This window comes from Hoplias malabaricus, chromosome 6 (assembly GCF_029633855.1).
Source record: "Hoplias malabaricus isolate fHopMal1 chromosome 6, fHopMal1.hap1, whole genome shotgun sequence".
In the NCBI taxonomy this organism is placed as follows: Eukaryota; Metazoa; Chordata; class Actinopteri; order Characiformes; family Erythrinidae; genus Hoplias; species Hoplias malabaricus.
Genome location: NC_089805.1, coordinates 28,931,372 through 29,032,336, shown reverse-complemented (window position 1 = coordinate 29,032,336; position 100,965 = coordinate 28,931,372). Strand labels below are relative to the sequence as shown.

The window sequence follows — 100,965 nt, the reverse complement described above, 5'->3', positions numbered from 1 at the left end:
TGAAGGTTTGATCCTACTTTCCTGTTCATGACAATCTGACATTATTCAATACTATTTTGTGACAGGTTACGCAAGTTACATTAAAAGATACCAGAGTGACTGTTACTCGAGTTTGGAGGTCTTCAAACCACAGCCCATTGCTTTCATATGACCGGCCCCTTTAACTACAGCAGTAAAGCGTGTGACCTGGCCAAGGGCATAGATTTTGGGTAGGGTCGTAATGGACATGTCTCTAAACTACTCCCAGTGACTACAGAATTGTCCCTCGCAATCTTTTTGGGTGAAAATCACAATGCAACGCTCCGTCTGTGTCTAGTCAATGTATTTTGTACAAACAGTTCAGAGTTCTTTCTGTACTCCGAGCCCACACTGTTCACTGTGGCTGTAAGGAGACAAAGGGGTCTAAACACGTGGCTGAGTAGGAGGCGCTGTCCACTTCGGGTCTCATTGATTAAGGGACTGCTATTAGTTATGATTCAATCCAGGTCTTTTGTAGATTCAATATATGCACTTTTCAGCGAGAAGTTTACCCTGTGCCCTCACAATCAACTTAGATACACAAGCGGAAACTGCGGTCCTTGTACTCCAGTGATTTACATTTTCGAAATATTAATTTAATTAATAATACTTTAATTTTGTTAGCTTACGAACAAAATAAAAGTTGTCTTATACTACCAAGCTAACTCTTAGTAATGGGGTGAAGTTTCCTGACCTGCACTCATTGTTGGGTAAGTGGGTCAAGGAACAAACTAAGTGGTCAATGTTACAGTGGCCAGATATCGTCATATAGCTTGTGGGGAAAACCCAGCGTGTATACAAAAGAAACACTCAAGGTATAAAATCTCGATGTCAGGACATTGAATACCACGATCTGATGGATGCTTGTGTTTTATGGATCCATGTACTACTGGAGTCACCTCCTCTTAGAAAAGCTTGGTTAAACTAACCCCCTCATTGTTTTGGTAGCACTGTATGGAAGCAAATCTGTCTCATCAGACTTTGAAATATTACCACCTTTGAATTTGTAGCACTGAAATTATTTACACCTCTGAATATTTTGCTTCAAAATTATGCATCTGAATATAATTGCTCTTGAATAGAACTCGTGAATTTTCAAGAATACATTTTCATTGTTATTATTTAAGATTAATAAATTCAGATAAAATTCAAGCTCAAAAAAATTTCAAACAATATATTTTGAAGTTGCTCAATATTATCTCTTTATTTTCAAAGTGTCAAAAATCTGAAAGGCTCATTGAAAGCACACTATAACAGACTATTGATATCCTGAATATGAAGAAATTTTACTGTGGAATTGTTTTGTAATGGCCCTGTGAACATAGCGTGTGAAAATTAGATCACCCCATGAAAGCCTGTGTCTTTTTAAACATATTTAAACATATGTACATTTGAGTTTCATTTGAACAGCACTAAGAAATGGAGCTTATACAAATAAAATTGAAGAAATTACTTATAAACATAGGCTGTACAATGTAATTGTCTTTGGCAGAGAGGATTTGGCCATTTTTTCATTGCACTGAAATTATGCATCTGAATATAATTGCTCTTGAATAGAACTCGTGAATTTTCAAGAACACGTTCAAATTCGGTAGACGAAATTCAGATACCAAAATAAGAGTTACAAAAAATTCAGACACACATCTGGGATACAAAGGATGAGCAATCGATTCATTTGGATTTTCTCTTTCAAATACGAATACAACTTCCATACCGTGGAAAAACTACACGTTTAGCTTCCTTCCGCGGATATTATCTCTTTATCTTCAAAGTGTCTCAAAAATCTGAAAGTCTCACTAAAGGCACAATATAACAGACTATTGATATCCTGAAGATGAAGAAATTTTACGGTGGAAATGTTTTGTAATATTTGGAAAACACAAAGGCCCTTTATTTTGAAATAACACACCAGAATAACACTATTACGTGAGTGACATATTCAGGTGGTGTACATTCATTCTGCAGTGAAATTGTTTTGTTCAAACTAACAATTTCCCTTTAATAATTATTTAAATTTGAAATTAAAATGACAGTGATGGAACGACACAAAGGGCCTTTATTTTGAAATGACAGCCAAGAATACCATGATATTAAGTGAGTGACATATTCAGGTGGTGTACTTTCATTTCCATTCAGCAGTGAAATTTATCTGTGTATACTGAAGCATTCCTTTTAATAACTATCTAAATTTTGAATTAAAATTATAGAGATAGAAAAACACAAAGGGCCTTTATTTTGAAACGGCACACCAGAATAACTTGATATTAAGTGACATATTCAGGTGGTGTATTTTCATTCAGCAGTGAAATTGTTTTGTTCAAACTAACAGTTTCTCTTTAATACTTATCTAAATTTGGAATTAACTTTAGAGAGATGGACAACACGGCCTCTATTTTGAAATGACACATCACAATGACTTGATATTGAGTGACATAATCAGGTTGTGTACTATCATTATGAAGTGAAAGTGGTGTGTGCAAACTGGAGGTTGCACAATTGCAAACCCCCATTTCTCCGCACCCCATCGTCCCAAAAATATTGACCTTAAGTAAAAATCTTATGTAAAATATTAATATTTGAATTGTTAATTTTATTATACCTTTTTATTTAATTTACAAACATAATATTCCAATGTTTTCACTGACCTATTTGATTGTTTTTTTAAACAAATTACGTATTGATGCCTGAAACACACCGAAAAAGTTGGGACAGGTAAAAAATAAGCAGGAAAAATTCAATTACACTGATCTGAAGCATTACACCAGTGAGTTCTAGGCCCCATGTCATCTGAAATGAATAGAAAGACTAGAAATGTGTTCTGTGGTTAGACACGTCCATGTTTCAGCTTGTTTTAGGGAAAATCGCATGTTGTATTCTATGTTCCAAAAATAGAAAAAGAAAATCCAGATGAATGAAAAGTGCAATAATGATGATCTGCATTTATGGAATGTTACCACTGATGCAGAGGGACAGCCTGCCCTGGATGGATCTGGATATCTTTTTTGAATGTTTGGTGCATCATGAAGAGGAAAATCTAATAATGGTCACCAGAGTTTACAACAGCTCAAATCAAGAGTGGATAAAAATTCCACTTGCAATACTGCAGCTATTAGAACCTTCAATTCCCAAATGGTTGAAAAGTACAATTCAATGAAACGGTGAAGTGACCCAGTGGTAAACATTCATCTGTCATAGCTTTGAATTTCAGGTATCAATTTTTGAAGTCATGTAGTAACACCAATTTGGGAGTAGGACCACACCTGAAAGCAAGAATGTTTGAACTCATCCCTTTATATACCCTGCAAACTCATTTATAATTGCAAACTAATTTCTGTGTTGGACAAACTCAGTCCCTCCTCCATCCATTCTCTTGTAATCTTCTATCTGACGGGTGTTTAGCTTTTCACACATTCCAAAGCCGCCCTGAACACCTGACCAAAAATATAGTTCGCCTCCCCATTTCAGCCTTCATGGGTATGGTCTGTACTACCAAAATGTATTTATTTATTTTTAAAAAATACAATTAAATTTGTCAATGAAAACAATGAAAAAAATATTTGTTGTCCTTTTGTCTGTTAAATAAAGATTCAAATTACAGGTTTCAGTTGTTAATGCCTAGAGTGTCCCATCTATTTTAAAAACAGGGTTTGTCAGTAGTTTTTGTCAAACTATCAGGTTAAACGACTAGTTTATAATATCTAAGGCTGACTTTAATATGGTTTGTTGTTTAATTTTTTTTAAAGTAAGCGTATTATATTAGTCCATGTTACAACAGCCGATCTACCAAAGGTCAACATAGACCACACAATGCTCAGTTAATCATTCAGCTTAGAAAATAAATTTGCCGTTTTTAATTCCTGCATTAAAATTAAGAACTGAATCCTCTGCAAACAAATTAGTCATGAAATCTAATCACATGTAAATGTTAAAATTTTTGTCTGAAAAAACATTTATTTGCTAATGAATATGCTGTGTTATAAAGTATTTTTACTGCGGGGGTTTACAGATGGCTCTTGGGGCAGCTGCTCGGACCCAGTCTGCAGAGTCTTCCCCCAAACAATCCATCATATCAACAAGCAGCACCCCACTCTCGGGCCTCTCTTCACCATCTGCAAAATGAAACAAAACATTACCACACTAACTTAATTGACATAAATTACACAAAAAAAAAAAAATATTACACTTGTACTCACCATTTCTCCTAAATATGGACGTTGGGACATCATAGATACTTTCAGTCATTTCTGAAATACAGAACATTCAGAGCAGGTGATTAGTGAATTACACTAGATTAGGAAAGTGGTCAAGAGGCTGAATACACACCGTGATTTCGCTCACTGGCTCTGCGGTTGGAGGGAGGTGTGTCATAAATGTTCTCTTCATAACTAAGGGCTGAAAATACAATGTATATATCACTGTTAAAATATCTGTGATATTACACACAGACCATTTCACATTTAGCAAGGCATCTTAAACCCAATATGTGAGAGATCCAATAGGAAGGCCCTGTTCCTCTCCTATTGAGTAAGCTTGACTTTGGGCTTAGGGCTTCTGATTAAGGGAGAAACCCTGCTGTGTTTAGCACTACATAAGCAATAGCTATAAACAATATGAACAACTTCCTATTTTAGACCTGGTCCTGTGGTACCCAGTCTTTGTGAGGTACTCAGCAATAAACATGCTAATGGAATAAACATCTGCCTCTGAAAAGCACTGGGCCAAGTTTGGTCATTGTGTAAATCAGTCCCATTTTTCTTTTAATTGATGAAATTAAACAGGCACAGTGTTTTAACTGTCACTTCTAGTATTTTCTTCATATAAAACTTTCAAATTACATTTAGCTTCAAAAAGTGTGACTGACTGCAATTGTGCTGTGGGAAATTGAACAAGTATGAAATTTTCTACATAATATTTCTCAGGTAACACCACTTCAGAGTTCACTACCAAACCCAACATGGTTCCTCCCTGCTTTTTTTCCCCAAAATAGATACCTCTACCGGCCAGCTTTGTGATGAGTGCTTGGGGGAGATTGTGTTAGTAAAAAGACAAATTGAGTATGATTCCACCAACATTTACAGGCTGGAAGAACGTCATAATCCCTTTCACATTCAGTCTCTTCAATCTTCTGTTTTGCTTCATGGACAGGATACCGACTCTCAGTGTCTGCTCTGTCTGAAGTCAAGTCATGCACTAAATAAATAAATAAATAAATAAATAAATAAATAAAAATATATAATGTGAATATTTCAGTTTTTCAGTTGTAAATCATACCATTAGCAGTGGGGTTATATGCAGTTGTGTATTGTGTAACAGGCTGAGGGTCAGTGCTGCTGATCAGCTGATAGTTGGACATGGTAGAGAAAGGCCTCCAGACGTTGTGATCTGAATTTGAGCTGCGGCTGCTGCATGGGCTGGAACAAGCTCTCAACTTAGAATCAACCATCCTGCACACACATGAGTTAGTATTAATATACACAAATGATGTTACAAGATACACAGATACATAAATAAAATTATTCTAACATGAAGGTAGTATTGTGCAACTCCATTATATATATATATATATATATATATATATATATATATATATATATATATATATATATATATATATATATCAGTGGCGATTGCTCTAAGACTGCAAGGGAAGCTCAGCTCAGCTTCCCCTAAAATGTCAAAAATAAGTGATCAAATATATACTGTTGTGTGTACATGTCATTAAATAAATATGCACTACAACGCGATTCACTTTTGTTCAGAATCAGCTTCTTATCACTGGTAAAGACGCGGCTTTCCTCTCAATCATTCCCGCAGTTTCACAGTGATTTAAACAGAGTTCAATGGAGAAGCAGCGAAGTGCAGCGAAACGAGACGAGTGATTGGATAAATCCTGGGCTTTGTCCCGCCCATCGGACGCTCAGCGTCTCTGGAGGTCTATGGGGCAGTGGGCTGGCCTCGGCTGGCCCGGGCGCTCAGCTTCTGCATGATGATTGGATGATCTGTCTGAGGCTGAATCACTTTTTGATTGACAGCGAAATGAGCGAATCAGCGACCCTTTGGTGTAAAGATCCGAGGGAGCATTACATTTTCATTCTGTTCTGCGTTGAACCAGACTTTCTTAATCCTTTTAGCGGCATTTTCTTTGTTGAAAACGACTAGCGACAAATTGAGCTTCTATTTCTGGTGGGTTTTTTGTAGCTGCTTGTGTTTGGAGACTGACTTCTATCACTCTTTCTGACTTCTATCGCAGTTTCTGTCCAGCGGGTGCTGCTGAGCCCTTTCACCGTCACAAAGCACTCACAGGCGGACACACTTCACATGGGCCAAGGCCGTTTAAGCAGCCTAGCTCTGCTGGCCATAGAGAGGACACTAGTCAAGTCCCTGGAAAAGACGCCTTGTTGGTACGACAGGGTCACAGATCATTTTCTTGAAAAGGAACGGAGGGTAGAATTTACGTATAAATAAACCGACACATTTTATGATGTAGGCCGAAATTGAGCTTCCCCTTCTTGAAAGACCAGCATCCGCCACTGATATATATATATATATATATATATACCCACAGTTCCTGGAATACAACCATGCACAATGAGTCTGGAAGTTGTCACTGCCAATGACAGCATGTTGTGAATTAGACACAGGTTTAATAGTTAATAAGCATAACTTTATTGAGCAAAAAGCTAAACCATTATCAAACACTGGTCTAGATGTTTTTTTTTCCTCCAATTGAGTTATACCTATTGTGGGATTATGCAGCATACAGGATAAATGTTCTCCACTGATACTATATGTAACCAAGGAATTTGCATTACTGCCTCAGAATAAAATAAATAATTTTAAAATAATTTTAATGGTGTTCATAAATATTAGTTAATTGAAATTCCTTGAAAGTGTATATATATATATATATATATATATACAGAGCCCCTCCACCGTCACAAAGCACTCACAGGCGGCCAAGACACACTTCACATGGGCCAAGGCCGTTTAAGCAGCCTAGCTCTGCTGGCCATTGAGAGGACACTAGTCAAGTCCCTGGAAAAGACGCCTTGTTGGTACGACAGAGTCACATATAATTTTGTTGAAAAGGAACAGAGGGTAGAATTAAAATTATTTTGGGTTTCTGAGACAGTAATGCACATTTATCCTGTATGCTGCATAATCCCACAATAGGTATAACTCCATTGGAGGAAAAAAAAACATCTAGACCAGTGTTTGATAATGGTTTAGCTTTTTGCTCAGTAAAGTTATGCTTATTAACTATTAAACCTGTGTCTAATTCACAACATGCTGTCTTTGGCAGTGACAACTTCCAGACTCATTGTGCATGGTTGTATTCCAGGAACTGTGGGAACCGTTCTTTGGTATATTTTAAGAGAAGATATTGTCAGGAATTGCCAGTAACAGAGTAGCAGTGTCGGGCAGATTTTACCAGTCAGAGTTCAGCTCAGATCTGTTTGTTGTAGGATGGTTCATGGCTTTCAAAAGCTGGCAAATCCACTCTTGTCTGAGATCTGCAGTGTCTGCAGCCTGTGGGGTTGATTCAGAAAAAGAAAGGAATATAGAACTCAGAAAAAATATGTTGCTAACATCTCATCTGCACAATTAAATGCCTTCTTTTGCAAATAAGTTCTTCAGGAATTACCCAAAAATTACCTAACAACTAAACACTGAACTCTACACTAATGTTCTTTGTTAGAACTTTACCACATAAAAGAGAATATTCACTGCACTGTTTGTTCTAAGACATGATGAGGCCAAACAGGGTGAACCATGTTCCTTTTTTTCAAAACAATTGTCAATGAAGATACCTGTCTGCTGTCTTAGAGCAGAATAAAGTTTTATATGTTGGTGGGTTAGGAAAGGCCACATCCTCAATCAGGCCCAGTAAACACCCTTCTGAGTGCAGGAGAGCAGGGTGGGAACTCACCAGAACTTTCCTCTTCCCGTTTTTCATGGTGAGTTCAAAAACGTAGCGCTTGTTCTCCGTCCTCCTCCCCTCATGGACAGACTCAACCTGATCCACAGGCCATAAGATAAACACTTTATTTTAACTTAATTTATACTCACATTTATATATTTGCCAATATCTTCTCACTTGCTGTGTCTGTCCAATCAAACAATGCCACTTAGCACATGCTCCCTCAAACAAACATGAAACCAGCCACTGCTGCTTAAAGAAGGTAACTGCCCAGATCTTTTATGTTAACTAATAGACATTGAAGTATGGTTTAACTAGTTACATCAGAAGATAATCTATGGTGAAAATGACCTGTTAATATATTTTCAGATGGTTAATAGCCTCATATGTTTTAGATGTTCGTCAGCTACTAGATTTAAACTACATATTAATGACATGTTAAATATCCATATATAATTAAAAGAAAGAAGCAGTATTCATCAAAATGCAAGAAAAACTGAGCATGTGAAACCTACCTCAAACAGGTAATACTGCCCTCTGAGGTCTGACTGCCAAGGAAAGGATTAAAAGAAATATGATTCACAAGTTTTAGGCAAACATGGAGCATTCAATCTCTCCTGAAACGTTAGTGCACATTGTATTAAGTCATCCACTTGGAATTATCAATTTCAAGTGCTTTTAAAATGACTGGTGGTTAGCACCCCAAGAGCAATAGAAAACAATTAGCTGTATTCATATACCAGCTTCGTTACTGGAAGTGACATGAGTAATGTTTTAATAAAATAATCACCCAATATTCATTTGTAACTGAGTACGCTTTTGTTTGCCATCGTCTGTATCTTTTCGAGTTTAACAATGAGGGATTCACCACTGACATCTAAACAAGACTTAAATTATGCATGAACCCATCCAATATTCGGAGTTAATGTGTAGAACATACTGAAAGTAAATTGAAAGCCATGGAATTGCAAGCACCATTCATAATCAAATAGAAACGTAAAACTTACAGTGGATCCATTTTTTTTAGTGTAGAAGAAAAGAGTTGTGTTGTGAAGTTTGAACCAGTAGGTCACCCACCTCAGCTTCTGAGATGAACAGAAAAATGGACTCATCAGTTCCATTGTGTTTCATTAGTTTAAGTTTTTTGATGCACACAGAGTTGAGAGATGTCCACAGATAAAAGCAAACTCTATTATATGACCAATGAGACCTTGCGGGTCTGCATTCATGTCCAAAATGTGTTTGCAAACAAAGGGTAATAATATATCGTTTCCCCTTTTTACTGTTTAGCCTCTACTCTTTTTGAAAAGCTTTGTACTCAGTATTGGAACACTGCTGTAGGTATTTGATGGCACTCAGCCACATGAACATTAGAGAGGTCAGGTACTGATGCTGGATGATTACTTCACAAACGTAGCTCCAACTGAGCCCAATGGTATTAGAGCTGAGTTACTTTAGAGAACACGGCCCAGTGCTGGAGAGATTTATAATATATGTGTTGTACAACATATATTGTACAACACATTTGTGCTGTTGAACAAAATGTGTCAACCATATTAAACTAATCTGTGGCAGTGAACAAACACATACACACAAACAGAGTGCACTAGGGGCTGTGAACACACACCCAGAAGGGTGGGCAGCCAACCAGGGTTCCCAGGGATTAGTTAGAGGTTAGGTGCTTTACTCAAGGACACCGCAGCAATACATTTTTCTGCTGGTCAAGGGAACCGAACCAGCAATCTTCCAGTACCAAGCCCGTTTCTCCAACTTTCAACTTTTTGACATACACTTTATTTGGATTTCAAAAGAAAAATCATTAAAAGTCAATAAATAAATCATTACCTCAAGACAGAAAGAGTAAATAACTCAAAAGACAAAGGGCTACTTTAGAGGGACAACGATTACAGTACAAGCACCGTAATACAGTGAATAAAAGAGACCAGTATGCAGCATTAATTAAAACAGCTCTGCTCACCATTTTATCTTTTCTTTTCTTCAAAAAGCCTTGACACAGAGGTGTTAACACGACTCCTGTACCTTCTCCTTCAGACATGTTTCCCTCTGCCCTGCTGCTCATCTCTGAGCTCTCACTCACACCCAACAAAACTGAACATCACTTCCTTTTTCAGAGGCCCTGCTTCAGGATAAAATAAAACCCCTCTATTCTCCCACTTCTGTGTTTTATAATACAGGCAGGCATTTTGTGAAACCGTAAATGTGTTAAAACAACAACATCGTTTCTAAGCGCCTTAAAATAGGTGCTAATGCTCTTTAGCCATCCTTTACCCATTTTCTATACCTCTGTCTGTGGAAAGCAGACTGTGCAGGTCTTGTCTATAAGCAGGTTACACTTTTGGTTTTTAAAATATAAACTCATGTTCATTCTTCCCATTTACAGCTCATTGAGAAGCCATTTATTTATCTGTCCACTTTCTAGACAAAACATCCATCAAGTGGTTCATTACAGGTTTCAATATTTTACACATACAAAAAGTGTAAAATAGGGCAGCGTGTTGGCGTTGAAGGTAATGGCATTTTCACAGAGCACCAGGAGTGTGGGGTTGTGGGTTAGAACACCTTGTCACTAAGTTTCACATGGGTTTTTATCTGGGTGCTCCGGTTTCCTCCCACTGTCCAAAAACACATGCTGGTTAAGTGGCTACTGAAAAAGTGTCCATAGGTGTGAGTGAATGTGAGTGTGTGGTGTCCTGTAATGAACTGGATCAAGGGAGTGCTTCAGTGATTCCTGTCTCCAGTTGAAATATTCCAAAAGGTGTTTTTGTCCATCCTTCTACTGTGAGGCTTAAAAGAAGAAACTAAAAGGTCCACTAAATACAGAGAAAGTGAAAGTGAGGTGTCTAAAGCAGTGTGTCTAAATTTGCAACTGGGATTACTTGAAGTATGAGAATAAAATGTAACCATTTATTATTGAACTTTGAAGGTGTTTATGAAGTTTTTTTTTGAAAGTAAGAATCCCAGGACAATAGCTGTAATAAAGAGATGACAATTAACGAAAATCATTTACATTTAAATAGTACCTTATGAGTATCAATTCTGATCTTCACAACTCTACTCAACTTTGGCTGTGATGAATGTAAGAAGGCTATTCGGCATCTGGTGCATAAATAAACACACAGTGAGATCACACAGTAATTTATTGTCAATATTTGAAAGGTCATAAATGATTACAACAGTTTTGTAGTTTCAAAGTGGGAGATTTACACTGGAAAACGATACAATGTGGCAGGATGAGACTGACCAAAATAATGATAACAATAATAATAACAATAAAAAAAAAAGAAAACCCAGAGTGGTGCAGAGGTCATCTTTACTAGACAGATATCACAAAATATTTAATGTGGACAGTTCTCATAGAGATTGTGTCCCATTAATGGGTCCACAGAATTTAGGCTCAGGATTTTCTGGGTCAGACTGGGGCCTAGTTGCCAAAACTGAGGCACGCTGGCAGCCAGCTGTCTCTGCATAGCATTTCTGTGGAGCCATGTTTAGACCAAAAAAAAAATCATTAATATAAAAGCAAACCTCATTAAAAATCCCTTGTAATGTGCTTGCTTCATGCAAAGACAAACATTATGCCCAACAAATGTAAGGTTAATAAATTAATACAGCCGAACTGTGCTCAAAAACCATAATGACCTTTACGTGTGAGAAATGGCTTTGTTTCAGTGCTCCTCCCATAAACAGATTTGTTGAGTTCTGTACTGATGTATGCACTGCAATTTAAAGGAATCCCCAAGCAATATTTACATTTATACACAAAGTCCTTCTCTATTCATTTATCCCCATGGCTTAGCAGTCTCACAGGGGCCATTCCACCTAATACTGACCTGAGAAAAATGTGTACTTCATTTAAAAACCACCAGCAATTTCAGCTCATCTGTGGCAGAAAGCCAGATGTAGCATCTATCTACTTCAAATACACAAGATGGTAAGAGCACAGGTTCAAGCCTAACAGCTGAAGAAAAAGAATGCGTTTAGTTTCAAATATATAAAATGTAGCTATCTACCAATATGCTATATATATATTTTTCCTTCAAAAGGGGAATGATAGGGATACAAGAAGGGGACATGGGATACATCATTCCCAGGGGTCACAGAGGTGCAGTTGCATGCTGCTTTCAGGAGCTGATCACCGCTGCTTGAGGAGAGCTTTGTACATGGCAAAACCCAACACTGCAAATACAGTGGCCCCTACGCTGGCCCTCAACCAAAATGTAGAGTTCTTCAGATCTGTCTGGGTCATGTGCCTGCATATATATGAGAGAGAGAGAGAGAGAGAGAGAGAGAGAGAGAGAGAGAGAGAGAGAGAGAGAGAGAGAGAGAGAGAGTCACAACACATTCATGATTCACATTTTCTCCACTGGTGAGGGCAAATGTCAAATGACAAATTGAATTTCCCTGAATGTTCTCAGTAAAACCTGCTCTCATTTGTTTTGTCATTTGGTCATTCATCCTTAAACCTGCACTGATGACAAAGGTATGGAGGTGTGTTTTGGTGGAAAAGGTCAGAGGGAGCAGCAGAAGCACAGAGAAAAATAGCAAGCGAGCAGATCTCATGGGCAAAATTGTATACAGTTTGTACAAGTGTAATGCTAAGGAGTGAGAGGGTGATTGGAATAAAGACGAATTTTAAAAGCAAAATTAATTATTATTATTAAATTTTCATCACAATAGCATGGTATCCATTATATATGAGGAGTCAGACATATTCAGGCATATTGTATTTGCAATAAATACCACTTCTTAAATGGGTCGAAATATCAAACTGGACTCCAGGACATGAGCCACCCTTGCATTACTATTTCAGTATTATTCTCAGTCCAAACTCAATCTTAGCTTCTGCTAAGACGCATCCTAAGACTCAATGAACAACCCACTAATAACTGCAAAGTCAACACAAGCATACAATGGACAGCATTCCCTATCAAAAAACCTGAACCAGTTTCCTGTTTATGCAGAAAATCTATTTGAATATATTTTTTGTTCTGAAATATTACAAAACTGGTACCACGCAGGCAGCACATACACCAACCCCATACTTAGGACCGAGCTTGAATATCAGTATGGAAATGTATTGTAAATAAACTGACAAAACACAAATGTTATGCACTACACAACATTATACAAAAGACATTTCTGATGGTAGAATATACTTCCACCAGAGTCTACGTTGTTTTTCTTCATTTACTAAACATAGTTAACAGCCAGAATGTGAAAATAGATGCTTTCATATCTTAATCAACACTAATACATATCATGATGTTGTTGCCAAAGCCCAGCCCTAGCAATGGCCTGAACAGAGATTAATGTTTACCTGGGCACAAAGGGGTCGACAGATGACTCCATGTAGATTGAGTCCTCTACAAAGGTGACTGCGTGCACCTGCTGGATGAGGCTGGTCTCCTCATCAGCCAAAAGATACGCACCCACTTGATCCACCCAGGGGCCCAACCTTGTATACATGCACACAGGACGCCAATTCAACAACCAGACTTCCCACAGCGCCACCAGTTACCCAGCTCATGCACCCCACACACGCACACATTTACCAACACACACCACACACCACAGTTCAGCTGAGACAAGGCCAAACTAATGATCATAAAAAAGCTCAGTAAAGAGCCTTAGTCCACAAAGGTTTTTTTGTGCTTATTTTTTGACATTTTTGGACCAATGAGCTGGGTCAAACTCCTTGTCGGAATGGTGTGTGTCAGAGGAACAACCTTTACATGAAAATAGGCATCAGGTTTTAGTATCATTTATCTTTTCTATTCAACTAATTATTGCATTACTGTTGTTAACAGTTAGAGGAAAAAACTCTAATTACTAAATTGCATTACTAAATAATAGGAACTGTCCATTGACTATTCAGTGTAACACAAATGAAGTAAATGGCAGAAATAAAGCCAAATATCTGGAATTCCCCCCCCCCCCCCCCCAAAAAAAAAAACCCTAGCGAGCAGTTACAGATAATGATGAAAACTGTTGCTTTTACACCCATTAAGTATGGAGAAAAGGGTGTAAATACACACGGTCCACAATTCGATTCATGCTAGTGAATACACAGTTCACGATTCTTAGGATTTAGAATAAAATAAAAACATGTTCTAATTAATCATTTATGACAGCATTGATGTTGCACAGTTTGCTGATGACCATGCCAATGTTGGGGGTGGACTATCTGAGAAGTTTAGTTAATATATGTCAATTTTCCATAATGCAACAGCGTCACATTTTTGCATTGAAGAAACAGCCCTTTGTTGCAGCTCGAATCAATAAAAACATACAGTTTTAAGTGCACAAGAATTCTCTTAAAATAACCAGTATAGAGACTGGAATGCTGGCATTCGAATTACACTGTAAGGAGAACATTGTTAGTGTGGCCCATCCCTGGTGTGTGTAAAATGTACTTTTAGTAGTTTGGCGTTAACAGTGAGACACCTTCAAATAACAAAAAATCAGGTAGAGTTAGGCACACAAAGACATTAGATAAGACATTTAGACACATCCAATATTTTGGGCCACTTGCTATTTCCATTCCTTTGGTATGAGGGTCTTAAATGAAGTGACTTAACTAGAAAATGTGAAATATACTTCCATCTACAGCGCAGTACAAAACAAAGGCACAGAAGCACCAAACCAGCAACAAGAATCATTTTAGCCTAGAAAACCTATATTTACAGCTATTTATACCTAGAAAATTACGGGTTGCACATTTAAAACACTCCAGATATTCTAACACACAGAAAAACAAAAACCAAGCATTCCCTAGAGCTTAATATGAAACAAAGCCTATGGTAAAACACCTCCTGCCTGCAACAGGTTAAGAGCAAACCCCTGAACTAAACATAAGCCTCACAGAGTTATGATACATGCTGGCAAGGGTTAAAAGTGAAGTGAACTGAAGAAATGCAATGCAAACAGAAACAGGGCCAGCCAAACAAATGAGAATGAACACCTACAGAGGGAAAGAACAAAACACGACACAGGACGAAATTAAAATGGATCAGCAACAAAATATATAAACTATAATAGTTAAAATAAAAATCCAATTATTGTTGTATGCAGCTGTGTTTAAAGAGCATTGGCTACAAACATATAAATAAACATCTCTATTTAACTGGAATAAAACACACACTAAAGAAAAATAAATATAACTAAAGAGAAAATAAAGAGAAATCTCCCATGCATTCCTCCCATGTACAATGTCTAAATGTCTAGAGAATCTTTCTTAGTATGGCATATTTGTTAGTAAGAGCCATCTATAAGATTCAGTATTTAAAACAATATATTTAAAATGACAACAGGACAATGGATATGGGGGAGTTAGTGAAGAATTGCATATCCACCTTGAAGGATTAAAATAAATCCATCACTGGACATTATATACACCTACAATTTGCCATAACTTTAAATGATCTATGGTACTATTAAACAGAAGCCACAAAAGGTTGTACATGCCAAAAGGGAAAAAGCCACTTAATTATTCCTTGCAAAATTTCATTCACACAAGTCATGTTAGCATTTTCAATTGAAACATAGGCTTACAGAAGAAATATTAGCGTCATGCAGTTACCCTTCCCTTTAATTAACAAGTTAAATGTCTGAATGCAGTGCATAAGCATGCAACAGTACTGCACTACTTTAGACAGCAAAAGTATTGACTATGGTAGCACAAACACTATAAGCCAACGTTATATAACCTAACAGTCATAACACCCGTAAAACATTATAGAATAAAACAATACAATTACACATAAAAATAATCATTATTAATTACAGGTGATTGAAAATAATATTCTTCTTCTTATTATTATTATTAATCAATCAATTATTTTTAGCTTTTTTTTTAGAAATATTACTTACTTTGGAAACAAATTTAGTTCCTGTTTTGTTGTTATAATAAATAAATGCTTACCGGCCAGGGAACTATGTTTACATATTTTCTCAAATGCCCAAGACATTTGTACAGTACTGTATTTCTTAATTCAGCTATTACAAGTAAGACAAAGCCAAAAAGTGTGTTTAACATATCTTTAGTTTAACCAGCGCCAAGATATTTGGGATCAGTGTCAATCTTCTGTCACTACACTGAATGATCACTGAAATATCTATTATATACAATGTCCATTGTATCAGCCCCACAGACCATACAGGTGCACTATGTAGTTCTTCAATTACAGACTGTATTCCATTTGTTGCTCTGCATACTTTCCTATCCCCATTACACCCTGTTCTTCAATGGTCAGGACCTCCACAGGAGCAGGTATGAAATACCTGGATATAAGAAAGTGTGCAGGGCAACCGGTGAACTACATCTGTAACTATAGAACAACAAAGTGCTGCTGAATGGTCAGTGGAGCTGATAAAATGATGTTAAAATAGGTGTTCCTAACCCAATGATCGTTCAGTGTAGTTGGGCTGCAGTATTTAATGCTGTATTGGGAGAAGGTTGATGAAACTAAGTGCGCTAACCACTGTTTTGAGCTGAAGCAGAAAATAATATGATGTGACAAAACAGGGATGAACTGATGCACAACAGGTGAGTAATGCACTGAGATGTTTTAGAAAAATGGTGCTAACTATGATTCAAATAGTGTTCTGGGCAAATGAAACTCAAACAAATGCAGGAATCTCTTGTACATAGATATACAGAGATTCCCCATAGAGGAGTTACAATATATACATTAGTAACATATAACCATATGCTCTGTAAACTGAATACAAAAGGCATATACAATATAATGTCTAATTTTGAGATCAAGAGTCTCAAAGGGTGCACTGGCACATTCTCCATAAAGTTTAATTTTCCGATTTATGTGTAGCATATTTTACTTTTATGTAAAATATTTTGAAAAGTGAAGAAATGCATATGTACTTAATACACAGTGTTTTGAGAAATGTGTGTATCTATACAACCCTAATGTACAGATATTGAAATGAACACCTAGAACTAGAGCTGGACATTTAGTGAAAACTGCAATTCTGTGGTCTTCTTTTGAGACCATATAAAATTTCCACACCACTGACATTTTGGTTCAAACTGTTTTGTATGGGAAAAAGTTATCTGTGATAATTATAAGATGTTACTGCAATATCTTGAAATTCCAAAAAAATTAATTATTCCAATACATTTTTCCCTCCATCAGGCCATGAGCTATTATTTGCAGAAATACCATGGAATCCATAAAAGCCAGGTAAAGAGCTGATCTTGGTACCCAACACTGAATAACGAAGCCATACACCGGTGGATATGCAACATAAAGCTACCCAGCCAGCAGCAGAAAGGAGGTGTGTTAGGAAGCAAAGGTTAAATGTGGCCTTGGAGCGCTGGACTGGTGCAAGGAACAGGGAAAATGGGGTTGGACTCAGAGACCTGTTCAGAACGGCACTGGAGAATTTGGTTCTGAAAGAGCGCAGGAGCTCACAGTTCAGCAGGTTCTGACAGATGCAAAAGGTGCACCTGTTGCAGGCACACATGCAGCGGAGCTTGGCATGGCTGCGGAGACACACATGAGGAAGAACAGGTCAAAGTCACGTGTTATGCACGTCCAGTTGGAGCCCAACATGTTCGTCCTAGAGACATGGAGCTTCTGCACCTCCTCCCAGCATCTCTTGAAAGTCAATAAATCTTGGAAATGGAGGTATGTAAAGGAGCACAAATAAGTGTAAACACAGTTACCAAAATCCCAACACATGTTCAGTTTAACTACAACATTAACAAAAGAGTTCATGTTACAAAATAAAATCTATCAGTTCACATATGAATATTTCATAGAAAAGAAAAGCTGCAGGGGGTTTTCATTAGTACAAATCGCTATGTGGTAAATGTCTTGGTCACACACTTTAGAGAAAGGCAAAGGCAGTGCCGCTGGAAATGTTGAAGTCTACCAAATAGGTCAATAGAAAAAACTTGAACAAAAAGATTACTTCCGAACTACTCCTATTTTAATACCAAGAAAAGTAAACAAGCCTTGGTCAAGATTCCCTACCTGTTCCACATATTAAACACTAATATTGTTAAGACAGCACAAATGGAAATTCCAAATACTGGAAATATTTAAGGCGAACTCCCGCCATAATAATACAATTATTGAAGGCAGAATTGCAGTCAATAATGGAATTCAATAAAGATGTTTGATTAACTTAAAGACTTTTTTAATTTGAGCAGCTGAGCCGATTTACTCTGCCCTTCAAAACAATTCCTTAAGTATAGGAAATCTTTCTCCAGTAGCAAACTACAGAACCACAGGAGAACTTAATATAAAATCAGATCTAAATATATCTGAGGAGTCACTGAGATGTGGCTCTCTTACACTATATATTTAAGAATGTTCTCTCTGATACCTGACTCCCACCAACCCACCCAAAAATGTTTTTTACTTAAATTCAGAAAGATTTTGTAGGCGCATAGGTGGAGCTGAATACCAAATAAAATGGTTATATTTGTGTTGTATACATCATAACTCATGGCTTTCATTACCATCACTATTAACATAACATCAAGTTTGTAAAATTCTCTAAAATGCAGTATTTAATATGACAACACTGACTGACTTGGTATATATCTGACACTCAGCTTACACAGTGACGTTTTAGCGGGTTCATTAGGAGATATAACCACAGCGTTCAGTAGGAAGCATGGCTGTGCCATATCATATTGTTTGCAGTAATAAGGTCATCATTTTTAAAACTATTAAAAAAAAAAAAAAAACAAATAAAAAAAACAAAACCATAATACGGGTATAAACTGGGCATTCGGCCACAGTGAATTATGGTAGAAAGTGACTCTGAGACAGAAGAATTTGTTCAAAAAAAGAGGAGAGAATGTTAGAAAAAAGTCTTTAATATTATTAATATATATTACATTTATTTATTTTAATATGATTCATATTAATATAACATTTATTGTGTTGCAATAGTCTGCCCTTGAAATTAATACAAGTACTTTTCAGTGTGTTGTCATATCACCAAGTTATTGGCAAAATACCCTGAAATATTGTGATATTATTTTAGGGCCAATACCGCCCACCCCCAGTAGGTAGAATGCATTATTTCTATGCTGAAATATGGATTTAATCTCATACCTAGCTCTCACCCTTAACGTCTACCTTTTTTTCCCCTCGTGCCTCGCTTAATACACACTTTTATCTCTTATAAACTTGAAGCTAGAATGTGAAGGTGTTTTATTGTCTATGCTCTGAGATGTGCCTGAGCTTTGTTGTGTTTGATGTTAACTCTCTACCTGAAATTTTACTCAACAAATTAAGAGATTCTAATTCAAATAGCATAAAACTACTGAATATAATAATGTAAAAATGTGTGTATATTTATTTGTTTTTTCACCTTTCCAAAAAAAAAATCCTAACCTTTACTTGCGATTAATCATGATTAATCACAGTATGTTGTTGCAAGTAACTATTATATTTTTTAATCAACATCACTCATTTTTATTCTTCTTTTAGAAACTCCATTATTTATCTAATATTGTTTACCAAGTAGGTCGAAAAAAAATGACAAAGGAGCACAGTTCTACACAGGCAGAAGAAGAATGGAGGACAGCCAGAAGAGCCATGCAGGATTTAAAGAGAGTGTAGAGGGTCAGAGGGGACATAGTGACAGCTTTACTCACGGATACATGGCCATGGTGGTGAGTTTGGTGTAGATGTCTTTGCTGGGGGCATCAGCTGTGTTGCAGGTGAATGACTGAGGTGGGTGTAGCTTGTGTCTCCTGCAGAAGTCCAGTGGAGAGAGACTGTAGTGTTGCCGAACCTCGTGTAGGTCTGACTTGGCTGCAATAATCATACATGGCGTCTTGCTGTCCAAGAAGTACTTCTGTGGATACAATATATAATGGCATGGTAACTATCAATGACACTACTAAATCAGTGCACTGACCAAGTACATCTCTAATGATGTGTTATCAACTTTAATAAACCATGCTATGTAAAAAATTATCAACAAATGATGTAAACTAAGAGCACTGAAGCAATTGGATCAATACAGTATGCTTTACACATATTGACATATTATTTACACATCTGTGGAGAAGACCAAAACGTGACTGATGGGACTACAGACAAAACCCCACTCATCCATACTTTCTCTACTCAATAGAGACTGGCACTCAGATTAATACATGTGATAACATAATGTAATTTCCTAGGGTATGTTTTAAATATAGAATAACAAACCTTGTAAGCCTTTGCACAGTACTCAAAAGAGCGAGGATTACTGATGTCATAAACCAGGCAGACAACATCACAGGCCAGATCAGCTTCTGACAGGAACTCAAAGTCTGGAAGAACCTCATGTAACTGTAGCAGACAAGATTAGACACATGAACAACATTGTAAGTTCAAGTTCAAGAAGTTTATTGTCATTTCAGCAGTATACAGTGTTTACAGTACACAGTGAGATGAAATAGCATTCCTCCAGGACCAAGATGCTACATAAAACAATAAACAACAATATGTAACTTAATATAGTTACGTTTTTAGGGTAACACCATTTTTACTTACAAGCAAGTACTTCTCCTGGCCATAGACATACGTAGTGCTGATAGCATAGTAGGATTTGTGGTCTTCTCTAATTTTCTTTTGTCGCTGCATAACAGATAATATTGAGAAAAAGCATCAGAGATGTTAAATAACATCTTTGAGTTAAAGAACAGTATGTTACCAGTACTTACACTTAGGTTTCTGCCCAGGAAAGCCTGTAGAAAGCCACTCTTGCCGCTGCTACGTGCTCCAAGAACATTGCACCGAAATACGCTGCGCTGAGTCTGCTTCTTCTGCAAGTCAATGCGCTTGTTCCTGGTGACTACATCAAGCAATGACGAAAAACATGCAGAAAGGTAGCACAGAGACATGTCATGAACTTTCTGTCTGTACCTCTCTCTCAAACCTCAATTTTGTTGTTTTTGTGGAAAATAATATTCCCCAAGTTTATTTCAAATAGCTTATTGAGCACATAGGGGAATGCCTTTGAATGTTACACACTGTCAAACTGTTGAAGAACTCAAATATAATTATAGTGCCATTTAAGTTGGAAAGGGTGGGGAGTTAATTCTTGTTGAATGCATTTGCTTCTTCATGCAACGTATGGTGGGACATTAAAAATGAAACAAAATAAATAAATCAGCACGTTTCTACAGCCATGCACGGTTTACAAGTGAATTAGCCTATTAGCTTACTCAGTCTTCAGGAGCTCCGTTGTGGTGCTAAGTCACCTCCCCGTCCTGATTTGCCTTGCCCTGGTTTCGAGGGTCAATGGTGAGTTTTATCAGGACAGGGAGCTGAGATTGGGCACCACACTGTGGCTCTGTCACTGTTTCCCCCTTCCCCTGACACAAAACAACCCAACATTACATGTGGCATGGTCATTGGGATACTGTTCTTAACTTTGGTCGGTGCTGTAACTTGTCTGAGTTTTTCAAACTGTGTTAATGTACACTGAAAGATACTTAGGATTGTTTGTTTTTATTGGTGTAAAAAATAAAAAATAAATAAATAAACAAAATCAATTAATCGTGAGGAATTTGACCATGGTTTACCATGAAACCAGTAACCTTATAACGTGTAGTTGGAACTAGCTAGACAGGTCTCCATCAGCGCATAGTGTAAATAAACCCTGTGCTTTATAATGAGAGGAATCCAATAAAACCTGTAAAATTACATTTACTTTGGCAATAAGGAAAAGCAGCACAGGTGTCTGTTTATATCAGACTGCATTTCTTTTTCTAGTGTGTATCACCTTTTTATCCCTGAATACAAATAAATAATTTTTAAAAACCCACTTATTTAATATTTTATACCTATTAACATGGAATAAACTGTAGACCAACTAATAATGAACAATCATATGTGTTGTCATATGTTTATAATAGATTTTTATCAATTTTGTCTGCCCTAGGTATTTCCATTATCTACAGATGTCATTTTTAGGTATAGCTTTACAGCACACAAAATAGAGGTAAACACTCTCTCACCTGTTATGGCAGCAGCCTGTGAGTCCTGTTCATGAATAATAGAGTAACCAAGGTAACCCAGGTATTCCAAGCAGCGCTGCACATCCAGATATGTTGTTAATCTGAGTGGAAAATTACAAGCTATGTAGAGCAGCTGCCCATGATCATGTCAAATGATTGTGTGTTTAAAAAAAAAAAAAAAAAAGCAGGAAACAATTAGCTCTGTTTATTTCATTAGTGCTCATACTCACGTCCACTGGGACAGGTAGCCCTGATAGGTGATCCAGCCCTGCTCATTTGTGCACACTGTGTTATTAACATCAGGGCCCCAAGGTATGTAAGGAAAGACTTTAAAAAGGTCCTTCAACTCATCAGGAGACAGAGCACAGTCCCGGTCCTGAAACATCATTAATTTGATCATGGAGCTAGTCCAAGACTGATAATAACAGGTAAAATACTACAGATACTAATGTCTGAAAAGTATTATTTTATGACTGGCTCCATATGCCAAGTACCACTCAGCACAGCCTTGGTCAATAAACGACACAATGTATCGACTGTCAAATCAACCTTACAGGAAATAAAAGTTATTCAGAGTTCATGCACTCACCTTGTCATGTTTGTCAAAAACACTTTGAAGGAAGAGGTAAGCATTGTGGTTCAGCTCTGTGGTGCAGTCTGGTGGTATTTTTAATCTGCAAAATCAAAAAGGGCACAAGCTTGATTACACAAATCAGTTCTTGGCAGTGGGAAACGTGCATGCAGAGTTTAGACTGATAATGTGCTTGAAAACCAGCCCAATAAATTAGAACATGTTTCAGATTTCAAATGAAAGCAAAACAAACTGGTTTGTCAATGAAGTATTTGAAGTCTTTACATGACCAAAAATGTTATATAAATGTCTGCACCATTATAATTTTAAATACGGCTTTAAGCTGAGGTTACATAACATTAACTGCAGAGGCCTGGAGCCGTCAATGGCTAAGCCAAAAAAAAAAAAAATTAAAAAAAAATAAAAAAGAAAGAAAGAAAGAAAGAAGTGTTTGAACGGCCATAAATATGATCAAATAAGTCAGAAAAACTTATTGATTTATTGAATACTGTTTGGAAAACCTGTTCACAAAATTAAAATATATGTAATGTTTACCTAGCTCAGTAGAGAAATAAATTGGTCTTAGAGTGGGGCTTGAAAGATTCCAATGCCTTTAGAGTAATCTGTATTTATGCATTAATTTGGCATAATTCCTCAGGAACACTTTAATATAAGTCCTAAAAGTAGTCCATAGAGAGTATAAGTCCATATAGAGAACAAATTAAACCTAAAAGAGCAAAATATTATATGTACTTATTGAGGAGAATCCAATATTACATTTCTGTGAATTTCAAATTTATGGAAAATTCTAGGATAAGCAGTTAACGTCAAGGTGAATATACAGTCAGGTGATTTTAATCAAGGGATTACCATAACACAGAACAGGGACACATCAAAATTTGACCTTCACACCACATATTTGTGGAAGTGCATCATAGAATGAAATAAGGAGGTTTCTGAAAGCCTCAGAAAAACTGTTCATGCTACTCAGGCTTGAAACTGTTACACTGGACAAGCATGAAGGCTATAGGAAATTATATTTTTGAACAGATGAGAACACTTTTTGGTTGGTCTGTCTAACACTGTGGTGGCAAAATCAAGGTTTGGCCCTGTCCTGCTGCAACTGAGCCAGGAAGGCTTGTCATTATTGATGGAACAATGAATGCTTAATGTATCATTAAATCCTACATATGTCAGGTTATCTGTCTGTAAACAGAACACTAAACACAAAAGTCATTCTACCAAAGAATTGTTAAAGAGGAAAAAAGTTTATGCTTTGAAATGGTTAAACCAAAATCCTGACCTTAATCTAGTAAATCCTTAGAGTGAAATTTTGCGAAAGGACCTGAGGCCAGCAGTTCATGTGAGAAACGCACAAACATCCCATAGTTGCAGTTATTCTGTATGAAGGAATAAGCTAAAATTCCTCCAAACAGGACTGATCAGCAGCTACTGAAAATGTTAAGTTGCAACTACTGCAGTATAATGGGGGTCTTACTGAACTCAACGTTCCACATACAAAAAATCTATAACAAATAATTAACCAAACATTTACAGTTTTATGTGTTTAGTTGGCTTCTTTTATATCCAACTCTAGGTCAAAATTATACAGAAATACAGAAAATTCAAATGTTCGACATTTTTTCTAACACCGCTGTAAGATAAACCGTGGGCATGACTCACAGTGGAAACAAGTATTCTTGGGTGAGCTCCAGGTCATCGTCATAACCAAACCTGCGGAGCACAGTCCATGTGGTTTCATGCCTTCCTCTCTGGATGAACAACGTGTGCAGGAACAAGAAACCTGGACAAAGAAAACATGGAACCAAGTTGATATGGAAAGATTTTAAAATCAACTTAGTATTTTGCCTACTGAGACAAGAAGGACCCCCTAACTGCTCCTGCTCCCTAGTTGGGTGCTGCCCCTGGTTCATTAGTCTGCAACGGATGGGTTAAACGCTGAGACATAATTTTGTTGCACCTTGTGCAATGACAAAAAAAAAGGTTTTTTTTTGTCTGTTTACATTTTCCATACATTAATTTTATTTCCAGTCAAAACCTAATGTCCATATTATCTGTAAATTTACTAAATAAAGGCAAGCCTAATTTGTACATCATGGTATAATTTACGTAGTTTTCAGAGTAATTGAACTGTAGATGCACAAACAAGCACTCTGTGACAGAAAAATATACAGAGACTAGCAAAGGGATCCTATCAAAATTAACCAACCTTTAAGAGTGAGGCCATTGTCCTTCACACCATCAGTCATGTTCCGGCGCACAACATTTTTCACATCCTCCAGGGCTTGAGAGGCCAAGGGCATATTAAAGCAGGTCCTCTGTTTAAAAAAAAAAGTATCTCACTATTAAATAATTTTTTGGACAGAATTAGTTTCAAGTGGGTAGCTGGAGTAATGTCATTTCACCAAAGGACATAAGTATTTTTTTATGGTGGATTTGCACTGGATAAAAAAATCTCAGTGAAAATAACAGTGATGGGAGTGGCTACTCGATTCCCACATCGCCGTTATGGTTTGAATCATACACATCAGTGCTACTGGACTTTTTAGACCGTCACTACTGTTCTGAGAATAGCCCTCATATCAAAAATATCTAGCCCTCAACAATCTTGTCTTCTAGTTCTTCATAATAGGTAATGGGCATGAAAAAGTAAAAAAAATAATAATAATAATCCTTCACACAATTATTACAGCTGATGTTATAAAACCTGTAATGGTAGCTTGATGATTGAGGGACACGTTCAAAACACGTTGGCAGGCAAAACCTACCTACAGCTAAAAGAAATATCACTTTTCTGAGCTCAGCAGCTAAGCTTAGTCTAGAACAGTATATTACATCACCATGAATCTTCCAGCTTCTCCTGTAAAAACTCCTGATGGGATATTTCCCCATATTTGTTCGCATTGGATTAAATATAACCTGTGGCCATTTTTACTGCTCCTTTTACAGTAGGTAAAATGCTCCGGAATCTTCCCTGAAACAAGAGCAGGTGCTCAAGAAAAATCACTAAAATTGTCCATTCAAATGTAATTAAAATACCTAACTAATAAGATAACTCTGTAATAATTATTTTACCCCAGGTCCATAGATAAAACAAATCCTGTCCATATAAGGCTTACACATTTATTTATTTATTTAAATTTCTTTAAAATCCTTTCAAAATCTGCATAGGTAAAAATATATAACACGTGAGGCACATACTTGAAAGAAATTGAGTTCATTGTCATTCAGAATACCATCGTTGTCTAGGTCTGATATTTTGAAGATGCGAGTAAGTGCTTTGATGCAAGATGATTTCATCTGGAAAAAATATAAAACAAACTTCTTCAAACAAATCACAGTACATTTGACAAACTCTGTCAAACAAGCCATGAAGTATCTCTAGATTACTGGCAAATGTAAATATTTAATCACAGAAAATAGCAATAGCTCTAATGCAGGGGCTTTGTGGAAGTGTGTAGTGTACATGAGTCTGCTACCTCTTTCCCTTCTGGGCAGTACAGTGGACCTGTAGGATGTAGAACAGCTTTCTGGGCATAGTAGAACAACTCTGAGATATTCTTCAGGTTTTTCGCTGAACACTAAGGAAGAGCAACGAAGATCTTGAAAAATTCCATTTTCCAATTTCTACCCAAGAATTTTATTTCAATTGGTGGAGTTTATCAGTAACATCACATGACACATTGGAAACTTTTAAATTATTACCTATATGAGTAAGTTACTGTTATTTAATCAATGGTGTAAAGGTTTAATAAGAGTTCCCTAATTTTAAGCACCTAAACATTGTAGAATGGACAATTAAAAATCAAAGCATTTGTAATAACTTTGCAAACAAACTATTCAACAACAATTATATCGACACAAAGCTATTTAATTCCTCAATGGTCATTCTTTGCTGCAAACTGGGAATGTGGCAAAGTCCAAATATGCAAGATTAATCTCATTTGCTGCCTACAGTAAAGCTCTGTGTGCATGTAGTTTTAAACCTCATCTCTGCTTTTAGACGGAAACTAATCCCACCATTAAGGCATGGCTACACGTCACATGAGCCACCAGGTAATGCTTCTCTCCTCCATAATCCTGCTTCACTTTTGCACATGTTTAATATCCCTGAGAGTAAATAAGTGCAGGAGGTTTAAATATTCCAAAACTGTTTTTTAATATAAATCAGAACTGATTAACCTTTTTGTGTACGACAAAATAAATTCATAAATATTCAGATTCTGGACACAGCTATAACCTACTCCGATATTAAAATCTTCACTGATAATATACAAGTCAAGGATCAATCCATAAAATCATCTAAATACAGCTGAACCCAAAACCCCAGCAGGGATACTTTCCAAAAAGGTTTAAAAACAAAATTTACCCTGACGTATGTAATTTGTTAGTTCACTTGATTCTTTAATTAACCGACAAATGAACAGCGAAAATTATTTTCTGTGTTTTCACTGACAAACTTAATTCTCCTTGCATATGGAATTTTTGTCCATTCTTGCTGTATATAAGACTTGAGCTTATTAACAATGGTGTTCACCAGTGTATTCTCCTTGTTCATGATGCCTCATAGATTTTAAATAGGACAAAGCTCTGGACTGCATACAGGCCAGTCAAACACACACAGTCTGTCTATAAAACAATGCTGTTTTAACGCCTGCAAAATGAAGCTTGGCACTGTCCTCCTGAAATAGAAAAGGAATCCTGCAAAAAGATTTAAAGACATCTTAATGGCAGTTTATGTCAAATTAAATAATAATTTTAGGGGTGGGGTAAATTTAGGATTGTTTAAATTGTTTCAACAGCTTTAAGCAGTTCAGAAGAAGATGCATCAGAGTCATGTGTTCTTGGTGCTCCCCTCTCTCTCCAGCTCTGAATCAGACTCACCGAAATGTGTGCACAAAACTGCCTGGAAGAACAGTGTCTGCTCATGTGATCTGATGTGATAATTAGTTGAGTGGGCCTTGCCTTGGATATTCAGTAGTGTTTTTTTTTTTTTAGCTTGGCCCCCGACTCCCAGAATCACTTTATGAACTGTAACTGGTGAAAGACCTAAATTTATTGCAATCTGCGGCTAAAACATGAAACATTCTTGCTTGTGAAGACTAAGCCTTTGGTGTATACTCCTTTTATACTCAGTCTCAGTTACCTCACCTGTTAAATTGCTAATTGTGGAATCTTCCAGAACACTGGTACTTGTACAATATATACTGAGACATCTCGTCTTACCTCTACACAAGTCTCGATTTCTGAGAATTGGTTCATGATGGGTAGAATAGTCTCCATGCTGCTATGCTCCACCAGATCTGACTTATTCCCCACCAGAATGAGTGGCACTCTGTAAAACCATGACATTGTTTCTTTAAGACTGCATTATGCCAAATTCAACACAATGATATTTTAATTCTGTATACTGAAAGCACATGCAAGTATGTGAATGCTACCTGTGAATCAGTAAAGCTGCATCTATCTAGGAAAGCTACACACTAAAAGATCAAAAGGTCAAAAATATGGCTACTCATACTGATTTGAGCATGAACTGCAGAAAACCACACACCTGCTGTCCTTATCTGTTCTGTCATTGATGAGAGGAATCCAGTGGCTTGTCACCTATAGTAAAAAAAAATAAATCTATTACATTTGGAATTTTAAAAAATAGGATAAACTACAAGCTTCAAATAAATCTGCCCATCAACCGATTTTGGCTGTAATTTAATTAGATATACAAAATTATGACAGGTACATCAACATTGTGCATGCATGTGTTTTGACTAACAAACTTACCTTCTCAATGGATTTTTTGTTGTTTACAGAGTAGACTATGCAGATTACATTTGCCTGTAATCAAGAAAACAGGAACAGGTCAAAATAGCCACTTCAAACAATCCCACCTAAACCTCTGGATTTCAAAATGTAAAACTCACCTTAGAAATTTCTTGATACAACTGTTCTTCTGACTGCTCTGCTTCTACACAAACAGTGATAATTAAGAAAAAAATTCAATTAAATCAGGCCATGAACTTGTGAAAGAGCATTTTCCGATTTTTCAATAAATCCTGTAGCATCCAAATGTTTTATGGGCAAGAACATTTTACCTGAGTAGTCCACTATATGCGTAGGAACTCTCTCAGGAGTGACATCAGCAGGAATGGTGATTTCCTCAGCACGGAGAGGGACCTTAAGAGTAGCAACAAATGTTACAGGTGTTTAAAAAATGTAACGTGTTAATAGATTTCGTAAGGACAATATTAACACAAATAAATAATGCTGCTGTTTTATTTGATTATTGTAATCAGAGAATGTATCGTACAAAAAAAACTTTACCTCATCAGGGAATTCTTCACTGACAAGAGACATTATCAGTGATGTCTTCCCCACTTTAGCTGTGCAGAAGAAAAAAAAATCTTACAGTCAGTGATTTAATCCATAGCTATTAACAGATTCAGTGTCCTATCAGCCAAAAACTGGATACAAATATACCAATAGACACACATACAAATAGACCATAATAGGCTTTTCTCATTTCTATGCTTTCTATATTCTAGAGTGATAATGAAAGTGTTTGTACTAGGTATTAGTATAAATCAGCACAAGGAAGTGTTCAAAATGTCTTAAACAATCCAGTCATAATTTTCATTTATATGAATTTTAAAAGTTTGCATAATTTTGGGCTATTTCTCAACACCATCAAAATCTCTGTGTACAGCTTGATAACAGCATCTGGGTATTTTAACCATTCTTGGTGTTTGTGTTTTTAGTATTGGAAATTAATTCAGTAGCGAAGGATGATCTCAAGGAAGAGCACAAGAACATAAGGAGACACAAGGACACATTAAGAAACAGACTTTGTATTCTCCCAACTTCATCAAAACAAATGCTGTGGTTTTCCAAGGAAGAAATTGCTAACGGTGGACAGGTACAACATTTATCACAAGAACATTTACAAAAATAAAAGCATACACTTCTTTTACAAAGAGTTACTAGATTTAAAAGAAAATTCCACTGATTTTGCAGTTTCTGTATTATTGAATTTGTTTTGTAAACCAAGTCACGTAAATGATTTCATATAAAAAATGCTAACAACTAGACAAATGATGTGTATATATTCTGAATGTTAAGGACAAAAGCCAGACCTGTGAGATTTTAAAGGCCCTGAACGCTGTAAAAAAGGTGTGACAAATGAATTCATATGACTTTGTTTACTTTTCAACAAATACAGTCTCCCTTTAATGTTAAGCCTAATAGAGTTTCTCTAGGACTGGGACGTTAACTCTGACACGTATCCTTCTGGCTGCCTTGTCCAAAGCTGTCAGCACTTGCAGTGCTACATGTGTTATAAATAACCTGAATATTTATAAAAAACCGAAGGCATAACTCAACAGCTGATCACTATACAGAACTACTGCCAATTCTGTGTCACATAACCGTGCACATTATAAACACACACAAAATGTTCCTGTGTCTATGACCTGTGGTTATGTGATCAGCTTAGAGAACATGACTAATCGGAGCTGAAGTCATAAACCTTACATTTAAAACAAATGTAGTGTTTGTTTTAATAAAGTGCTTATAGGCAGTATGTGAATAATGTTAAAGTACAATTCCATTCTAAGTCCATATAGCATAATTAGCATAAACAGGAAAAATCAGCCAGACTAACAGTGAAATGTCATGGTTTATCTGTGTTTGTTTGTGTGTGTGTGTGTGTGTGTGTGTAGATTAGTAAGTGTCCAGTAGTAGTGGATTTGGACCAAGCCAAGACTGAAGCTATGGTTATGAACATTAGCTAATAAGGGATTTACTACGTCAGCTAACCAGCAAACAGTGGATTAGCTCGATTCTTCGAGCTATAGCGTTTTCAACCATAAACAGTACACTATTCAGTTAAGCTGATGTTTGCTTGTTTTTAATTGTGCGATCCACCTTAAATGGCGCTACACCTAAATACGACAGGGGATCACTATGTAAGTTAACCGCCACACCATTTAAGGTGGAATGGAAAAGTCGAACAAGAGCCAACTTCAGTCTCTTCTCACTTCAACAACGCAGAGGTGACTTACGTTCTCCGACTAATAATATCCGCACGTCCTTCCTCATAGTCTTGGCGTCTGTAACAGGGTTTCACCGGTTAAATCAGGAGAGGCATGTATGAGCCTAAGCGCTAACCACGGCGGGCCTGCGCGGTCCCTCCCTCTCTCTCTCTGTGCCTAAGTGTAGGACAAAACGGACAGAGGAGTTCGCTGCTGCTACTCCGTGAACGGGTTCGCTTTTCCTGTATCTAACAGACTCTCGGCGGAGGTTCACTCCATAACTGCACACACAGACTGAGCGTTAAAGTAGACACTGAGCTCTTAATTAGAAACTTGGGACATTTCTCAGCGATAGAGCTCTCAGCAGGGCGTTTGACCCGCAGTAGCCGGTGGGTACGGAGAGCCACAGCGGACAACAACGTGGAAATACAGCGGAAAACGCGGTATGGGATGGGTGGGTTTCTTTACAAATTGATCAGTTTATACTGCCACCTATAGGACAGGAGCTCAGTGGAGCTCGAGAGAAGGGACTGGAGCGCGGACACCGAAGTCCTGTGCATAATGGGCCTTTAATTTCGTGAGGTAATCACGTTCCACAAAGTAAATATACAAAATATAATATCCTTCTATTTATTAAATGTTTTCCCCAAAATGTAAAACAGATGGTTTTACCTAAATCCCTGTCCAAAATTGCACATTCAAGGTCCGACAATCCACAACTGCACATGTACTCAACGGCCTCAGGGCTGTAGGGTCAGGAAGGCCTGATTACCTATAGTTCCATGAGATACAAGCAAGGGAGCATCAGAATGGACAGTTTGTTTATAGTTGTCTGACCAACATGAAGAAGAGGAAGGTGTAATATATAAATAAAAATTTTTGAAATTCTGACGCATTATACTTGTTATCTGAAATGAGCCACTGTATACGACCCAATTCGTTCATTGCATTAACCAAGCGCCAGGTCTGCTGTTGATGCATTTTGTTAACATCACCAAAGTGTAGATTTTGGACATTTGGGCCAGGGCTTTAAAAAAAAAACTGAGCTCCCTGCATTTGTGGATATATGGACAGAATTATTTTGACATGAAATCTTCTTCACCAAAGTTCTCTCTAACAGATTTTGGTGATATATATATATATATATATATATATATATATATATATATATATGTATGTATGTGTGTGTGTGTGTAAAAAATCTACCAGGGCGTCTTCCTAACACCATTTTATAGGCCAGCCATGGCTACAAACCAAATGTGTGGACTGACTTAATGTTCGTATGGAAAAAAATCGAGTTGTGTTGTGTGAAATTGACCATGAAGAAAGTGTTATATCATTGACAGAAATTTCAGAAAAATTAAGAATAGAAGCTTGCCATTGCGAAATGTATAATAGTAGTCAAGCTCATTATTGGGTTAGTCATGTTCCTTTCAGCTAAAAAAATCTGCTCAATGGAAAAAATAAGAGAAGTACAAACTTGGGCACAACTTTTAAAGCCCCTGGGAACGTTAATCGAATTTTTAATTTCTAATTAAGTTAATATGGCTCCTAAGGGCCCTCGATAAATATGACAAAATATTTCTTATGAATAAAGTCTAATAAATGTCTGCTGTATTTCACAAGTATTGCTTATGCTGTGAAATCACAACCACAATTAAAAGAAAAAGCTAAAAACAAAACAAAAAAAAAATCTTCTCTGTCTCAAGACTGTGTGCTTCCATGGGAATGTTTAGAAAACTTTGTTCTAGAGTGGGATATACACACGTTAATTGGAATATAACAACCACTCTCAAAGTTCTCAGAAAGGTCTAATGAGAGTATTTTGGTGATATTTGAGGAGTGTTTTATCATATTTCTGCTTTGTGTTTTCTCTTTAAACTTTGTTGAATGTTTCACACAACATCCATATTCTCTGTGAGGACAGAAGAGTAAATCTTTGTCAAATAATACAGAAAAATAAGTTCTGGAAATTGCTCCATGTTTGTGTTGGCAGTATTTGTATAATAACAATCACAGACAAACTAATTAAAAAAGAAGAAGGGAATGAATATGAATATCCTGACCATGAGTCAGGTGGTACTTTTAGGTCTCTTAAACATTCAGATGAGTGGCAGTTTTTGGGACCACAAATACAGATTCATGTAATTTCTGTATCAGTAATTAATAACATCCATTTAATCTTTTATATTTTTGTGTGATACTAACTCATTTCATGACAAATTAACAAAGCAAACATGATCAATACGTACCTGTAAATGTTCTGGCTCATCAATGCTATTCAGCAGTTATTTTATGGGCAACCTTTGCTGGGAGTCATATTTCCCTCAGTGCAGAGAGGGGATGGTACCAGCCCTCAGCAATGTTTGAAGTTCATGGTGGAAATGAGGAAGAAACCAGTAATGCACAAGTAAAATGTGCAGCATGTTAGAGATACCCAGCCATCTACTTCCAGGTTATGCAGAACATTAACCTCACTAACTTCAGCTATCGTGTTGCACAGTTAAAGCTCCCACTGACAAAAATTGTCGCCTTGCATGTTTAAAGTGGTAGTAACTTCAGGTTTCTGTAGATGCTGTTGCAGGAGATGGGGTGATGATTGGGAATGATTGGGTTATCAATATGTATAAATGTAGGGCATGCAACGGATTTATACATTGAAAAGAAGTGGTACAATGCAGTGAATATTTTGTCCGATGTGTTGAAAATGTTTCACAAATCAGATGTTAATGATTGGCAAAAAGGAGTGATTGCATTTGGGTTTGCCAAGGGCCATAGTGTGAAGGAAGTAGGTGAAGTTGCAGGTGTACTGAAGCATATGTTAATACAGGACATTATCAGAATTATGGTCAAAACACAAAACTGATGGACAGACACTGCCTACATGTTTCAGTTTTTGAGGGAAAATCACTTCACTTATGGGCATAAATTTATTCTAGAAGTCAGCACAAGTCTCAAAACCAATGTCTGAAAGAACATTGGGAACTGCATACCATGAACATATGGAGCAGAGTGTCAAGCAAGAGGCCTTTGTTCACTTCTGCTCACAAAGTTGGCCAGTGATAGTGGGTGAAAAGACATAAAAATTATCTGGTAAGATGAATCTCATTTCTGTTTGTATGTGATGGATTCTAGGCATTGTGTTCTTTGTAAACCTTAGGATGCCTTTCAGTGAGGACTGCATGCAAAGTGTGTTTCAAGCTGGAGTAGTTTTAATTATGCAGAAATGAGTGGTTTGAAACACAACGCCTATACTGAGCTGCTAAAAACAGAATTTTTCTTTTGCTCATCATCGTACTGTGGAACATAACACCCTATCCCTGTATTCCAAAATGATCTTTCTCGCATCAGGGATGCACATGTGAATATCTTGAATATCTGTCAGGCTACCTAAAACAACGAGTAAAATGCCAAGAAAGGCATCTATGAAATCTGTCTGAACTATGCAATTCTTTGACGAAGGAGTGGCTAAATATTGATGTCACCTACATCCAGAAACTTGTCCTGTCTGTGCCAAATAGAATTTCAGCACTTATTCATGCTTGTACAGGTATTACATGCTATTACAGTTACAGGTGAGTAATTTTTTGTCCAGACAGTTTAGTATCTAGCTCCTGGTCACCCATTTACCAGCGTGACTCTGACACAGAGAAACCAAATTCATTCATTATGCAAAAACTGTACTCTCACTGATTCCTAGTAATTTTGCAATGCATGGATGCAGTTGGATGTCTAGCAAAGACCCAAAGGCCCCTGGGAACCCATTTTTAATTTTTTTTTTTTTTTTTATAATTCTAAACTTGGCTGTTATGTGAAATGTTCAGCAAAATTTATATAAAAAACACAAAACAAAAATCTGATAAATCTCTCCTCAAAAATGACCAGTACTGCTCTCCTCTCAACATAGAATGGGCAGTTCTAAAAGTGGGTGATGCTTATGTCACTATTACCCTGACCAATCACAAGGCTAACATAGCCACGCCTCCTCTCTGAGTATGGCTAAGGAGCCATTAGTAAACGAGCTAGCTGTCCAGCTATTCACCAAGCTATAACAGACATAAGACATAAACAGAGCAAACAGAACACAAAACAATACAGAACAAGCCATTCCTTTCCAATACTAAATTTACAAAGCCCCATTACTCATTGAATCGCATCCAGATCAATGGAACATATTCTATCTGCCCTCTCACTGAGATATAAAGCTCACTGGGAGCATTCAGAATTATTTCGGATTCATCAATTTGTTCTGTCAATGCATCAGTGATCACCAGTTCACTTGGTCAAAATCAGAGTCAGAATGGCTAATCTCATGTTGCAGCTTATTCAGCAACCACTCCAAAACCTGTAGGAAAAACTTAAAACCATTGTCCATGCAGATCATACTGGTTACAAAGACAGCTATTTATGTTTATCAATATTTTTCCCAACCAATGAGAATGTAGGGGAGCAGGAGTAAGACTATAATTGGTCAATACCTGTTACAGTTTCTGATTGAAGACTTTTGGTAGTTGCTTTAGGTGATGTTCTGTTATTTTATATGAAGACAAACTCAGCACAAACAACAGGAGTCATGAGTGTATTCTGTTTTGTTTATACTGCTGTTTGGCAGGGGAGAGAGAATCTGTCAGGAGTCAGAATTCAGCACTACACCATGCAATCACTTCTTGTAATTGGAACCCACCTACTGTTAATAAACAATGTATTGTACAAATCTACAAGTCAGCTGTCATTTGTTTGTGGGTCTGCAGATGCACGTGTTTATGAATCAGAACATGTGAAAATCATGCTTTATTATTATTTTTTTTTAACAGTCTGTTTTTGAATATGTAAATCACACTGTGTCAGAAAGGTGTGTTTTGTATTTGTAAACAATTTTGTTTGCTTTTTAAATTCATATTTGCAGAATATGTTATATTTATTTCTGAAATAAATCTATCTTTCTATTTATTTATCATACAGGTGCTTTACTCAAGAGCATCTTAGCCATGGATTGAGGGAGGAGCATAGTGCTATTCTTACAATCCCACAGCCCCAACTTTCATACCGTTGACCTTTCAATCCTAAGCCCTCTTCTCTAACCATTAGGACACGGCTGCCATTTATGTCAAATGCAGTGGACTTTTGGTGTATTTATTATGTTTAGCTTATCCACTAGCAAGTGAAAGAGCCAGTCATGCATTTGATAAAAATGTATGTACAAAAAAAATGCTTAATTACAGAGTACTTTTGATAATAGATTTGATGAGGCTCCTCAGTGGTTGCATCCTTTGAGCTTATTTCCTTCAACTTTTTTTCATTCAAATTCAGTATTCAGCAATGAAACATTTTGGTATTTTTTCCTCTAACACATGAAATTTACTTCGAGAACTGGCTCAATTGTTGTGTTTGAGAAGGGAAAAATACAAAATTGTGCAATGTTGTATCCTCCCAGGTTTTACAAATGCTTTACAAAAAACTCAAAGAACATTGTAAAACATGTGCAAGGGGTCAGTTTGATCATTTCCAATAAAGCACTATTATGCCACAGGCTCTGGATGTGATGAAAGTAAACTAAACGTGACAGAGTCCTTTGGTCAGTGCTAAAAATTCCTTGTCTTTTGAGAGATGCCATAGTCATCTTCTTCTGCGGATGTTGGCCTCTGCTGAAAATGAGGAACCAGAATAAGAGGAGAGATATTTTAAACATCAGCTACTGAGTAGGGTTATTATCGTACTAGAGTTTCTTTCTAAATTTCAGCAATTTTCCAAACACACCCATGTTACAGAGTGTCATGTCTTACTGGTGTAATCCTGTGGCAGCATGGGTTTAGAGATGACCTGTCTGAGTGCCTCCAGCCACTCGTTCCGCTCTCGCTCCTGTTCACACATGAAGACGAACTGACGGTCTGGTGTCTCCATTGTCATGCCACACTTCCACTTGTTCCCTCTGGTCCCTTTAGGCACACACTCCCCCACTGAGTACCCATGATTCTCTGTCCCAATGAAAATGACCCCAAGCTCCACAGGATCCTTGGCAAGGATATGCAACAAATGCAATTTGAATTAAAAAAAATAAAAGCTAATAATATTATAATAATATAATTGTTAAACCTCCAATGGGCCTGCAACTGCACAAACACAATGAAATTGAATGTAATCCATTAAATCCATTTGTAGTTTAATGTAGCCTGAGAGACTTTTTTTTTAATGTCAATTCACAAAAGATAAAAAATAATTAAACAAAATCCACAGGTAAAGTTTTAGGCTCATATTAGAATAAATATTCATGTTCTCCTACCAGTTGAGTTTTGAAATAGAGCAGTTTTCTGTCCAAGGCATCCAAGATGAACCATCGCTTCTTGAATGGCTCCCGTTGCTGTTAAATTAACACACAGAAGATTTCTGCAATCAGAGTCTTTATATATTTAACCTTATGTCTGAATTATTTCTGCTAATTAGCTTATATGTAATTTAGAAAACGGCTCAATAGGTCTAAATGTGTTTGATGTTAATGGGATTGTGAATAGAAAATGCAATCAACATCCAAACTTTGGTAGATGTTCATAAGACACATGAGAGAAAACTAATCCTGCAACTTTAAAGCAAGTTTAAACCAAAATAATAATAGCTAAAACAATAGATTATAGAACATTGTGTTTTGTGTATATATGAAATAAAGTAAATGTGATTTTTGAGATTTGCACATTATTGTACATAAAAGTATTTGATTATACTGGTAAACTATGAAATATTAATTATTGTGACGTAAAGTTTGGAGTGTCAAGAATTACTGCACATAAGCAGGTCACCTACCAATGGACCAGTCTTCTCCATGAAACCCTCTTTAAGATAGCTTCTGGTTAGCCATGGCAGCAACTTAAAAAACATAATATGGCAACCCACACAATGTCAATGAGCATGTTAGATATCAAAATCCAAAGTGTCTGAATACTTTCTGCCTTCGATAAAATATACCTCTTTAAATACTGTTTTTTAAATAGTATAACAAAAAAGATATATTTGAAAGAAACATACTTATTCAGCAATATTCATAGTTGTATATAATAATATTCAAGATATTATGTAAAGCAAATTCACACTGATCTGGGTTCCCATATACTCACTTCATCATCACTGGCTGTAGGGAATGCTGTTTTCAGGTAGACAAGGCGTATAGCTCTAATAGCATTGAACCAATTTACAATTTCCTGAAAGAACAATAGACAAGTTCAGCTCTACAACTCTTCTACAAAACACACAAACAGCATGCATTATTTTGCACTAAAAAATTTAAAACTACAGTTTAAAATACAAAATAAGGCAAACATATATTAGAAGAACATAACACTTTGAGTTTGGATACTAATTTCTGTTAAATCTGAAAGAAATAAGATGAATAAAATACATACATACAGTTTTCTGAATTTACTTCCTGTTTTGGAAAATCTAAAACTGACAAAAAGCATTTGTATGCCAGCAAAGCTGAAAGTCATTTAAAAAAGGAAGTAGTTTAAGTGTTCTCTTATTGGAAAGCATGCCACAGAAATGATCTTAATTGAATTTTACATGTTTCTATTTATTTCTACACTATTTGTTGCATGTTTTACATAACATTATTGTAAGCAGTGCTCAAACAAACGGCACTTCTTGTGTGAAATGGTATGCGAGGACACTTATGTTGTGAAGTATTGCCATGTTTTTATATGTCAGCACACTGGTTTTTTTTCGTCTATTTTATTTTCACATGTTCTGACTTCTCGGGTTGTTTCTCTTTCTTTACATATGTCTTAAAGGAATTTTAAATAATGCTGTTAAACTAATTAAATTAGGGCATCCCTTTGTCATTTGTGTGAGCCAGTACCAGTACACAAAAAATCAATCATTTAACAAGTACATTCCCAAAAGGATGACTATTAAGTGCCCATCCAGGCGTTGGGACAGGGGGAGAATATGGAGCTGGAAAACCAGACTGTCCTTCCTAAGACACCCTAGTTATAACTTATATTTAGATTTTATGTTTATGCCAGATGAAACATGCTCTTATTCTGAGTAATTTACCATGTAAATTATATTAAAAATTGAGAGGCAAATGAAGAGCCACTTCTGCCCAAGGACTAATTGTGGTACAGCATGTTGTGCTTTCCAAGGTTGAATACTACTCCAATCTGCCATAGCAATGAAGTTAGCCATGACACTATATTATCTGCAAAAAGTTACACTTTACATAGTTTATTACAATTTATTTATTAATAATAATAATAATAATAATGCTGTTGTTGTTGTTGTTGTTGTTGTTATAAAAACATACCTGCCCACTTTCGTGGTACACAAAGAGATTTCGGGTATGATCATCCACACAGTAAGTGATCTGTAGGCCATGAGAATGTCCAATTTTCTGAGGCTGAAATGTTGCATTTAGGTTTTTTATGGAGATAACTGCTTTTGGTCCTTTACTCTCCTATAAAGTAAAAAGTAAAAATGTATTTAGTTATATCCACTGTTACTAATACATCCTTTATTATTTTTTAAAAATCAATATTATATTTATATCTGTAATGGAACATAATATCATCATCTTAAGAAACCTTGATTTTAAATATATATTAGATATAGATTAGAGATTGTATGTGAAAGGGCCACAGAAAGCTTTAAAAGTAACAGTGACTTGCTGGGCTTAACAAGTAGTATTTTTTCTAATAATAGCACTCAATGTTGACTTTAACAAACAGGCATTCAACTAAAGAAACTTAAGCAACTGTGCAAAAATGTACTTCTGTATAAGGAATTGCTCAAGAGAGCATCCTAATTCCTCACATCCTCCTTGTAATATTTTAGGGTGAAGTCCTGTTCTGATAGAACAAACTTCCTCTTGAGAAACTGTCCGTTGTCCTTTCCTTTCTTCCACAGCACCCCTTCATATATGCCTACAATCAAATAAAGTGTACATAAATTAAGAAACAGCAGTTGTACGATATCCAGAATAAAGCCTACTTCAAAACCTGATAAATGTATTTATTCATTAAAATTTTCAAAAACTTGGGAGGCTGTGCAAAACATAAATAAAAACAGAATGCAATGATATTCAAATAATTGTAATCCTATATTTAATTGAAAATAGTACAAAGACAATATTTCAGGATTTATATGTTCAGACTGAGAAAGTATTGTTTTTTAATATATGCCCATTTTTAATTTTATGCCAATAACATATTCAAAAACATTTGGGATGGGGCAATAAAAGAGTGGTAAAACTGTGTAATGCAAAAATAATAATTATAATTACTAGGCTAACTGATAACAAATCAGTCACATGATGTGTTTAAAATTAACATATCAGAGAGGCTGAGTATTGGGGAGGGCTGAATATTAGGGAGGGGTTCACCACCCCATTGAAGATTGTGGACAACTAATTCCAAAGGACTCTGGGATTTCACAATCTACAGCAAAAATATTATTAAACACTCCAGACACCCCAGAGAAATGTCAATATTGAAGGGACAAAGCCCTAAACCTTGGCTGGCTGTAGTTTTCAGGCCCTAAGGCAACGATTAATTAACATGTTTTTTTGTAGTGGAGATCACTGCATGGGTTCAGAAACACTTCCCAAAGCCACTATCTGTGAGCACAGTTCATAGATGCATCTCAAATGCAAGTTAAAACTCATTAATGGTGAAGAAGAAAATATATATACACAGGATCCGGAAGCACTGCAACATTCTCACATTCATTTGGGAAATCGTGGATGCCACATCCTCTGAGCCGAAGAGAAGTGGGACCACCCGGCTTATTATAAGCTCAAAAGCCAGCATTCGTGATGGAATGTGTGACTTGCACATATGTGGACGTATTTTACTGACAACAAGTTTGTAAAATAAAAGAAGAGTGTAAATAAAAATAACTGAATGGACACTTTCTGAATAACATAAGGCCTACATTTTTACATTTCACATTTTTAGGCCTCTACATTACAGGACCCTGGAGCTGTGACACTACCTGTTGCACCATTGTGCTGACCCACTTTTGTTATTCAGTGGAGACCATTTTAATATGCTTACATTCATTTTAGGATTTCAGTCTTAAAATTCACTCATCTATGTTTGAGGCCCTGAAGAAGTGCAGCAGAATACAGAGCACCCAGAGGGGTGATTTTTCGCTACCCTCTCAGCCAATGAGGATCCAGTTTCTAAGAGCTTTTTTTGATGTTTTGATGTTTCTGTCATCAAATTCAAACAGGCAAATATTTTTCAATAACCAATAAACTTACTCGTGTTCAATATATAACATTTTATTTTTGTACTATTTACAATTAAATATAGGTTTTAAATTATTTGTATATCATTGCATTCTGTTTATAATAAACATGTTGCACAGTGTCTCAGCTATTTTGGAACTGGGGTTTGTAGTATTTGTTAACAGTTTTTGAATGCAGCACCAATCAACAACACTAAATATTCAGGTACAAACTGAGTAACACAAATATCTCAAAGTAGAATGATGTCATATTTGACCAAATACATAATGACCAAACCTGGTGTCCTAATTACACTCAAAAATTAACCAGTTGTACAGCATAATGTGTACGTTATGTACATGCCATCCTGTTCTCTAGAGCTCACCTAATAACCATGGAGAGAGGAAATATAACTACTTTAACTAGTTAACTAAAAGTATAACTACTTTATTATACTATATTACAGTACAATACAGAGGCTATCCTTCAGATTTGTAGTCTGACAGAGGAGACTGAAACACCTTTGGTTTCTGATCCAAACCAAGAGTGGAACTTGATTTTCTCTTCAAGATAAAAAAATACTTTTTATCACATTGTGACAGTTTTGCTGGTTTACCAGGTTTTGGTAAGGGGTCATTCCTTCCTTCTATCCATCCAGTTTTATAAACACCTTTTTCCTCACTTAAAAAACCCATTTCCAGAAAAGGTTTAAAATGCATTTAAAACAGGATTCTGTTTTTGTTAATGCTCGTGAAGCTTTATTTAACTATCAAAAGCACAAAGATATAATGTCCAATGTTTTCATTCAACAAAAACTCTATTTGTAAATATAAACACATTTAGAAAATGATGCTTGCAACCCATTCCAAATAAGCTGGCACAAAAGCATGTTTACCATTGTTTTTAATCACATTTCCTTTAAACAATGCAGATGTTTAATGAGGAAACTAGTAGTAACTGTAATTTTTGCCCAGTCTGACTTGATACAAAACTTCAGCTGCTGAACAGCCTGTGGTTGCCGTTGCCTGATTGTCCTCTGTATGATGTGCTGTAGGAGACAAAAATAAACGGCAGGCACAAATTTCACACACACACACGCACAGTGTCTACAAAGCCGTGTTGTTGTAGCACATAGAAACCAAGGCCTGACATTGTCTTGCTGAAATAATTATGGGCTTCCCAGAAAAACATGTTGTCTTGATGGCAGCATGTGCCTCTCTAAAAAAACAGTGGCCTCCACAACAATGGAAACTTCTCACATATCACCCATGATGTGGTCACTGATGCACCTCTCATACCATGTGAGACATTTGCTTGTGCACCTATCACTCATAACAGTTTGGATGGTTCCCTTCAATATAAGCATGGAACAACATTAATTGTTCAAGCATATAAGCTGCAACATGGACTCCTCTGACAAAAAACACGTTTCTACTGTCTTTGGACCGTCTGAGATTAACTTTAGCCCAGGCAAATCATTAGCCATTCTGCATAGAATTGATGAATGATTTCTCCCTGCATATAAGAGTTTCAGGTTGCATTTTTCATGCAGTGGCAGTTTCTTCAACCTGGTCCTGGATGCACCCTTCCCTGCATTTAGTGGTTTTCCTACACACCCACTGCAACCCTGAAAGACTTGTTGATGTACTGGTTAGTTGAATTTGCAGGGCAGAGTGCATTCAGGTCAATGGTTGAGAAACACTTGTCTGTAGTACTCTGAGCCCATGCGATTATATTTAATCACTGTAGCATGACAGTTTCTTACGTAGTGCCGTCTGAGGTCTCGAAGAACGCGCTCATACAACATTGGTGTCCAGCCTTAAACTACATGGACTGGTATTTCCCCAGATTTCCTTAATCATTTCACGAACTTAGGAAGGCTAAAAGATTGACAATACTCTCATGAAGTTTGGTATAAAGTGCTGAGCAACAACCTATTTCTTCTTACAAAGACTGAGCCTTTGGTGTATGCTCCTTTTGTGTATTAGCTTATATATTCACCTTAAAGTGTAATGCTTCAGTGTGACATGAATTTTCTATAAGCTTTTCACTCTTATTTTACCCATGTCGTAGTTTTTTTCTGGAGTGTGTTGCAGGCATCAAATAAAAAATCATTTACATTTAAAAAGCACAATCAAGTTGTTAGGTAAAAACACTAGAAATCAGTTCTTTGTACATTTGTCAGTTAAACAAAGTAAAATGTCAAAATCACAGATTCTTGTTTTTATTACATTTTACATGTCTGAAACCTGTTTCTGGAAATGAGTTTTGTGCATTCCTTTCCTTAAGCCAGTAGTTGGGTTATACATTCTCATCAGCATTATATCCTTTTGCCGTTTTATTCATAAATACTTTATTGATCCTAGAGGGTTCTCATTGGTGGATGAGAACCCAATTTGCAAGGCAGCTAAAGCGTGTTTGTGTAGTTGCTTGTTTGAATCTCAATATCTGTTTGAAGGGGAACATAAGGTCACTTATATCTTTTGAGAAAACATTGTATTGGGATTACTCAGGTGAATTAAAACATGTGTTAAAGTGGCAGTGGGACCCACAGAGAGGGGAGAAACCAAAAACATACATTTGAAATTAGTGCCGAAGGATTTTGCATACTTTATCTCTCTTCCTTATATATATATATATATATATATATATATATATATATATATATATATATATATATATATATATATATCTTACAGTCCTATCTCTAAGCTATCATTTTCTATTGGGTACTCAAACATAAAATCTAAAAGCTACTGGTTTACCTGATGAGTAGCCAAGAAGCTTATTTTCCTCTGTAAACTCCAGCCGTTCATACTTGGCTCTGATCCACTGTTCCCTCAGCACACTATAGCCCATAAAAAATAACAATGTCAAACAGTGCAATAAATCATAAAAATGTGTTCTCAACAGACTAATTTTAGGGTTAAAAAATGCAGTTGTATGTCTAGTAAAGTATGCCAGTGAAATCATTTGAACTGTTCTGTGAATGATGGTTTCAGACATGTTTAGGGTCAGGTTTGTCTTATATACAGCATTATTACATATAAAACATTACAGATAATTTCAATCTTATGCCATGACAAATATTGTTACCTTTAACTGTTAAACAAATTATTTATTCTGCTTAGTATGTTAAGAACTGAAATGACAAATCGACAGATTCAAAGGCCTAACTTCCAACTCCCACAACATCCCCCCCCCCCCCTCGGCTGAAACATGAACACATGAGCACATGAGCAGTTCCTCTTATTGTTACCAGCAGTATACATGGCCTCATTCCCCAGCCTAAATCTGTTTGCCACATCAGCACTCTCCCACTTCCCCAACAACCAATCTGTTTTATTGTGATACGAACTACACGAACAAAGGCAAAGCCTAGAGAATTTTTCTCACTATAAAGGTCTTGAAATTAATCTGACTTTCAGTCTATATATGACCTCAAGTCTCCAGGTGAGAGTACTTACTCACAGTCATCTTGCTGTGGTCGATAATAGAAGACAGGGACAAATTTCTCATAGAAGTCTTTGGCCACTTTGTTTCCATTGGCTTTCATAAACTTCAAATTGAACCATTTGGTCATAGAGAACATAAACATACTGAGGTTAGAACAAATTCTAATGTCACACAGAACGATGCTTAATATCAGGATAAATAATAAACCAGATTCATTAAAAGCCTCTATATTCAGTTTTCATACCTGCACAAGGTCATCATCCCAGAAGTCTAACCTTATTGATTTGACCCGGCTTACATTGGATAGATTACGGTGAGTTCCAGAACAATTCAGACAAACAAAGATGCCCAGTTTATATGAAGCCCAGTCTGGTTCTGTAAAGCACATGAGCTGCAAGTTAATAACTTTTAAAGGGACATTCTGTACATTTTTCAACATTTCTCTGTTCAGATTTGTATACATAAACAAGGTCTGGTGTGAAATGATTCACTGTAGAGAAACTAATGGATTCTGTTTTTTTTTTTTGTAATGTGGTACTGAAAGGTACTGAATTGCCTAGGTCTACAATCCAGGTCTTTTATATTTAGGCTACTATCCAAAGCCACCAGGCCACATATACATTCTTCTGAGTTTTCACATGTTAAAAATAAACAGAATTGTCAAAATACAAAACAAATCCCACAATATGCCCATCCAGTAAAAACTATCGTTAATTCACAGTTCTAACTGGAACGCATCATGAAACATCTGGCCATCAGATGATTAAACAGATAAAATCAGTTATAGAAGGATTCCACCAGAACCCCATTGTGGAAGTAAATGTCGATGTTCTTTGGAAAACCTTGAAACTAAATGTGTGTTAAATCCACCCCTACTCAGCCACAGCCAATGGGAGGTTCGTTTACAGCTGGGCCCCCTCAGACTCCATGATAATGCCTCAAAGAGCAGTGAATGTAGCAGAAATCTCAGATGTTAATGCTGATGTTAATAATTTAATAAAAGCAGAGATTTGTTTTCGATAGCTGTTCTGTTTATATTATTCTCTTCTATTCTATTGCAGCCTTCTGAAAAGCCAAGCGAAATTTTGCTCACAAGTTTTTCTCGCAGTTTGTCATACAAATGCTCATCACCAGAGTTGACAAACGCAGCTCCAGAAAGTAACTCTGGCTGTTTTTTTGCAGTGATTAGATATCCAGGTAGTTGAAATTAAATCCTGCAGAGGATTTTAACTATTGCCACCTCTGCTCTACTCAAATTTTAATTTTACAGAGCTTAATTATTTTTCTCTTTTTCACAGGGTAATAAATCCAGACTTATCTACAAAAGCTTGATCCTATACTTTTGTTTTCTTTTTACCACCCCCCACACTTGTTTATATTACCTAGTTTAGAAAAGTGACATTTTTGTTACTGACACACAGAATATTCCAAATATCTATCCAGTGATACCATCCTAGTACCTAGTATTACACAAAAAAATGTCTCATGTATAAAGTGGTGTTTTTAATGCTAGATTTTTGAGACACAGCTTTGAGCATTAAACACTGGTCTTTTTCCTATCAGCACCACTGTGAATAATTCTTAAACGGTATCCAAGTTTCACAATTGGTATTATAGTTTAAACTGCTTTGGATGATTTTGTATCTTATAAGGTTCAACTATGCCTCAATTTTGAACCCTGGGTGGAAAGGCTATGGCTTTCACTGTTGGTGACTTCACTAAATTCACAACTAGTTTTGGCCATGGTTTTTCGCCTTCGTTACTCTGATAGATATTACATCAAATATCAGAACTACAAATAAACAATTTTCAAAGAATATTTACGTAAGAAGGATAATTAAAATGTAAACGGTTTAAATGTCCTGTCTCTCCACCACACTGTATTAATGTATATTACCTGGAGCTCCACAGTCCGCACATCCGCTGTTCTCCCGAAGCTTCACCAAGTCCAACAGAACCTTCTTGTTCTTCTCTCTGTTTGCCATAAGAAGAGTGTTCAGCAAACACCATTAAAGTTACCTTAAAGCACGCCTCTTGGGCTTTAGTGCCCACTCGTTTACTTTAGAAGCCGTTTCCCCATTCTCAGTTTAAACGACTCTACTCGGGGAGAGCTGTGTCCGCGCGCGCCGCACGGTTAACCTCAGCAGCGCGTGGACAGCCCCACGCCCACTGTTGAAGGGCGAGGTCTCGCGTCGTTACGCCAGCGAACAGGAGGCTCTTATGGTCAACACGTTCTGATGACGTAACATCGGAAAAACCTATTATTCAAAGACCGTTATTACAGATACTGTTCTAAAAGATATTAACACGATCCCTACCAAAAGATATACACTTGATATGGCATAGTGACACAGTATATTCAACCTTTCAATTTGAATCATTTTTTTTAGTTGAATCCTTTTTAGAGAATGTCTTGTCAAATCAATTATGATCAGCATTTAAAGTGAATACAAACCCTCATTCAGGAATTGGCTGTGGCCAACCAACTTGACTCCTATTAGTCTTGTGTGGTTTTGCTCTAAATATCAGGAATCCAAATTATGTGCTTGAACTAGGCTAAATGTAAATGTACACCTTAAAAAAATCCCAACACATGATTAGATGTTTATATTCATATTCTATTGTCATTAAGTTATAAAAAGGTACCCTGGGTTACCTACCAAGCTTACATGAAGATCAAAAATACATACATAAATACAAAACGGCTTGGGAGTACCTGCAAGAGGCTCCTTCATTAGAGTTCAAAGGGAATGGTATAATTAAAGCTTGAATGCAGTGGGGGCAGGCACAATGAGGCTACATGTATTGTTGCTTTCGCACAGCTCCAGGGTCCTGAGATTGTGGGTTCAAGCCCTGCTCCTGGTGACTGTCTGTGTAGGTAACCCAGATGCTTCGGTTTCCTCCCATGTTCCAAAAACACAGGATGGTAGGTGGATTGGCTATTTGAAAGTGTTCATAGGTGTGAGTGAATGTTGGGGTCATGAGATCCATTGGCTGAAAGACACATTCAAGTTTATTTTCTTGGCTTTCTTTAAGAAATGAAATAAGATAGTATTTGTAAAAATTAATAGCACTGATTAAGAGGTATTTGTGTACAAACAACTGAGAAGACAAACCATTTTTAGTGCCCCCAAAAGAATACTAGAGTGTACAAATATACGTGAAATGTGACAGATTTCTAAAGCCCTTTCTGAAAATGCTAACAAATCAGTGTTACAATATATACATTTTTGATAAAACATGTTTTCTGACAAGTTGCAAGTCCAAATTTATTACTTGAGAAAACATTTCATGACAAAAGTACAAAACATAGGGATCTTCACACCAAGTCAGATATAAAACAGAAGACAGCGAAGAACTGTCCTTTAAGAAAATAAAACCTCACTCATTAGGACATTATTACATTACTGTACAAATTCATTATAACCAGCTGCCACAAAAAGGCTGCCTCATAGTGTGGCCAATTGATTCAAGGAAACTCTGAGGTGAGTAGATCAATAATGCTTTTAGGAAGGTCAAGTTGAACACTAGTGAAATAGTGCATGAATCTGGGGACAAAAAACAGAATATAATTTGTAAATATAAAAATAAAAATCACAAACCTAACATCTTATGATATTTTGTAAATTTCCTAAATGTCATTACAAACTCCTCACAACTTTCTGCATACACAGATGCAGTCAATGACCTACATGAATGCTCACTGGTTTACACTGAAATATATTTAGAACAGACAAAATAAGCCACCGGTATTAAAACTTGTGTATCTTTTGAAAGATGTGAAAGCCACATCCTGTCATTGCACGCGAACAAATATGATTTGTCCGGAAGTCTTCTGTGCTGAAGGGCATATTTTTGTTTATATTTGCCTATTATAACTTCTAGCATGACTAACTTCACAGAATATACAATAAACAATGATATGGTTTCTTCAGCAGCAAAAATGCAGTTGAGAAAAAAAAGTGGCAAATCATATCTTATTTTTGTGAGAGAACACATTCAGTCTAACAATCTGGCTACAACATATCTATAAGACACAAAGAGTCCATCATGTTTTTTTCAGTTTGGTCATTTAGGATATTTCAAAAGGGAACCTGATATAACCGGTTATATTTTATATTACATTTTATATTTTGTTATATTTAGGTCAGTTTCAAAATATGATAAAGTAGTTTGGGCCAGATTAGACAGACTTTCTCAGTTTCGGTGTGGACTGTAAACACAATGCTCTGTAACAAACTGGGCTTAGAAAATAATTTTGGGCTATATTCAGGCCCAAATTTCAAGCCTAATTAACTACCTCAAAAGTGCAATGATCATAAAATATTTGGTGGCATTTGTTTAGAGTTGAGCTCTCACCTGCGCTTGACTTTGCCCTGCTCCTTCATTTTCTCTGATCTGCAGATGGTACGCAGAGATGGCAGGTAGTCAACTGCCACTGCCATTTTGTTTCCCAAGGTGCTGATTGACCGATTGGCGAAAACTGCACTCATTACCTCCTTCCTCATCTCCATTATCCTGCAAGCACAAGATGCGATAATCTTTTTGTTTACATTTATGCTTAAAAAATAAACATAATTAACATTCTTCTGGGGGTGGGGGACTAATCGCAGTTTACACCCATGTACACCAGTGCTAAATTCTTACCTGGGTTCACAAAATGTGCTATGGGCAAGGCTAAAACTCTGTCTGTGTGAGGCTACAGGAAGGGTCAGCTCCTCCACAGCTTTTCTCTTGACATCCTCCTCAAGCTCCTGGGCTTTGTCCCAGGCCTTAGAGACCTCAGCCCTACACTTAGAAAAACTCAGACTCTGTAGCACAGCATTAATTTCTTCAGAGTCAAATGCGCTCACAGGGCCTCCACACTCCATACGAACTTCATCCGTCATTCCGCTCTTGATCTCAGCGTCTGTCCAGTCAAACACCTGTGAGCTACAAGCGCCCTCTGTCGGAGGAGGCCGGTAGTGCAGACATGAGTCAATAAATGACAAATGGTCCAGGTACTCAGCTAAGGAGCACAGGCCCTGCGACACTGGCTTACTCCTCTTCCTCTCCCCTTCGGACAGTTGGACATTCCTCATCCTTGTAGAAATAAAGGTAGATGCTGGTGCTTTCTTAACAGCCTGATCCTGTGCTTGGTTTTTGTCAGGATTTTCAAGGTCATAATTGAGCTTTGGCAAAGACAGGAAACCATCCTCTGATTCAGAGTCTGATTCAAACACTCCCTTATCAACCAAACACAGCTTCTTCTTCCGTCTCATTCCAGAGGACACCTTCAGAGGACTCATCTCATCACAGTGCTCATCTTGCCGGGCTATGCTGTCATGTTTGTGTAAGGGTTCAGAGTTTGTTGCTGACAATGGTCCACTAGTGTACTCTGGAAGAGCACAGATGGGAAGAGGCAGCAGCACCTCCATATTTGAGTAGAACAGATTTATACCTCTTCTTTCAGTCTCTGAGAGGAGGTTCCAGCATTTCACTCTCTCCTGTGATGTAAGTTCACACTGAAGGGAAAAAAAAAACAACACAATACAATAAAAACGTGTCCAACCACAGTTGAAACCATTAAAGATTTTAAACAATAATAAATAAAATAAAGAAGTCTATTAACCGTAAGCAAGTCCTCGACTCTCTTTTCTTGCTGGATATTCAGGAGACCCAACAAAGACTCTGTGCACCCAATTAGACAGGCTGGTTTAGGATATTGTGGTCCATCAATAGAAGCATTTTCCACTTTCATATCCTTGCTCCTCATTTCACACTCAGGAGTTCCTGATGAGGACAATTACATTTCATTTTCAATGTAATTTTATTTGTATAGCTTTTGAATCTGGTCTCAAAAAGAGCTTCATAAGAAATTAGACTGCAGATAAATGGCTTTTCCTTGCATCCATAAAAAAAATCTTTTAATTTCTCATGTATTTTATCTCATATTTTTTAAAATGTTCTTACCTGCTACGGTGTTGTGCAGTGTCTGATGTCTTCTCCCACCACGGACCCAGAATTGCAGATTCAGGAGGCTCTGGCGAATATCACATTTGCACCAATGCACCAAGGCTGCCAGATCTTTAGCATCTGTCCACACATTTTCTGCTAGACACATCAACTGCAGGTAACACGCTACATTCACCTGAGGGCACAGAAAGCCGTTAACCACAGACGAGACCCACATACTAAAGGACAACACTGATTTACAGATTAATACAAAAATCAAATGGCTTACAACAGAAGGAGCTTTGAAATGGATTTCATCAAAATTCCCATCAAACATTGCACTGAACGTAGGATCTGAAAAGATCACAATTTAAAGGTTACTGAGTTACTATAATTATTATATATCTTCTGGAATACCATCCAGGCATTGTTCTGGAACTCACCACTGGTTGTCAGAATGACGGGTCTCTTGGTTGTGGACATGAAAGTTTTAACTGCAGCCAAGAATCCAGAATCATCATCAAATATCACGTCAACCTCTTCAAATAAGATAAGAGATGTGGCTGTTCTCTTGCCCTGATCTTCAATTGTAGGTTTTGCATCATGATCACTTTGGGATTTCTTGGAGCAGACTTTTTTAAAAAGCAGAAAAAAAATTATGAATTAAAGTTTAAACCAATGCGGAATGCATTTATGTGATAATCTGGCCAAATTAAGTATGAATTATGCATTGAGCTGGTCGATTTGGCCAAATTTTATAGCAATACTTTTCTTAACTTCCACTAATACAATTTAATTCAATATTGAAATGAAAAATAAAATAAGCCACAGAAAAATGCCAAGAGCTGAAAGCAACATGATATCACCATCAAACAAAAATCTTGGCTTTGTCAATTTTAATATATTTAAACTAACTTTAAAATTGAGTGCAATGAACTGATGGCAGCACCCTATAATGACCAACAGTCAGTGACAGATGCTATAAATTAGCGGTTTCTCAAACTTTTTCTGCTGTGCCCCACTTTTCTGGATGAGAATATTTGATACCCCCTTTCACAAATAAAGTGATTGTGCTTAACAGTCATTGCTAAGCATGTTAACATTTGGTAGCAGTGCTCAATCATGCGTAGCTCATTTGCCTTGCCGACCCCCATGCAATACCTCCACGCCCCACACTTTAGGAACCACTGCTATAAATAATATATATTGAAATAGTGTATAAAATGTATATAATGGCTATTGAAAAATTTTATATTGCGATATATATTGATATTGAAATATTGTCCAGCCCTAATTAGGCATGTATTATTTTTGAACAAGTTGTATGTACATTTTTAATATCATATATGATATTTATGTTAAAAACATTACCTGTTTGAGCCTTTATGTCTTGATTTCCAGTATCTTTGCCTGTTGGCTTGCCACCCACTTTAAAGAAACTGGCTAATGAAGTCGGTGCCAAACCACCTTTCCTCTTAGCTCCTCTAGGGGACTGAGGGGGTTTTCTTGGAGATGATATAACTCTTCTAGGAGAGTTCACCTTTTCTGTGATCAAAGAACCAATACAAAATCATTTAAACTGTGACAATTTCTCAGACTTCTCAAATTTGGTGGCTAGAAAGAACGAAGCACTATAGCTACTATACAAGACGAGGACAGTAGTGACTTTACTGAGCACTCACTTGGTGACGGGCCAGATTTACCAGTACTACTGCTTCCACTGTAACTATTGAAATAGGTCGGTTTATGGGCATTGACACCCTGGATGTCCACTTGGTGAGACTGGGTGGCCTCTTTCAGCTGAGACAATATCTGACGACCACTTCGCTGAGAAGAGCAGTTCACTTCAAACACCTATGGAAGGAAATTATGTTGCAAACATTTAATTAAAGTATTTTGTTCATATATATCCCATTTAATTTATAATTATTGTCACAAATCACAAATGTGTTTCAACAAGGGGCAAAAACAGAGACCTTAAAGCCAAGCTCTTGGGCACAAGCATACACAGCAGCAGTCTTGCCTATTCCAGTCGGTCCCGTAATCAGCAATGTATTACAGAGTAGGTCCTCTACATCATCCAGCCCCTCACTACTGTCACCCATCCAGGATTCTATAGTAAAACACCATGTTTAGAAACATACAGGCCTGGTAAAGATACATTCAGTAAGAGTATCATATATAACTGATAATTTTCATTTACCATTACTATCATCCTCTTGCTTTTTCTCTTGCTGTTTCCTTCTCTCTTCCCGGTCAGCTCTAAGTTTCCACTCTTTTAACCAGCTAAATGGTGAAAATTATGGAACATTCAGTGAGGTGCCTTCCTATTTCACAGTATCATTTCTTGGAAAATGTATCAAAGAAAAACATTCATTCATTAGGCTCAATGCTCTTATACAGTACAGACCTGTGCAACTTCCTAACAGAAGCTGTGTTTCCAATGACATCATTTGACTGCTGTGGTTGGTACTTCTCAGTCCATAGCACATCCTCCTTCACACCATCTGTGGAAATAAGACACATACTGTTATAAAGTGTTCCTAAAAGAGGAACAGTAACTTAGCATGTGACACCAAAAAGGAAAAATAAAAAACAAACAAACAAAAAACAATAAAACCCCACTACAACCCATCTCCCTCCTCACCTGCAGCACATGTGGACTCTGAGGATGGAGAATCCTCTATAATCACAGGCTCACTCTGCATGCTATTAGGTGTACTCTGTACTGTGAGACAAATTTCCTCTTTAGTCTGTTTGTTTCTCAGTGATCGCCTCCTACTGCCTCTGCCAGAAGCCATTGAGTCTGTGTTCTCCTGTGCTGCTCCACTTTGTGAGCTCAGACTCTCTACTATCACTATGGAATCTTCCTCCTTGTGCCTCGACTTCTGTTTCTTGGCCAGCTTGCCTGATCTGTCCCCATCATCTACACGTTTACGTTTTCCTCCAACATACTCAGACAAGCCAGCAGAGCATGGTGTTTTAATTTTGTCAGGTTCTGAGAAAATAAAAAAAGAAACAGAAGACTGTATAAATAGTGTACCTTAGGTGAGAAACTGGACTGAATCTTAAAAAAAATGTTTATGAAAAGACATTACAAAACTGTTTTAACCTGCAGCAATAGACTGTAACAAACAGTCTTTGTGTTTTTTCAAGAACCGAGTGAAATATCTTTGGACAGGGAAAGTAGGATTGGCTGTGATAATTTCTTCCAACAGTTTTTGTCTAATTGACTCTGTAAAATCTTCTTGCCAACCAGAAACCTGAAAAGAAAAACATTATTTAAGAAAGGCATTAAATCGTATTAATAGCTCAATACTCACAATTGAATGCAAGTTACAATGCATTCAAAAACAATTAACTGCAATCTTAACACTACCAATAACCTGCCTGTTCTCTGCAGGTCGGGTGAGCAGGTACAGTGGTGCTGCCAGCAGTGTCTGTGTAGGCAACCTGTGGCATCTGAGGTAACTGGTAAAACTCCTTCAGGCAACTTAGGAAAGAACATTCAGGCCATGGGAGAGTCCACATAGAGCAATCTGTCCAAGGCAACAACATAACAGAAATTACTATAGGAAAGCAGCAATGACTCTGGATTTTTGGATACCGAAATGTTGGCTCACCGGTAGGTCTCTGCTGAACATGCACAACAGGCTGGAATGAAGCACATGACTGAGTGTAGGCCTCCCTGTTTGCTGCCGTCTTGGCAATCTTCTTTTTAAAAGACTCTGGAAGGCCACTCTTTAGGAACTCCCTTTTTGCTTTAAACTGTTCGTCATCTTGAGAGTTTTCTGAACCATCATGGCTACAGAAAAAAAAAGATTTATTATTCTCTACTGAACAAATTTAATAAAATATTTCTTCTCATTTTAGGTATTTCTAAGTTCATACCTGCTATCATCAAAAATGGAGATGACTGCTAAAGGTTTCTGTATTTTTCTTTCTAAAAACATGGGTGCCAATTTGGAACCTAGAAAGAGCAAAAGAGAAAAATGTCAATATCAAATAACATTGCTACTAATTAATGAAAAAATATACACATTTTTATAAGCATTTTACCGGTAGCATTTTTAGAAGCTTTATTCTGGGATATGTTTTTGCCTAAAACATCATTCAAACTGCGAAATTTCTTCTGAGTTTCACCAATTTCCTCAGATATAAGAGCAGGACTGCTTGCAACATCTCCCACAAAGACTACAGAGTCCTGAAAACAGATAAATAATGGGGTAAAAAAGGTCTCAAATTTGAAGAAGAATTTTATACAGTTGTTTGAATTAGGCTGATACATTACATATTGCACCAGTTAAAAATAAATAACCCCACAAAGACCCTACCTCGTCTTCACAGTAATTTACTCGGACACATTCTTTCTTCCTTGCAGAACGGCGCACAGAAGGCTTATCCGTTGCAGTGGACTGTTTGCTTTGCTTAAGTGCCTTGGCTTTCTGGACTAACTTTTTTGCATGTTGGCTTTTCTTCAGTGAGTTTGATTCCTTTAAAATATTTTCAAATATGATTATATTAATTATAACGTATGTAAAACAGAATATATGACACTTCTGGTAATAAATAATAACTTACCTGTACTAAAACAGGACTTGACTTTCTGTCTCCAACTTTTGTAGCAGAAGATGGAAACACTCTGGTGAATTTCATTCTGATTGACAAAAACACATTAACCAATAATTAGTTAAGAATATGCAGCTAATTTATCAATCTAAATTACAAAACTGCTAACAAAGACACCAACATGAACTCACTTGATTGGGCTTCCTTTTTTGGTAGATAAAGAGAGCATCTCAGCCCTGTAAATACTCCTTTTGGGCCTATGAGATTTTGGGGTAGAAGCTAGAGAAGGGTCTTCCTGGGATACTGTAGCTTTTTCTGCCTTTTCTTGGCTTCTTGTTTTGCAAGGTGACTTATTCAGCTCAGTCATAGGAGCTGTCTGCCGGCGTGTACTCTCCCTTGTAGATCTCCTAAGTTCCCTGGCAGGTTGTGTTTTGCTGTTATCAAGAGAACCATTCTCAGTGTCAAAATCCACTGATGTGCGAAGTTCCTCTGGTTTTGAAATAGATGCTGGTAAATCTTCTAGTGTGTCTGCCAGTCTTTTTTCCCCAGATTTTCGGCATTGCTTATTACCAACACTGCTTGCAATTTTTTGCTCTGTATCCACTTTTAGCTCTGTATCCACTTTTAGCTCTGAGGGGTTCTCAACAGCTTTCTCTGCAGGCTCCTTCGCTGCTGTCTCAGGAGCTTTTTCCAGAACCTGTTTAAGTTTTCCCGGACCTTTGCTAGTTTTACATTTAGACCCTTCCAAACTAGGCTGCTTAAAGGCACTCATGAACTGCTTCCTTTCATCTGGTGTGGACCTTGGAGCAGAGCTGGATTCAACTACTGCGAGCTCCAAATCATCTTCAGGAAGTACAACATTAGATTTTCTTTTAAGATCAGGGAGAAAGTTTGCTGTCACCAGAGTGTTTATAGAAGGCGAGTTCTTGCTATCTTTTACTTGGCTCTCTTTCTTATTCCTGCTGAAAATCGATGCCACTCTTACTTCAGGGCTCTTGGTTGACTCCTGATTGGGGGAGACAGGATGCACTTCAGCTTGAACTGTGAGAGTTCTTGGTGACACCTGTGAAGCTACAACCTCCATATTACTCACATCATAAGAAGCCTTATCATCGCTTAGAGTTTCAGTGCCACTGCTGTTTGGTTCCGTATTTGCAGCATCCTCTTTGTCCTCTGTACTCTGACTCTGTAAAAAGTCTTCAAAGGACACAGTAACCATACTGCTATTAAGCATAGATGTTTCATCTACATTGACTTCCAGACTAGCATTCATCAGTGACTGATCCTGTTCTACACACACATCATTCTGGCTTACTCTTGCTTTCCTGCTTTTAAGCGTGACAGACTTCATATTTGTACATTTCTCTTCTCCAGGTGAAGCAAGATCTCTAATTAAACCATCATCCCCGGTTTGCTTAGCTACATTCTTGCTTTTACAATATCGCAGCATATCCTTTGCTTTTTTATCTTGTGTACATGCCTCCGTGGCATTCTTTCTTTTAAGCGGCTCTTCGTCCAAGCACTTGTCACTACTAAACTGAGACAAAAGGGCAGCAGTATCAGTTCCAAGCAAAGAAAAGTTACCATCTTCTATTACTACACAGTCATTTGGACTTTCTAACACCTGTACCTCCAAATCCTCCTCTGATCGCTTGTTTTGCTCTTTAAATTTCCTAGTACGTTTTTGCCTTTGTGTTTTACCCAGCTTAGGAGAGACATCCTGATAACTGACTGGTGCTGTGGATTGAAGGCGACTGCTCTTTTCCTGGGCTGGTGATGTCTTCCTGAAGTAATCTGCTATGTTTTTTGATTGAGGTGGAGAAGAAATCTTTTCCACAGTTTTGGGCAAGGGCAAGAAGTAATTAGTGATAGTCCTTGCAGATGGTGAATCTTCATCTTTTCTCAACTTCTTGCAGGCCTGAATACACCAAAACAAAACAAAAAATTAACAATGACATTTTCAAGCCATAAAGGCAAAGTCTGAAAACTAGGAAGGAACATAATGACAAACCTGAGTAGCCTCAAAATCTTCCATAACAGCTGCCATAGCAACAACACCAGCCATAGTTGCTGTTCTCCAATTTACAAATCTATGAAAGAAATCATTACAGAAACAATAAACCATGCTAACTGAAAAGGTGTAGGATGAGTTTTTAAGCCATGAGACAGTAACCATAATTCTAGTTTCAAAATAAGGCCTAATTGTTAGATAGTGTCCTATCAAACATAAACCAGCTGTATTAGTAACATTATAATGTTATGTCATCTCGTGTAGTGATGAAGATACTCACCTGTGTTTATCTTTCTTTCAAATCCCCGATAACACATTGTTGGGTCTAACTTGACGTTCAGCCATTAAACTAAGATGGAACCCATAAAAGTACTAAAGACTAACTGTGTGGCTAATTATAGATAAATATCTAAATACAAAGCGAGCTGGCTACCCTGTTTAGCGCAGCCTGCTACCGTTTACTGTTCTTCAATATCAATGACATGTATGACTCAGACTTAAAGAAAAACGGAGCGACACACTCGTGAATATTAGCGCAGCAGAGCTCACATAAAACGACACTAATGAACAACATATGGAATATTTAGACAAAACAATAAAACAAAACAAATAAAAGTTGAACCTGTCTCGGTTCCTTTCCCCGCAAATGGCGCCAAACAGCGACGCTGCTTTCGCCGCGCGGAGTCCACCAATCAGCGCGCGCTACGTCACTGCGCAACCCGGGATACCGCGAGCCCACAGAAAACAATAATAAAAATAATACATTATTATTATTATTATTATTATTATTAGTAGTAGTAGTAGTAGTAGTAGTAGTAGTAGTAGTAGTAGTATAGGAAAAAAAATATAAACATTGATGTCACATATTGAGAGTTAGGAGTGAGTTTATTCTGTATGTTTGTTATATTATTTGTATTAATATTAATTATAAGATTTTACACCGCCATCATTGCATAAATTTGGTTAAATCATTAATCTGAAATGTAAAATATTTACATATGAGAATTTATTAATGCCTGTGACTTTCTCTCTGGCGGTTGACTGTACAGCTCTCGTAGCTTGCCTGAGACTTTAATTCTGAAGAGTGGCACATGAAGTGTCCTTTATAGCTTATTGAGCGCTGGTACTGTTGTTTCACTCTAAAGATTGTGCTCTGTCCGAGATCAAGTCCATCAGCCGGGGACGGAAAAAAGGACAAAGCTGGTGAGAGAAGCCGCTGAAGTTTAGCTGTAGAACAGGCGTGTGTCCGTTAGCGGTGTTTGTTGGTGTGTTTTTTAGATGAAGTGGAGAGAATAAATATGCTGTTGAAGTGTGCTCGTGTCACTGGGAGTTAGCAGTTCTATCCATATGTAGCTTTCGTTACATGAGACAGAACAGTTGAGTCTGGGTACCTAGCCTTTAGAGCAGCTCATTGGAAGGTTTATAAGGATGTCTTGAAGATGGATGCAGAGATATTTCCCTCTTTGATTGACTTTGCCTGCAGCTAGTATTAAGGATACAATTTTGAAGCTTAGATTAGCATTATTGGCTAGCTCTAAAATTATACTGGTGATTTTCCTTGTCTCTTTTAAAACGTTTTCCCCACTATTACAAAACAGCGAAAGCAGTCATTTCCCTTTCGATCGGATAACTGTGTGCGAATGTGGATACCGGTGTAGGAACGTCCACGTGTATGTAAAAAAAAAAACTTCCCTGTCACTCTTTACAGAAAACAGTTTCAAATATAGACATTACACTTGGATGGCTTTCTTGTAGCGTGAAATAAAGTGCCCATGTGAACCGACAGCGTAGGAAACGGTATCAGCCAATTAGTTTCTGTTTAGAGAGCGTTCTCTACGGCTGAACTTCAAATGGCACCATGATCCCTACAGAGTGAACATCACAGGTCCTCACAGCCGAGCAGGGCCCTAAATGTTATGCAGTGAGTACTTTAGTCTATGGTTGAATAAGTGTCTCTTTAGTATACATGCAATTTACTATTTGCTAATAGAATTCGTTACTCCTTGCTGTAGCTGGTGGACTACGGAGGGAGTATAGAGACGTTGGAGATCGAGCCTCGTCTTATTGGTCTCACTCTCTGACCAAGAGGGCGGAAAGAAAAGTAGTTCCTACCCTACTTATTAATTAACTAGAATCTTCTCTTTTAACATATTAACCTTCAGTTAAATAAGACTGACTTGGGTAATATACTGTTTACTGCTTAAATAAAACATTAAATATCAAGAGTGTCATGTGAGAATCGATTCTCAGGACAAAGGTCTGCATCAGTAATATCAATATTTAGTATTGATCCGCTCCCCCCTCCAAGTCACAGAGCACATAGGGTGGGGGCGGGGGCGTGTGGCGGTTGTCTTGGAGTGACGGTTAGATCAAAATACAAAGTCCTTGAGATGTGAAGCTAGGGAAGATATTTAGAGGCTTAAAAAGCAGATCATTAATTTAAAAAAAATACCCAATTTAAACAATGTATTCTCAATTTAATTTATATTTTCCCCAGTTTAATGAAGCATAATTAACTAATTATTTTTGCTTAGTTCATATGAGAGTATGATTAGATTAAGAAAACAAATTATTATAAGGGCCCAATTTTTGAAGTAGAGGAGAAATTAATCAAGGGAAATATTTTTCTTAATTATTATATATATAATCACACATTATTAACATCTTTCTTTTTACTCCAGAAATTACAGTTAAGTTGTAATAGAATATAATTAATATAATATCTGGAGTGAAAGATAGGGAGCTGGGTTTTGAAGCTCATAATGACACCCTCTGGCGACAGTCACCAAATGTAGATCTGTTAAGACATAAGTATAACATGTTGCAATAAGATGCAAAATATATTACATTACTTTGCTATATGGCAGCTAAATATATCTCATTCATTTTATTTTTTCTACAGGGTTTGACCAGAGAGACTTTTTCGTGTTGTGCGGTGTTAAACTAACAGTGTTCCTGTGATACTATCATTAGGAAGGGCTCAGCAGTGCCTGGGAGCCCAGGGAGCCACTGCCTGAGTCCCTTGAGGTAGTCAACAAGAAACAACTGGACATGAATGCCGCAAAAGGAGGTCTGGTCATTTTTACGGCCAACTCCAACCCCTCCAGCAGGGAGCTGGGTAAAAGGATCTCAGAGTAGGTTGCTATTTTATACATTTAATTTCCATCAAACGTACTTTCATTAAAGGATGCATGGATGCATGTATGAACTTCCCTCCCTCCCTTTTCATATACAGTTGTTGGTGAGTGTTTGTTGATGTCCCTAAATCATACAGTCCACAAACATTCTCCCTCTTCTCTCTTGCTTATAGTAAATGGTCTTTTACTCATTGCTGATGTTATGCTTAAATTGTAACACTATGTTGTGGTTCCTCGTAACTGCTGAACCTGTACTGCCTGTGTGTTGAATGTTACTATCTGTCTGTCTATGAACAAACGATTGTAAGCATCTTTGGGTTTTAGAAAAGCGCTATATGTGGTGGGAAAGCGTGTTTGCCCCTTCAAGATTTTTTTTTCTTTTGTAACATTTGTCACTCTTAAATGTTTCAGATCATCAAACAAATTTAAATACTAGTCAATGACAACACAAGTAAACACAAAATGCAATTCTTAAATGAAGGTTTTTATTATTAAGAGAGAAAAAAAAATCCAAACCTACATGGCGTACATAATACAAAATACAACCTACATGGAAAGTGTTTTCACAACACTGTAAGTACAAAGTATTATAATAATATAAAAAATAACCTACACAAAGCTCTGTTTTACAATTATGACACTAGTGTATTGTTGCTGTACAATTTAAAAGATGTATCAACCAAAATAGTAACTTTACAAGAGAAAAACTTTCTTCTCTGTCAATGGAAGTGAATGTAAAAAGATATTTTCCAAGTAATGTTGGAGCATTTCTCTTGGTCTTTTCATTGAAATTTTCACATGATGTGAAGGACAGCTGCCTGTTCAGATGATGTAGTAAAGTAAAAATGGAGATACATGGTTTTTAACTGGACAGCAAAAATATGCTCTTACAGAGAGCAGCATAAAGTGATTTTTTTTTGTTTTTTTATTTGAAAAAGCGACCATCCAGTCCCAAGCCTGCTTGTCTAACCCTAATAATGCTCAACAATATTTTGTGTTTCCTGTTACTTTACCATCGTAATTAACCACTGCTAAATAGCAAAAGCAGGTTTCTGACCCTGAGTTCAGGTCTGGTTAATTTTTCATCTGTTACTCTGTCTGGAGACCATTCCTATATTTGTAATTTTTCTCTGTTTTATCCTGTTTTGCTACAGACGTTTAGGTGTGGAACTTGGCAAGGTGCAGGTCTATCAGGAAGCTAATAGAGGTGAGATATTAAAAAAAAAAAGTTCTGATGTAACCTCAACCAGAAATTTGGTTGATTTTTTTTTTAAAGTTAGGTCAAGGTTTTTTCCCCCTATACTTTTCATTGTACAGTGTTATAATTATATAGTACAGAGATTTTCTTTCAGAAAAATGCAATTGTATTTAGTTACATATTCTTTTATTGCTTTTACACGTGGCTTTGATTTATTGCCCACTTTTTATCTGATAGTGGGGTGGCTAGGTTTGATTTTGTAGTCATGTTGATAAATTTGCTAGTAAGAGTCACCAATATATTTAGGGGTCTTCAAGAAAGAAATGTGACTTTAGCTATTAGTTTAGCATAGTGTGTGGGGCGGCACGGTGGTGCAGCAGGTAGTGTCGCAGTCACACAGCTCCAGGTACCTGGAGGTTGTGGGTTCCATTCCCGCTCCGGGTGACTGTCTGTGAGTGGTTGGTGTGTTCTCTCCGTGTCCGGCCAATGATTCCAGGTAGGCTCTGGACCCACACGACCCTGAACTGGATAAGCAGTTACAGATAATGAATGAATGAACATGGTGTGTTGTTTCTGGGAAAGACAACAAACGACAGACTACTAAGAGATCAAGACGGCATCAAGGCATAGAGTATGTGTATTATACAGTTTCCTCCCTCAGTCCAGAAACACACATTAGTAGGTTGATTTGTGACTCAAGTGTCCAAAGGTGTGAGTGTGTCTCTCCCTGTGACAGAGTGGTGCTTCCTCCAGGGTGTGTTCCCGCCTTGCGCCCAGTGATTCTGGGTAGGCTCCGGACCACCACAACCAACCCTGAATTGAATGAGTGGTTACAGACAATGAATGGTTGAATGAATTTACTTGTGTATACATACATTTCTTTACTGTATCAATACACCCTCAGATTTGGCTTTCAGGATGGGAATTTACAGGATAATTGTGCTTTCACACAGGCAATGTAGTACTGTAACCATCATTTTGGATGGCCTGGTTGGGATTGATATGGTCAGGGCACATGCTGAATGGTTGATTTTGCAGAGGGGCTGTGCATTCTTTGCATTCCTTGTGGGAAAGTGCAGACAATACAAAGCATGTGGCTGGGCAAGCTCACCAATGAAAATGATATGCTCTTTGTATTGACTGTTTGTATTAGAATACTTTTGATCCTGTCCTAAATTAACTCTTTATATTTTCACATTGCTGTCCTAATGAAAGCTATTTTGTCTCCAACAGTAAGCCACATGGAATAATAGAAAATAAATGTAACATTTTTTGTCTACACAGAAACACGAGTTCAGATACAGGAGTCTGTGCGTGGTAAAGATGTATTCATCATCCAGACTGTATCCAAGTAAATTTTATTTTTTGTACTCAATAATTTGTTTAAATTTGTCAAGCCAAATTACATGTTGCATTCATTTTTCTCAGTATTGTTAACTACTGGGATTGTCTCTGATTGCTATGTTTTAAAAATTACTCATAAGCATTCGGCTTTGTCTTTACAGGGATGTTAATACAACCATTATGGAACTGCTTATTATGGTGTATGCCTGTAGGACCTCTTGTGCCCGGAATATCATTGGAGTCATTCCGTATTTTCCCTACAGTAAACAGTGCAAAATGAGGAAGAGAGGCTCAATTGTCTCTAAGCTATTGGCTTCCATGATGTGTAAAGCTGGTAAAAATGTGCTTTCTTTCATCATCATGCTTTAGTTTAACCTATGCATTGGTTGGCACTTTGCTAGTATTTAACAATTAATCGGAATGTTTGTCGGTTTGGCTCAATCTGCTAAATGAATATGTTTAAATATACAGTACATGGTCTTGTTAATTAGGTTGAATGTCACAAAATTGTCTGTTACACCGTCTAATTTCACTCAGTTCAATTCGACTTTGACCAGGTCTTACACATCTCATCACTATGGATTTGCACCAAAAGGAAATACAAGGTTTCTTCAACATTCCAGTAGACAACCTGCGAGCATCTCCATTTCTGCTGCAGTACATTCAGGAAGAGGTCTGTTCTAGCCTGGTGAAACTGCTGACATTCAGAACTGTAATTACCAGATTAGGTGTGAATATTATCTACCTTTGAACACCCTTAGGCCAAGGTTATTTATTTCTGTATCTGACTCAGACTTTCTTTATGTTCTCTATGGATTTCAAGTCAAGCTACAGTACATGGTTAACAGTGTGTATACAACTCTTAATATAAGTTATTTATAAATAAATTATTTAATGAAATACTATCTTGTGATTAATTACCCCAATTCCACTGAAAACAAGAGTTAATAAGCTTTAATTGAATTAAATTTAGTATTAAAAAAATAAATCTCCAATATCTCCACTAGAGTTTTGAAATAATGTCTGTACCTATCATTTCTGATTGTCCCCTATTTTATATAACATCCAGATCCCTGACTACAGAAATGCAGTAATAGTGGCCAAGTCTCCAGCATCAGCTAAAAGGTAGGCTCATGGCTTGTGTAAACCCATGAGTTTTGTGATGTTTGTTTGTTTTTGTTTTTTTTTTCTCCCCCCCCACATTCCTTCCTCCTCCCAAAATCATGATGCAAAGCAAACTGAGTGTGATCCTTTCACTCTGCTTTACAGGGCCCAGTCATTTGCTGAAAGGCTTCGACTGGGCATTGCTGTGATCCATGGTGAAGCCCAGGATGCTGAATCAGACCTTGTGGATGGAAGACACTCCCCACCTACTGTGAAAAATATTGGAGCCATTCATCCCAGTCTGGAGATTCCATGTGAGCACCCTCATTGCCCTTTTTACTTAAATGGCTTATTATAGTTGAATATTGCTTGCATATCTGTACATCTCTTTGTGGTTTTCATAACAGTGCTAATTCCAAAAGAAAAACCTCCAATAACTGTGGTGGGAGATGTAGGCGGTCGAATTGCCATCATTGTGGTGAGTTTCAAATCTTTTAAACATATAAACCCTCCTAAGTAAGTGAGAGTTTGATCAACTTCTGATACTTGAGGGGTTTTTCTTTCTGTAATAGGATGACATAATTGATGATGTGGATAGTTTCCTAGCAGCGGCTGAAACATTGAAAGAACGAGGTGCTTACAAAATCTTTGTCATGGCCACTCATGGAATCCTCTCCTCAGATGCACCACGTCTCATAGAGGAATCTGCTATTGATGAGGTTTGTAGTTGAATGTGATTGTCAGAATATTTGTAAAAAGACTGATCTTTCATTTATTAATTACTCTGTCCCCTATTAGCAGGTGTGTTCTGTCTTACCTCATATTTCCCTTGTGTGATGTCACTGGGCCCAACATGAATTGCCCCCTGAGATAAATAAAGTAGATTTGGTTTGAGTTAATTTTAGCTGCTTAATCCCTGTTCCCTCTTTAGGTGGTTGTCACAAACACCATTCCACATGAGATCCAGAAACTTCAGTGTCCAAAGATCAAGACTGTCGACATCAGCATGATTTTGTCTGAGGCAATTCGCCGTATTCATAACGGAGAATCAATGTCTTACCTGTTTCGCAACATAGGCATGGATGATTGACAGCCAGGTCAGCTGCTGCCTCGTCACTGCCAGTTGCGTAATACCCACAGAAAACCTATTTGTCTGTCCCATATATCTGTAAAATGTGGCCAAAAGTCAAAAATGCATTGTTCCTTGCTGATGTTTCTGTTGTGTAGCTTGCTACATTGAAATCTGTGTTCATATGCTTGAAGGCCACTATCATTTGTAAGGCATTTGTGTGATGTAAGTTTACTCATTAGCTGCTGTGGTGAAATTCACAGAATTGCTTGAAAAGAAAGGCAAGTTACTGGAAACACCCTTTTATTGATGTTGAAATGAGTTTTGGTCACTGATTTGTAATTATTTAAGGAACACTGGGTGTTGTTCACTGGCTTTGAAAGCTGCACTGATACCCCTTGGAACAGATGATTCCAGGAAAATTACTCTGATGTTGAGTGTAAAAGAATTGCTAATTCATGGCAAGTCAGAACTCCTGTATGTGGCCAAATACCTAATACAGTAGTCATCTATTAGACTAATGCTAGAATACTGTATACCAGTGTCAATGCCCCAAGATGTCTGTAATCACTGTGCCAATAGACAGTTATTGATTAATTGATTTGGTGAGTGCTCGACAGATTTAATTAATATATATTTTTTACAAGATTTAAATTCAAATTTCCACTGCAAATGTTTAATATGCAGGTTTCGTTTGCCGCTTAAACTAGGAATAGAGAGACATACTAATGTACAGATTTGAATGTTATTCATGCTAAGATGCTCCACTAATGCTTCAGCATATAAAAGCTTTTGCCAATAAAGGGACCATAGGAGCATTCTTGCTTCAGAACTCAAGCAGTGGTCATCATTACGCTGTGTGATGCCTAGAACTTGTTTCTCTCATTTCTGGTCAAATGCAGGGTTTTTGTTATGGTACTAATTGATCAGGCTTTTATATTTGTTCACTGCACTTGATGATAAATAAACAAAATTATATAAAAATACCACTGTGGTTTTCATTGTGATAGCTGCAATATCTTCTATATACATATCTTTTACGCAACCTTTCCCTTTAACACTCAAACAAGAATTTTATTTTGTAAAATTCAGATTTTTCCTCACTATTTGCCATTTGGACAGGCACATCACTATCCAAATCTTTTCATAATATTAAACATTGGAGGACTGCTGTTTTTCTGGAGTGAACAGAGAGAGAAAGCCTAGCATATCTGACTGAGCCCCATAGTTTGTTTATTTATTTATTTAGACTCGTTTGCTTACAGCTCTGTTCCTATTGGACAGGCTTGACCTTTGGCTTAAGTTATCATAAACTAACTAAGAAATCCATTTGATGATAATAAGCATCGTATTGTGTGAAAATTTTCAGATCCCTTGTTGAAGAACATTGTTCTTAAAGATTTATTAACTGGCACAAGTCTAACACCATGCCTTTCCTCAATACTCCTTTTATAAACAAGTGATTGTACGACCTGTTTAAAAAGTTGTTTGAAAATGTATTTATTCCTTGTTATATAATGAGCAGGCTAAACACTTTAGAAAATGTTGCCTGCATCAATTTCAGACTTTTTTTTTTTCTTTTTTTTTTTTTTTTAAGGAAAGGTTAAATCTTATTTTGAATACAGGTCAAAGTTTAACAATCACTGAAAAGAAAGAATAATCCAGCATTGTTCACTGCTTTACACTCTTACAGGAAAGTCACCAGAGGGCACTGCATGCACAGCGAGTGCAAGCACAGCATGAAAAATGAACCTGAAGTGGTTAATGCTGTCAGACGAGTGGCTTAGGTAATATTTTATGCAGTAAAGCTTTTCATCACAGATCACTTAAACACACTGTGACAGCTCTGTTGTGCTCCTGCTGGTAATTCTGAGACTGCTGGGAATGGATTATCACTTGGAGCATACCAGTGTGTGTATGTGTGTGTGTTTGTGTTTCCCCAGGAAAAGGGTGTGAATCCCCTATCATCTGCTGTAACAGCCTCAACAGCACAGTGTGCAGGTGGTTCACAGCGGGACAGGGGAAATGACAGGGGTCTTGCTGGAATATCCACACATTGTTTCTGCTTTTTGGTATAGATGGTGAACAGGGTACAAAGTGAAATTTGCTGAAGTTGAATATTAGGATCTATTATTTAAAAATGTTTTCACTTTGTTACATTTACAGATACACTGCTTCTTCTGAACACTTTCCTCAGCAATCCCTAATTATAACCCTGTATACCCTGAGAAGTTTCATGAGGAACTACCACATCTGTCTAGAATTCATTCCTCTTTTAGGTTCACAGCTTAAAAAAGAAAAAAAAAGTCCCTTAGCCAGATATTTTTTTACTAGTGGTACATAGTTGTTAGAAAAAATACAGTTTAATTCTGAAAATATACAGATTATTTTATGAATTATGTTACTAATAATGTTAATTATATATCTTGTTTACAGAGCACATTTCATAGCCGCAAGGTTACGCATAAAAATATTATTAGAACTTGTGCTTGCACGGGGCCTTCTTAGGCCTAAGGTTGCTTATAATAACTTTAATAATATTCAGTTTTATTCACACCGAGACCTTGAACTGGGGTTTCACTCTAAGAGTGTGAGCTCAGGTCTGTTTGAACTTGAAAATGAATTAAATGATTCAGGACTGGTGTAAGTCATAATAATATATCTTATTAAGGTCTATTTAACAATACACATCATTTTATATTTCCAATTAAATAAATGGCTTAAATGATTGTTGTCATTAAAGTTATTGGTAGGAAAAGTATATAAACATTTAGCACAATGACTTCCTAAAAAGAATGAACCTGGAATCAAGGCTTCCAATTCATTTAAATTTTTATAGCCTGACCATCAGAGATTTCAGAGGAGAAAATATGTTAACTTTCAGACTGAGCAGGGGCCAAAAGTCCTAAAATTCTGGATAAAGGCTGGCCTCCATCTTTCTAATGGCAGACCACTTACAGATGAAAGAAACAGCCCATTTGGGACTCACTAAAATCAGGCATCCTAAAAAGTTAAACACAAGGACACTTCTAAAATAACTGACCAAAAATGCCTAGGGTACAAAAATGCCTATTTGTTGCTTATATGAAGTTTTGAACAGTTTTGACATTTTTCCACCTCGGGTTTGGAAGTCTGGCAGTTGTAGAGACTAATGAAATTTGTGTCATTTCTGACAAATGTTAGTAAATGCTTAGTGATTCTAGAGACAAAACACTGGCACAATTGTGAAGCATGTTGGAGGAAGAGTGATGTAACTCGACTGCTTGAGGTTATGGACAACTGAAACACATTTTAATCCTTAGATTAAACATAATAGACCAAGATTTTTATGCATTCACACTTATAGTTCAAATTATATACACACCAACACAGAATGAGTCATTTCACCGTTTGTCATTCAGGTTTGTTTTGATGTTATAAAGCTATCATTGCATCTGTGGAATGAAAGAAAGCACTGGAAAATGTTGCAAAACCTCTAGTGATCTAAACTTTTGTAGACAACGTACACATCAGAGAGTTAGTGTCTGAGATCTAATATAATATCCACAGAAGTCAACAATAGAGCAACTCACAATTAAGAAATGTTATAGCATGGTTGAGTCCTAATCTCATATATTTTTTGCATTGCCTGACACAGGATGATTAAGCAAGACATTCCAGTCACACTGTACACTTGAACAGAGATAACAGAGAAAAGGACTAAAGTACTTTACAAATATTTTAGCTTTTTAAAAAATGTAAAAAATAATTGACCTAATTCATTGTAAAATTAAGTTCAGACCAGATAGATATTTTTACTCATGATATCAATTTTAACAACATATTTATATTTGTCTCCGGAGGCTCTTTATACTTCTCGGCAGCACACTGTGTCCTTCACTGTTCCTTTATTAATTAATTAATCTTCTGAATAATTTTTCCTCCCACACAGACAGCAAACACTTACACTATATGTCCAAGAGAGTGTAGAAACCACTTATAATGAGTAAGTCCAGTTACTTCAAGTTTCACCCACTGCGCACACATATTCACTTTCATAATCTCCATAGAAAACCATGAAACAATTAAGTCAATTTGGAGTAGCTGCACATGATCTTAAAGTCACCATGTCCTGTGCCAAGTGTCAAGAAAAAGGGAATAAAACAACCAGCATTGGGTTGTAGGGAACTGGGAAAACATTTTCTGGAATGACAGTATTCTAATAATTTAAGATCTCAAACCATCCATTTACTATCTTTACCAAACCTCACTCATGTAAAACTTTGTGGCTAAAAGCCATCAATTCCTAACAGAAATTTCCCAATACACCTTCTTAGAAGAGTAGATGGTATTACTGCAGCAAAAAGCCACCACTGTGAACACTCAGAAAGCTTGTTAACAACATAATTCTTTGGGAATGTGGATATGTTCAAGATAATTTATCTATATTTTATGAACATAAATGTTTCTCAGTATTATAATCTGTGAGCTGCAAATGAACACAAAACAATGTGTTTTATTTATGAGACTATTACCAGTACCCTGTGTGCCTTATATATGCACTTTCAAGTTTTGTGGAAGAATGCACTTCTCTCTCTTTCAGAAATAATGGTGCTGCAATGGCCATTTTACAGCAGGAATTTGCCTGCTACTGCTGATACTACACATTTGCTTGCTGTAAGCACAAAGCTCAAACAAACTGTACTGGGAGAATATTTGAATTGATAATTGCTTCTCTAACATTGATCTGAACACTTCACCTCTAACTTCAACAGCTTGACAGATATTGTGGGCCAGAAGTTATGTGTGTGGTCAGCCTAATGTATCTGTGGTTCTAGTTCCTTTTTTTTAAATGTAAAATATTGCTCTGAAGGCCTTCACCCTTAGCCTCCAGAACATCACTGAGCACAGTCCTAATGTCAAGCATTCAGTGGTTGCACAATCATCTCCGCAGGCTCTGTCACTTGAAATGTCAAGGCGGTGAATCTTGGAGGAGTTTGCCTGTGGTTTTTTTAAGCCATAATTTCTCAAAACAGTACTTAGATCCCCCAGATGATCCACGTTGTTTCAGCTCAGTTCCAAACACACCTGAAGCAGGTATTCAGTGTTTTTAAAGGATTGTTTCATGGGTGTTGGGGGCTGTGAACTATGCTGGGATCTGGTTTGAGATCCGAGTGCTTTTATTGTACTTACACATAGGATAAAATGTAAAATATCCTATCTCAATCCACACTTAACACAGGGCCCTCTCCATACTCTCTTCCTGCCTGTAATCATCTATTGGCCATTTAAATCCTACACCAAACCAATAGCATTTTTGTGGCTGTTGCTGTATGCTGAGGCTCAACAGTGAATTCTGACATCCCCCAAAGCAAGGGATACAGCCCTCTACCACATTCTTAAATGTAAATCCATACTGGCCTCCCTGATGACTAAGGCTGTATCTATCCCTACTGGCACTGTTAATGCATGCTCAATGCCACCAGTTCCATGCGAACTTTACCTGATATACCAGAAACCACAATGACACAACATAGTACCCCACTCACCTATTTGTCCTCCACATACCAAAACACAAAAATATATGTGAAGAATTTACACTCTTAAAGCTGGTCATAAAAGATTAGTAGGATATTTTTTCTGTACTCATTATAGACTCTTGTTATTGTCTAACACATGAAGCCGACAAAGAAATATCTTTTATTGCATTGTTATTTTACCCAATTTCCTCTCCAAGATTTAGTCATTGCCAACTCCACCCATTAGCTCATACTCCCCTAGTAAAACCAAACTACAATGCTGGGCGGGTGAAGTGTAGGACATGCTAAATTCTGTTATGTCAACTAAAAGACAATGGCCATTATCGTGATGAATAATTGGGTAGAGGAAATGCAATCCAGTAGGAGTGAGGGAAATTACGCTCTCTTTTATTCTTGACTCCTCGGGCACCTCTGTAGCAGCATTTCTTCTGTGCATAAAACATCTGGTCTGCTATTTGTTCATATTTCTCTTTAGAAGCAAACAAGTTAAATCAGATATTGTAATATAGAGGATTCATTTTCTAATGTAAACATTTAATCAGATTATCAGTTGTATATTTTCATATAAAATGTTTAGTCATAGTACCAACCATATTGCTTTCACTGAGAGATGCAAGTACACATCTCTGTGTAATTTGCAGAAAGGATGTAAAGTCAAATGGCTGGAAGTGCTTACAAAGTCTGATGTTGTAACTGCATCACAGAAGGTGTTAGAAATAGCCTGGTTTCACTGAGGCAAGCAAACACACATTCATGTAATGAGGCGATTGCCTGTTTTTTACTGTGTGAAAACTGGGCAGAACAGAAATGCCAGCAGCTATAGCTTTGGGCTCAACAAGCATAACACATTTTCACATTTTTTGCAAGGTTTTCTCAACAGTATTAGGATTGGTTTCTTGGACAAGGACTTCACAGCATTAGGAGTGGAGTCTGAAAAGGAAAATGTAGATCAGGACAGATTTTTAAACCTTAGTCAGTTACTTTGATCCACAATAAAACAAATACAGTACTATCAAAAGTATTTGAAAGTAATGATGGTTCTTGTTTTTTCCACCTTATACTATGACTTGTTTTCCGATTGCTTGAGGGGGGATCCTGTTGTTTTCCCTTTAAAGCTTCTTGATCTCCTTAGGTGTGGTGTGCCAGAAGAGGAAGGGCTATCTTCTGCTGTGGAGGCTGATCGCTGCCTGGAGCTGGATGGGCCTAATTGGATGGCCCTGGTTCTGTCCAGTTGAGCTTGGGGCTGGTTTTGAGGAAAACTGATACGTGCTGGCGAAGGATCTGTCCGGGAGTGTCCAACCTGACTCTGGCTTGACCGAGTGGGAGCAGTACGTCTGGCTTTAAACTTGTCCGGAAGTGCAGTGAGTGTGGGTAGTGCATTAACAGCCTTGTTCTGTCCTTGCTGTTTTCTATGTGTGGTATTCTGTTCATCAGAAGTATTTGCAGCAGGTCTAGCAGGATGATTACTCCCAAGGAGTTTGGTGACAGATGCTTTAGTTGAACCTCCTCTGGCTTCCGGAGGTGTTTGCCTAGGTTTAGGTGAGGGCCGACGTATCTGTGAATAGTAATATAATAATGCTAACTGAATTATTTCATACACCTTCATCAGATATTTTAGTAACTTTTTTTTAAAATAGGACAGTGTTCATAAAACTACCAGACTCCTACATAAGCCTTTCACAGTAAAGTCATTTTACATAAAGGTTCATTTGATGTTTACGATGTTTTGTTGACATACATTATATGGCCAAAAGTAACAGCCATTCCTGGTCTTGGAACCCTTTACACTTGACACTGGAACATTGCTGCGAGGGCTTCATTGCATTCAGACAAAAGAACATTAGTGAGGTCAGCTACTGATGTAAAGTGATTAATTCTGTATCACAGCCGCCATCACAATTCATCAAGAACCTCAAGTTCATGTGCAGTGTTACATTATTTGCTTGATTATTATTGGTTATGCTTGTTGTGCATACACAACTAAAAATCTGTGTCCCAAAGGAGTATCTCAAACAGTGTATCAGTGTCTATTTACCAAGTTAAATCAGCTATTATTTCAACAAAAATAAATAAATTAATGAATGTCTTTCATCATCATCATCACCTCCATCATCTTTTCCGCTTATCCATTTCAGGGTCGCAGTGATATCTTTCTTTCTTTTTTCAATTTTAGTTGCTGCTAATTCCTCTCACAAACTAGGCCTCCACAAATCACATGATACTACCAAAGCTGAGAGGATGTAAACTAGCATATTCTTCCCCCTAAGGGCATGTGAAGCCAGCCACTGCTTCTTTTTTAGTTTGCCACTTACATAATGTTACCAGAGAGCTCAAAAAGCTTGAAGGAGAACAGTTGTGTTATGTTGGCTAGCATCATGGTTAGTAAACTTAATACAGGTTTGGCAGTTATCTTGTTATAGAAAGGAATCCTTACCCTCCTCATATCTCCTTCAAACTTAGCCTTCGCCTCAGGCTGGTTCATATGTTCTCTATATGTACAGGTATGTTCCTGTATTGGTTTGTCTTTACCCAGTACCTTTTGGGAGAAATTTTGCTTCCTTGTAGAGGAATGAACATCTGCACTGTGCTTTGGTACACAGCAAATCTTCTGTCCTGGTGGCTCAGTTTTGTCTTCAGTTATCAGAGTATACACTGCTTCTTTCTTCTTCAGGCCTAGTACAGATTTGTAGTCTCCTTGTACTTTGAATGACCGCTCAAGGTCAGGGTCCTTTATGATCATCAAATCTTCAGGATCAGTACACTGTGCAGGAAAATTGCAATCCTCTTCATGTTCTCTTTTAGCATGTAGGCTTTTCTGAAGAACTGTGTGGAGAGTATCTACTTTCTCCTGGTGTCTGGAGTGTTTGACATCATTCACCTCAGCAGCAGGAGTGAAGTTAGAAATGTAATTGAATCTTGAAGGCAGCTCAGGTTTAAACTCTGACAGTGGCATTTCATTCATGCTGTCAGAGAACACTATGGACTGAGACTCAGTTTTCATCTGAACAACTATGACAGGTGCTGCCAATTTACCCTGCCACACTGAAGTGGAAAATTCATTCAGTACTAATTCAGATTTATTAGCATTATCCCATTCCAAAGGTTCGGTGCCAGACTCATCATTTACTATTAAATGTGATGCATATTTTAGTTCATGTAGTGGCAGTTCTTCTCCCTTCCTATCTCGCCAGTCAGGCTTGCCCTCTGATGCATCAGTCTTAGCTTCCAGTGGGCTAAGAATTACCTCTGTCTCTGATGCTAGTTGGGAGTTAGCATTTGTTTCTTGCATTTGTTGTTCATTATCATTTGAAACCAGTTCAAACAAGTTATCAGTTTCTATCACTAAAACTGCTTCTGTGTCTTCCGGCTCTGAGTGAATAGTCAACCCTGTTATGTGTTGCCTGCTACACTGTCCTTGTAATCCAGACTGGAGCTGAGGTGACTCTGTTACTTCTAGGCTCTCTTTGACTGACTCATGATCAGATGGGCTAGCCATTAGTGCCTGCTTCTGAAGCTGCAGTGTCACAGGGGACAAAGAATGTGTGACAGTGTTACTGGAGTCCTTGGAGCCATTGGAGTCATCCAGGAGCCAGTCCTTCTCTGAAAGCCCAGAGGCAGTTGGTATCCCATTAACCATATGTTTAAATCCTGAGTCAGCAGTAAGGGAGTCACTACATTCAAAGTATTCCTCAGATTTTGAAGAAAAACTGGAGCCTACAACTTTAGTTTCATTTTTGTCAGGGCCTGTAACTTTGCTCCTGTGTTCCGGATTATCTTGGACAGCTGTTGTCCTGAAAGATTCTGTTTCTGTATCAGTGATGTGTTTGACTGAGATAGTTTCAAAGTGCGCTAATAAGGTTTCCGTGCAAGAGGAGGTTACAGTTTGACACTGTAATTCTGTTGACATTTGGCAGTCTTTATCTTGCACAGCATCAGAGTGGACTGTAATGCTTTTACCCGGGTTAGCATGAATTTCATCTGCCTCCAAAGACAAAGAGTCAGTTACCTTTTTCATACCTTGAGCCACTGTTGAGTCATTCTCATCGTTACTGCTGGATAACATAAATATAGACTCCTCTGTGTGTCTACTAGATGTCTGATGTATTTGGTCAGTAGGTTTAGCATTCATATTATTATTTTCTGGGCTGATTTGAGGTTCCTTAAGTGACTGTTCCTCAAAGGAATCAACCAGAGGTTTGAAGGATTCCAGTCTAGGTTTAGGATAAGCCTTCCCAGGCAGGGGTTCCTCTTGCACATTGAGGGGGTCCTTGAATCGAATGGCCTGTGAAACCTCAAATAGTTCAGACCGCATAAGGTGGGCCTGTATTGGTTTACTGTAGTCTCTGATATTAATGAATCCAATCACATCACTTGATGGGTCAGGATCAGGCCAAACAGGCAGGTATTCCGTCATGTTGGCTTTTTCCAGGTGAAGGAGCCCTGGATGAATTTGAGAAGCCTCTGGGACCTCTTTTGTTTGTTTAATGTTCTCTGAAGGTGTATTGCTGATCTTGGCAGTAGCAGTACTGAAGACCAGAGCATATTTTGGGTTGATGAGTTTGAGGGCCATGGTGGCTGAGGGCAGTGGAGCAGGTGCTGTCTGAGGAACGGGTTCTGGCTTGGGCTCATCCAAGAGATTAATCTTATTCAGGTTCACACCATTAGACATCATATATAGGTCCTGGAACAACTTGTCAAATGTGTCCACAGCTTGGCCTGTGAGCACAGTAATGATGTTTCTGTCCAATCTGGAGGCTGACCATGTGAAACTGAAATGAAAAAAAAAAACTGATTAAAAACACATGACTCACATTGACCACTCATTCATTCATTGTCTGTAACTGCTTTATTGTTATATAAACTTTGTACCCACAAACTGAGAACCCTAGAGGTATGTGACAGAAATACCACCAGTTTTGCCACCGTGCCACCCTCATATTGATGAAAGATCTTAAAATTAAGGAGCTGATCTAGGTTGGGTCACAAACTTTGGACTCATAGTGAAAAAAGCAAAAGCTTACAGTCTGAGCACTTTAGCAGATAAGAGCTTTGTCTTTTCTTCCAGACTTTGAACAGTCTCACCTGTATGACCCTGACACAGCTTTGTCTCCATCAACAAACATGAACTTTTGACTCTGACTTCCACATACTTTCTTCGATGAGCGAGTGAAAAACTCTGTTCCTCTGATGCTGCGCACTCTCAAGTTCTAGACAGGAAAAGCAAACAAAAGTAAATGATTAAGGAGGACAGTGTTTGCACTGTTTTAATGAGCACCTTAAAAGCAACTCATCACAGAGAGGTGAAAGTAGTTTCCCTGAACAATGAAAAGAATTTTCTAGACATGCTGACAGGTAAATCTTCCTGCAACAGGAATGCCCTGGAGACAGAAGCAGTGCAACAATGTGGGAGAACATGCTTAGAGCACCTTCTAGCCTAGAGCTCCTGCTACAGAGTATTCCCCTCTTTTTTGCAGGACACACAAATTTAATGTTGCCCGATACCATTCAAAATCATTGGTTGCAGTGTGAACAGAGAATTTGTCTGTACGGATTCTGTTTGGCTCTACTATATTAACATATGTTAATGCCTCTGTGCGTGTCAAGCGAGACTTGTGACATAAGCAGTGAGCAAGTCTCTAAAAGGGTACAGTCATTAGCATGAGTGTTTAAACTCCAGCTAATCAAATGACATGTGAATGTTGATTTTATAGGTGAAGCTCATCCTCCAGAGTAAGCACATCTTCTACAGAACACAAACTAAAATGAGTGCATGGTTTCTCTGTAGTTGCTGTGTTTGACATATTGGGAAAACAAAGTAATAAACATTTGCATTGTTTATTATGTTCAATTCAAGGAATAACCTGATATAATTACTTTATCACATAGATATTGTAGTACATTATCCAATGTCTGATTTTTGTCACTAGGTATAAAAGCAACAAAAGCAGAATCCAGCAGTAGGGCCCTTCGTTTTCCAACATACTCAGTGCATACTCAGTTGAAACCCCATGATCCGACTGTCCCTATCATTTAGCTTGATACTAGATAACATGGCTTGCTTCTCTTCTAAGCATGCATAGTTGCAAAATAAATTTATGTTTGTGACAGTTTTATTAAAATGCAGTGTTTGGCTTCAGAGCAAAAACGAGGGATAGATTTGCAGGGAACTGACCCAGTAGCAAGATTAGGAACCATTGGGCAACACTGCAAACCAAACTGTCCATTCACGAGTTTGTTAGAAAATTACAGTGAAGGCTTTTCTTCTGGTTCATATAATTAATGATTTTCTTATGCATTCCTGCTGAGTAGGTGTGAGAACAGGTCCAATGCAGTTGCCAAAGGATGAGTTTATTTCAGCAGTATTGCATGCCAGCACTTTCACCTGAGGATCATCAGCGTGGGAGACTAGAGCCACATCAAATATTGATTATGATCTGACACAACTGCAGCGTTTACAGGGATTTTCCAGATAACACAGTGCTTTAGCCACCATAATGACTTATTCCCAGCCAGTGGTTTTGAACCATATCAAGCACAAATAATCTTGTGTGCGCAGCACAAAATAGTCATGTTTTCTTGATGACTTCTGTGGGTGTGGGTGTCAAGGCAGAAACCTTAATTCAGGATGTTGTGGAGGATTTCTGTTGGTCATCTGATCATTCCAGATTGTTTTCAATGCTCAGTGATGATATGTAGCATTGGAATCAATCAAAGAATGAAAAGATTAATTGGAAACTGCACATGAGCCCAAGGTTACACAACTCAATCATAAGCATGGACCAGAGGGGTATAAAACTTATAAGAACTGGGCTGTGGGGAAATTGAGCTGTGTTCTTTGGAGACATGGTGCTTTATGCAATACCGTATGGACAATTTAGAATGTTTTTTGTGATCCACAACTAATTGTATCTGTATCTGACCTTGGTCTTGCTGCTGAATGCCATTAAATTCTCACAGAAATGTTTTACCATGTAATCTAAAGCCTTCCAATAAGAGTAAAAGATGTTACACGGGTAAAGGATGGCAAACTACTAATGAATATCCTAATGTCATGTTTTTTCAGCCTTATAGTGTTTCTAATGCATCCTTTGGTCCTGAGTGTCCTAAGTGCACTGGAGTATATTTATCTGGACTCAGCACTGTTCTCTTGGTCTAAAGAACAGAAAGTACTCTGTTCAGACAGAGGTCATGATGTAGCCTTTAGCTTGGCTCTCATTTACCTCAGGGCTGCCTGGATGACCATTCACAAAATTAGCCTGAATTCATGGACATTTCCTGGCTCCCAACCATCAAGAAGTTTTCTGTCGCATAATCCACTTGAATAGCTTTTTGGCTCAGTGACTAGAAATAATGACAAGTCAGACTAAGGTCCATCAGCAATAAAGCAATTTCAGAATTTAATCACCAGGGTAATTGCTCTGCTCTGCAAAATCAAACATGGAAATGATGAGACATGCCTTCAGGTGCCCAGTGTGCATGGCTGCTCTCTCACACATGTTCAGGAAGTGTGGGACCCCAGTAGCCTCCAGGACGACATACACAGCCACCTTACGCTTGAAACTCGCATCTAGGAGATCTTTAAATATGTCCACATCTGTAAACAAGTCCATAACAACAGCAATCACCTGCAAAGGAAAGGTGGAAGCACTGTCACACTGAATCATTGTTGCTTTAATAAACTCATCTGTTTCAATAAACTGAAGATCTTATAATCTCCATTTTTAGTGTTTTGCTTTTTCATTGATATCCACTTGCGGCATTTGTGTGGATTTATGTACCAAACATATTAAAGCTTGTTGCAATGACCTCTTCAATCTGTATTTGAAAACAGAACTAAGACTGTACCAAACAGTGTGTGTGTGGTGAGTCCACACCTTGGGCTGATTAATATGATTATTGATTAATATCACCAGACAATTCTTCCACATGAATGTGCCCACTGAGCTGTTGTGAGGTGTATTTATGAAGAGAAATTGAAATGTACTATGTTTCTAATGACAGATTCAGAAAATGTTACTGCTTATACTTTGTCACATGAACATATAATAAAAGCTGCATCAATTACATTTCATAAAGCAAACAGAAAACTATGGACCCATGCTTTTGACATCCCTTCATAATAACTGTTAGTCATGTTAATGATGTAATAATGTGTGGGAATGACTTAATGTGTTGTCGGATTTATATATTAGGTTCGCATTCCCACATTAATATGTGCTTTGTAGGGCTATGCCTCATTATGCCGCAATTATTTGGCACTATTAGCAGCTTTCTTACATTTATAGACTGTAGTAGGGAGAGAACAATATGATTTGAAATGTTTCCACGCAACCTTTCATGGTTAAAAATGATCGAGTGTCACTCCAGAAATTAGGCTGTAGCTATCTTTCTAGTGAAAGTTCGTCCAGAATTGAGAACTTCCTGTTCTATGGGCCATCAGGCCATACAGGACACCATTATATTGGATGACGTTTTCTTATCAGGGCTGGTGTTCATTCTGATGTAGTCACCTCACCGTTCTTTAATGCCTGATGTTTAACACGTGGTTCAGTAAACAATGTGGACACTGATTGGACTTTCTCCAGAGTCCAGTGTCTGTGTGACTCATACCTTCTGCGCTTGGGCGATGGTCTTCCTCACCACTTCTTTGATGTGCGCGTGCCCGTCTAGAGGCGGCTGCGCGTACACGTGCGCACGGGTAACTCCTCGGTAGGCGGCGCAGGGCGGCCAACCCAAGTCTAGATCTGGCAAAGATGTGTCCGAGCGCTGCGGCCAGTACTGCAGCGAGCTCTGCGCTTCATCCGAGTCTACGATAGAGCCCGTACAGGCATCTAACGACCCTGGGTTGAAGACCTCCACTGAGCCACTCAACCGAGAAACCTCCAGCTCAGACAGAAAGTTTCGGACACCGCTGGACGTTAGGAATTGTTCCAATGTCCCCACACCTCCCTCCAGCAGCGCCTCCAGTGCGAGCCTCTGCTCCTCGCTGTAGAAGAACTCCGGCTTAGACTCGTTTGTCCGCAGGTTGATGTGGTTCTCATCCAGACACTGGACCTGAGACAGAGCCATTAGACTGTGGGGACCCTGAGGAATCAACCTAACGCTTAAGAGTGAGTGGGAAAAAAACAGCTGGTCATTTAGACTGTTCCATATGTGCAGCTCTCTAGGAATCACCTGTTGATCTCAGTGTGAGAAGCTGCTGTGAGTAGCTGCTGCTTTCCCACCTGTTTTCAGGCCAACTCCGCCTCCTGTGTCCGGATTGGATGATTGTTTTTTTACTCCATACACACCTTTAGTATGAACTACTAGCCAATCGGAGCAGAGCGAAAGTCATTGGGTAGTCACCAATCAGAAGCAAAAGAGAGGCCAAAGTAGTAGCCAATAGGAAAAAAATGAGAGGTTTCATTATTCAGCAATGGCTCAGGAAGTAGGCACAAGACCATAGAAACTACACCACTAGCCTATCAGAAAACAGGAGCCTGTCATTACTGCCAGTTAAAATGTAGGAGCAAGCCTTATTGCTAGCCAATGAGAGTGCTCGAGGCGGGATTCGTATAAAGGTGTTTTCCACCTGTGCCGCTCAGTCCTGTCACGTGACACAGAACCGTTGCGGTCCGGAGTTGTGATCGCTACTCAAGGCTCCTCTGAGATTACAGTGTGGTGAGAAGAACAAGTCAGCATTCCCAACATTTAACCTTAAACAAAATCAGCTCACACCGGTCTAACACATTCCTCAGTCCTCACAGGGGAGAACATTCCGTCCTTTTCAAATTCAAGTTTTTAAAAAAAAATAAAACTGCACCAGTACTGTTTTGGGTGGTTCCAAAACATTATTGAAAACATTACAGAAAACATTATTGCGTGTAATTTTCAATTGTTTACACACGTGTTTATGGAAGTTTTGAGGTAGGGTTTGGAATACAGTGGGTTTTTTTTACATATACATTAATGGCGAAAAGGTACATGGAGGGTGTTGTAAGCCAAATAGTCCCAAAATACTGTATCCTATCCTATCTTTATTTTATATATATATTAAGTACTAAGTACTAAGTATAAGTAAGTATTAAGTATTAAGTACTACTTTTTCATCATTATCAACGTTTAATATAAAAAGTCACAAAACAAAAAAAAATCAAAAACATTGGGGAGGGATTCACCACTGTGCTTTAGTTTACATCAGGAGTAATTAATTAAAATGAATTAAGGTCTAGTTAGAGAAAATAAAAGATAAATATGTTTCGTTTTGATTTCAGCTAAAAATTTTCCTACATGGCGGCACGGTGGTGCAGCAGGTAGTGTCGCAATCACACAGCTCCAAGGACCTGGAGGTTGTGGGTTCGAGTCCTGCTCCGGGTGACTGTCTGTGCGCACTTGGTGTGTTCTCCCCGTGTCCGTGTGGGTTTCCTCCGGGTGCTCCGGTTTCCTCCCACAGTCCAAAAACACATGTTGGTAGGTGGATTGGCGACTCAAAAGTGTCCGTAGGTGTGAGTGAATGTGTGTGTGTCTGTGTTGCCCTGTGAAGGACCGGTGCCCCCTCCAGGGTTCCCGCCTTGTTCCCAATGATTCCAGGTATGCTCTGGACCCACCGCCACCCTGAACTGGATAAGCGGTTACAGATAATGAATGAATGAATGAATGTTCCTACATAGCACCTGCTGTTACCAATTGTCTGTCATTGTTATCAGTAATAGATACTTTATTTGATCTAATGTTAAAATCTTTTGCTAAATGTGTCTATCTTGTGGTTTTGTAAATATAAATTTTAATAAATAAAGCATCAAGTGGCTCTCATTTATAATACACTTTTATTTTGCCTAGCTACAATATTCTCATATACTAAGTATATATGAAAAGATATATATATATATATATATATATATAACAAATGCAACAAATGAAATGTACATAAGCTAAAATTACCACAACACAAATAGACAATAGGCAACATGGAGAGGATAAAATGCATCAGGTCTTTGCACAAGTTGTTTCAAGTTTACACAAAATATTGCATTTCAGGACTATTTACACTATGGATTTTTAATTAGATTTTTATTTATTTATTAATTTTTTTTTACATTTTAATATATTTCTTTGTAGATTAGTGGTGTTTGTTCTTGTCCTCTATGGGGAAAGTCTGTTAGCCCAACAGCAGCCTTAATGGTAGTGTCAGCATCACTGTTTTTACACACTGGTGTCTAAATGAAAGTGAAAATGTTCATTTTATTTCCTTGTTGTGAAGTCACCAGTCTGGGCCTTTATTTTTCCCCTCAGCTCAGACACTACATCAGTGCTGGTCTGTGATGGTCCATGTGTGAAAGTAGTGAAGGTTTCTTGGCTTCTTGTGGGCGTTATGTTGAAATGTCAGTGGTTAATGGGCTGGACATACTCTCTGGGAAAGAAGCCCACTTGGCCGTGGCAGCGACCCTTCCAGCATTGAGAGTCAGAGCAGTCCAGCAGGTCAATGACATCACCGCGCAGGAAGTGCAGTTGAGAGTTGTGCTGGGGGTTGAAGTCATACAGGGCATGGGCGAGATGAGGCCTCTGCTGCAAACAGTAAAATACACCAGTTATGTTTGTGGCTCCTCCGACTCAACACTGAATAAAGGGCAAATCAACACTCATTCTGAAGAACTTACAAACTCACCCATATTCTCACACACTCAACTTACACAAGTTCAGTACTGTATCATTACTGTGTAAACAAAATCCCCTGCATCACATTGTACATTCTACAACACAAAACCATTTAATCCGAATTCCAAATTTGCAATAAAATGTCTTTACATTAACAGAGGTTTTTGACTTCTTGTATAAAATCACCACTTTTGAAACATTTTTAAGGACAACGAATGATGCACTTTATACATTTTAATATTAATTTCCCAGCTCACACTTCTGATGTTTTGAAATTCTCTTGTATTTTTATTATATTTGCTAAATTTTGTCCTGCTTTATTTAAGCTAAAGTACAACACTTTGCTGAAATATATTACTTGTTTTTTTTTTGTGTGTTTTGTTGTATTTCTGCTCACATACACTGCCATTCAAAATAAGGAATTACTGTTCTTATTCACCAAACAAAGTCACGTAGGTACATGCACACAAAGATACAATTCTATTGCACTGTTACTTAATCTGAAAAATCTAATTAGTAGAAAGCTTTACAAAAAGGAAGGAAGCTGCTGGGAATTAAGTTATAATGGAATCAATAACCAGAATGCCTCTTACTTGAAAAGTGGTAATAAACTCTCTGAGGCATCTGATACACCTAGTTTAAAAGTAGCTGTGAAATGTTTTTGCATTTTTTATTTGATATAACTATTTTGATTCTTTTTCAGGCTGGTCAAGATCTGAAAGAGAATAAGGGTGAATGTAGCCATTTGCTCTTTTAGAATTTTTTATGCACATTGTAAATATTTAATTGTTAAAACATTCATATTAAACACGCCACTTACCCTTTGTGAGTTTTCTGACTCTCTGAGGAAGACAGTACGTTCCTTAGCAATACTGTTGCTCTTGTAGAAGTCCACCAGCTGGTTGAGTGAAGCAAAGATCTCGTCCCAGACATAGTAGTGTCCCTCCCTTTCTTTCAGGACCTTGAAATGTTGCACATGGTCTCCATAGCTGTTCAATGGAAAGAAATCAAGACTTACATTACTCAGGTATACTGTCTGTATCTGTTTATAATCTCTAGAACAATGATTATGATAAATTCCTACAATGCATTTTAGGCTTATGCCATGAACACTAAAATAACTATTAACAACAAACTTAAGCTTTAACCCCTTCACTTGGAGGACTGCAGGTTCAATCCCCAGAGATGCCAGAGTCTGGAGAGGCCTCACTCTCTCTCTGTGGATATGAAGGCCCAGCTTTCCCTCATCTCTCTCCAGCAGGAGTGTCTGTCAGCTGATTTGACAGATCTGGGCAGTTTGTGTTCACCTCCCGTGCATTAGACTGTTCAAAAGAAGCTGTGTTTGTCTTCAAGTTTTATGGAAGAAGCAAATGATTGCTAGCATCCTCCTAGGGGTGGTGAACAGTGTGCAAATGGTGGACACTAACTAACAGGCTGAATAGCTGACGACTAATAACTGCGGAATAAATTAGCCAAAAACATAAATTAGTACCACACTTCCTTACAGTTTCTACAAAACTACTTTGTAGAACCCACAGAGAATTTTTTTACGTGCAAAGCAATGACCTTTTTTAATAGAAAATGAGAATAAATAGAAACAAGACAGACATAGAACTTTAACTGAGAACTAAGAAATTCATAATTCAGATTGTTTTTGGCCAAAGTATGAGCATGAATCACTTCCCCTTTTTTATGCTAGCATGGCAAAAAGACATTGCCCTGTCTGCCTGCGTGGACAAAGGGACTTTTTGTCAGTTCCAGCACACTACCTGTTTAAAAAAGGAACAATATATATTTCTAGTGTTAAAATAAAAAAAAATAAAATACTGACAGCTTTAAAATCAACATTAATCTGCTCCAAATACAACAATAGCAATAAAATATTCTTAGTTACTAACATGTTCCATTAGGCTGTTTTGAACTTGCGTATAAAGGAACTGTGTACTGTTCTAACCCATTTCTAAATGGTTTCCCAATGTTCACTCATTTGGTTTGTTTCCAAATTACCATTAAATTGATTAGTACAGTACTTCTGTTACAAAAGGATCACTGGGCTCAGAAAAATTACAGAAGTTTCCAAAACTTTTCAGACACCCTTTAGTTAATTCAGCTACTCATTATCAATATAAAGTTACCATGCTTAATGCCAAGCATCAGTCATTGGAGTATAAAGCCTCCAGCACTGGGCTGTGCCCTCTGGATAGTTGAAGCACAATTCAGTACCTTTGGGCTGAGTTTCAGTTGAGTCTAATTTGTGATCCACAATCATTCAAAATCCCCTGATCTCATAGTTAAATATGATCAAATCAATACAGCAATGTTCTAACATGTAGTCTGAAGCCTTGCCAGAAAATAAAAGCTGTTATCGCAGCAAAAAGCGACACTCCACCTGTTAATACTCTCAATTTTGGAAAAAAAAAACCACACTGGATTAGTAGCTGTCTACATGTTTTTGGAAATCAGGTGCATGTTTTGACAGGTTTTCTGAGAGAACTCTCTGTTTGATTGAACAAAATGGCACAACATTTTACATTTCACACTGGTAAGCCAGCATGAAAATGAGCAGTGCAAGTGGGAGGATGGACAGATTAGTTTGCAGATTAACAATACTTTGTTACTGCTACTGAAAGCAGATAACTAAAGATTACCATGGAGAAACATGCAGACTGAGAAGTATTATCACATAACAATGGGAGAAATAATCAACAGTATTTTCACACCCAAGCATGAGAATCTTGCCTATATGTGACTGCTGAGAGGCACCAAATATAGCTTGACCACAGAGTATATACAGAATTACAGGAACATTCTCTACACTTTAAAAAGGGGATCTTTGAGAGTTCTCTATTAAGGAGACCTTTATTGTACCTTTTAGAAATGGGTTCTATATAGCACACATTTTTTTTCATTCTTTGTAGAACCATTTTTAAAATGGTACCAAATACAACCATATACAACAATTATTTTATCAAGCTGTAGAACTGCTGCATCATATATATATATATATATATATATATATATATATATAAATGTATAAGTGTGTAGGAAAATATGAGAAATTTCCACCAGCTCAAACTACAGAAGTGTTTGTAATTGTTTGAATGTCATAGAATTAACAGAACAGCCAATATTCCAATGAGTATAACTTGTATAAAGCCTTTCTTCTTTGTTGTGGATAATGATGAAGGAGCTGCTATGGAACAATAACATTAATCTTTATCTGCTTCCTCTGCATGCTGTTGCATGGCCTTAAGCCACATAGGCCACTTTCCTGATCTACACAATGCAGTAAACTGCAACCAAAGGCTTATGTTTAAAGGCCGGATATATAACACAGTACATTGCTAAAGCTTTGTGGGCAATGTTCACCCTACATTTCTTCTAAAATTAAGTGTATTTATAGGGTGTTTGTCCCCACCTTCTGAACTAACAGTCTGGGAAAGTTTAAACAAGATGTTGGAAAATTTCTGTGAGAATTTCATGGCATTTAACCTCAAGAATATTTGTAAGGTCAAATATTCATGTGCTGACCTGCTCCCCAGATTAATATGTAGGTTTTGTGTTGAGCATGGTGACATAAACTCATGTAAAGCTGCTCCACGGCTTCCAATTTATTTTAATGATTTTCTATGGAAATTATAAAAGTTGTGTCTAGACAACACAACCCCTGTGTCAACAAATGGGCCACCTTAAAGTTGCTTAAATCCCTTGGGGCATATATTGTATAACTCTTCTTGTGACTGAAAGTGCACTGCAATCACAAATAAGCATTATTTCTTAAAAGAGCAGAACATTAAGATCATTCCATAAGCTAAAACTTATAATAATAAATTATAAAATTATATCCTTACATCAATGTGAAAAAGACAGGTCTCAGATGAGATGCTTATATGTATATACGACATGTTTAACAGCTTTCTGGAGCTGAAGAAGGTCTTTAAATCAGCTGTGTGAAGGAAGAACTAGTTCCCATAAACAGCCCTGAAGCACAGCACCCTGAAGAATGAAAAGAGATTTCCTGTATTGCACAATGTAGGTCAAGAAAAATGACCATCATATGGTGAGGTCCTGTGTGATTCAGCTTTTTAAGTAATTTATATTCTTGATCATCGGGTTGTTACCTACAGTCTAGTGGCTGCTAAAGAAGTTACTGTTTTGATAAAGCTTTTCACATGTAGTTCTTTCTGAACAGAGCAAGAATTATGTAGTACCCACATTTAGTGTCTGACCTCACAGCTCAGTGGTTTGTTTGAGGGAAATTGGAAAAACTTGCAACATACACAATCGCCCACCTCCTGCCTTACAATCAAAAAGAACAAAAGTGTAGGCTTACACTTGACTGCGGCACATACTGATTGACATTTGAGTTATTTTGAGATTTACAGCTCAAAGGCACCTTGTATTCAGCAGCAAAACTTGAGAAATCTACACAAAACTTAAATATACTATCAGTGAACAAAACCTCTACTTGCTTTGGGTATGTCTCAACTTATGCTTGCACAATGAGTACTACTTAAAGTGTATAATTAACATTTTTTTCAAGAAAGCCATAAAAAAATTTCTGTCTCTTTTGGGGGAGATCCCTTAGGTCGAAAAGGCCACTTTGCTATTCACAGTGCAATAAAATATCACTCTGCAAGGAAAAAAAGCTTATGCTTAAAGACAAAACTGTATGGACAGTGCTCTGAAATGAAGCATATTTATAAATAGTTTGTTCCTCTTTTGCTGCAGTAACAGACTCTGTCTGGAAAGGCTTTATGCTTGATGTTGAAAAATTTCTGTGGGGATTGTGTTGCATTTATCAATGAGAAACATATTGAAGTCAGGTAGGTTCTGATTTAGTGTAAAAAGCTATTCAACTTTTTTCACAGAAGCTATAACTGGCTGTTTTGGAGGAGGTACCTCTGCTGCAATGTTTTTTCTTAAATAACATTGATAGAATATATTTTAATCGAAATGTGCCATATCATTGACATATGGTGTGAGAATGGCTTTCACAGCAGGGGTCTTTCACTCCCCATTGCTTGCTAGCAGCTCAGCCCAGATTCAACATGTGTAATAACACATTAAGCAAAGATATAAAAATCAAAAGATAGAGGTGAATACCAAGATGCAATGCCACAAAACACTATAAAAAATTAGCAAGTGGTCTTCAGTTAGTGGTATTTTCCTCTTTCTACCCATCTGGCCATACGTAAGCCATTTTTCACAAATGAACTCCAGAAACACTCCTGAGTATTAGGTCTGGACATTTTCCAGAGTTGCCCTTGTATACATATGTAGCATTGTATGCAGTTGATGATCTCACAGCTGGAAATGTTCCACATGTTTCAGGCATGAGGCAGAGCCTTTGTAGAACATGCAAAATGAATTCTCTGAATTTTACTGAACATTGCCAGCTCTTCTCATACATGGGCTCACTCAGACATTACCTGGACTCTGTACCCTGGGCACTGAGAGGATAAAGTCTGGGTAATGTCCGGTACAAAGATTCTGCAATGAAGAATTCAATGGTGCTATACAACAGTATTTTTCTCTCACCAGGTTCTACCAGGGTTTTTCTCAGTTTTAGCTAATGGTATAGCGACTTACAATGTACAATGCAAGGGCTCATAGTTGGCTGTTTCTTATAGCCCTCATATCTTTACAGATACTGAACAATTTCTGGTAGTACTGAGTCATTTTTCAGTAGTAAGTTAAATTGTGTAACTGTTAAATTGTGATTACAACATTTTCACTTTTCACTGTTCTGATACGGTTCACTCACATTTCACAATTGTCGCATCAGCACATGCTGCATCTCCATTCAGTCATGTGGGCCATTTCGAGTTGTATGCCACCATGTATTAAGACATGCAAAGTGCTGGCTCAGTTCCCCACTGGCCATCTTCAGCGTCATCTCATTCAGCATTCAGAAACCTTAAAATATGCATAGATGTAGGCTGCCATGCAGCTTAAAACATATATATGCTGGACTTTCTCAGACTCATGTAAATGCAGGGAGAGCAAAAATGAACAAAATTCTGTGTATTCTTACCATAATCTAATATTTATAATGGGAGAATACATTCTGAAGGTGAATTTAAAAGGTTTGTTAGATATTCACAGAAATAACACTGTCGCGTTATAACCTGCTATGTTTTTAAATGAAGCATATTAATAATATTTCAGTGCATTAGACCATTAATTTTTTAATCTGGAGGTACTACTCCTATACATTACAGTAATAGAGGGACCATTTCTGGTGCTACATAGAATCATAGAAAACCATATACAGCCGCTTTCCCATCATAGTATAATCATTTAAACATGCAAAGACATCAATGTATACATATGGTTGTTTATGTTGTTACGGTTTTGTATACAATCACTGCCTTCAGTGAATGTAAAAGCTGAATTTTCACATCATGTACCCTTGCAGACTGGTAAGACTCTGAACTAAAAAGCTGTTTGTTAAAAAGACCTGAAATATTATACACAACATCATATAAAATATGCACATATTGCATAATCTAACCATATATTAACAAAAACACAAATACTGCTGAAACTGACATATCTAATTTAAATTAACAGACAGTGATATGAATTCCGGGTTTAGACTACACAGACAATACGAACAGATGTAAGATAACATTTTAAACATTTACACAATAATGATCATTCCTCAGTTTTATGTTTACCACCTTATTTTTTATACATTTTTATTTACTAAATGAACTACACATTCTGAATTACTTGTCATGGCTATACCACAAATTCATCCCATTGCCCTATATATATATATATATATATATATATATATATATATATATATATATATATATATATATATATATATTTATATATATATTTTTTTTTTTTGTTCCCTATTGCGCTTAGATCACACTGACTCTACCTAAATTCAAAGTTTCTGAATATATATATTGTATTCCTATGTTTCTAAATATTTTTGTTTTAATTTAATGTTATTACTATGTTGTTTCCCCGCTTCATTTATGATCAATTATCTACAAATTAATTGTTTATATCATTATCCTATATCACTGATCATAATTGTAAGTTGATTTTTAATTTGTTGATTACTAAAATTATTAAATGCTTTACTTATTTAGTGAAAATGTGTTTATATCAAACATTTATTTACAACATTTTATTTCACTTCACACTGTAGTCAGAAGCCATTCCTAGAAAAGTGTAAAGTAGTACCATCTGCAAATAATACATATTTTTAACTATTTGAATTCATGTATAATTTATATACAGTGTAAGCAATTTAGGTCCTAGTACTGAACATTTTTAACCCCACAGATAACTTTTAAATGAGATTAGGCAATATTTATTTCTACCCAGATCAATTGTGTCAAATGTTTTTTAAATCTTTAGACACCCCCACAGTTTATTCCTTGTTATCTGTCCGGTTGTAATCTTTGGGATGGACCTAAGTCCTAACTGATGATCACTTAATATATTGATTTTTTTTTTTCTAGGAACTGTTCAAGCCTGTGAACAAACAAAACTTTTCAGAACTGGGAGATCAGTGAAACTACTCTGTAATTGGGGAATTGGTGTCTGTCTCATCATTTATGAATGGGTATACCTTTTGCTGTGTTCATTTTGCTGTGAAGTTTATTTTTAAATTTATGTGTGAATTAATGAGAATTAGAATCACTTTATTGGCCCCTGTGCTTGCACAATTGTTCTCTGAAATTTGTTCTCTGCATTTAACCCAATCTGTGCAGTGAAACATGCACTTACACACACTCTAGTGAACACACATTAGGGGGCAGTGAGCACACATGCCGGGAGTGGTGAGCAGCCCTAGCCACGGCACCTGGGGAGCAGTTGAGGGTTAGGTGCCTTGCTGAACCGGCAACCTTCCAGTTACAAGCCCAGTTCCCTAACCACCAGGCCATGGCTGCCCCCAAAAGGCATACATTTCACCCCAATCCCCTTAATAATCCATGTGTTGTCAGTGTAATTCTGGCTTTTTGTAAGTTCCCTTAAAATCCATTTACTTGTTCCAGCAGGATCACATAATAAACTAGAAGCCAATATAAATCCTTGCCAGGTAAGAGCAGTAGATATGGGAAGCCCTGGTCCCACCCGTATTGTTCACCTGCCTCCTGAATCAGTTGGGGACAGAATAATTATAAACACACTCTGCCAAACTCTGCCTGACTTTTCTCAGCAGTCCAATTGGCCGTTGCTATCTGCCATTGCCACATGCTTTCAGTTTTTTTTTAATTAGCATAACAGAGTTCGAATTGGATTTACCAGCGGTCAAAACATGTACCTGAGGGAGCAGTAAAAATGAGAACCTATTCCTGATAAAGTGATACAAATCCAAAAATAAATAAAGATCTCATTATCACCTTGGTACTATGAATTTAGTCCTTTAAGTACTGTTTAGTTACAAATGTTAAAATGAACAAATGCATCAAGTCATAAAGCATATGCTATAAATACTGCGTAAATTATTAGTCATGCCTTTTACTGACCAAAGATTATATAGATTATGTTTTTAATTTTGGCTGGCACTATGCCGTGGACAAAGCCCACACACCCAGAGAGCAAAGTCAATTGTGCTCTCTTAGGACCCCTGACCATAGAACTGAAAAATTAGGAGGAATGATGGCTGAACTGCTGTTTGCCTGATAGCTTGATACTATGAGGTTGTAGGACTTGTAGCAGGCCTACACATTTTTTTTCAAAGGACAACCCACAACTTGTTTGCCACTAACCAAGATAAGATATGATGACCTTTGTCAGATCACACATCTGAGGTCAATCTGGATTTCAAGCCAGTGCCAACAATGGGGTGAAATGTTTTGCTCATATACACAGACATTGCCTCCATGCCAACTGTAAGATGATTGGTGTGTTCAAGCCTCCAACAGGACTCTTCATCTGGAATGCAGAGTAGGGCTGCTGCTGGCTGCATCCCACATTAGCCTGGGTACTACACACCAGCTGCCAATTTCACTTCCTCTGGTGTACTGAGAAGCCCCTTAATCTCACTCTAACAGAAACCAGCTCCTGCACACCTGAGGCCAGCAAGACACCACTGATTAGCTCCATGAGCACCGCACCTCATTTCTGGGACCTCTCGTGTAGTTGCTGCTGGTTTCTAAATCCAAATCAGCTAAGTAGCACCATCAGTTAATGGGCCATGGCAGATAATAATATTCTACCTGTGCCAGAGAACTTGATGACATAATCTCCAGCTAATAGCTTTCTGGTGTCCATTCTTTACGGGGGCTAGGACATTTTGTAGATGATTACAAAATCACATGACTATTTGCCTTGCAGGTGTTATAAACTTTAAACCAGTCAACAAGCATTAAAAAAGCAAATTTGATCTACATTTGTTCTATATTCATGATCCATGGTAGGTTTTGATTAAAAAGTTTAGACCAAACCTAAAACAATCCATAGCACCAAACCAACAAAATATGGTCTAAACCCATCCTGTGCTTGACATGCACCAGCCTGAAACCAAATACAACTCCACATCTCCAATGATTAGAATTGAAATATATACTAATTAAAGAACATAGTGATGAATTCAATTATGTCAAAGAAAGACTAAAATATGTCAGTTGGGTATGGGAATGGGAAAGAGAAATGTGACACTGACCTGAGGTTGATATATTTGAGAAATGACATTTGAACCCAAATTAACCACAGCATGAATGGTCAACTGCTTATGAGTTTGGACAACTATTTCAAGTTCTACCCCAGAGTCATGAGAAGGCCCAAACAACCTGAGGGTTCACGTGTTATGGAAAAGATAATAAAGACAATCACCTGGATAAGAAGATAATCCAAATGGCAGTTTTACCTGACAGATATGGAGAACTCTCCAGGGGCACTCTCACTTTCCCGTACCAGAAATGCCCCACACTCACGTTGGCGGAGTCGCCCCTCAGCCACCTGCCTGGAGATCCGTCCCGCAAACCATCTGTGAACAGTTAACACATACATTAATTAATGAGTACAATGTCATAGTCTCAACACCACTCTCACTAATAAAACACAAACTGGTGTGACCAAATGTGTGACATCCTGCTTGGTGTGACATGACTTTCAGCATTGTGTTAGGTATGTGCTGTACTAACACAACTACAACACTGAATTACAACCCTGGCTGCCATCCCAGAGGCATGTCAGATATATATTGACACTGACATTTTCAAGTTTTATTATTATTAATGATATTATTTTTTCATCAAGTATTATTGAGAACAACATGAAACAAACAAACAAAAATATAGGACTTTCCATTCTGTTTTTGGCACCTTTGCAAAGTATATACACAATTCCCCAGAGATGAAAACTGATATTTATCTCTAACCACAACAAAAACAAACAGAAATACATTTAAATAAACATGTAGTTCTTTTAGTTAAAAGAGGAAAACATATACCCACCCTTCATCTCTATGTCTTAGACCATATCCGTTAATGAGATATATTGTCAAAAATGCATCTCTTTTTAACTGTAACCTTGCAATTATTTCTTCCATGTAAAAAACATCTTTAACTATTTTTATACACTGTTATTATGGCAGGCTGCGGCATCAGACAAGGACATTGATCATCCTCTTATCAAGCCGAAGAATGTCTCTCAGTAATGGTGGCTAATTGTAATCTACAACACCTTCCAGTATTATCCCTAATATAAAAATTATGGTTCTAAATGCATTTATTTCATTTTGTACGTTGCCAATATTCTGATCATTTTGGGCAGTCCCAAAAGATGGGTGTATGTTCTCCAGTCCAGACACAGCTTTATTCAAGGTGTCACCAGATTTTGATGTTATGAAGGGTGTCCTGAAGGACATCATTATAATTTTCATTCAAATTTTCGTATATCTAGGTTAAAAGCAATGATACTTACGTGTGTGGTTTTACACTGATGTAATTCTTAGGCACATAGCCCCTCTTTCCCATTAACTCGGCTGTGTACCAGTTTGGGTCATCCTCCATATTGGTAATCTGTTGTTAAAATAATAGAAATATCCAGTAAGCTGTGCTAAACTATTGGCAAATATTAGCTGGGTCCACATAGATTTCTTCCTTGCTGAATTGTAAAATCCAAAGGCAATATGTGAATGGAAATCTATACAGAGATACATGGTGTATTTCCTGGTTCAACAAAGGTGCCAAAATGGGCATAAGCCATAAAAAAAAAAAACTTGTAGTTCCCTTTCGTAGCACTTTCAATGTACGGCTTGTTAGAAAATCAAGTATATAAGGGAGACACACAAAAACATCTTAGTAACATTTAAAAGACTTCCACATAAATTAAAAGGTTTATCTTAATATTTATTAAGTAAAGTAAAAAAAATACTGTGGTAGAGAAATATGCTGTTTTCCCCCTGTTTCTCTTACCTTAAGGACCTCGCCTTTGTGAAAGCTAAGTTCATCACCCTCCGTGGCACGAAAATCATAAAGAGACACAGCCTCCATCCTGCAACTCCTGTACAGCAGCTGGAACAGCCGAAGCCACTGGAACTGAGCTATAGTAGAGCAGCAGGGGAGAGGATCCACAGCACTGGCAGAGCAACAGAGAAGTGAACTGAGAGCAAAAAAAAAAAAAAAAACACAGCACAAAGGGAACAGAGCAGGACAGAGTGTCCAACACAGCACTGAGAAGATAAAAAGACTATCCGTTGGTAGAAAGCAAAACTGGCAGTCAGGTACAACACAAGCACATGTGACAGACTAAGTGGGTGAGTGTGAGTGCGAATGAGATGAAGAGCTGTAGAGGAGGAGGGGAGAGAGAGAGAGAGAGAGTATGTAGGAGGCAGGCAAGGGGTGTCAGTTCCTGTCTTTGCGTTTTCTAACACAAGGAAATACGGCATTGTAGCATTGTACGAAGCAGGAAAACTAGAAAAAAGCAGGTAAGAAGGAAGAAAAAAACATGAAACAGTTTCCATCATTCTGAGTGGTGAAAGAAAGCCATGTTTAACTGTCAAAACACAAATATATATTTTTTATATTCCACTCTAGTGCTGACCTCTGACTGTGTTTTATACTAAAAACAATATATTAGCAAAGTATAACGCTTAAATTCATTAATTCATTTATTCATTATCTGTAACCACTTATCCACTTCTGGGTCACGATGTGTCCAGAGCCTACCTTGAATCATTGGTGCAAGGCAGGAATACAGTCCACAGGGCAACACACACACTCACACATTCACTCACACACTCACATCTATGGACATTTTGAGTCGCCAGTCCACCTACCTACGTACCTCCTGGGAGGAAACCGGATCACCTGGAGGAAACCCACGCAGACACAAGGAGAACACATCAAACTCCTCACAGACAGTCACACAGAGCGGGACTGGAGCTGTGACTGCAACACTATCTGCTGCGCCACCATGCCACCCATTAAAAGCTCAAATGACAAATTTAAATAATTAAAAGTACAATTCATGCATCCATTTATTTAAATGTACACAACCATTTTAAACATTAATATCATATATATATGTATATATAATTAATAATTCATATTATATAATATTAATAGATTGTATTTAGTTGTCTATTATTCAGAAATGTCCACAAATTATTTGCCATTTACTGTTAACCCAATACAAATTTGCTAAGCAGAATGACAATGACACAAGGGACAGCACATAATTTTAAAGGACATACACTAACTGGCCAAAAGTTTGTACACATCCCTTAAAATAAGTGCATTCATCTTCTTTCATTCTCAGGGCATTTTGGGCCCAAATACTTGGTAACATTTAACAGGTAATGTGTTTCATGGGTTGTAACATAAACATGCATTCATGTCCATAAAAGTGGATTGTAGTTCATAAAGATGGACAGGACCCTGAGGAACACATCTGAGAGAATATGAGAATAAAAGAACCAGTAGAACTCATGGGATAAACTACTCTCCAAAGAGTGTGTGACTCAGCTGCTTGGAGAATCTCTTGTTTTAGACAAATGGCATTTGATTCATGGTAGAAAGGCAGTTCTTCAGTACACCATCTCTCATTACTATTTTTTTTTTGGGTCATAAAACACTAGCTGTGATTCCTACAAAAAAACTACATCACATTCAGAGCTGCTCTATTACTGACTCTGACAGTCTATAGAGAAAACTGAGGGAGGTTTTACTCAGTAGCAACAGCGTCTACCTGAGGCTGATTCTTCTTCACTGGAGAACCTAAAAGAAATTGTACGAATCAAAACACAAAGTATCGTAGAAAACTACTGTTTCTTGTAACGTGTGTTCACTGAAATCACAGTGATCTGTGAGTCAGCAGATGACTCAGATGCAAAGTTTCACATCATTAGATTCCATGTGGGCTCTCTGTAGTTTCTCCCTCAAGTATTGGTGATTGTTCCTCTTTGCTCTCTTGGCAATGTAATATATTCTTATGGTGTGTACTACCACTGCTATTGTGATGAAACTCAACTATTAATTTACATCCTGTTTCCAGTCCAATTTCAACATGCCTGATTGACAAATCTCTCCATGGATGAATCCCAGCAAGACTGGATGCACATGCCAGGAACTCTTCCTCTACATGATCATACCATTTACTCTGAGAACTCCATGGTCACTTGTAGTCTTAGTGTAAAATAACTCTCTCTCACCTCGTGTTTCTAAAATGGCATGGTCATGCAGGTTACAACTAGAGAAGGGCTCTGTCTCTCCTGGGAGTTTGCAGAAGAGCTTGTTTAGTTTCTAGTCATCAGCAAGCTTAATGAAAGGTGTTTTACTGATAGAAAAGCACCAAAAGAGTGTATTAATCATGATGTGTGTGGAAACATGACTGGGTAAAAGTGATATTCATTGACGAATCACAGATCTAGATGATGTTGATGTTGTTCTAATGACACATAAAAATGACGGCTTTAGAAAAACAAATATTATTTTCACTCATTTATGTTATTTGTCAGGTAAAGAACCATGGGAGATGGCGGCCATTACTTCATGTGTACGCATTGATAGAAAACAGGTTTAGTGAAAATCAAATCATTTTCCAAAAATGATAATGCACCTTGCCACAGAGCAAAAGCTTTTCGTTAGAAAAGGTGTGTCAACTCAGGTGTGTCATGGCCAACAAACAAATTTAACCACAGTATGTGTGACTATGTGTACAGATGTAATGAAAAAATGTATATGACATGTTTCCATTCTGCAAAACTGATATCAACCACTATTCTATGTTTTTTACTTACTCCATGCCTCAAACATTTAAGCATGAGCCTTTATTTACTTGATAGCAGTAACACACAGAAACCAATGGACATAAAATAAAAACAAAATCAAAATGATAAAAATAAGAAAAAGAAAATAAATGTCTACTGAGGAAGTGGTGGTCTGTGGGTGTGGGGGGTGTTTGATGAGTGCTGCTGAATTTGGGTCTCTTATAGCAGCAGTAGTTGTCAATGTGCAGTGGATGATCTTTAAAGCTTTTAGCACAGTCTTCCTCAGTTTATTTTTCTGCTCAGGATTTTGGAACTGGAGTCCAAATTACAACTGAACAAATTCACAAAACCAGAAGCATAATCTTGTTTACAGAATGGATCCCAACCTCCAAATCTATAGTATGTTTTTTGCTTTTTCATGAGGTCATAGTGTTGTGTGAAGACTAATGTCAGCAGTATCACGTTTGCTATTTCTGTGCTTTCCTGTCCAGCCCGCTCACTTTTCCAACCGCATGCTGTTGTGGTACTTGGCTTGATCAATCATATATGCTTCAGTATTGTTTGACATGAGTAACGTAACTTCCTGAGTATAGACGCAAGGAAACCGCAGCGCTGCTGCATAAACCCACCACGTAAAATAAAGAATAGAAAAAAAAAAACACAATATGGGTCCATTGCCTCACATGGCACTAATACTTATAGCTTTAGTTGCACAAGTATTTAGTGCAGGTTAGTTTCAAATTATGGTTTTAAAAATATGATTCACACCATTGTATGTATGTATGCATTGTATGTATCGATGTATATACATACAAGACCTTTCTAACGAGTTCTGTTTCTGATCCAGTATTCCTGCTCATACATCAGTACCAGACCTAACAAAAGCTTTTTTGTGAGGCAATGCCTTCAAATCTTCATAAAATGTCCTAAAACCTATTGTATTATTTTTGAAGCTGTCACTGCAACCAAGGGGGGCAAACTACCATTTAACACCTTTTATAAGAGAAGATACTTTGGGGTTTTAGGGGAAAGAGAATAGGAATCATAACACATATGTGTTACTGGTCTTTATTTAACTGGAAAACAGAAAAGCTCCACCCAGAGCTTAACAAAACACCAAAACCATGGGGGGTTGGGGTAACTCTGAATGGAATGTATGTGGACTGTGACATAGCACCGTAACATAGCTTGACCACAATAAGCTAAACACCCTACATCTTAAAGCAAAGAATAACAAAAACGAACCACAATATACGCTCTTGTTACCTTCTGGTGTGGGGCATGATGGAAACTACTGTACCCTCATTGCTCATTCTGTGAGAATAATGTCAAATCAAACACATTTAAAGCCACCTTTGCCCCAGGGGTCACATTCTGGGGAGTCCAGGTTTAGATCAGAAAAACAGTTTAAACAGTGCTTTAATAAGAAGGCTTTGGAGAGCACATGTTCACTGCTCTGCTACAAACAGATAAGAGATTTTTTTCAGCTTGCTCAAGTTTGCATTACCATCTTTCTGAAGCACTTTAGTTTAAAAACAGAAAGCTTAAAATTAGCTAATCTGTAGGCCAGATCTAATCTACACCTGAACTCCAAGCTGTCTGAACGTGAATGCTCCATTTACAGTGCTTTGAGTTGAGGATTAGCATTTTAGTTTGAATTCTCTTGGTTTTCAATTGAACATGTAGATTTTGTAAGAGAGATGACGGTTGGTGCTTAGAATATAACCGCTGGCATTATCAGTTGTCTGAGTGAATCATTTGGTTGTATTTTAGATGGAAAAACAGCATACAGGTTATTGCCTAGCTTTTCTAATCATTTCATGTCACACATTTAATACCAACTACAAACATCTCTATGATCTCTCCAAAGTGCTAATTTCTTTCCAAAAATTCTAGGAAAGCTGTGGACGTGTGTGGCAACACATAAATATCCAGTAGCAACTATGGGATTAGGAAACTACCACTGAAATCAGAAGTGGTAAACAACAATTCGGTCACGTATCCCTCTCCCAAAACAAACTATTAGAGCCACAACAAAGCAAGGAAGGGAACTGAAGAGAAGACACAGGCAGGGGCAGTGTGAGGGACACTCTGTGCAAAGAACAAGCATCTGAATCTTAGCTGAGCTGTGTTTTCCTCAGGGCAGCTGGTGAGGGGGAAAAAAGCATGTGCTTTATGTGGTCTGTGGCCCTGTGATTCAGAGTGGTCAGTGCATGCAGGGGGAAGTACACACTGCATCCTGTTTAAGCAGGGAAGCTCTTAGGTCATCCTTATGCTTCTGAGCCGACCATGTGTTAATTTACGTCAATACTTAACAAAGGACTGTATCACTGATGAGAAGCACTGATTAGTAATCTTTGTGGTGCATTTAGTTAAATGTAGGAGAGAGCATGAGTTAGTTACAGTCCTATTCAGAAATATTTCAAGAAATCCCCCTATTACTTATACATTCTTAAGATATTCCTCCTGTCTTACAATGTAATAGATGGCCAGGTATGCCTCTATAACTTTTATTGCATTTCACAAAATAATAAAAGGTGGATTTTGTTTTTCCTCTATTTTGCAGTATTTGCACACTTCAGATTAAAATAAAAAAATATTAACTGAATAAAACATTCATTCAAATTTTAAATGCATTTTCATTAATGTATCATATATGGTATGTTGTAAAATACAACATGAAGTACATGATGTGTCTTACATGCCAATAGAGGAAATAATTAGGGCCTCTAAATAAGGCATAGGTGGGGAGAGGTTGCATGATGGTTTTCGGCTACCCCCAGTTAGGGCATACATAGGCCACATGACGTGCCTAACTGTGCCTTGCCCACGGTGGTTGCTGGGGTTAAATTAAATGATAAAGTTAAATGATAAACTTAGGTGGACTAGGCTAATAAACCGGGCGAGTCTAGGCGTTTGTCAATTGCTAATGGAAAATTGATCCCTACGGTACTGGAGAGACCACTGAAGATTTTAGGTAGGGCAGCACTAAAAGGTATGGGGCAAGTACTGGGGTTAAATGCTATTAATAGGTTAAAAGGCTACTAATAGCATTAATAGATCCTGCTTTCCTGGGAAGTTGAAATGGTGGTTTCTGCAGTTTGTCCTAGATGGCTGTGAACAATTTAAGATTTTCCAATTATAGAAGTAAAGAGGAGTGAATGGGTTATAAACGAGGCTATAAAGAAGTGGCTGTGGGTGCCACAGCATTTAAGCAGCATGGCATAGTATAAGAGAGGGGTACAGGAGCTTCCACTCACAAGTTTAGTTGAGGAATTTAAATGTGTGAAGATGAGATATGAGATTATTTTGTTAGGATCTAGGGATGTAGTGGTAAAAGCAGCAGTGCCAGACACAAAAGCAGGAAGGAAATGGATTCTGAGAGTGGCAGTGTAGGTAGCCAGGAGCTCAGTAGAGCTAAGAGATGTTATTGGCCATATGCAGTTTGGAAGAGCAGGCCTTGGGTCATGTGATTTATGGAAAGTGTGTAGTAGGGGAGGGAAGGCGAATGATGACTAGTTTTATTCGCTAGCAGGAAGAGGATGCATGATGAGCAACAGCAGCATCACAGGCAAAACAAGATCAACGGCTTTGTTGAGAGAATCTAGAGAAGCATGAAATCACTTCCCAAAAATTGTGGGCAATGGAGGACAGTTGGTAATTGATTACCCTATATCTGTAGATGTAGTGTAAGATCACTTGGCAAACGTAGTGAGCAATGGAGGGAGAGTTGGTAAGTGAAAATTATATCCCTATGTGCAGGGGCTGGCATGCTGAAGCACATTTTATCAGCTTGAAAGGTTAGTTCGTCACAGATTATGTATACATAGAGACACATTCAGGTGCTTAAGCTATTAGCTTATACATTGGACAGCAAACACTTGGAGGTTAATGCATTGCTGAGTGGTTGTAGTAATAAAGAGGTTAGGCTCGTGCTTGAGGGGGAAATCATATTTGAGAGCATGCACAGGATTTAAATACTGGTAAATATGGTGAATGGCCACAGTGGAAATTGATGGTGGATGTACATAAAAAATTAAAGGTGCCTGCCTAGTATTGCCAACCGTCTCGTATTTGTACACTAAAAGATATGTTCATATTTGAATTGATACGGGACGCGTTTTGTTCAGAATTTTGGAGGTCACACTTTCATGGCGATGATTTGAGACAGCAACACGCAGCTCTCTCTCAGCTGGAGTGAGGGGCAGATTCTCCACAGCTCCTAAAGGGAATGCGCTTTTCATTAGTCGTCACGTTTATTCAGCCAATCAGCAGTCAAAGTTACCTGTCCATCATTCAGTGCTGCTGCCAATGGAGTAACAGTCCCTCCTACAGGGGATTGTTTGGGGCGGTGCTGAGACCAACAGGTCAGAGCTGAAAAACTGGGAAATACAGCTCAGCTTTCAGATAGAACTAATGTTAGCACCGTGTCCTGGAGAAAATACATTTCAATGTCCCTCAACACATCACAGCGGAATGTTTTTTTCAAAGTAATACATAAAAATCTCTATAAAATTATCAAACTATTATTAATGTAAGACAAATATGGCTACAGTCACACAGCAGGTAGAAGTGGGCCAAATCCAGTCTGTTTAATCAAATGTGACATAGATGTGTCGTTTTTGAGGCTATGTGAACAGCACAAATCGTATTAAATCTGACTTTTTAAATCAGATTTGGGCCACTTTCATATGTGGTATTGAGATCCGACCCATATCGGATCTGTGGCAATGCAACTCTACCTGAACTGCCAAACTGGATTTCATGTGACTTTTACGTCACTCTGGCTATGACTACTGTCCAAACTTTCGTCTTAATTTGAGGTATTTAGGACAGGGAAACTGACTTTAGCATTTTAGTTTTGTAAAAAATATTGGGAAACGAAAAACGTGTGAAACTCCTTAATCCAGGTTCCTGTCTCTCATTAATTAAGAAGATAAAACACATGGACATTTGTATAATGATTTTTTTTAATGAAACAAACAAAAGAAAAGCTTATATTTTAGTCGTTCTA

At 37.5% G+C, this 100,965-nt stretch overlaps 7 protein-coding genes across 11 annotated transcripts; 1 reads left to right on the top strand and 6 right to left on the bottom strand.

The window, feature by feature from the left end:
- Positions 1–4,005: 4,005 nt before the first annotated feature.
- On the bottom strand, positions 4,006–10,036 carry LOC136700203 (uncharacterized). The gene is made up of 10 exons (XM_066675484.1): positions 9,918–10,036; positions 8,947–9,024; positions 8,455–8,487; positions 7,949–8,035; positions 7,451–7,548; positions 5,290–5,462; positions 5,089–5,208; positions 4,342–4,410; positions 4,212–4,262; positions 4,006–4,127 (listed from the first exon to the last, which is right to left on the bottom strand). Exons 1-10 carry the CDS (start codon positions 10,017–10,019, stop codon positions 4,006–4,008), a joined length of 933 nt encoding a protein of 310 aa, XP_066531581.1. The 5' UTR covers positions 10,020–10,036.
- Positions 10,037–11,079: 1,043 nt separating this feature from the next.
- rhot1a (ras homolog family member T1a) lies at positions 11,080–30,999 on the bottom strand. Of its 2 annotated transcripts, XM_066674652.1 has the most exons (21): positions 30,603–30,999; positions 28,867–28,925; positions 28,638–28,719; positions 28,467–28,510; positions 28,327–28,380; positions 28,100–28,152; positions 27,772–27,880; positions 26,025–26,126; positions 25,747–25,845; positions 24,755–24,863; positions 24,208–24,328; positions 22,543–22,627; positions 22,184–22,329; positions 21,954–22,054; positions 20,655–20,785; positions 20,485–20,568; positions 20,158–20,280; positions 19,596–19,798; positions 17,340–17,462; positions 13,278–13,415; positions 11,080–12,210 (listed from the first exon to the last, which is right to left on the bottom strand). In XM_066674652.1, the coding sequence occupies exons 1-21, from the start codon at positions 30,637–30,639 to the stop codon at positions 12,093–12,095; spliced, it is 2,121 nt and encodes a 706-aa protein (XP_066530749.1). In that variant the 5' UTR covers positions 30,640–30,999; the 3' UTR covers positions 11,080–12,092. The 2 variants fall into 2 exon arrangements, with proteins under 2 accessions (XP_066530749.1, XP_066530748.1); XM_066674651.1 differs by lacking the exons at positions 13,278–13,415; positions 17,340–17,462.
- Positions 31,000–35,162: 4,163 nt separating this feature from the next.
- Positions 35,163–46,405, bottom strand: adap2 (ArfGAP with dual PH domains 2). 2 transcript variants are annotated; one of them, XM_066674654.1, is made up of 11 exons: positions 46,139–46,405; positions 44,486–44,616; positions 44,253–44,344; positions 43,551–43,633; positions 39,369–39,478; positions 38,863–39,012; positions 37,679–37,762; positions 37,368–37,430; positions 36,853–36,930; positions 36,356–36,584; positions 35,163–36,217 (listed from the first exon to the last, which is right to left on the bottom strand). In XM_066674654.1, exons 1-11 carry the CDS (start codon positions 46,224–46,226, stop codon positions 36,189–36,191), a joined length of 1,137 nt encoding a protein of 378 aa, XP_066530751.1. In that variant the 5' UTR covers positions 46,227–46,405; the 3' UTR covers positions 35,163–36,188. The 2 variants fall into 2 exon arrangements, with proteins under 2 accessions (XP_066530751.1, XP_066530752.1); XM_066674655.1 differs by having other exon boundaries at positions 35,163–36,214.
- A 471-nt stretch (positions 46,406–46,876) lies between these two features.
- atad5a (ATPase family AAA domain containing 5a) lies at positions 46,877–57,368 on the bottom strand. Of its 3 annotated transcripts, none has more exons than XM_066674649.1 (24): positions 57,036–57,368; positions 56,756–56,834; positions 55,838–56,662; positions 54,936–55,750; positions 54,757–54,832; positions 54,510–54,668; positions 54,235–54,379; positions 54,067–54,145; positions 53,799–53,980; positions 53,566–53,714; positions 53,288–53,438; positions 52,823–53,173; positions 52,586–52,682; positions 52,379–52,461; positions 52,152–52,288; positions 51,858–52,029; positions 51,547–51,720; positions 50,619–50,807; positions 50,465–50,529; positions 50,194–50,371; positions 49,853–50,013; positions 48,889–49,745; positions 48,601–48,759; positions 46,877–47,789 (listed from the first exon to the last, which is right to left on the bottom strand). In XM_066674649.1, the coding sequence occupies exons 2-24, from the start codon at positions 56,807–56,809 to the stop codon at positions 47,711–47,713; spliced, it is 5,337 nt and encodes a 1,778-aa protein (XP_066530746.1). In that variant the 5' UTR covers positions 56,810–56,834; positions 57,036–57,368; the 3' UTR covers positions 46,877–47,710. The 3 variants fall into 3 exon arrangements, with proteins under 3 accessions (XP_066530746.1, XP_066530745.1, XP_066530747.1); XM_066674650.1 differs by having other exon boundaries at positions 46,878–47,789; positions 54,936–55,941; positions 56,446–56,662; positions 57,036–57,366; XM_066674648.1 differs by having other exon boundaries at positions 54,936–56,662.
- Positions 57,369–57,841: 473 nt separating this feature from the next.
- Positions 57,842–65,570, top strand: prpsap2 (phosphoribosyl pyrophosphate synthetase-associated protein 2). The gene is made up of 11 exons (XM_066675192.1): positions 57,842–57,958; positions 59,658–59,889; positions 61,047–61,099; positions 62,375–62,441; positions 62,596–62,768; positions 62,992–63,107; positions 63,504–63,559; positions 63,704–63,852; positions 63,946–64,016; positions 64,111–64,257; positions 64,470–65,570. Exons 2-11 carry the CDS (start codon positions 59,807–59,809, stop codon positions 64,626–64,628), a joined length of 1,074 nt encoding a protein of 357 aa, XP_066531289.1. The 5' UTR covers positions 57,842–57,958; positions 59,658–59,806; the 3' UTR covers positions 64,629–65,570.
- Positions 65,571–70,906: 5,336 nt separating this feature from the next.
- fam83ga (family with sequence similarity 83 member Ga) lies at positions 70,907–79,366 on the bottom strand. The gene is made up of 5 exons (XM_066675483.1): positions 78,737–79,366; positions 77,584–77,751; positions 75,209–75,333; positions 72,561–74,895; positions 70,907–71,681 (listed from the first exon to the last, which is right to left on the bottom strand). The coding sequence occupies exons 1-5, from the start codon at positions 79,193–79,195 to the stop codon at positions 71,187–71,189; spliced, it is 3,582 nt and encodes a 1,193-aa protein (XP_066531580.1). The 5' UTR covers positions 79,196–79,366; the 3' UTR covers positions 70,907–71,186.
- Positions 79,367–80,947: 1,581 nt separating this feature from the next.
- grapa (GRB2 related adaptor protein a) lies at positions 80,948–93,333 on the bottom strand. Its single transcript, XM_066675049.1, has 5 exons — positions 93,157–93,333; positions 92,663–92,760; positions 91,605–91,724; positions 82,581–82,749; positions 80,948–81,670 (listed from the first exon to the last, which is right to left on the bottom strand). Exons 1-5 carry the CDS (start codon positions 93,232–93,234, stop codon positions 81,488–81,490), a joined length of 648 nt encoding a protein of 215 aa, XP_066531146.1. The 5' UTR covers positions 93,235–93,333; the 3' UTR covers positions 80,948–81,487.
- Between the last annotated feature and the right edge of the window lie 7,632 nt (positions 93,334–100,965).

Excerpts from the sequence above, each read along its gene's own strand:
- rhot1a (XM_066674652.1), bottom strand. The coding sequence starts at position 30,639 with ATGAGGAAGGACGTGCGGATATTATTAGTCGGAGAAC. Across the intron at positions 28,153-28,326 it reads ACAAAAAATCCATTGAGAAG|GTGACAAGCCACTGGATTCC; the intron begins GTAAGTTTGTTA and ends TTTTTACTATAG. Across the intron at positions 17,463-19,595 it reads ACCACCATGGCCATGTATCC|CCATGCCAAGCTCCGCTGCA; the intron begins GTGAGTAAAGCT and ends GTGTCTCCGCAG.
- fam83ga (XM_066675483.1), bottom strand. The coding sequence starts at position 79,195 with ATGGCTCTGTCTCAGGTCCAGTGTCTGGATGAGAACCACATCAACCTG. Across the intron at positions 77,752-78,736 it reads CCATCGCCCAAGCGCAGAAG|GTGATTGCTGTTGTTATGGA; the intron begins GTATGAGTCACA and ends TTTCCTTTGCAG. Across the intron at positions 74,896-75,208 it reads GCTGTGTCAGGGTCATACAG|TTTCACATGGTCAGCCTCCA; the intron begins GTGAGACTGTTC and ends TTTTCATTTCAG.
- atad5a (XM_066674648.1), bottom strand. The coding sequence starts at position 56,809 with ATGGCTGGTGTTGTTGCTATGGCAGCTGTTATGGAAGATTTTGAGGCT. Across the intron at positions 54,669-54,756 it reads CAAGTCCTGTTTTAGTACAG|GAATCAAACTCACTGAAGAA; the intron begins GTAAGTTATTAT and ends AATATTTTAAAG. Across the intron at positions 52,683-52,822 it reads AGAGTCCACATGTGCTGCAG|ATGGTGTGAAGGAGGATGTG; the intron begins GTGAGGAGGGAG and ends TTATTTCCACAG.
- prpsap2 (XM_066675192.1), top strand. The coding sequence starts at position 59,807 with ATGAATGCCGCAAAAGGAGGTCTGGTCATTTTTACGGCCAACTCCAAC. Across the intron at positions 61,100-62,374 it reads CTATCAGGAAGCTAATAGAG|AAACACGAGTTCAGATACAG; the intron begins GTGAGATATTAA and ends TTGTCTACACAG. Across the intron at positions 63,853-63,945 it reads TCCCAGTCTGGAGATTCCAT|TGCTAATTCCAAAAGAAAAA; the intron begins GTGAGCACCCTC and ends TTTTCATAACAG.
- grapa (XM_066675049.1), bottom strand. The coding sequence starts at position 93,234 with ATGGAGGCTGTGTCTCTTTATGATTTTCGTGCCACGGAGGGTGATGAA. Across the intron at positions 92,761-93,156 it reads ACAAAGGCGAGGTCCTTAAG|ATTACCAATATGGAGGATGA; the intron begins GTAAGAGAAACA and ends TTTTAACAACAG. Across the intron at positions 82,750-91,604 it reads GAGTTCTCCATATCTGTCAG|CTATGGAGACCATGTGCAAC; the intron begins GTAAAACTGCCA and ends TCCATTGAACAG.
- adap2 (XM_066674654.1), bottom strand. The coding sequence starts at position 46,226 with ATGGCAAACAGAGAGAAGAACAAGAAGGTTCTGTTGGACTTGGTGAAG. Across the intron at positions 44,617-46,138 it reads TGCGGACTGTGGAGCTCCAG|AACCAGACTGGGCTTCATAT; the intron begins GTAATATACATT and ends TGTGCTTTACAG. Across the intron at positions 37,431-37,678 it reads CTACAGCCAGTGATGATGAA|TTGCTGCCATGGCTAACCAG; the intron begins GTGAGTATATGG and ends ATGTTTTTTAAG.
- LOC136700203 (XM_066675484.1), bottom strand. The coding sequence starts at position 10,019 with ATGAGCAGCAGGGCAGAGGGAAACATGTCTGAAGGAGAAGGTACAGGA. Across the intron at positions 9,025-9,917 it reads AGAAAAGAAAAGATAAAATG|AAGCTGAGGTGGGTGACCTA; the intron begins GTGAGCAGAGCT and ends TGTTCATCTCAG. Across the intron at positions 8,488-8,946 it reads CTAAAAAAAATGGATCCACT|TCAGACCTCAGAGGGCAGTA; the intron begins GTAAGTTTTACG and ends TTTCCTTGGCAG.